This window comes from Bubalus bubalis, chromosome 6 (genome assembly GCF_019923935.1).
Source record: "Bubalus bubalis isolate 160015118507 breed Murrah chromosome 6, NDDB_SH_1, whole genome shotgun sequence".
Classification (NCBI taxonomy): Eukaryota; Metazoa; Chordata; class Mammalia; order Artiodactyla; family Bovidae; genus Bubalus; species Bubalus bubalis.
Window position 1 is genome coordinate 101,579,119 of NC_059162.1, and position 144,179 is coordinate 101,723,297.

Consider the following 144,179-nt stretch of genomic DNA (forward strand, 5'->3'; position numbering starts at 1 on the left):
AGGCCTCCCTGTCCATCACCAACTCCCGGAGTTTACTCAAACTCAAGTCCATTGAGACAGTGATGCCATCCAACCATCTCATCCTCTATTGTCCCCTTCTCCTCCCGCCTTCAATCTTTCCCAGCATCAGGGTCTTTTCAAATAAGTCAGTTCTTTGCATCAGGTGGTCAAAATATTGGAGTTTCAGCTTCAACATCATTCCTTCCAATGAATATTCAGGACTGATCTCCTTTAGGATGGACTGGTTGGATCTCCTTGCTGTCCAAGGGACTGTCAAGAGTCTTCTCCAACACCACACTTCAAAAGCATCAATTCTTCAGCACTCAGCTTTCTTTATAGTCCAACTCTCACATCCATATATGACCACTGGAAAAACCATAGCCTTGACTAGATGGACCTTTGTTGGCAAAGTAATGTCTCTGCTTTTGAATATGCTATCTAGGTTAGTCATAACTTTCCTTCCAAGGAGCAAGCATATTTTAATTTCATGGCTGCAGTCACCATCTGCAGTGATTTTGGAGCCAAAAAAAATAAAGTCTGTCACTGTTTCCATTGTTTTTCCATTTATTTGCCATGAAGTGATGGGACCAGATGCCATGATCTTAGTTTTCTGAATGTTGAGCTTTAAGCCTACTTTTTCACTCTCCTCTTTCACTTTCATCAAGAGGCTTTTTAGTTCCTCTTCACTTTCTGCCATAAGGGTGTGTCATCTGCATATCTGAGGTTATTGATATTTCTCCCGGCAATCTTGATTCCAGCTTGTGCTTCTTCCAGCCCAGCGTTTCTCATGATGTACTCTGCATAGAAGTTAAATAAGCAGGGTGACAATATACAGCCTTGACGTACTCCTTTTCCTATTTGGAACCAGTCTGTTGTTCTGTGTCCAGTTCTAACTGTTGCTTAGGACAAGCTTAAGAGTAAGGATAAGCTTGGAAGATGAACCCTCTCTCTGAGGTTGGGGTTCAGATCTCACTGAAGAAGGTATAGTTGCAGAAGGTGGATGGCAGACAAGTTTGCAGGTTTGTAGTCATTGCAGAAGCAGAGCTGGCCCACAGTCACTGATCAAGCAGGAGGGAAACCTCCAGGGTGCAGGTGAGCTGTAGAAAGGGGCTGGGTGCCTGAGAGGGAATGCAAGTACTAGTGTGGGCTGAGGCACAGAATACAGTGTCCATGGTGGGAGGGCTGTGGTGTTGGGGGAGTCAGAGGAGACAATCCTGGGAGTTAGCAGAGGGCCTGAGGGTGGTGGTGTGGGTGGGAGGCCCGCAGTGTGCAGTGTCTGCATTGACAGGGCTGCGGGAGGGTGATCACCGGGCTCTGCTCTGGCTGCAAGGTCAACAAATAGTAATGTGGAGCCAGTGGATGAGGAGATGGATCAATGGGATAAAATAGAAAGCCTAAAAATAGACACAAGGATATTGGAGAAATAAGTATGAAAGTAACAAATCACTGGAAGAAAAATGAACTAAGAAGTTCTGGGAATGGAGGGAAGGGAGGTGCCTGTGTGGGCCTGAGGCACAGAATACACAGTGTCCACGGTGGGAGGGCTGTGGTGTTGGGGGAGTCAGAGGAGACAACCCTGGGAGTTAGCAGAGGGCCTGAGGGTGTTCTGGTGACCCAGTGGTTAAGAATCTGCCTGCCAGTGCAGGGGACACACGTGCGATCCTGGGCCCGGGAAGATCCCACCTGCTGTGGGGTAACCAGCTTGTGTGCCACAAGTTCTGAGCCTGTGCTCTAGAGCCTGTGCTCTGCAACAAGAGAAGTCACTGCAGTGAGGAACCCACATGGCAACTAGCAGATAGCCCCTGCTCAACGGAACTAGAGAAAGCCTGCGAAGCAACAAAGACCCAGAGCAGCCAAAAATCAATCAATCAGATTTTTTTTTTTTAAAGAGGGACTTCCCTGGCAGTCCAGGGGTTAAGACTGGACTTCCAATGCAGGGGGCACGGGTTCAATTCCTGGTCGGGGAACTAAGATCCCACATGCTGAGTGGTATGGCCAAAATAAGTAAGAAAGAAAAGAAACTGTTCTGGGATAGCTGCTTAGCCTACTAGCAAAAGCTGATATTAGATCTATAGCTGATTTCATAAGTAAAAGTAATCTCAAATGGATCGAGAATCTAAAAGTAAAATATTCAAGATACAATTACTAGGAAAAAAATAGGTGAATTCCTCTATAACCAGAATTTATTTTATTTTATTTTTTTTTAGAAAGTGTGATTTTTTTATTCATACATTACAAAAGCAAAGCTTCATTCACAATATGAACTGCATACTAGATAAAGTTATTTCAGCATTAAACTGCTCTTAGGAATCCCTAAACAATATAGTGTGTTCTGCAACCATACTCCAGTTTTATATTTTACATACAAAATACGTTCTTTACATCAAAGTACATATTAATGAAACCAAGTTCAAGAAATAATATAACCTCTAAGACTACTTAATGAAAAGTCCTTAGCAGGGAATTTCTTAAAAATAATATTTCCATTTGATAAATATTTTTGTAGAACTTAAATGAGGTTTATCTCTAGACATTTTTTTAGGTAATATTCCCTTTGTCAAACAGTTCTGCAGATGAATGGCAAACACATTTCTAAAATGAGACAGCACTGGAAAATATCCAATTAAATTTTTTCAAAGTAAAAGTCTAGCCTTTACTTGAGTTTCAAGAAGTTGTAGCTACATACTATATTAATAAAAATCTGAAATAAAATTATTTCCTGTTAATCTCATCATAGTTTCTTAAAAAAATATTAGTGGAGATAAATTATCTACCAACTTTAAAAATCTAAACTTATGTTCACTGAACAAAAATAAATTTAGTTTCAAAACATTGCCTGTTATCAGCAAAGTATTATAAATAGTGCATGTTAAACTTTTCTCAACTCATTTCTATAAAATATATGATTAAAAATAAAATGGGAGAAACATATTCAATACTTAATGGAAGATAATATCTTTCCAATACAGAATTCTCAAAAAATTTAAATAAAATCCTAAATATTTTTAAATATACAATACTAAAAAAGTTTCTAAGTTAGATTTGCTTCAAAAACATTAGTGCATTTAGAATTAACTGTAGCTTTCAAGCACTGATACCTTTGGAATACAACTATGCTCTTTAAGTCATAGGAATTTTAACATTATACATTCTAGTTTGTAATTATGAAAAAATTATCTTAACTAAAATGCTCTTTCAAAGCATATTTAATTGTCAGAAAAAAAAAAACAAAAACAACCCACCATATTTGTCACTGTTTGGCCCAGAATATACAGTTAATAAACTGGTTTTAACATGAGAGTTCTTCCTTTTTGTTTAATGAAAACTTCCATTTTCTATTTTGTGGTATTGCTTTTATATGAAGAATAAAATAGAAGAAAAAAATAAATACAAAAGCATCCAAATGACAGCACCCTGTTTCTGACAGTATATACATACGAGGGTCAAGTTACACATTTGCAAAAGGCTGCTCTAAAACTGATCCGAGGAGCAAGAACTCCAAGCAACAGAGCAGAAGAGACTGCAGACTGGAGATTCACAGGCCTCAGACTGACAAGGAGCGCTGTCTAGAGAAACTCCTCAGTGCTGCTCTTTCCACAGTGCAGTGGAGACTAGATTAAACCACAAGAACTCATTTTAATGGCTTTGTAGTATTTGGAAGAGGGGGCAAAATATCCATTAACTTGGCACTTGGGGGTTTTTGTGGACAGATACCACCAATATTTCCCTTTCACTTACTTTAAGAGTAGAAGTCCTTTTTAGTTAATGCTTAATAATTAAAATGTTTGCTTTAAGAAGCCAATTAGTAACACTTTCAAGATTTGAACCAAATTAAAAATAAAAATTTTGCAAAGTACACAGAAACCAACAGTTAGTAACAATATATCTTATTGTTTGACCAAGCTGTCCTCAGAGTAAGCTAGTTATTACACAATATAAAAACAACAGCCTCCTATTCAAAATTATTCTAGATTTATATAGCAAGTTTTATTTTTGTAAACAAATATGTTTAAATGCATTTTTATATCTATATCCTCTTCTACTAAGGCGACGATTCAGTTCACAGTTTTCATATAGTTTTCTTGCTGTATGTACATGAAAGACTGGCAAAACTGCAAGTAAGTGTTATAACTTGAATTCACAGAAAATATCTTAAATGGCCAATTCTGAAGAGGAGAATAGAATTCGTTGTGGACATATGTTCTCATTTTTGTAAATGTTACTTCACCAACACATTTTCCCATTTGTTTCTATATCTACCTTTTCTTGAAAATTATGGGCAATAAATGGATAGAAGGCAGGAAAAGGAAACTACAGATTTTTTTTTTTTTTTTTGGAAGGACCACATTTCCTAGGAATAAGATGGATGACTTCCACTGTACCTCTTTGGTCATCAAAGGAATGGAAGGAATAACAGATTCTCAGTTTGGTTGTAAAATTCATATGTAACATTAGAATGAAGATTTAAATGAAAAATTCAAATTAAAAGGAAAAAAGGCATCTTCATAGATAACCCTCTGATATTTCTAGTGTTCTGGAGTACTTACTGGTAGTTTTTAAAATAAATTACAATAAAAAGAATACAATGGAAAACTGCTGTGTTTAAACTAGAAGCTGAATAAGCAGGTATTTTAAATATTAAACTCCACTTTCAATTTACAGTTTTAAAGTTTCATTTATTTTCAGAACTTTTACTTCATATATTTATAACTTTAATTTTAAAAGAATTAAATGTTTTACATTTGCCCTTATGGAAAAAAGAAAGGTTTACTACACTGATACTGCTTTACTATTACCAGTTGAAATTAAACTATTTCAACTGGTAATAGTTGAAATATTCAACTAAGCTATGTTAACTAATTTTTAATTAAGGGCAATTTCAAAGGCAATTCCTCTAAATATCATTGAAATAAGTTGGAATAGATTTTGAAAGAGAAAGTAATTAATTCTACCATTTTGAAATTATGGCAGAAATAACACCTAGCTGTAATTTAGATGTTGAAATACCAAGAGTATCCATCAGCCTTGACGTTTTTATGGACTGTAAATGTGAGAAATTTAAATAACCACTTGTAAGATTATGATTGCACTCAAATTCTCAAATGTCTAAATGAAAGGAAAAAAATTAAGATACCAATGTGTCCAATTCTTCTAATACATAAATGACCCTGATGAGGCTTCTATGAAAAAAGAAAACAGACATTTTGTTTCCACTGTCAAACTCATACTCTATACGTATAAAACTTTAAATGAGCAGACACCTTATTAGGGATGACACCACCCCACCCCTCCCCCACAAAAAACAACAGTAAATTGCAAAACACAAAAAGGCCAACTGAGGAGAGCAGAGTGTGATTGTGTTCAGTGTTGGTTATGCTGCCCTCTTGCAAAACGACAGGCAAAATCATACTTGTTTTTACATTTGCACCCACATATGTTACACTGAAAAGGATTTTCATACCCATGACATCCCATGTGGATAGTGTAAAGGATATTGTCGGCAAAGTACAGGTCACAGTGCTGGCAGTGGTGGAGAAGCTGCGGGCCCTGGACTGGCAGGGTGGGAGCTGGAGTGCTCGGCTGGCTGTTTCCCATGCTTGGAGTACTTGTGTGGGCACTTGGCTCACTGCTCGGCCCTGCCACCGGACTGCAGTTCCTCTGGCCGTGTGGCGGCCGAGGCTCGGGGCTGGCGGGAGAGGAGCTCTGAGGAAGACTTGCTGACACGGCAGAAACCACTGCCTGGGCGGAGGGCTGCTGCATCATGAAGGGCTTCTCCTCGGCGCAGGGAACTACGTCAGGGGACGCGGGGTTTTGGTTTTCAGGTGGCAAACTGGACAGCTGTCTGGCTAGAGTTGAGAGCTGGTTTAAAGGGTTGTCGACCATGAGTTCTTGGGGGTCTCTTGGCAGGCCTCCAGTTGGTGTCGTTTTCGCCATACTTTCATAGGAGTCAGTCTGGATATTTGGGATTTTGTGGGTAAAATCCCACAAAATTAAGGTAGTCTGGCTTCTGAACCACCATGGAAGGTGGGCTTAAGTTGATGAGTGCTCTTCTGCTATAGTTCAGGTTGCTGGTTTTCTTCTGTAAACCCCCCCACATTTTCTTGCTGCTTAAGGAAGACCTAGTACCTTTAATTGGTACCATTTTATGCTTGCACCTTCGATGATGGGACAGGTTGCTTCGGTCACTGCAGCGGAAGGAACACAATTCACATTTGTATGGTTTTTCTCCTGTATGGGAACGCATGTGGGCTTCCAGATGACGCTCATAGGCAGATGCAAATGGACACAAGTGACATCGATGAGGTTTCTCACCTGTGTGAATTCTAATGTGTTCAATGAGCCGGGCGGTGCCTTTGCTGGCATAGTTGCAATACCGACACTTGAGCTTTCCATCAAAGGTCCTTTCAAACCCGCCTACTAACATTCCTGAGTTTTCACCCAGGGAAACTTCAACAGATGGGTGATCAAGTCCATTTTGATCACCATCTGTTCCAGCTCCCTGAAGAGCCTCTGCTTCTTTGTCCCCACTAACTGATCCAGAAATCATGTTGACATGATGGGTCTGCTGAGTTAGGTATTCCTGGAAATCTTTCACAAAGTCCAAAGGCTCCGGTTTCTTCTCACCCATCTTTGATTTTGATATATATATATGTATACATATATGAATATTTCTGAAGTTTACAGTTCGTTATACCGCCTGACAGTCGCACCGAGGAACCCCCACCGCCTTGTTCAACGCCGCTGCCGTCGCCGTCGCCCCCGCCGTCTTCGCCCCCGCCGCCGCCATGTTTTTGTGTTATAACCAGAATTTAGACAAAGGGTTCTAACTATGACTCAAATCCAGACGCGATAAAAGTAGGTGAGGAAAATTGATTGCATGAAAATAAAAATCTTTTACACGGCTGTAAGTATACATATAGATGGTAGATAAAATCAAAAGACAACTCAAACTCTAAAAATGAGGGGAGAATACACCAAAACCAAGAGGGGAAAATGGACAAAATCATAAACAGATAATTCACATTAAAGAATAATAGACCATAAATGTGTTAGTCGCTCAGTCATGTCTGACTCTTTGCGACCCCATGGACTATAGCCTGCCAGGCACCACTGCCCATGGGATTCTCCAGACAAGAATACTGGAGTGGGTTGCCATTCCCTTCTCCAGGGGATCTTCCAGATGCAGGGATCGAACCTAGGTCTCCTGCATTGCAGGCAGACTCTTTACCATCTGAACCACCAGGGAAGCCAGCGAGGGTAAAATAAAAGGGTTCAATACTAAAGTAACTGAATGCTAAAATATATGAAATAAATATATGAAAAGAAATCTAGTTGTCATTCATTATTTGAAAGTTAGAGTGACAGAGTTTATTTTCCTGGGCTCCGAAAATCACTGCAGATGGTGACTGCAGGCACAAAATTGGAAAACGCTTGCTCCTTGGCAGAAAAGTTACGACAAACAAAGATGGCTGCATTACAAAGAACTGATGCTTTCGAACTGTGGTGCTGCAGAAATACTCTTGAGAGTCCCTTGGACTGCGAGGAGACCAAACCAGTTAGTCCTAAAGAAAATCAACCCTGAATAGTCATTGGAAGGACTGATGCTGAAGCTGAAGCTCCAATACTTTGGCCACCTGATGAGAAGAACTGACTCACTGGAAAAGACCCTGAAGCTGGGAAAGATTGACAACAGGAGAAGAGGGTGACAGAAAATGAGATGGTTGGATGGCATCACCGACCCAATGAACATGAGTTTGAGCCAACTCCAGGAGATAGTGAAGGGCAGGGAAGCCTGGTGTGCTGCAGTCCACAGGGTCGTCAAAAGTCAGACACAACTGAGTGACTGAACAACAATAAAGGGAGAAAAATAGTAAGCCTCAAAGAGATCCAACTAATTCCAAGTAAAACTCATGCCAGAAATAAAAGCTAACACCACACTTACAGGAATAAAACAATCCAACAATCAACAGTGTAAATTCACAATTTTCTGATATTCAGAAAATAAATTGTCAGCCATTCAAAGACTGAAAAAAAATTTGAGTATTACTGATCTTTGGGGCAATGCTTCCCAGGTGGCACTAGTGATAAAGAACCCATTTGTCAATACAGGAGACACTAGAGACGCTGGTCCAATCCTTGGATTGGGAAGATCCCCTGGAGAAGGGCAAGGCACCCCACTCCAGTATTCTTGCCTGGAGAATCCTATGGACAGAGGAGCCTGGTGGGCTACCGTCCAGAGGGTCGCAAAGAGTCGGACATGACTGAAATGTCTGCCTTTGTTGGACTGTGTGTCAAACTGTGTGTCTGTGTGTCAGAAGGAGAGGAGGGGTGACAAAAATTGACAAAACAATGGCCAAATTTTTTCCAAATTTTATTAAGACAATAAAACTTTAAAGAAGCTTCAGTTCAGTTCAGTCGCTCAGTCGTGTCCGACTCTTTGCCACCCCATGAATTGCAGCACGCCAGGCCTCCCTTATTCATCACCAACTCCCAGAGTTCACTCAAACTCACGTCCATCGAGTCAGTGATACCATCCAGCCATCTCATCCTCTGTCGTCCCCTTCTCCTCCTGCCCCCAATCCCTCCCAGCATCAGAGTCTTTTCCAGTGAGTCAACTCTTCGCATGAGGTGGCCAAAGTACTGGAGTTTCAGCTTTAGCATCATTCCTTCCAAAGAACACCCAGGACTGATCTCCTTTAGAATGGACTGGTTGGATCTCCTTGCAGTCCAAGGGACTCTAAAGAGTCTTCTCCAACACCACAGTTCAAAAGCATCAGTTCTTTGGCCCTCAGCTTTCTTCACAGTCCAACTCTCACATCCATACGTGACCACTGGAAAAACCATAGCCTTAACTAGACGGACCTTTGTTGGCAAAGTAATATCTCTGCTTTTCAATATGCTATCTAGGTTGGTCATAACTTTCCTTCCAAGGAGTAAGCGTCTTTTAATTTCATGGCTGCAATCACCATTTGCAGTGATTTAGAGCCCAAAAAAATAAAGTCTGACACTGTTTCCCCATCTATTTCCCATGAAGCGATGGGACCAGATGCCATGATCTTAGTTTTCTGAATGTTGAGCTTTAAGCCAACTTTTTCACTCTGCTCTTTCACTTTCATCAAGAGGTTTTTGAGTTCCTCTTCACTTTCTGCCATAAGGGTGGTGTCATCTGCATATGAGGTTATTGATATTTCTCCTGGCAATCTTGATTCCAGCTTGTGCTTCTTCCAGCCCAGCATTTCTCATGATGTACTCTGCATAGAAGTTAAATAAGCAGGGTGACAATATACAGCCTTGATGTACTCCTTTTCCTATTTGGAACCAGTCTGTTGTTCCATGTCCAGTTCTAACTGTTGCTTCCTGACCTGCATACAGATTTCTCAAGAGGCAGGTCAGGTGGTCTGGTATTCCCATCTCTTTCAGAATTTTCCACAATTTATTGTGATCCACACAGTCAAAGGCTTTGGCATAGTCAATAAAGCAGAAATAGATGTTTTTCTGGAATGCTCTTGTTTTTTTGATGATCCAGTGGATGTTGGCAATTTGATCTCTGGTTCCTCTGCCTTTTCTAAAACCAGGTTGAACATCTGGAAGTTCATGGTTCGTGTATTGCTGAAGCCTGGCTTGGAGAATTTTGAGCATTACTTTACTAGCTTGTGAGATGAGTGCAATTGTGCGGTAGTTTAAGCATTCTTTGGCATTGCCTTTTTTTGGGACTGGAATGAAAACTGACCTTTTCCAGTCCTGTGGCCACTGCTGAGTTTTTCAAATTTGCTGGCATACCGAGTGCAGCACTTTGACAGCATCATCTTTCAGGATTTGAAATAGCTCAACTGGAATTCTATCACCTCCACTAGCTTTGTGCATAGTGATGCCTTCTAATGCCCACTTGACTTCACATTCCAGGATGTCTAGCTCTAGGTAAGTGATCACACCATCATGATCATCTGGGTCATGAAGATCTTTTTTGTACAGTTCTTCTGTGTATTCTTGACACCTCTTCTTAATATCTTCTGATTCTGTTAGTTCCATACCATTTCTGTCCTTTATCAAGCCCATCTTTGCATGAAATGTTCCCTTGGTATCTCTAATTTTCTTGACGAGATCTCTAGTCTTTCCCATTCTGTTGTTTTCCTCTATTTCTTTGCATTGATCGCTGAAGAAGGCTTTCTTATCTCTTCTTGCTATTCTTTGGAACTCTGCATTCAGATGCTTCTATCTTTCCATTCCTCCTTTGCTTTTTGCTTCTCTTTTCACAGCTATTTGTACGGCCTCCTCAGACAGCCATTTTGCTTTTTTGCATTTTTTTCCCATGGGGGTGGTCTTGATCCCTGTCTCCTGTACAATGTCACAAACCTCCGTCCATAGTTCATCAGGCACTCTGTCTATCAGATCTAGTCCCTTAAATCTATTTCTCACTTCCACTGTATAATCATAAAGGGTTTGATTTAGGTCATACCTGAATGGTCTAGTGGTTTTCCCTACTTTCTTCAATTTAAGTCTGAATTTGGCAATAAGGAGTTCATGATCTGAGCCACAGTCAGCTCCCAGTCTTGTTTTTGCTGTATGTATAGAGCTTCTCCATCTCTGGCTGCAAAGAATATAATCAATCTGATTTTGGTGTCAGCCATCTGGTGATGTCCATGTGTAGAGTCTTCTCTTGTGTTGTTGGAAGAGGGTGTTTGCTATGACCAGTGTGTTCTCTTGGCAAAACTCTATTAGCTTTTGCCCTACTTCATTCTGTATTCCAAGGCCAAATTTGCCTGTTACTCCAGGTGTTTCTTGACTTCCTACTTTTGCATTCAAGTGCCCTATAACAAAAAGGACATCTTTTGGGGTGTTACTTCTAAAAGGTCTTGTAGGTCTCCATAGAACCATTCAACTTCAGCTTCTTCAGCATTACTAGTTGGGGCATAGGCTTGGATTACTGTGATATTGAATGGTTTGCCTTGGAAATGAACAGAGATCATTCTGTCATTTTTGAGATTGCATCCAAGTATTGCATTTCAGATTCTTTTGTTGACCATGATGGCTACTCCATTTCTTCTGAGGGATTCCTGCCCACAGTAGTAGACATAATGGTCATCTGAGTTAAATTCACCCATTCTAGTCCATTTTAGCTTGCTGATTCCTAGAATGTTGACGTTCACTCTTGCCATCTCCTGTTCGCCCACTTCTAATTTGCCTTGATTCATGGACCTAACATTCCAGGTTGCTATGCAATATTGCTCTTTACAGCATCGGACCTTGTTTCTGTCACCACATCTACAACTGGGTATTGTTTTTGCTTTGGCTCCATCCCTTCTTTCTTTCTGGAGTATTTCTCCATTGATCTCCAGTAGCATATTGGGCACCTACTGACCTGGGGAGTTCCTCTTTCAGTGTCCTATCATTTTGCCTTTTCATACTGTTCATGGGGTTCTCAAGGCAAGAATACTTTGGCCTAGTATAGTCACCTTCAGAAACTTGTCCTCACAGCATGCTGTACATTTCCCACCTCCCTCCCATACGAGGTTGTGACCTCCAAGGGTGGAGGCCTGTTTTTCCCACCGTTGCAGCATACATGGCGCACTCTTGCCCACTCTGGTTCCTACCTGCTCCCATTCCTCAGTGAAAGTGATGGGTCACCAACAGATCTCTCTTGCAACCCAACAAGCAACCTGTCCTGCTGACCCTACCAGCAGGGATGCCAAGAAACCAGCCCTGGCCCACTAAGTCTGGGATGCTCCACTCCATGGAAGGGACCCAGTGCTCAGGTGGAAACCAAAGGGACTTCGGATACCTAAGACTCCTGTCCTTGGGGCCAGAAATTGGTCACAAAAGATTGCCCTCTGCCCCAATTTTTAAAAATCAGATCCATTACCGTGGCTCACAATTGGGGTGGAAGCCACCAGGATGCCAGGCCCAAGTATGAGGGAGTCACTTAGGAAACAGACCAAGGTGTCCTGCAGGACAGGGTCAGGGTGGAAGGGAGAGAGGCAGGCACAACCAAGGCCATGAGAATGCCCCCAGATGCCCAGAAGAAATCTGAGTCCACAGAGGTTTGACTCTTCTCCTTGGCAGCATGGAGCACTTTCAGAACTTTCATCCATGATCTTTCTGCCCTCCAGCAAGGCACTGTCATTCTCTGAGTCCTTACTGTCCAGCACAGAGCATGATCAAAGGCAGACATCCAGGAAATGGGAGACCCAACTAGCCCCCATAAACCCTTTAGGTCTGATTCAGGCACCTCTTTGAGAAGTCTTTCTTCCTTGACTCATCCTTTCGTTTTCTCTGTGCCCCTCACTATGAGTTGTTCCTCACAGCCGTGGTGCTGTCTGTATTGTGGGTTCTTTAATGAACATGTGCTGAATGAAAGGAAGCTTGCAGGTTGACTGTCCTCAGAGCAGATTACCAGATCCAGCTTCCCTCTGCTTGGAATTCTCTTTATTCATCTGATGGGTTTATTTCAACACTAGGGGGTTACTAGATGTTATGTACCCTTGCTTACTGAGCTCAAGGGTCACCTCCTCCAGAAAGTCTTTGACCTTCCCCCTTAAGGTATTCTTCCTTCCACGGCCATTGCACCAAGGGGGACCTCTCAGCTTCTAGATCAAGATAGTCCCTGGGCCACAAGAACCAGACCTGATTCATTTCACTGTGGCCATCTCCTGAAAGTGCTGGGCCTAGGAGATACCTGTAGAAGATATCACCTCTAAGGTAAGAGATCCACCTCTGAAGTGGACAGCTCCTGACTGGGATCCCAGCTCTGCTACTTGAGGACTTAGGCCAGTTCCTATTAGTTTGCTGGTCAGTAAAACAGCCAGCTGAGGTACAGAAATGAGGTTCTGAACCAACTGTGGTTGAGTTGCCAGGGGAGTCATTATGCCCTTAACCCCACGGGAGGGGCAGGGCAGAACAGGCCCTGTGATATTTAGGAGTCCAGGTACCTGGGCTTGGTAGGGGGCAGAGGGGAAATTACAGTGGGGTTCATCCTTCTCTGTCCCAGTCTAGTGTCCTCCACCCACGAGTCACCTAGAAAACAGAGCCTGGAACATGAACTAAGTATCAGTGTTTTATTTGGGTGACAAAAACCCGAGGCATTGAGGATGAGAAAAGGGACACAAGGTAAGAAGAATGGGAGGTAATGCAAGGTGACAGTGCACAGTCTGCTTCACGACAAGCCTGGAAGAGCCACAGAAGCTGTGTGCACTGGCTGCCTGGGAGGTCTCCCCACTGGGAGAAATCCTGCACCAGTTCAGGGAAGGGAGGGAAGAAGAGGGAATTTATCCGCCTGGATTTCTCCCAACTCCCAATAGTCAAACACTACGCCTGGAGCATTAACTCTTCCACACTCCTGGGTTGCTAGTGGCTACTTGAGATGTCAGATCCCATGCCCTGTGGGGAGCATTTCATCCAAGTCTGGAAATGATGGGAGGAGACAAATTGGATATGTGGCTAACGAGTGCCAGAGAGCATTTGATATTGTACATAAGACGTGTTCACAAAAGTCCAATACTGTTTTTCTCATTTATCAGAAGAGGAAACCTGGCACAATGGTCAAAAACCTTTCCCAAGGTCACATGGCTAGTAAGTGGTAATTCAGGATTTGAACATAGTCTGGCTCTGGAAACTGTCAAAGACCAAGATAAGGAACTTGGATTTTGTGTAGCAGGCAAAGGAGAGTCGCTAAAGGGTTTCAAGCTGGGAGTGACATAAGATAAAGAGCTTTTGACTAAAGCTCCCATTCTTTACTTTGCTCCATCTTCCCATGTGGCTGAACTTGGCACAAGTAGGTGGCCCCAGAGATGTGAGGACATCCAACACAGTTTCTGAGGAGCCCTGACTGGGTCCAGAGCTCATACGGGCTTCACCATTGCCTCATAATCTTAGTGTCTTCATCAAAGCCTACACCCACCAAAGAGACTAGCTGGTCAGAGGCATGCAGGATCTGGGTGGAGAAGCCAAAATGAGGGGATGAGCAGATTGACCTAAAGACCAGGAGTAGGAGGAGGACCAGCCATACATCCATTGTCAGCAGGTGGGTCTGGAGATCTTGGCGTCCGCATATGAGTCCTTTGGTGTTGCCTGAGATGGTCAGATCTCATGAATTGTCGGCCGCACTGGTCACATTTATGTGGTCGATGTTTGGTGTGTATGCGAGTATGTCTTCCAAGTTCATCAGAACGGAAGAAGGACCAAGTACAGGCTTCCCACATGCATTTATAGGGCCGTTCACCTGGGGAATGACAAGGGAGAGAAGAAATTTAGAGGAACAGGCTAGCAGGTAGGAAGAAAGGGGTCTGACCCGATGAAGCAGAGCCGTCAATGTTGAGGAATCAGAAGGAAAAATGTAGGAAAGCAGTGAGGGGATGGCATAACTAGCAGTCTCCATCATCTCAGCACAGGCATACCAGACTGTGGGAAAGCAGGTCAGTGGGGCCACCAGAGCTTGATCCCAAGCTTTAAGGATGACGGGCTAATTTCAAACCATTACAGACCACAAATCTAAAACCAGAGATTCCTCCACCCACCCTACATGTCTGATATTTCATTTACCTGTGTGTTTGCGTTGGTGACTCACGAGGTGGGAGCGCTTAGTGTAAGCTTTTTCACAGTTCTCATAGTCGCAGCGGTAAGGCCTTGAAACTGGGGATCTCCGCTTGGGAGCCTTTTCCTGGGTCCTGGAGTACTGCTGCTCTGCTCTTTGTGGAGCAGGTATGGGCTGCTTAGGTAGGAAGGGGTCTTCTTGGGAGACTGGCTGGTTCACAAAAGAGCCCTGGGATTCCAAAGCCAGCAATAATGGAGATCCACCTGGGGGCATCCCAAAGTTGTGGGGCTGTCTAGGAGGCAACATCTGAGCCACAGAAGGGAGCATTGCTTGGGCCTCAGTGGAAGGCACGGTTGGATTTAATAATGTTTTAGGTGGTAAAGGGTCTCTGTTAGAAGCTATTGTTGGGAGGCCAGGATAAGACATTGTTCGCATTCTGATGTGGGACATCATTGGGATTCCACTGGGAGGTGAGGCTGGTGGCCCATTAAGGGGCATCCTTAGATTCCCACCAAAGGTCATGGCCATCCCTGGAATATTGGGCTCTCCTAAGGGCATCATCTGGGGTTCCTTGAAAATCATCATTCCTGGTTGTGAAGGAGACATTCCTTGAGTGAAAGTCATCTGGGAAGGGGTGAAAGTCAGTTGGGGGCAGTAGCTCACACAGTGGTCAGGCAGTGCCATACTGAACTGTGGCCCCATTTCACTGGCATTCTGCCTGGGTGCCTCAGCAGAAGCCAAGGGGATCCTCTGCAGCTCTGTGCACTGAGGGATGTGTTGAATGCCTAATGGACTATGGTTCCAAGAAGTGTGCATTCCACTGCTTCCGGGAGATGAAGACATGTTCAAGATGGACATTGACTTCTCAGCATCCTTGGAGAAAGAAAGTCAGGGGAGATTTACCATAGCTTAAACCACACTTCCACATGTCCCCATTTCCAGACCCCCCCTTAATCCAAGCCCTCATTATCTCTTGTCTGAATTATCACACATTCAGGCCATTCTCCAGTTTGGGTTTTCTAAAATGCACGTCTGGGGGACTTCCCCGGTAGTCCAGTAGTTAAGACTCCTTGCTTCCACTGCACGGAGCTTGGGTTCGATCCCTGTTCAGGAAACTAAGATCCCGTATGCCACACAGTGTGGCAAATAAATGAATAAAATGCCAGTCTGGCTGACAGAAGCATGGTGGAAGCCCAGAAGTGACTCATGCCATTCTACCTGCTTGGCATGCTTTTAGTTTTATTTCATAAAAAGTATTAAGAGCAAATAAAATATTCCACAATCTGTACTTTCAGCTGAGACTCTTGAGAAAACTCTCAAATTCCAGATTATGTTTAAGTGTGAGGGTGAAAGATCATCTCAAACTATCAGAACAGGTTCAGAAAACCATAAAGGTAAGAAGAATGGAGGGTTCAGATAGGTCTCGGCTTTGGCAAAACTTAGAAACCATTCACAAATATTTACCTACAGAAGAGGCTCTCAGGAATTCCCTGATGGTCCAGTGGTTATGAATCCACCTGCCAATGCAGGGGACACAGTTGGATCTCTGGTCCAGGAAGATCCCATATGCTGCAGAGCAAGTAAGCCTGTGCCACAGCTACTGAGCCCACTCTCCTAAAGCCTGTGCTCCAGCAGGGGAAGTCATTGCAATGAGGAGCCCACTCACCACAACTACAGAAAGGCTGTGGGCTGCAACAAAGACTCACCACAACCAAAAATAAATTTAAAAACTTTAGAAGTACTAATTTAGGAAGAAAAAAAAAAAGAGGCTCTCATCTGAGTAGGAATGCAGTGGTTAAGTCTGAGATCAAGCATTGGAGGAAGTAAAGAAAAGGGGAAGACTTTTAAGAGCCCTTTTTAAAAGGGTGGGGGATTGTCTTAGAGGGCAAGGGCACTATTCCTTAACTGACTGATATTAAGGGAAAAGAGAAGAGATTGGTGGTAGAATTTCTTGAAACAGGACACGATCCAAGAATCATATTTTTTAAAGTTGTCAATTACTGTTGCCATAGAGAGAGCTCTTGATCTGAGAAACTGGGAACACAACCCCAGTATCTCTCCAGAAAAGACCAATCCATTCAACCAATGAAAACCAAAACATGAGTAAAATGCAGTATTCACTGAAGATACTAAAACACCAAAACAGAAATTGAAGATTGTAATTTCTCAAAAGAGAAAGAAAATTCACCAGAAAAGTGTTGTTGAAGATCAAGGAAAAATTAACACCATTCAAACATAAGTTAAAAAAAAAAAAAAAGAAAAGGAAAACAAAACTTAAGAAAGCAATTGCAGCTTTTACCAATTACAGGAACACCACAGGGTAGATAGAGGAATTCAAAGAAGTTATGTCCAGACAATAGGCTATGAGTAATAATAGAGGGGAAGGAGGCAAGGAGACAATGATAAGGGAAACCATAGGGGCTTCTGTGGTGCTAACAGTGTTTCAAAGGTCCTTATTCTGTAATAATCTGTTAAACTGTGCACTTACATTCACACTTTTGTTTGAGTGCTATTTATCACAATAAAAAGGTTTTAACATAATACTGTGAGAAATCTGGATTTTCAGCATAAGTGAAATTATAAAAATCAGACACAAAAATAATGCTATATTGAAATAGGAATTATTTTATACAAGCACAAATCCCTCATGTTCAGATTTTTGCCTTCAATTCCATTCCTTACTAAAAGGAAGAGTCAGGAGAATTTTCTGACTCCAAGTCTGGAGCAAGGAATGAATAAATGAACCTGGTGCTTCTTATTGTGCCAGAAAATAAGGGAACTTCCCAAGATAATTAGGACTGTGTAAAATGGACACAGCTGAAGTTGACACCAGGGAAGATAGTAGAGTAGGAAGCACTAGGAATTCACGTCTCTGACTGCAGAATTTGCCTGATATAATTACTTTGGAACAATGGAGTCTATTAAATGCTTGTGACTTCAAGGAAAGGTGTGAAAGGTAGGCTGCAGTTAATTTCAGTCAGTTTCAGCTCTTAGGTAGTTAGTGGCTATCCCCAAACATCCTGGGTCCCCTACAGGGAAGCTGTGCATACATTTCTGGAGCAGCCTGCCTCAACTTGTGAGAACCAGAGTGGGCAATGAAAACTTTGTGCTCCAAATAATGGGTATTCTGTGTTCTAATCACTAACTGCTGCTTCTGATCACGAGGTGCAGAAAGAGGTGGGAAGCCACTGTTCCAACTCCCACTGCAATCGTCACAAACCTCCTCCTCCAAATGACAGAACCTACAGGGTATTTAAAAGGACTGGCACCTATTTCTCTCTCTCTCTGGCCATGTTGCATGGCTTGCGGGATCTTAGTTCCCAGACCAGATATGGAAACTGTGCCCCCTGCAGTGGAAGCACAGATTCTTAACCAGTGGACCGCCAGGGAAGTCCCTGGCATCTGTTTTCTTCTCCCTTCATTTTTCCCTTTTTCACCTTTTGGGAACCATACATTTAAGAACTAGTATAGTTAAAAGTTTCCCGGGTGGTTCAGTGGGTAAAGAATCTGCCTGCAATGCAGGAGACACAGGAGAAGAGGGTTCAGTCCCTGGATCAGGAAGATACCCTAGAGGAGGAAATGGCAACTGCTCCAGTACTCTTGCCTGGAGAATCCCATGGACAGAGGAGCCTGGTCTGCTACAGTCCTTGGGGTCGAAAAAAGTCAGACACAACTGAAGCGACTGAGCGTGCGCACGCACACACACACACATACTCAAAAGCAACCACATATATGGAAAATTTAGAAAGTCACCACACATACCTAAGAAAAGATCCAGACTCATAAAATATCTGGGAAACCTTAAGCTTACCTCTCAGGCTGATGCTGTCACAGAGACAACATACCCCAATTTAAATAAACTATAAACAAAATCAGTAAACCCCAAGGAAGAGGAAGAATTTTATTTCCAGAGTTCCTACATCATAAGATTCAAATGTCCTGTTTTCAACAACAAAAAAATCATGAGTCATAAAAGGACAGCAATGTTATGACCCATTCAAAGGGGGAAAAAATAAACAGAAATGTCTAAGAAGACCAGATGGTGAACTTCCTACACAAAGAATTTAAAACAACTGTCTTAAAGATGCTCAAAGAGCTAAAAGAAGATGTGGACAAAGTCACAAAACTGATGTATGAACAAAATGGTAATTTTGATAAAGAAGAAAACCTAAAAATAAACTAAAAAGAAATTCTGGAGCTTAAAAATATAATAACTAAAATAAAACTGACTAGAGGGATTCAAAAGCAGATTTGAGTAGGCAGAAGAATCAGCTAATTTGAAGATAGGACAATTGAAATTGTCAAGTTGAGGAACAAGAAGAAAAAAAGATTGAAGAAAACTGAAATGAGCACCGAAAGGACCTGTGGGACAACATCAAGCAGATCAACATATGCATTGTGGGAATCCTAGAAGAGAGAGAGAAAGGAGCAGAGAGACCGCCTGAAAAAATAATAGGTGAAAACATCTCAAATGTGATGAAAGGCATGCATATAGCCCTCCAAAGAGCTCAGTGAACTTCAAGTAGGATAAAATCAATCAAGGAAATCCTCGCTGAGACACATTATAATCAAACTGTCTAAAGACAAAGAATCTTGAGAGCAGTAAGAAAGTAACTCATCACATATAAGGGATCGCAGATGAGATTATTAACAGATTTCTCATTAGAAACCTTGGATGCCAAAAGGCAGTGGGTTGATATATTCAAAATGCTGAAAAAACTGTCTAACCAAAAATCTTATAACTGGCAAAACTGTCCTTCAAATATGAAGGAGATATTAAGTTATTCCCAGATAAATGCTGGAAGAGTTTATTACCATTAGAGCATCTTTTGTTCTAATGAGGTGACTCCTGGTGACCTTCTGGATAGAGGCTGGTCACCAAGAAAGACCAAGCCATCATTAGAAGCTTGGAATTTGGGCCATATCCCTCATTCTCCAGAGACAAGAGAGGGCCTATAAAATGAATTAATAATTGGTGATGTCTACATTATCAAGTAGCCATAAAAATCCCCAAAGTACAGAGCTCAGAGAGCTTCTGGGTTGTTGAACATCTGGAGGTGCTAGAAGGGTGGTGTACCTAAGAGAGGGAATGGAAGCTCTGTGCCCCTTTCCCATACCTCACCCTCTATGTAGCTCTTTATCTGGCTGTTCAATTGTATTCTTTAAAATATCATTTTGTAATAAATCAGCAATAGTAAATAAACTTTTCCTGGGTTCTGTGAGCTGCTCTATAAAATTATCAGATCTCAGAAGGAGGTCATAGGAACTGGTTCCAATTCACAGACAGTTGGTCAGAAGCCAAGGTGACAACCTGGACTTGTGACTGGTGTCTGAATTAGGGGGTAAGGACTTCCCTGGCTGTCCCTTGGCTAAGATTCAATGCTCCCAATGCAGAGGGCCTGGGCTCCATCCCCAGTGAGGAAACCAGATGCCACATGCCACATGCCACAAGAGTTCCCATGCCACAACTCAAGGTCCCACATGCTGCAACTAGAGATCTTGTATGCCTCAACTAAAATCCTGCATGCCACAACTAAGACCCAGCACAGCCAAATAAATAAAAATAACGGGGTTTCCCTGGTGGCTCAGTGGTAAAAAAAATCTGCCTGCCAATGCAGGAGACATGGGATCTATCTGTGGGCTGAGAAGATCCCACATGCCATGGAGTAACTAAGCTTATACACCACAACTACTGAGCCTGTGTTCTAGAGTCCAGGAGCTGCAACTGCTGAGCCCATGTGTCACAACTACTGAAGCCTGAGCTCCATAGAGCCTGTGCTCCACAAGAGAGTCCACTGCAATGAGAAGCCTTCAAACTGCAACTAGAGAAAAATCCACACAGCAACAGACCCAGCACAGCCAAAAATAAATAACGTAAATAAATAAAATTATTTTTTAAATTTAAAAATAAATATTAACGAAAAGAAGAAATATAGGGTAGGGGACCGTCTGTGGGATTAAGCCCTTAACCTGTAGGACTGGGCACTAATTCCAGGCAGTTAGTTTTTTGTTGCAGAAAACCCACATAGCTGATGTCATAAGTGTTGAGAATGAGAATGAAGGAAAACAGTTTTCTTAGGTACCAATGCATAAAAAATGTACTAGTTTGTATCTTTGTACTCGTAATACATAAAGATGTAACTTTGTGACATTAATAACTGAACTGAAATGGGGACAGGACAGGATGGAGCTTTTATTTTAATCACATTAAGTGGTATAAATTCAAATTAGTATGTTATAATTATGGGATGTCAAATTTAATCCATATAGTGAACACAAAGAAAATAGTTGTATGATATATACAAAAGGAAATGAGAAGGGAATTAAAGTTTCACTACAAACAAAGATCAACTAAACACAAAAGATATAATACAGGAAACAAGGGACAAGAAAGCTAAATGCATACTGAAAACAAAGAGCAAAATGACAGAAGTCCCTCCCTATCATTAATTACTTTAAATATAAACAGTTTAAACTCTCCAATCAAGACAGAGGTTGGAAGAATGGATTCAAATAAACATGGTCTAATTATATGTTGTTTACAAGAGACTACTTTAGATCCAGAGACAAAAATAGGCTGAAAGTGAAAAGATGGGAAAAGATATTCCATGGAAATAGTAAACAAAAGAGTTGGCATGTCTATACTAGTGGCTATCAAACATAATAGACCATAAATCAAAAAAAGTTTCAAGTACAAAGGATATTATATATCAGTATATTAATAAAGGTTCAACATAGCAAAAAGATGCATAATTATAAAGATTTACACCTCTTAATAGGTCAAAGTATCTGAAACCAAAACTGACCGAGTTGAAAGGACAAATAAGCAGTTCTAAGTAACAGCTGGAGATGCCAATGTCTCACTCTAAATAATAAATAGAACAAGCAGACAGAAGAAGAGTAGGGAAACGAAGTTGAACAAAACATAAACCAACTAGATACAACAAACATATACAGAACACTCTACTCAACAAGATACACGTTCTTCTCAAATGCACACGGTACATTCTCAGAATAGATCATATGTCAGGTCACAAATTAAGGCTCAAGAGATTTTAAAAGACAGAAATCAATAATAACAACAATGCTGGAAAATATCCAAATTTATGGAATTAAACAACATACTCTTAAAAAACCAATAGGTCAAAAAAGAAATCACAAGGGAAATTAGAAAATACTTAGACAAACAAAAATGAAAACAACACTAAAAAACTTGCAAGGTACAGCAAAAGCAATGCTAAGAGGGAATTTATAACCATAAATGCTTATAATTTAAAAAGATCTCAAACCTAGCTTTATGCCTTAAGAAACTAGAAAGAGAACAAATTAACCCAAAGTTAGCAGGAAAGAAATATTAGAGAAATATTATTGAAACCAAAAGTTGGCTTTTGGGAAAGATTAACAAAATTCCAAACCTTTAGCTAGACTGATCAAGAAAAAGAGAAGACTCAAATTACTGATCGCAGAAATGAAAGTGAAGACATTACTAAGAATTGTATAGAAATGAAAATTTTAAGAATAGAGTACTATGAACAGTTACATGCCAACAAACTGGATAATCTAAATGAAATGGATAAAATCATAGAAAAACAACACATACCAACACCAAATTATGAAAAAATAGAAAATCTGAATACACCCACAACTAGTAAATCAGTAACCAAAAGCTTCCAGGACAAAGAAAGATCCTGAACCTGACGGCTTCATGCCTACACTAAACATTTAAAGAAAAATGTCAATGCTTCTCAAATTCTAACAAAAAATTGCAAAGGGGACTTCCCTGGTGGTCCAGTGGCTAAGAATCCACCACACAATGCAAGGGATCCGGGTTCAGTCCCTGATTGGGGAATTAAGATTCTATACTCTGCAGGGCAACTAAGCCTCCGTGCTGCAACTCCTGAGCCCATGCTCCACAACTAGAGATCCTGCATGATGCAAGCAAGATCCCAAGTGCCGCTAAGACCCAATGCAGCTAAATGCTTTTTTTTTTCAAACTGGAAAAAAGGGGACTACTTCTTAACCCAATCTATGAGCTAAGCATTGCCCTGATACTAAAGCTAGACAAAGATACTACAAGTAAAAAAAAACTATAAACCAACATTTTTATGAATATAGGTACAAAAATCCAAAAAACAACAACAAAAAAAGCAAAACCTATTTTTGGCATTAAGGATAGACCAACAGAAAGGAAGAAAGCCAAGAAATAAATCCTTACATATATGGTCAAATGACTGTCAAAAGATGACAAGACCATTCAACAGGGGAAAGGACAATCTTTTCAATAAATGGTGCTGGTATAATTGGTTATCCACATGCAAAGAAATGAAGTTGGACCCTTACCTAACACCATATACACGGATTTCCCTGGTGGTGAATGCAGTGGATAAGAATCTACCTGCCAAGGCAGGGGACTCGGTTTTGATCCCTGGTCTGGGAGGAGTCCACATGCCTCAGAACAACTAAGCCCATGCACTGCGGCACTTGGGATCTTGCTTGCATCATGCAGGATCTCTAGTTGTGGAGCATGGGCTCAGGAGTTGCAGCACGGAGGCTTAGTTGCCCTGCAGAGTATAGAAACTTAATTCCCCAACCAGGGACTGAACCCGGATCCCCTGCATTGTATGGTGGATTCTTAGCCACTGGACCACCAGGGAAGTCCCCTTTGCTGAAGCCCCAGTCTGGAGCCCATAAGCCACAACTACTTAAGTTTGTATGCTCCAGGGTCCACAAGCCACAACTAACGAGCCCCTGGGCTCCAGCTACGGAAGTCAGAAGGGCTAGAGCCTGTGCTCCACGACCACAGAAGTGATCACAGCCAGAGAGTAGCCCCTGCTCTCTGCAACTAGAGAAAGCCCACATGCGGCAATGAAGACCCCACACAGCCAAAAATAAATAAATAAATAATATAAACTAATAAATACAGCAGTGTGTACATGTTGATCTCAGGCAAGGATTTAAAAAAAAAAAACATACAAAATTAACTCAAAATGGATAAAAAATCTAAATGTAAGAGCCAAACTATAAAACTCTTGGGGAAAAAAACAGAAAAGTTTCATGATATTGGATTGGCAATAACTTCTAAGAGATGATACTGAAGGCACTGGTAACAAAAGAAAATATGGACAAAATTGACTTCATCAAAATTTAAAACTTTTGTGCATCAAGAGACACTATCAAAAGAGCCTAAAGGCAACCCATTCGAAAGCAAGGACTGGAATAGATATGTTACACACATATTCAGGGCAGCATTATTCACAATAGCCAAACTGTGGAAGCAAGCCAAGTGTCCATCAACAGATAAACAAAATATTATATATATATATATATATATATATATATATATATGCTGCTTTGCTGCTAAGTCGCTTCAGTCATGTCTGACTCTGTGCGACCCCATAAACAGCAGCCTACCAGACTCCCCTGTCCCTGGGATTCTCCAGGCAAGAACACTGGAGTGGGTTGCCATTTCCTTCTCCAATACATGAAAGTGAAAAGTCAAAGTGAAGTCGCTCAGTCGTGTCCGACTCTTAGCGACCTCATGGACTTCAGCCCACCAGGCTCCTCCGTCCATGGGATTTTCCAGGCAAGAGTACTGGACTGCCATTGTCTTCTCCAAGATATATATATATAGTAGAATATCATTCAGTCTTAAAATGGAAGGAAATTCTGACACAGGCTTCAACATTAAGACATTAAGCCAAGTGAAATAAGCCAGTCAAAAAAACAATGTATGATTCTATTCATGAGATACTTTAGGAAGTCAAATTCAAGGAGACAGAAAGTAGTAATGAAAATGTGTTTAATCCCACTGAACTATATAAACATAACTACATATAATGATATTTTTATGTTATACAGATTTTACCATAATTTTTTAAATGCTTAAGAAGGGGCACAGAAGGGGTTCCCACTGGCCACATATGTAACAATTTGAGAATCAAAAAGAACAATTGTTGATTTTAATAGATTAAATCTATGAAAATTCATGAATCAAAAGTGACAATGAGTCAGCTATTATCCCAGCTCTGAACATTGTGAATTGAAGTGAAAAATTAAGCATTTATTCTGTTTGATAGGAAACTATTACTTCAAATTCACCTAATGATTCCAGTTGTTTAAGAAAAATCCTCCTTTACAGAAGAGTACAAACTAATACAGAAGGAATGGTGGAATTGGAAAATCAATTTATATCCTCTAAGGGAACTTTTAGGTCTTCCCTGTAGCTCAAAGGGTTAGAGTTCTCCTGCAAGGCAGAAGACCATGGTTCGATTCCTGGGTCAGGAAGATCCTCTGGAGAAGGGAATGGCAATCCACTCCAGTATTCTTGCCTGGAAAATCCCATGGACAGAGGAGACAGGCGGGCTACAGTCTGGAGGGTCGCAAAGAGTCGGACATGACTGAGCAACTAATAAGGGAACTTTTAGTTAAGGAAAAATTAGTATTTGTTTAAATGAAAGTGAATGATAAGTGGGGAGGGCGACATTTGGATGGATCCAAGGTAAAATTACAAATTACTTTCTGACAATAAAGCTGAAATATAAGTTCAAATAGATCAATAAGGCTTTTCTCTCCCCGAATTCAAGGGCCACACCTAATGTCACCAAAAGGTGGGAGCCAGATGTATCTCCAGATAGTACCTTTGAGACATCCTTACCCCAAATCAGGAATCCAATTAGTTTTAACATCTTTAGAGGGAATACAGTATATAATAATTTAGATCAAGCTAAATCATAATGATGAAAGTGGAAGAGGAGCCTGAAAAAGCTGGCTTAAAGCTCAACATTCAGAAAACTAAGATCATGACATCTGGTCCCATCACTTCATGGCAAATAGATGGGAAAGCAGTGTAACAATGACAGACTTTATTTTGAGGGCTCCAAAATCACTGCAGATGATGATTGCAGCCATGAAATTAAAAGACGCTTACTCCTTGGAAGGAAAGTTATGACAAACCTAGACAGCATATTCAAAAGCAGAGACATTACTTTGCCAACAAAGGTCCATCTAGTCAAGGCTATGATTTTTCCAGTAGTCATGTATGGATGTGAGAGTTGGACTATAAAGAAAGCTGAGTGCCAAAGAATTGATGCTTTTGAACTGTGGTGTTGGAGAGGACTCTTGAGAGTCCCTTGGACTGCAAGGAGATCCAACCAGTCCATACTGAAGATTAGTCCTGAATATTCAGGACTAATATTGGAAGGACTGATGTCAAAGCTGAAACTCCAATACTTTGGCCACCTGATGTGAAGAACTGACTCATCTGAAAAGATCCTGATGCTGGGAAAGATTGAAGGTGGGAGAAGAGAACGACAGAGGATGAGATGGTTGGATGGCATCACCGACTCAATGGAGATGAATTAGAATAAACTCCGGGAGTTGGTGATGGACAGGGAGGCCTGGTGTGCTGCAGTTCATGGAATCGCAAAGAGTTGGACATGACTGAGTAACTGAACTGAACTGAAATCGTACCACAAGAAAGCAATCTGATAAGTCCACAAGGAGGAATAGTCTACAAGGCAAAAGTTAATATGATGAAAAATGAAAGGTCAGTAAGGAAAAAAGAAAACTCTTCTAATTTCAAAGAGACTTAAAGTAGATTTTGGTTTGGACACATTAACTGGAAAGGACATTTTAGGAGCAACTAGGAAAGTTGAATAAGAATTACATCTAAGTAAACAAGTTGCTACTATATAGCACAGTGAACTATATATAATATCCTTCAATAAACTGTAATGGAAAAGAATATGAAAAAGAATATATAAGTGTATATGACTGAATCACTTTGCTGTACAGCAGAAATTAACATGACATTGTAGATCAACTGTATTTCAAAACAACTTTTTAAAAATTTTTGAAAGAATTACATCTAAGATGATATTTAGAAATTATCATTCATTAACTCTGAAGATGTGATAATGTGTCTTGACTATGGAAGAAAAGAAATTGCCATCCTATCTGTTTTATCAAAACTCCATCCATTTTATTCACCACCTACACTCAGTAACTAACATAAAGTAGGCACATAATAGGCGCCAGAGATCTATCTACTGGATGGGTATTTCTGGGGTACACAGCCACTTTTCCCTCCCTTTTTCTTTCCTGATTCTTCTTAGGCAAACTTCTTTGGGGATGTCTACAACACTTTACCACTATCTCAATTTACTATTCCTCCAAGTTCAGTCTGGCTCCCATTTCTTCACAGAAACAGCTTTCATAAAGGTCACTGGTGATCTCCATGTTAGCAAGCCCAAACACGTGTCAGAGTCCTCCCCTGCTTGACCTTTCACGAGTTTCTGAGACTACTGGCCATTGTTCTCTTTCTTTTTAAAAATTTTTATTGGAGTATAGTTGATTTACAATGTTGTATTATTTTCTGCTGTATAGCAAAGTGAATCTGTTATACCTATATATACATATACCCAGAGAAGGAAATGGCAACCCACTCCAGTATTCTTGCCTGGAGAATCCCAGGGACAGAGGAGCCTGGTGGGCTGCCGTCTATGGGGTCGCACAGAGTTGGACATGACTGAAGCGACTTAGCAGCAGCAGCACACATATACCCACTCTTTTCTAGATTCCTTCCCCATAAAAAGAATAATGGCCATTGTTTCCTTAAATGGTTCCTTCCCCTTGGCCTCTAGAACACAGGGCACACTGGCCAGGTTTTTCTTCTTCCCTTCACTCTGGCCTTCCTCCTCAGTCCCCTTTTGCATTAAGCTACTCTCCGGGCAACCTTTCTCATGTTAATACATCCACTTCTGTTTATAGTCAATTATTCTTAAATCAATAGCTCCAGGGCAGACCTGTTCAGAATCTTCCAGATGCTTAATGCTCAGACTATTTGGATAGCCCAAAGGCATTTAGTTTTTGGACTAAGTCCAAAACCCAGGATCAGCTTTATCCACTCACCCACCCCCCAACCTACCCCCAGGAGAAAAAAACTATTATTCCTGTTCGTTCTCATCCTTTGCTCCCAGAAAATGTCGCCAATCCAAGTTAATTACCAATTCTTGTGATGTCTACCTCCAAAACAACTCCAAGATCTATTCCATTTTCTCCACTCTCACCTTTCTAGTTCAGCCACCACTTTGATTGGATTATCATGATAGCTTTCTAATTATTGCCTTGAATTCTGCCCATACCCACCAGGACATAAATCACGTGTCATTTATTCAGTTAATAGTCTCAGCATTGGGTGCTGGGATTAAAGAGATTTCAGGTAACTTCTGATAGAGACTTTTGAGTATTCAGGGAAAACAAAGTTGTAAAGTCAGCAGGAAGCAGATAGGGAGGAAAAAATGACTAAATGGCAGGCCTTTGACAGATACTGGAAGTACAATGGTAAGTTTACCATCATATATTTTACCATTTATTGATCAGTATTTTTTATAAAAAACAAATTTAATTGTGATTGATCATACTTAAACTCTTCAATGGCTTTCCCCTGCTTTTGGAACAACCAACTCAAGCCCAGCAGGACTTAGGTGGTTCCAGAGTCTCTGCCTCCCCTCCCCTTGACCACTCTCCCATCACTCTCTTGGCCTTGGTCTCTTCCTGCATTTTCACTGCCTCCAAGGTGGAGGCATTCTGTCTCCGGGCTCAGGACCTGCCAGCCCTTCACCTAACCATTTCTCTGCGGTCCCAGAATGAATACTCGGCTGTCTTCTCCACATCCTAAATCAGATCAAACACCTCTACTCTACGTTACTATGGCCCCTATATTTCTTCTTTACAGTTATTTCTACACTTCCAATCATCCGGCTATTTATTAATAAAACAATCGATGAAATATCTAATGGTAAACTCACTATCCTATTCCCAGGGTCTGTCAAAGGCCTGCCCATTAGTAATTTTTTCCTCTCTGCTTCCGCCAACTTTCTTTGTCTTCTTCCCAGAGTACTCAAAAAAGTCTCTATCAGAAGTTATCTGAAATCTTTACTCCCAGCATCCAACCCTAAGACTACTAACGGAACAAACGACACATGATTAATGTTCTCTTCCTCGCATCCCTTCCCTTCCCAACCTATTCCTCGGACCCCTAATCCTCCCGATTTCTGCTTCCCTCGACTACCCCAACCTCCATGCTCTCAGCCCCCACGCGGTGTCCTGGGAAGGCCTGACTCACCTCTGTGAACTGGTGCGAAGCCACATGCCACTGATTCAGGCCCTCGGCCCCCTGCTCCATTTGAACTTGGGATGGGTTGCACATTGACACTGCGTTAGGGTCCAGACCCACACCCGAGCAGAGCTGAGACTCGCGGCGCGTCGCAGGTCTTGTACTACCACGCCACAATCACCGCGCTCAGCTTCTACTTCTCACCGCGCGGGGGGGGCGGAGCCAAGGGCCACACCCACCGACCCACCCCCCAGCCGCTGCCCCACCCTGCCGCGCTTCAGCCTGGCGCTGCCTGCCCTAAGGCAGCAGGGTCACTAACAGGGGACCTCAAGACTTTCATTACTTGTGTCTCACGTCTTCACCACCCTACCTACCCCACCCGCCTTTCTGAGCATTTGTATTTGGCCTAAGTGAGGGTGGGGACTCCGAGGTTTCAGACTTCGGTCAGGCCATGTGAACTTTATGGAGGCTGAAGAGAACAGCAGGTCAGGGTGTGGGGCGTCTGCAGACAGGAGAGCTTCCAGCACCACCCCACCAGCTCGGGGTTCTTGCCGTGGCCTCCGCTATAAGCCAGGTACCGATGTCCTTGAGTGTACCAGCTGAAGACTGGGAGCTCTGGGAAACAAAGCCTTTTTTTCTATGGTACTTCGGGACTACCCACCGTGTGTTGGGCTAGGGATACAATGACAAACGAAACAGAACCAAGTCCTTGCGCTCAGGGAATTTTCATCCTAAATGGGCAGACAGGAAAAAAATATAATAAAATCAGTAGTCAACATAATTTTAGATGGGGGTGAGCACTGTGGAGAAAACAAAGCGGGACCAGTGAGCTATTCTGCTTCAGGCACTAGGTTCTCAGGTGAGCTGAGAACCAAGTGCCTGAAAGGAACCAGACATAGGAAGATTGGAGGAAGATGGAAGAAGAAAGAGCTTGGGAGGCCAGTTGGGCAAGGGAGGCCCAGGTGACCTCAGTGATGTGAATAAAGGGGGAGGATGGAATGACATGAGAGCAGAGATGAGCAGGGTCTTGGAGACTGTGGAAAGTAGTTTGGATTTTATTCTTAAAAATCCACTGAAGGATTTGTAAGCAAGAAATTGGTATGTATGATCTAAGTTTTAAAAATAATTATTTTAAAATTAATTTTAAAATAACAGGGGCCTACTGTATAGCACAGGGAACTATATTTAGTATCTTGCAATAACCTATCATGGGAAAGAATCTGAGTCACTTTGCTGTACACTTGAAACTAACATTGTAAATTAATTATACCTTGATAAAAAGGAAATAATCCTTCCATTCCTTTGAGGCTTATGGACAAGAGAGAAGCAGGGACACCAATTAAAAAGCTAAAGGAGGTCTCCAAGAAAGAGAAGTCACTGTTCAGTGGTCAGCAGGGGTGGGGGGGCTTATGATGGTCATTAAAGAATATTTTAGAATTTTAAAAGGTGGGACTTGGTAGTGGATTTGAATAGTAAAGGACTGGGAGGAAAAGAAGAATTAAAGGTGACCCTTAGATTACTGGGGAAGCAACCAAGTGCTGACTGCACCATTTGGTAATACTGAAAGATAGGAATTTGGGAAGATATAGAGGCTGCTGAGATAAGAATTCCACTTTAAACATGTTGACTTTAAGATGACTTTCCTGGTGACTCAGAGGTAAGCAACCCACCTGCCAATGCAGGAGACATGGGTTCGATCCCTGGGTCAGGAAGAGTCTCTGGAGAAGAATATGGCAACCCACTCCAGTATTCTTGCCTGGGAAATCCCATGGACTGAGGAGCCAGGTGGGCTACAGCCCATGGGGCTGCAAAAGAGTCAGACATGACTTAGCAACTAAAACAAACAATAAACAAATATGTTCAGAGAGAGATCAGGGGTGTAAATGTAAATTTAGGTGTTGTCAGCATAGAAATGGTGGTTTTAAGGTCATAAGAATGGATGATATCAACTAGGAAGATAACAAGACAGAACCCAAATTCACCCTACATTTAAGATCAGGCTTAACAGTGAGGTCATCCAAAGACATTGAGAAATAACCACCAGACAGAAGAAAAGTCAGGAAATTATATTTCAAGCAGCCAAGAGAGGGAATTCCCTGGCAGTCCATTGGTTAGGACTCTGGGCTTTCATTGTAGGGGTCCAGATTCCACAAGCCATGTGGTAGGAGAAAAAAAAAATCCAGAGAAACATGTATGTAAAAGAGGAAATGTTAAACTGCATCGAATATTGCTAAGAACCAGGTAAGAGCCTATGAGATTTGACAAGGTGGAGATCCTTGGTGACTTTGACTATGACTTTGGCAGTTACAGAGGAGATGGTAGCCAGACTGGAGTGGGTAAGAAGGGAACAGGTGCTGATAAGGTAGACACACTGTCTGGTAAACAGCTTTTTCCAAGGAGTCTGAAACTGACATTTAAGCAGAGAGAGGGTTTAATTATAGGAATGACAATAATAAGGAGAATAGACAGGACCCAAGGTACAAATAGACAAGAGAGCTTTTGGTGAGAGCAGGGACTTCTGCTCTATTGTAACAGGTGAGATAATAAGTCTTAAGAATCAGTGTCTTCACTAAGAAGGGTGTGACTGAGAGCAGGCCCTTGAGAAGTAGTGCTCCAATGCTTCCATAACTAACACCTGCTCAGGTATCAGCTCTGGTATCACCTCTTTATGGGCCTTCTCTGACTCCCATGTGATGCCTCTTCCAGTTACCATACACCTAGTGTTTCTTCTAACATGGCACTTAGAAAATATTTGTGGAATGAAGCATATTTGGCAAACAGAGTCGGTCATTTTTTAACACCTCATTCCTCTATAGGACAAAATTATTTTAATAAATCAAATGTATTAATTAATTTCATGTCAATTTCACATCACTCTGGCTTTGAGATTTGTGATCTCTGACTTAATCTGCCTGATTCTCACTATTAGCAACCAGTACTTGAGAGGATTAGCTCTGTGATTTGTGAACAACCTATTCACGTCTTTATTTCATCAGCCCCTCTTCCCCCAGGGCAAGGCATAACAGGACAGAGACAATCCACCGTTCAGTCTTTTAATATAGAACATATTTTTGTTGTGGACATCTGGAACACCAGGGACTGGAGAGGAAGAGATTATCCTGGGGTCCTACCTCCTGCCCCCACCTAAAACTACACTCATGGTCTGCTGACTATCCTAGAGAAATATGCCTCAGGCCTGGGAATGACTCAGGGGCAGGCATGTCACCCTATTTCCCCTCAGCCTGGGTCATTCTGGACTCCGGTCTTGGGTCAGCGACCTGTCACGTCACCCACTCTACCCCACCATCCAAGGTAGCTCTGATTCGTGTTAAGTGTTCCAAACACACAAAAAAGCATGGTACCAAGCACTGGGCACTGTTATATTGTTACATTTTCATCCTTATCTCTCTTAGGGCTTCTATGATGGCTTAGTCCACTTGCAATTCAGGAGATCCAGGTTCAATCCCTGGTTCAGGAAGATCCCCTGGAGAAGGAAATGGCAACCCACTGCAGTATTCTTGCCTGAGAAATCCCATGGACAGAGGAGCCTGGGGGGCTAGTCCATGAGGTTGCAAGAGTCAGACACAACTGAGCAACTGGATCACCACCACCACTTCTTTCATCATTCAGAGAGGATTGTCACATCCATTTATACATACTGAGGCTCAGAGAAAAGCAGTCCATCAAATCATAGGAAGGTAATTCCAAAAGTCATATGCTACTTAATGTCTCCAGAACATGTTTCTCTGCCGAGAATATCCTTCCTGCTCGTCATTAGAGCATCTGCAATCTGACTAACTCCTACCTGTCTTGCACCTCCTATAAGGTAGGCTTCCCTGATACTTGGGCTGGGTTATGTGCCTTCTCTGTGCTCCCATTGCCTTGGGTTACCCACATCTTGGCACAAATAACTAATTGCTTTTTTGTTGATGATGTGGTTATTATTTATTTGCTTAAGAGTCTTTCTTTTCTGCTTTCCCCCCTCTCACTGTGAGGCCCACATATACATACTCCATTCTGCTTGCTGTCTCTCCTCTGTTCTACTCAGAGTGTGGTCCATGGATGACACCAGTTTGCAAACTTAATCAGTCTGCAATGAGATAGGTACAGGAATCGAGAGAAACATTTATAAACTTTTATAGTGATTTGGCAAGTAATTTCTGTTGATTGAATCTAGTAATGAAAAACTGGGACTGGCATTTTTTATGTCCTTTCTTTCACTTTATTTTTCTAGTGATTGATTTTCATTGTATTCTGTAAAAGAATCCATTCTTTTTAAAAAATATTCATTTATTTATTTGGCTGTATCAGGTCTTAGTTGGGGCACACGGGATCTTTGTCGCATCGTCACGGGGATCTTTCACTGTGGCTCACGGACTCTAGTTGTGCCATGTGGGCTCAGTAGTTGGGGCCTGTGGGTTAGTTGCTCCGAGGCATGTGACATCTTAGTTCTCTAGGGATCAAACCGAGTCTCCTACATTGCAAGGTGAATTCTTAACGACAGGACCACCAGGGAAGTCCCAAAAGAATCCATTCTTGATTGGTTGGAAAAAGAAAAAAAGAAATGGTCCTTCACTAGGATAGTTTGAGAAGCACTGGCTTTTGTTTCCCAGAAGCCAGGACAGGTTCCAGTATAAAAAGACACTGAATAAATGCAAAAGTGAATAAAAAGTGAATTCAGTTGACAAATGTGTCTATCCTAAGGTAATAAAATAGACAGAACTTAGTGCTGTGTTAGGTTAATGCTGGGGAAGAGAAGTAAGTCCAAAGAAACTCCCAGGTGTTTACCTTGAGTTCTGGGAGCTTGCTCATGCCATTCCCTAAGATATAGGGAGCATTGGAAGGGGAACAGATTCAGGGCATATTACAGATGATGAGTTCATTTTTGAATAGGATGACTTTGAGGTTACCTATAAGATCGCCAGGTTTCCCTTGTAGCTCAGCTGGTAAAGAATCTGCCTGTAATGCAGGAGACCCTGGTTTGATTCCTGGGTCAGGGAAGATCCCCTGGAGAAAGAATAGGCTATCAATTCCAGTATTCTTGCTGAGAAATCCCATGGACAGAGGAACCTGGGGGGGTTCATGGGCTTCCCTGGTGGCTCAGACAGTAAAGAATCCACCTGCAATGCAGGAGACCTGGGTTCAATCCCTGGGTTGGGAAGATCCCCTGGAGGAGGGCATAGCAACTCACTCTAGTATTCTTGCCTGGAGAATCTCCATGGGCAGAGGAGCCTGGCAGCCTATAGTCCATGGGGTTGCAAAGAGTCGGACACAACTGAGCAACTAAGCACAGTACAGCACATGAGATAGCAAAATAGGGATATTCCAGAGGCAGATAGATATATGGGTCAGATGCTTGGAAAGTAAAGTCTAGGCTGGAGGTGTAGATAACAGAGTTGAAACCATTAGGATATATGAGACCACCTGGGACAGACTAGCTATCATACTTTCCTGCTGCCTCAACAGCCCCGCAGCCTGTGAGCCCCCTGCCCAGGAGAAAAGGAGCACGGTATGAGGAGGCTGGTCCCTGCCACAAGTTCCCCTTCTTGTCCTATCCTGACTGTGACCTAGTGAAATCAAGCACACCAGTGAAACCCCTTCATTCCTTTTGCTGTGTACATCACCCTGATCCTCAGGGAGGAACTTGCCCACCGTCTTCAGTCTCTCCCAGCTTGGTTGAGCTGGCTCCCTTAGTGATCCTCCCACATAGCCCCCTGTATGGCATGCCTGCCTCTCTCTTCTACAGCTTGTGAGTATGGTAAATCTCTTTCACTTTCATATGCCTCGATGTGGTGTTATTCCATATCCATACTGATCATTAAAAAAAAAATTAAGAAAATAGTTATTTCTTAAACATACTTAAGAATCTCATTCTGCTGACCTTTTTTTTCAGGCTTTAAACTTTTTATTTTGTATTGGCGTGTAGCTAGTACAATACAATCGGTGTTGCAGAAGACTCTTGTGAGTCCCTTGGACTGCAAGGAGATCAAACCAGTCAATCCTAAAGGAAATCAATCCTGAATATTCATTGGAAGGACTGATGCTGAAGCTGAAGCTCCAGTACTTTGGCCACCTGATGCAGAAGAGCTGACTCATTAGAAAAGACCCTGATGCTGGGAAAGATTGAAGGCAGGAGGAGAAGGGAATGACGGAGGATGAGATGGTTGGATGGCATCACCGACTCAATGGACATGAGTTTGAGCAAGCTCTGGGAGACGGTAAAGGACAGGGAAGCCTGGCGTGCTGCAGTCCATGGGGTCCCAAAGAGTCGAACATGACTGAGCAACTGAACAACAGCCAATTAACAATGTTGTAGTGGTTTCAGGTGAAGAGCGAAGGGACTCAGCCGTACATATAATCCCATTCTGCTGTTAATGTGTACAGCATTCTAACAGATACTGCTGGAGCTTGTGGTGGGGTGAGGCAGATGACCAGCAAAGGCAAGTCTGGGGAACAGGAAAGCACTGGGCACAGTAGAAAACATTAGAGAGAGCTAGAGGAGTCAGTAGTGAACTTGGAAGGTTGTCTGGGAACTTAAAGGTTGTCTGTTTCTAGAACAGAAAATTAGAGCCAGAGTTTGAAGGTTATGGGCTGGCACTTCATCATAAATTACAGACAGATGCTGCAGATAGATGCTCTCTCTCTGTTTCCTGACAATGTAAAGAAGATAAGGATAAAGGCACTAGAATTGCACCAGTTTATAATAGTAAAGGACATTTGGAAGCAACCTAAATATGTGCCAATGGGAGAATGTATACCTTGGTTACAGTCAAAGAATGGAATTCTATCTTCAGTCAGAATGAATAAAAAAGAATGCCATATATCATTATAAACCTCAAACATAATCTGATAAATGTAATGTAGCATCTTGGGTTGGATTCTAGAACAGGAAAAGGACATGGAAATGGAAAAACTGGTGAGGAAATTCCCTGGCAGTTCAGTGAGTAGGAATCCAAGCCTCCACTGCAGCGGGCATGGGTTCAATCCCTGGTTGGGGAACTAAGATACCAAAAGCCACAGGGCAGCACCAAAAAATAAACTATATACTATTATTTAGTTTACATAATTGATACTGTATCAATTATATCCATAAAACTAGAAAAAAAACTTGGAAGATAAATATATTGGTGATCACTGTTATTCTTTATATGTTTAATTTTTTTTTCTAAGAAAGGTGAAAAGACCATAAGGACTTTCTGAATTGTCACATTATATAACTGTAGAGCAGAGCTTAATTTCTCAGTAATGTCACCTCAGACCTCAGTCCCAGGATCACAGTAACTCGGTCAAAGTAGAAATTTTTAAAGCTTAACTCAGAAGATTGGGAAAGCTGATTGAGAGAGCAGTTAAAGAACAGAGATTTACATAATTACATGGGAAGGGAATGTTTAAATAAGTTTGCTAAAGTAGAGGCTTATGGACTGACTGTTTGTGTTCCCCCAAATTCATATGTTGAAATGTGATGGTAATAGGAAGTGGAGCTTTGGGGAAATAATTAGGTAAGGAGGCTGGAACCCTCATGAAAGGGACTAGTGCCCTTATGAAAGGGACCCCAAAGAGCTCTGTCCCTCTCTTTCAGGCATGTAAGGATATAAGGAGAAGACGGCAGTCTGCAGCACAGAAGAGGGCCCTCAGCAGAATGTGACCGTGCTGGCACCCTGATTTTGGACTTTCACCCTTCAGAACTGTGAAAAATAAATTCCTATTGTTTATAATCCACCCAGTCTATGGTACTTTGTTATAGCAAAACAATGTACTGCACTATGTTTGGAGTTATCTTCTCTACTAGGCAAATATCACTTACACCTTTACGAGGCAAAAATCTACAAGTCAACCTGTAACTTCAGTGAATCTAGGCTGTAATTAGTAGTAATAGCAAGTTAAAGGTACATCCCCTAGAGAATTAACTAATAAATCCTATTGGGCTATAGTATAACATTGAAAAGAATCAAAAGAGTTATGTTATCATTATGGCAGAATAAGAGCTTTCTACCATCTTCCTCCCAAAGAGCAACAATTTAGGCAATTTGAGATTGAACAAAGATGATAAGAGGACCAGTCTGCTTTGCTTCCCCCAGAGAGGCACAGCTTAGTGCTCAGAGGGACCGTTTTGGCTCATGATCCCTCCCATGGAGGAAAGTGAGCTTGTGAGTGAATGCCCAGCATCCTCAGTTGTGCAGGTCACTGCCAAAGACTCCCACTTCTTTGTTGCTCCATCCCAAAACCTGAGGTGTGCTGCACAACAGAAAGATAGGGAGCAGCAGATAGAGCCCTCAGAGGGCATCCAAGGAACACAGATCCTAGTAACCGTGTCACAAACTCCATCAGGAGGTCTGCGCATGGGCCACTGGAGATGCTTCACCTTCAAATCCCCCCAACTGCCCCACATCACCCCCAGAACTGCACATGCCTCACCCATACCTCAAGACTGGCTCCCTATCAGTGCTCCCAGCAGCGGTAAGAATGAGCTTTTGCAGTTGGTTAGCAAGCACACCAACTTCCAATTCATTGACTATGCTAAAGCCTTTGACTGTGTGGATCACAACAAACCATGGAAAATTCTTAAAGAGATGGGAATACCAGAACACCTTACCTACCTCCTGTGAAACCTGTATGCACGTCAAGAAGCAACAGTTAGAACCAGACATGAAACAATGAACTGGTTCCAAACTGGTAAAGGAGTATGTCAAGGCTGTATATTGACACCTTGCTTTTTCAACTTATATGCAGAGTAAGTAAGTAAATGAAGTCACTCAGCCGTGTCTGACTCTTTGCAACCCCGTGGACTGTAGCCTAGCAGGCTCCTCCATCCATGGAATTTTCTAGGCAAGAGTACTGGAGTGGGTTGCCATTTCCTTCTCCAAGGGGTCTTCCTGACCAGGGGATTGAACCCGGGTCTTCCTCATTGTGGGCAGATGCTGTCTGAGCCACCAGGGAATCCATATATATATATGTGTGTGTGTGTGTGTGTGTATATATATATATATATACTCCTGCTGCTACTGCTAAGTCGCTTCAGTTGTGTCCAACTCTGAGCGACCCCATAGACGGCAGCCCACCAGGCTCCCCCATCCCTGGGATTCTCCAGGCAAGAACACTGGAGTGGGTTGCCATTTCCTTCTCCAATGCATGCAAGTGAAAAGTGAAAGTGAAGGCGCTCAGTCGTGTCCGACTCTTAGCGACCCCATGGACTGCAGCCCACCAGGCTTCTCCATCCATGGGATTTTCCAGGCAAGAGTACTGGAGTGGGGTGCCATTGCCTTCTCCGATATATATATTTATATATATATGTAGAGTACATCATGCAAAATGCAGGGCTGGATGAAGCACAAGCTGGAATCAAGATTGCTGGGAGAAATATCAATAACCTTAGATATGCAGATGACACCACCCTTAGGGCAGTGAAGAGGAACTATCCTAAAGGAAATCAGTCCTGAATATTCGTTGGAAGGACCGATGCTGAAGCTGAAACTCCAGTACTTTGGCCACCTGATGCGAAGAACAGACTCATTGGAAAAGACTCTGATGCTGAGAAAGATTGAAGGCAGGAGGAGAAGGGGCCAACAGAGGAGAAGATGGTTGAATGGCATCACTGACTCGATGGACATGAGTTTGAGCAAGCTCTGGGAGTTGGTGATGGACAAGGAAGCCTGGCACACTGCAGTCCATGGGGTCTCAAAGAGTCGGACACAACTGAGCGACTGAACTGAACTGAAGAGGAACTACAGAGCCTCTTGATGAGAGTGAAAGAGGAGAGTGAAAAAGTTGGCTTAAAACTGAACATTCAGAAAATTAAGATCAGGGCATCTGGTCCCATCACTTCATGGCAAATAGATGGGGAAACAATGGAAACAGTGACAGACTTTATTTTCTTGTGCTCCAAAATCACTGCAGATGGTGACTGCAGCCATGAAATTAAAAGATGCTTATTCCTTGGAAGGAAAGCTATGACAAACCTGACAGCATATTAAAAAATAGAGACATTACTTTGCCAACAAAGGTCTGTATAGCCAAAGCTCTGGTTTTTCCAGTAGTCATGTATGAATGTGAGAATTGGACCATAAAGAAGGCTGAGCACCAAAGAATTGATGCTTTTGAGCTGTGGTACTGGAGGAGAACTTTGAGAGTCCCTTGGACAGCAAGGAGATCAAATCAGTCAGTCCTAAAGGAAATCAGTTCTGAATACTGGAAAGACTGATGCCAAAGCTGAAGCTCCAACACTTTGGCCACCTGATGGGAAGAGCTGACTCTTCCCATTGGAAAAGATCCTGATGCTGGGAAAGATTAAAGGCAGGCAGAGAGGGGGACAAGAGAGGATGCATCACCGACTCGATGGACATGAGTTTGAGTAAACTCCGGGAGGTGGTGAAGGACAGGAAAGCCTGGTGTGCTGCAGTCCATGGGGTCTCAAAGAGTCACACATGACTGAACAACTGAGCAACAACAAAGCAAGCTCACCGAGAAAGCCAGTTCAACTCTGTAGGCCTGGGAGAAATCACAAACTTAAGCATTCAGTACCATTACTGAGAAAGTATGCAAGCTTAAGGATTCTACCACAAGAGGGGACAAGTATGGAGCAGTGTACCCTTAGAAAAGGTCTGAGAAAGCCCCAGAATGCCTAGCAGGGGTGACAGAAAATATTTCTACCCCAAAGCCAGTCATTAAGAATGAAATCGGTGATTGCCACTTCAAGTGGGAAGATAGCAATGCAAGGCTTCAAGTTAAGCAAACAATCGAGGAAACATGACACCACAAAAAAAAAAAAAAATTTTTTTTAGTAACCAACCTCAGAGAAATGAATATCTGCAATTTGTCCAATAAGGAATTCAAAATAGCTGTTTTAAGGAAATTTGGTGAGCTATAAGTAAATATCAAAAGACAATTCAGTGAAACCAGGAAACCAATACATGAACAAAATAATTCAGTAGAATCATTGAATATTGAAATATTGAAAAATAGTCCAATAGAGAGATAGGAACTTAAAAAAAAGCACCAAACAAATTCTGGAGGTAAAGAATACAATAAATGAAATGGAAAATGCAATAAACAGAGAGCATAAACAGCAGACAGGATACAGCAAAAGGAAGAACCTGTAAAGTAAAGGACAGGATATTTGAAATTATCCAGCTAGAGGAGAGCAAAGAACAGTCTTGAACATTCTTACCAAACAAAAAAAGAGTGAAGAAAGCCTACATGAATTATATGATACAATATGTCATATATGCAGACAATACAGTAAGACTCATACACATGAACCTTCAAGTTGAAAACTTTCAGAGATGCACATGTGCGTTCTATCAACATCAGGCTTGAGTGAAATTGCAACTTGCCCTCTTTCTCCTATTGCTGAAGTCCTTTAGCTCTACCATCTCCTACTTCTCCTCCTCCTCCAATCAGCAACTTACCTGTTGACTCAATGCCAGCCCCTGATGCCAGCTGTTGTACTTACTGTACTTTTCAAGGTACTGTACTGTAAGATTTAAAATATTTTCTTTATTTTTGTGTTTATTTTTATATATTACTTGTTTACTTTTATATATTACTGTATGTTATTTTTATATATTTGTATATTTTTATTATTGTATGTTATATATAATATTCTGAAGAGTATTATACATCTATTAAAATGCAGTACTATATGTCAGTTGTGTTAGCTGGATACCTAGGCTGACTTTGTTGGACTTATAAGCAAATTGAACTTATGAACATGCTCTCAGAGAGGAACTCATTCATATGTAGGGGACTTACTATATTTGCATTATTAGAGTCCCAGAAAGAGAAGAGACTGAGAAAAGGGCTGAATGCTTATTTAAAGGAGCTGAAAAATTCCCAAATCTGGAAGGAGATATGGACATCTAGATACATGAAGCTCATAGGTCCCCATATAGATTCAACTCAGAGAAGACCTCACTGAGGCACATTATAATAAAACTGTCAAAAAAGAAAAACAGAGAATTTTGAAAGCAGAAAAAAAAAATTATTTAACTCATCTCATGCAAGTGAACCCCCATAAGGCTATCAGTGAAGTTCTCAGCAGAAACCTTGCAAAAAAGAAGATCATAGAGTGATATGTACAAAGTGCTAAAAGAAAAAAAAAAAAACTTTCCACCTAAGAACAATAATAATAAAAAACTGCTCAGCTAAGAATACTTTAGCGGGCAAACTTGTCCTTTAGAAATGAAAGGGCGATAAAGACTTTCCCAGACAAACAAAAGCTGTTCACACCACTAGACCTACTTGTTCTAAGAACTGGGAGTTCTTCAACCTGGAATGAAAGGACAGTAATTAGTAACATGAAAACATTAAAAAGTATAAAGTTCACTGATAAAAGTAAGTATATAATCAAATTCAGAATACTATTGTGATATGGTAAAGTGTTATCCATTTAACTGTAGTATAAATGTTAAAGGACAAAAGTGTTAAATATAACTATAGTTATAATAGTTTTAACACATATACAATATAAAAAGATGTAAATTGTGACATTAAAATCATAAAATGGGGGAGCAATAAAAAAAGTAGAGGTTTTGTATGTGATCAGTTATCAGCTTAAATAAAATTGCTATATTAATAACTATATGTTGTTTTATGTAAGCCTCATGGTAATCACAAAATAAAAACCCATAATAGATAAAAAGAAAGGAATTGAGGCATACCACTATGGAAGATCATCAAACCACAAAGGAAGACAACAAGAAAAAAAGAAAGGAAAAATGGAACTGTAAAACATCCAGAAAACAATTAACAAGATGTCAATAGTAAGTTTTTATCTATCAATAATTACCTTGAATGTAAGTGTGTTCAATTCTCCAAGCAAAAGACAGAGTGGCTGGATGGATAAAAAATAAGACCCAACTATAAGCTGCCTAAAAGAGACTCACTTCAGCTTTACAGACACACATAGGCTGAAAGTAAAAAGATGAAAAAATACATCCCATGCAAATGAAACCAGAAGGAGAGCAGGTGAGCTAAACTATATCAGAAAAATAGACTAAGTAAAAAATGTTATGAGACAAAGAGGTTGCTATATAATGATAAAAGGATCAATGGAGCAAGAGGGTAAAACGATTGTAAATAAATGCACCCAATAAGAGCACCTAAATATATTGGGCAAATTAACAGATATTTAATTTAATAAAGGTAATAATATGCAACAATACAATAATAGTAGGAGGCAGTTCCCCATTTTTAACAATGGATAAATTACCAGACTGAAAATCAACAGGGAAACATTGGACTTGAACCACACTTTTGAACAAAAAGAACTGATGTATTACATTCTATGCAACAAAACAGAATACACATTCTTCTCAAGCACACACTGAACCTCCTCCAGAATAGATCATATATCAAGTCACAAACAGGTCTTAGCAAAGTTAAATAGACTGAGATCATACCAAGTATCTTTTCCAACCATAATAGTCTGAAACTAGGAGTCCATAACAGGAGGAAGACTGAAGATTTCACAAATATATGGACATTAAACAACACACTTCTGAACAATCAGTGAGTCAAGGAAGAAATCAAAAGCAATGCCACCAAAAATCTGTTAGGATAAAATAATTCAGTAATGCTGCAGAATACAAACTTGACATACGAAAATCAGTTGAGTTTCCATACACTAACAGCAAATTTTCAGAAAGAGAAATTAAGAAAACAACCCCATTTACAATAGCACCAAAAACAATAAAATAATACATTTAATTAAGGGGGGACAAAAGACTTGGATAATGAAAACTATAAGACATTGGTGGAATAAATTGAAGACACAAAGAGAACAATATCTCGTGTTCATAGATTAGAAAAATTAATATTGTTAAAATGTTCATACTAGCTAAAGCCATCTATAAAGTCAATGCAATCCCTACTAAAATTCCAATGACATTTTTCCCAGAAATAAAAAAACCAATCCTAAAATTCATATGAAACCACAAAAGAGCCCCAAATAAACAAGCAATCCTGAGAAAGAAGAACAAAGTTGGAGGCAAAATACTTTCCAATTTCAAACTATATTACAAAGCTATATTATCAGGATAGTATGGCAGTAGCATAAAAATAGACACATAGACAAATAGAACTGAATCAAGAGCCCAGAAATAAACCTACATGTATAGGTCAGTTGATCTTTGACAAGGGCAACAAGAACACACAATAGGCAGGGGGGAGTCTCTTTAATAGCATGTTAAGAGAACTGAGTATCTACATGTAAAGGAGTGAAACTGGACCCCTCTCTTACACCACTCACAAAAATTAACTTAAAGTGAATTCAAGACTTAAATGTAAGGAATTCCCTGGTGGTCCAGTGGTTAAGAATCTGCTTGTCAGTGCAGGAGACACAGGTTCGATCGCTGGTCTGGGAAGATCCCACATGCCTCAGGGCAGCTAAGCCAGTGCTCCACTACCAGGCCTGCACTCTCGAGTCCGTGCTCTATAAAAAGAGAAGCCACTGCAATGAGAACCCCACACGGTCAGCTAGAGAGGAGCCCCCTCTTACCAGAACTAGAGAAAAGCACACACAGCAACGAAGATCCAGTGCAGCCGAAAATAAATAAAATAAAAAACTTTATTGAAAAAGAAAAAAAGACTTAAAGTAAGACCTGAAATTGTCAAACACCTAGAAGAATACATAGGGGAAAACTCCTTGCCATTGGTCTACATAACATTTTTTTAAATATGACAACAAAATCAAAAATAAGCAGTTGAGACTTTTTTTAAACTGAAAAGCTTCTACAAAATGAAAAGGCAACCTATGAAACAGGAGAAAATACTTGTAAATCATCTATGATAGATAAAGGATTAATATCCAAACATAAAGAATGCATACAACTCAACAGCAAAAAACCAAATAACCCAATTGAAAAAAATGAGTGGAGGACTCAAATAGACATTTTTCCAAAGAATACATACAAAAGGGCAACAGGTATATGAAAAGATGCTTTACATCACTAATCATCAGGGAAATGAAAATCAAAACCCCAATGAGACATCACTTCACACCTGTCAGAATGGCTACCACCATCAAGACAAAAGATAACAGGTGTTGATGAGAATGTGGAGACAAAGGAATCCTTGTGCATTGTTGGAGAGACTGTAAATTGGTACAGCCTACTACGGAAAACAGTATGGAAGTTCCTAAAAAAAAAGAAAAATAGAGCTACCATATTACCAAAAGGTCCTTTCCTGGGTATATATCTGAAGGCAATGAAGTCAGTTTCTTAAAGAGATACCTGCATTCCCATGTTCATGGCAACATTATTCACAATAACCAAGACATGGAAGCCACTTTATGGAAACCATAAAAACTAAGGCAATCCTGCCACTTGCAACAACATGGAAGGACCTTAGAGTATTTCTACTAATGAAATAAATCAGACAGAGAAAGACAAATACTATAAGATCTCACTTATGTGTGAAATCTAAAAAAGCTGAATTCATAGAAACAAATAGAATGGTAGTTGAAGGCAAAAGGAGGAGGCAGCAGAGGATAAGATGGCTAGATAGCATCACCATCTCAATGGGCAAGAATTTGAGTAAACTCTGGGAGATAGCCAATGCTAAAGAATGCTCAAACTACCGCACAATTGTACTCATATCACACGCTAGTAAAGTAATGCTCAAAATTCTCCAAGCCAGGCTTCAGCAATATGTGAACCGTGAACTTCCTGATGTTCAAGCTGGTTTTAGAAAAGGCAGAGGAACCAGAGATCAAATTGCCAACATCCACTGGATCATGGAGAAAGCAAGAGAGTTCCAGAAAAACATCTATTTCTGCTTTATTGACTATGCCAAAGCCTTTGACTGTGTGGATCACAATAAACTGTGGAAAATTCTGAAAGAGTTGGGAATACCAGACCACCTGATCTGCCTCTTAAGAAACCTATATGCAGGTCAGGAAGCAACAGTTAGAACTGGACATGGAACAACAGACTGGTTCCAAATAGAAAAAGGAGTACATCAAGGCTGTATATTGTCACCCTGTTTATTTAACTTATATGCAGAGTACATCATAAGAAACGCTGGACTGGAAGAAACACAAGCTGGAATCAAGATTGCCGGGAGAAATATCAATAACCTCAGATATGCAGATGACACCACTCTGATGGCAGAAAGTGAAGAGGAACTAAAAAGCCTCTTGATGAAAGGGAAAGTGGAGAGTGAAGAAGTTGGCTTAAAGCTCAACATTCAGAAAACTAAGATCATGGCATCTGGTCCCATCACTTCATGGGAAATAGATGGGGAAACAGTGGAAACAGTGTCAGACTTTATTTTTTGGGGCTCCAAAATCACTGCAGATGGTGACCGCAGCCATGAAATTAAAAGACACTTACTCCTTGGAAGGGAAGTTATGACCAACCTAGATTGCATATTCAAAAGCAGAGACATTACTTTGCCAACAAAGTTTCGTCTAGTCAAGGCTATGGTTTTTCCAGTGGTCATGTATGGATGTGAGAGTTGGACTGTGAAGAAGGCTGAGCACCGAAGAATTGATGCTTTTGAACTGTGGTGTTGGAGAAGACTCTTGAGAGTCCCTTGGACTGCAAGGAGATCCAACCAGTCCATTCTGAAGGAGATCAGCCCTGGGATTTCTTTGGAAGGAATGATGCTAAAGCTGACACTCCAGTACTTTGGCCACCTCATGCGAAAAGACTCTGATGCTGGGAGGGATTGGGGGCAGGAGGAGAAGGGGACGACAGAGGATGAGATGGCTGGATGGCATCACTGACTCAATGGACATGAGTCTGAGTGACCTCCAGGAGTTGGTGATGGACAGGGAGGCCTGGCATGCTGCGATTCATGGGGTGGCAAAGAGTCGGACACGACTGAGTGACTGATCTGATCTGGGAGATAGTGGAGGACAGAGGAACCTGGAGGGCTACAGTCCATGAGGTCGCAGAGTCCGACACAACTTAGCAGGTTTCCAAGAGCTAGTGTGGGGAGACATGGAGAGAAGTTGGTCAAAAGGTATGAAGTTTCAGTTATAAGATGAAAAAGTTCTGGGGATTGAATGTACAGTGTGGTAAATATACTGAACAGTACTGCATTAATACTTGAAAGTTGCTAAGAGATTAAATCTTATTGTTTTCATTGTATACAAACACACACAGAGGCAAATATGTGAAGTGATGGAGATGTTAACATATCTTATTGTGGTAATCATTTCGTAATATTCCACAATATGCACCAAATCATTGGCCTGCTGCTGCTGCTGCTAAGTTGCTTCAGTCGTGTCCGACTCTGTGCGACCCCATAGACGGCAGCCCACCAGTGCACACCTAAAACTTAAGCAATGTTATATGTCAATTACATCTTAATTTGGGGTAAATGAAAAAAGAAAATAATGATAAAGGCATAAATAATAATAAAGGCAGAAATAATGAAACAGAAAACAAGCATAAAATAAAGAAAAGCAACAAGGTCAAATCGATGTTTTGCAATGATTAATAACATTGATAAACCCTTAGGAAAAAACCAATCAAGGAAAGAAAACTGAAAGTGCTATTTTATACATGCAACTAAAATTTAAGGAAATGTGAAAGAACTGTAAAAGCTACCTTTAAATGATTAACAACACTTTCTGGATATAAAAATAGAATAATATGAAATATTAGAATAGTATGAATCTGTATGAAAATTTGTATTAAATTTTTGGCCTCAGGCCAAACTACAGGGAGAGAACACAGCCCCACCCATCAGCAGAAAATTGGATTAAAGATTTAGTGAGCATGGCCTTGCCCATCTGAGCAAGACCCAGTTTTACCCACAGCCAGTCCCTCTCATCAGAAAGCTTCCACAAGCCGCTTATCCTGATCCATCAAAGGGCAGACAGATTGAAAAGCACAATCACAGAAGACTAACCAAACTGACCACATGGATCACAACCGTGTCCAACTCAGTGAAACTGTGAGCCGTGCTGTGTCGGATCACCCAATACAGATGGATCACAGTGGAGAGTTCTGACAAAACCTGATCTGCTGGAGAAGGGAGTGGCAAACCACTGCAGCATTCTTGCCTTGAGAACCCCATGAACAGTATGAACAGGCAAAAAGATAGGACGCTGAAAGATGAACTCCCAGGTCAGTAGGTGCCCAATACACTACTGGAGAAGAACGGAGAAATAGCTCCAGAAGGAAAGAAGAGGCTGAACCGAAGTGGAAACAACGCTCAGTTGTGGATGTGTCTGGTGGTGAGAGTAAAGTCCGGTGCTGTAAAGAACAGTATTTCATTGGAACCTGGAATGTTAGGTCCACGAATGAAGGTAAATTGGAAGTGATCAAACAGGAGATGGCAAGAGTGAACATCAACATTTTAGGAATCAGCAAACTAAAATGGACTGGAATGGACAAAGTTAATTCAGATGACCATTTATCTACTACTGTGGGTGAGCCTCCCTTAGAAGAAATGGAGTAGCCCTCATAGTCAATAAGAGTCTGAAATGCAGTACTTGGGTGCAATCTCAAAAATGACAAAATGGTCTCAGTTCATTTCCAAGGCAAACCATTCAATATCACAGTAATCCAAGTCTATGCCCTAGTCACTAATGCTGAAGAAGCCGAATGGTTCTATGAAGACCTACAAGATGCAGAACTAACACCAAAAAGAGATGTCCTTTTCATCATAGGGGACTGGAATACAAAAGTAGAAAGTCAAGAGATAGCTGGAGTAACAGGCAGATTTGGCCTTGGGGTATAAAATGAAGCAGGGCAATGGCTAAGAGAGTTTTTCCAAGAGAATGCACTGGTCATAGCAAATACTCTCTTCCAACAACAGAAGAGACAACTCTGCACATGGACATCACCAGATGATCAATACCGAAATCAGATTGATTATATTCTTTGCAGCTGAAGAAGGAGAAGCTCCATACAGTCACCAAAAATAAGACCAGGAGCTGACTGAGGTTCAGATCATCAGCTCCTTATTGCAAAATTCAGACTTCAGTTGAAGAAAGTAGGGAAAACCACTAGACCATTCAGCTATGACCTAAATCAAATCCCTTATGATTATACAGTGGCAATGACAAATAGATTCAAGGGATTAGATCCTATAGACGGAGAGCCTGAAGAACTATGGACAGAGGTTCATGACATTGTACAGGAAGTGGTGATCAAAACCATCCCCAGGCAAAAGAAATGCAAAAAGGCAAAATGACTGTCTGAGGAGGTCTTACAAATAGCTGAGAAAAGAAGAGAAGTGTGAAGTGAAGTCGCTCAGTCATGTCCGATTCTGTGCGACCCTATGGACTGCAGCCCACCAGGCTCCTCCATCCATGGGATTTTCCAGGCAACAGTACTGGAGTGGGGTGCCATCGCCTTCTCCAGAAAAGAAGAGAAGTGAAAGACAAAGGAGAAAAGGAAAGCTATACCCATCTGAATGCAGAGTTCCAAAGAATAGCAAGGAGAGATAAGAAAGCCTTCCTCAGTGATCAATGCGAAGAAATAGAGGAAAACAATAGAATGGGAAAGACTAGAGATCTCTTGAAGAAAATTAGAGATACCAAGGGAACATTTCATGCAAACATGGGCACAATAAAGGACAGAAACAGTATGGACCTAGCAGAATCAGAAGATATTAAGAAGAGGTGGCAAGAATACACAGAAGAACTGTACAAAAAAGATCTTCATGACCCAGATAACCACGGTGGTGTGATCACTCACCTCGAGCCAGACATCTTGGAATGTGAAGTCAAGTGGGCCTTAGGAAGCATCACTACGAACAAAGCTAATGGAGGTGATGGAATTCCAGCTGAGTTATTTCAAATCCTAAAAGATGATGCTGTTAAAGTGCTGGACTCAATATGCCAGCAAATTTAGAAAACTCAGCAGTGGCCACAGGACTGGAAAAGGGCAGTTTTTATGTCAATCCCAAGAAGGGCAATGCCAAAGAACGTTCAAACTACTGCACATTGCACTCATCTCACACGCAAGCAAAGTAATGCTCAAAATTCTCCAAGCTAGGCTTCAGCAGTACATGAACCAAGAACTTCCAGATATTCAAACTGGATTTAGAAAAGGCAGAGGAACCAGAGATCAAATTGCCAGCATCTGTTGGATCATCGAAAAAGCAAGATAATTCCAGAAAAACATCTACTTCTGCTTCATTGACTATGCCAAAGCTTTTGACTGTGTAGATCACCACAAATTGTGGAAAATTCAAGAGATGGGAATACCAGACCACCTTACCTGCCTCCTTTGAAACCATATGCTGGTCAAGAAGCAACAGTCAGAACCAGACATGGAACAACAGACTGGTTCCAAATTGGGAAAGGAGTACATCAAGGCTGTATATTGTCACCCTGTTTATTTAACTTATATATAGAGTGCATCATGTAAAATGCTGGGCTGGATAAAGCACAGGATTGCAGGGAGAAATATCAATAGCCTCAGATATGCAGATGACACCACCCTTATTGCAGAAAGCCAAGAAGAACTAAAGAGCCTCTTGGTGAAGGTGAAAGAAGAGAGTGAAAAAGCTGACTTGAAGCTCAACATTCAAAAAATGAAGATCATGGCATGTGGTCCCATCACTTCATGGCAAATAGATGGGAAAACAATGGAAACAGTGACAGACTTTATTTTCTTGGGCTCCAAAATCACTGCAGATGGTGATTGCAGCCATGAAATTAAAAGATGCTTGCTCCTTGGAGGAAAAACTATGACAAACCTAGACAGTGTATTAAAAAGCAGAGACATCACTTTGCCAACAAAGGTCCATCTTTGTCAAGGTTTTTCCAGTAGTTATGCATGGATGTGAGAGTTGGACCACAAAGAAGCTGAACTCTGAAGAACTGATGCTTTTGAATTGTGGTATTGGAGAAGACTCTTGAGAGTCCTTTGGACTGCAAGGAGATCAAACCAGTCAATCCTAAAGGAAATCAGTCCTGAATATTCACTGTAAGGACTAATGCTGAAGCTGAAGCTCCAATACTTTGGCTACCTGATGCAAAGAGCTGACTCATTAGAAAAGACCCTGATGGTGGGAAAGATTGAAGGCAAATGGAGAAGAGGGTGGCAGAGGATGAGATGGTTGAATGGCATCACTGACTCAATGGGCATGAGTTTGACAAGCTCCAGGAGATGGTGAAGGACAGGGACGTGGTGTGCTGTAGTCCATGGGGTCCCAAAGAGTTGAACACAACTGAATATAAACATGCTGAACATATGTTGAACATATAAATATAAACTAATAGAAATTATTTCTTTGAAGAATCAAATAGTCAGCATATGAAATAAAAGTTTAAGGAAGAACTGGGCTTTTTGACATTATATTTTTAATGAATAAAGTATTAACTTTCAAAAACTAAAAAAAGTAAAGCACATGGTTACATAAGATGTGAGATTCTGAGTGACAGGTATATATGGGAACACTCTGTATTATCATTGAAACTGTTCTGAAAATTGAGTTATTTCAACATATGTTTTTTTAAAACTTCAAAAGAAGGAACATGTAGCGATCCTTTTGCCTTATTACCAGTTTTATACAATTTTTCTTAATAGTCCCCTGTTATGATCATAAGTATTCTACTAAAGATTATTCTTGATCACAAAGTAAGCCTGGCCTCACGTTGTTTGGCCTGATTCATGTATATCAAGCAGTAAGTCTTCTCATAGCCTGGTCAGCAGAGCTCGAACGACATGGTGATGAGCAGGTACTAAAGCCAGATGTAACCTTTGTCCAGAGATTTCATAAGGAATTTAGGATTAAACTTTTAAAGACTTTCATTATTTGCCCTTCAATCTTATGGCTAGGAAACACACACCCCAAATTATTTCCACCATGTTTTACCTATAGTACTATAAAGACAGTGAGTCCTTTCTCCTTAAGATTCCCCAAATCAGCTGAGGTTTGGCTTACCAAACCATAGGAAGGGCCTTCCTTCCTATCTGAAGGGCTGCAATGCTGTAAACAGTAGAACATATAAGAAGCCATTTCAGGTTCCTTGGAGGGCTTTGTGGGATTTGATTCCACATGTGAATTGAAACCCTTGCTCCTTAATCCGGTTTGTAGGATTGAATGAGATATATTCTTGAAGATGATGTTCCAGGAATGGGTGTGACTGCACAATAGATTTTTCCAATTTTGTACTGGTATAAAGAAGGACCGACACTCATTTTTGAACTCATGCTGATATCACTTTCATACAATGCTTAAGATGGAGAAAAACAGGATTTGTACACCAATGTTCACAGCAGCAATATTCACTATACCCCAAAGATGGAACAACCCGAGTGTCCATCAACAGATAAATGGATAACCAATGAGGTCTATCAAACAGTGGAATATTATTCAGCCATAAAAAATGAAATCCTGACACGTGCTACAACATGAATAAACCTTGAAAACATTATAAACAGAAGAACCAGGGCACAAAAGGTCAAGTATTGCATGATGCAACTTACATGAAATATCTAGAATGGGCAAATTCAAACAGACAGAAAGTAGACTAGAGGTTACCTGAGCTGGAGCATGGGTTGGATGGGGGAGTTACTGTTTAGTGATTACAAAGATTCTGTTTGGGGTCATGAAAAATTTTGGAAATAATTAATGCTGATAATCAAACAACATGGTGAATGCAATTAATGCCACTGAATTGTACATTTAAAAATGGCTAAAATGGCAATTTTTATGTTATATATATATTATATAATTTTTTTCAGATCAATCAAGGACATTTTTAAAATATTATTTTTTATTGAGGTAACTGGTTTATAACATACAAGCTTCATGTGTACAATATTATACTTCTACTTCTATATACATTACATTATACTCACCACCAAAAATTTAGTTTTCATCAGTCACCATAGAGTTGATCCCCTTTACCCATTTCTCCCTCCCTCCTGTCCCTACCCCTGCTCCCTGTTGAAATCACTCTTCTGTTCTCTGTATCAGCATGTTTGTTTTTGCTTGGTTTGGTCTATTCATTCATTTGGAGCATGTTTGCTTTTTATATTTCACAAATGAGTGCAGTCTAATGGTATTTGTCATTCTCTGTCTGGCTTATTTCATTTAGAATAATACCTTAAGGTCTATCCGTGTTGTCACAAATGGCAAAATTTCATCTTTTTATGACTGAGTAATATTCTACTGTGTATAGTTACTGCATCTTTTTTGTTGTTGCTGTTACTGCATCTTTTTATCCATTCATCTGTTGATGGACACTCAGATTGTTTTCAGGTCTTGGTTTTTGTAAAAAATGTTGCAATGAACACAGGAGTGCATATATCTGTTCATATTAGCATTATTGTATTCTTTTTACTGCAATTAAAAAATTAATATTGCAATATACCAAAACCATAAACCATTAAATCATACACATTAAATGTGTTAGTTGTATGGTATCAACAAAGCTGCTTTAAAAAGAGAAAGATTAAGACAAACATAAAATTTAATGTGTTTAATTAAACCGAAGTATAATTCTGACAAATTTTTTGATAGCAACAGTAATTAGGTTCTGTAATGTTTGTTGTTATTTAGTCACTAAGTTGTATCTGACTCTTTGTGACCCTGTGGAATGCAGCACGCCAAGCTCCTCTGTCCTCCACTGTCTCCCAGTTTGCTCAAATTCATGTCCATTGAGTTGGTGATGCTCCCTTGGAATTTCTAAGTGACTGAGAGTAATAAATATGTTTTTTGTTATGTCAATGAAGTGACTTTTGGACTGTCTTTTTTAATCACCTAAAGATGGGAGCTGGTCACCAGAGGAACCAACTGTGTGGTTGGAGGGTTGGGAACTTTCAATCCCAATCTGATTTCTGGGAGAGAGTGAGGAGCTGGAGGTTGAATTGATTGGCAATGACCAATGACGTAATCAATCATGCATGCTAAGTTGCTTCAGTCATGTCCGATCCTTTGTGACCACGTGGACTGTAGCTCACCAGGCTCCTCTGTCCATGGGATTCTCCAGGCCAGAATACGAGAGTGGGTTGCCATTTCCTCCTCCAAGGGATTTTCCTGACCCAGAGATCGAACCCGAGTCTCTTATGTCTCCTGCTTTGGCAAGCGGGTTCTTTACCACTAGTGCCGCCTGGGAATGGTGGCCGTGTCCATAAAAACCCAACAGGATTTTGGGTTCAAAGAGCTTCTAGGCCCCACGGAGTTTCTGGGAAAGCAGAGCACCTAGAGAGGAAATGGCAGCTCCAAGCCCTTACCCCATGCGTTACCTTATGCGTCTGTTCCATCTGGCTGTCCCTGAGTTATAGCCTTTTGTAATAAACCAGTCATCTAGTGAGTAAAATGTCTCTCTCAATTCTGTGAGCCTCTCTAGCAAATTAATCAAACTCAAGGAAAGAGTGGATTGTAAGAACCTCCAAAATGTAGCCAGTTAGTCAGAAGCACAGATAACAACCTTTAGAGAAGGGCAGGGTGGGGGAGGTTGTAGGTCTGAACCTTTCATCTATGAGTACCATGCTGTCTCTGAGTACATAGTGTCAGAATTGAGCTGAATTATGGGACACCCAGCATTACTTGTTATTGTGGGGAAATCTACACACACACACACACACACACAATTGGGTCCAGGAACCTGTAAGTTTTGATAAAATATTTGTTCATGATAGACAGTTCTCAATGTTCTCGCTCTCTGAAGCAGAACATAGTCACTTCGGTAAAAGTTATAATAAAGGTGATTGAAACTATACCAGGAGCAATAGTGTTAGAGGACTATATTGTGTATTAGAATGTTTGCGCATGAGAAAATAAAAGCAAACTGAAAATGTCAAGTAAACTAAAATATGTGTTTGTATTTGGAAAATCTGGAAAACGACATGTTTGTATTTTAGACAAAATTTTCAGATCAGGCTGACTTGTCCAAGGATTAAAGCTTACTCGATTACATGAACTTGGATTTTGTATAAAATTGCCTCTGAGTCAGTCATTTCTATGAGGAAGTGGTTTTTTTGTTGTTGTTTTCTTTAACTCTTTTAAAGTATTAGAAGCTCAGTTTCTTTGTGTTCTGGGAATTTGGGCAATATTGGATTTATGTAAGCTCTTGTTAGTCCCTATAAACCAATCAGAACAAATCTCCTTTAATTTGAAAGTTTTTATAATCTAATTTGTTAACACCCTTAGGAGGTAGGAAAATATTCCAAGCTGGAATAATGAGATTTCAGGCTTTTCTCAAAGAAGTAAAAAAAATAATAATAAAAAGAAAAAAACCTCTAAAAACAAAAAGTCTTTTCTCATTTATAGGCCTACAGGCAGTCTTTCATTTTACAATTTGCAGCTTCAGTTTTACAACTTTAGCAGAATAGTAGTACAACTAGTCATTCGAATAGACATGGAATCACAAAACTCAGTCCAGATCTCAAAGGGCTCTTCTCCTTTCCATTAGGCACAAAATATTTTAAAGTGACTTATCTCACAAATAAACAATCAGACAAACAAAAAGCACTAACAAACCAAACAATCTCTATCATATCTCACCCAACAGAGAGACTTCATCATCCCCTGGCAGAGATTACCAAACAGCAATCATAAAACTAGATTCCTGACCTTTGCTGCTAACCTTGGGAGAAACTCATCTTCCCAGCACAATTAAATTCTTTTTTTGTTGTTGTTGGTTTTTTGTTTTTATTTTGCTGCTCTACGGCTTGTAGGATCTTGGTTCCCCCACCAGGGATTGAACCTGGGCCCTCGGTAGTGATAGAACAGAGTCCTAACCACTGAATAGCCAGGGAATTTCCTGATTAACTTCTAGTATTAACAGATTATCAGGAATGCAATTCAGCCTGGCATAGAGGGCCCTATGGAAAGGGGCCCAGCTCAAAAGACAAGTTAGACAAATCACAGACAGACTTGACCAGAAACCGAAACAAAGAATGAAAAGGAAAAACGGAGAAGCATTGTTAGCAAAAGTAATGTTCTAGGCTTCCCTCATAGCTCAGTAGGTAAAGAATCTGCCTGCAATGCAGGAGACCCAGGTTCGATTCCTGGGTTGGGAAGATCCCCTGAAGAAAGAAATGGCAACCCACTTTAGTATTCTTGTCTGGAGAATCCCATGGACAGAGGAGCCTGGTGGGCTGCAGTCCAAGGGGTCGAAAAGTCAGACATGACTGAGCAACTAACACTTTCACTTTTTCTACTTTGAATTCCTTGTATCACAGCGTGACCTGTGGGAGAGAGGGGAAGGGAATGCCAAAGAGGTTCAGATTAAATTGCACTTGAGATCTCTTACTCCATACACATCTTTCTCTTTTGCCTCTTTTGTTCTCTGACATGTCTCTTTGTGTCTTCACATCTCTTTGAGGATGCCTTGCCTCTCCTCTACTCCCTCCAACTTCCTGTCCTGGTCCCTACCCTACCCTAAACACACCATGAAGAGTGGAGTTCTATCTGAAATCTAACTTGAGTGATTTCTTTTGAAGTTTCTCACCTGGAAACTGAGGAGGAAATTTTATATGGAGGGATCATCAACTCTCATAGTCCCCCAACATTCATTCCATTGGACTTTTAGACTTCTTCATGACTCTTCCTCAATTTGCATCTTGGAAGAAGAGATGATGGAAAGGAAATGTATAAGAATAGGGGCAATGGACTTGCCTGGTGATACAGTGGATAAGAATCTGCCTGCCAATGCAGGGGACACAGATTTGATCCCTGATTGGGGAATACTACTCATACTGTGGAACTAAACCTATGTGCCATGACTACTGAGCCTGTGCACCTAGAGCCTGGGCTCCACAACAGGAGACGCCACCGCAATGTACTGCAATGAGGAGTGGCCCCTGCTCGCCACAACTAGAGAAAGCCCGTGAGCAGCAACGAAGACCCAGCACAATCAAAACTAAGTAAATAAATTTATAAATTATTTTTTAAAAAAGAATAAGGATGGGGTGCATTGGAGATAAGATGGAGATGGCAATAAAGACAGATTCACCATCATCAAGGATGGGTAGTGGAAAAGGGTAGAAATGTACCCTGGAAGAAGCAGGAACTGATGATAAAGATGAATGAAACTGAAGACAAAAATGAAGATGGAGATGCTGATGGAATGGAGACCAGATAGAGATGGGGATGGGATAGAATCTGAGGATTTGATATGGATAGGAATGAGAATAAAGATGGAAAGAAGGATCTGTAGGGATGGGGAATGGAGCTGAGGAGAGGAGTACAGAGATGGGGATGAGAGTGGAGGTAGAATGGGAATGGAAACAGGAATAGGATGGAATCATGAAACGTCACTTGGTATCTCCAGCACCTTCCGCTTTCTGAGCCTTGTCTGTTTTGGTAGCTCCATTTTTTGCAGGGTTATTCCCATCCTTGCTAGCATCACTCCTTTTCCCTTTGGGTGCCTTCTCTCTCTTCTTTGCAAGTGCCTTTTTAGGCTTGGGCTCTGACTTTGGAGGAGCAGGTTTAGCAATAACCTTGTAGATCTTCTCTGTGGTTTGTCCTTCACCTTGGCTTTGTTTCCTCTAGCATCCCCTTCAGTCTTTCTCTTGGGCAAAATGGCAGAGGGACTAAGGTGCTAGACACACAGGGATGCTGTTGTGCACGGGTTTTGTTTAGTCCACGGATCACTCTTCCCTCTTCTTCGTTGTTCCCGTCATTGGTAATTCCTATCCAATGACATTCCCACAAATATTTTACGATATACTTGTCATGTTGGCATTTTCTTTGGGATTGCATTGAATCTATAAATCTATTTGAAGAGACTAAATACATTCTTCCAATCCATAAACATGTCTTTCTATCTCTCTAGATCTTCTGTAGTGCTCACTTCAGCAGCACATAAACTATTTTGATCTTCTGTAATGTCTATCATTAGAGTTTTACCATTTTCCCTGAAGAGGTCTTGTACATATTTTGGTAGACATATTCCAAGGACTTCTTTTTTTTTTTTAATACCATTGTGAGTTTTTTATTTCAATTTTTGTTTTCTTACAGGAATATAGAAATAAAATTGATTTTGTTAATGCTGGTTTTATATCTAGCAACTGTGCTGTTTTATTTATTTAATCTTTACATTATTTAAGGTTTTTAAATACCTAAAATCATAGGGTCTTCAAATAATGCCAATTTTGTTTCTTCCATTCCAGTCCTTTATCTTTTCATTTTTCCCTTTTCATACATCACAGACTATGACCTCGAGGACAGTGCTGAATAGAAGCAATGATTGCAGGCATTCATGTCTTGTTCCCATCTCAAAAGGAAAGCTTTGTTGCTTGCTACAGGGTTTTTGTAAACAGCTTTTATCAGGCTAAGGAAATGTCATTCTATTCTTAGTTTGTTAGGAGTGTTCATGAATTGATATTAAATGTTATCAAGTGCTTTTTCTATGTCTATTGAAACTGTCATATGATTTTTCTTATAACTTGTGAATGTGGTGAATAAACTTATCGATATTTTAAATGTTCAAACTAAAGGTATTTATTAGTTGGATTTACATATCTGAAATTCTGTCTTGGTTACTGTTGAAACAGCTTCCACAGATTTCAAATTAATTTTTTTTTTTAATGTTCATGTTAGAGGAAGGACTCTCTTACATTCAACACCAAAATCTGTTTTCTGAAACCTCCAGCCAATCTTCTCCCACAGTTACCTGAACAAAAGGGTATAGGTCAACCCTCTAGTACTTTGACAATTAAATTCACTTTAGCTGTTCCCTTTAAAAGTATGTAAAATTGCAAATCAAAAGAGAAAACTGGAACTGTTTGCAGTTTGGATGGATATAGAGCTTATTTCACCTTGATTCAATACCTTTTAATACATACTTGGCAGAATTTCTATAAATCTCAGCAACTTAATTCCACTTAACTAAAATTTCACAGGAAAATCCAGTCTTTGAGCATAAAGGGTAATTTTACCTTTTCTTTATTGGTTAGCACTTTAAATTTTTCTAAAAGAATAATTATTCATAATTTCTAGCAAGTACCATAACTTTCCCCCCTCTCTCATTAAAAATAAATCTCAATTGCACATTGTTTCTTCAGTTTAAGTAAACAGAATTTTTGAAAGCAGAGATGAAACCTTCTGGCTGTTTAGGTGAGTTGGCAGAGATCCTGACCCCTCATTCTTTTATCCAGAAACCACACCCAGCAGCTGTCACATAGCCACTGAAACAGCCTGTATCTCTTCAGCCTTGCAAAGACTTTGTATATCTCAAAAGCTTTGAGTCTGTGAAGGGATAAAGAAAATGTGGTGTATAGCTGAACTATTGTTCAGCTTTAAAAAGGAAGGAAAAGGGTGGGGGAATTCAATGAAGGTGGTCAAAAGGTACAAATCCTAGTCGTAAGATAAATGAGTACTGGGCGTGTAGGGGCCAGCATGGTGACTGTAGCTAACGCTGCTGTGTGGTGTATTTGAAGGTTGCTAAGAGACTAGAACTTCTCAAGGGAAAAAAAAATTTGTTTTAACTATCTGAGGCAGTGAAAGTTAACTAAACTTACTGTGGTAATCATTTCACAGCACATGAATGTGAAGTTACTATGCTGTATACCTTTAACTGATTCGGTGCTCTATGTCCATTATATCTCAATAAAGGGGGAAAATTAAACTAAATTTTAAAACTAAATTAAATTTTGGGCTTCCTTCATAGCTCAGTTGGTAAAGAATCCACTTGCTATGCAGAGACCCTGGTTCAATTCCTGGGTCAGGAAGATCCACCGGAGAAGGGATAGGCGATCCACTCCAGTATTCTTGGGCTTCCCTTGTGGCTCAGCTTAATGTTAAAGAATCCACCTGCAATGAGGGACACCTGGATTCGATCCCTGGGTTGGGAAGATCCCCTGAAGAAGGGAAACGCTACCCACTCCAGTATTCTGGCCTGGAGAATTCCATGGACTATATAGTCCATGGGATCGCGAAGAATTGGACACAACTGAACGACTTTCACTTCACTTCACAGAGTAGTCAAAACCACAGAAACAAAAAATAGAATGGTGGTTCTATTCAGGGGCTGGGTGGGAAGAGGAAATAGGGAGTTGCTTTATGAGTATAGAGTTTCAGTTTAGCAAGTTTTGAGATTGGTTGCATAACAATATGAATATACTTAACACTACTGAACTGTACACTTAAAAATCATGAGACGGTAAACTTTATGTTATGCTTTATCCTAATTAAAAATTTTAAAAAGTGTAGAGTCTATATCTGTATCAATGTATCTGGCTGTTAGTTAACAAAACAGATTTCTTTTTTCCTTTGAGGCATCATCAGTATTTTGTTTTTAGAAGACGCTCATTAATTTTTAAATAATCCCAGCTACACTTACAGCTTAGCGCTGTAACAGCACAGGAAACCCATTGGGGATGGAGTTTCACTACTGAAGAGGAGGATCTGAGCTCTTTGCGGTGGGTAAGCTTGAAAAGATTTTTTGGAGCAGTTGGAGCTATGTTTCTTTAAGAGCTGAATTGGGAGGTCATGATCCATATTCAAAGTCCTTTCCTGCCTGTATCCACATCTCAGCTACCTCAGCCCGGAAAGCCCTTCTAATTATATTTGGGGTGAAATCCTCATGGCCTGGAGTGTCCACAATGTGATAATTTGGTTTTCTACTTTGTAAAATGTCAATGTCCATCATGACTTTCTTTTCCTTATTTTTGCTGGTGCCATCGGAGACTGTATGTATGTGAATATGGATTTGCCAGTCTTTTTAGAGTGCTTTCTATACCTATGAATAGTTCTTTTGTCTATATTACCCAAATGGCCCATCAATGACATCACCAAACCAATGACCACCAGGCTGAGCTGCTGATCCTCTACATTTTCTCCCTGTTCTGCAGTAACAAACAACACCCAGATCTTAGTGGTTTGAGTATGATTGTTGTGTTGTCCTTATGACTAATTAGGGCTTCTTAGGTGGTTCAAGTGGTAAAGAATACCTCCCAATTCAGGAAACACAGGTTCGATCCCTAGGTGAGGAAGATCCCCTGGAGGAGAAAATTGGCAATCCACTCCAGTATTCTTGCCCGGAAAATCCCATGGACAGAGGAGCCCAGGGGCTACAGTCTATGAGGTTGCAGAGTGAGGTTACAGACACTTTGCAACTGAGTACATGTTCAGGAATTAACTAATTAAGGTTATGCACTTTGGGGCAGGAAAATCAGGTAAGTGATGTGCCCGTCTCAGTGCATCATGTGTGTTAGTTGCTCAGTCGTGTTTGACTCTTTACAATCCCACGGACTGTAGCCCCTACAGTTCCTCTGTTCATGGAATTTTCCAGGCAAGAATACCGGAGTGGGTTGCCATTTCCTTCTCTAGGTCAGTGCATCATATCAGAAGACATATGACATCTGTTGTCCTTTTTTTTTAACTGATGATAGTAATTTTCACCACAACCCTCTTCACTATAAAGATAAAAAAATAAAAAATATAATTTTCTTGGTATGCTAAAAATATTTTTATTGATATATTAAGAAAGGAGAGAAAATGAAATCATATTAAACACTAAAAAAACCAGAAAAGGCAGAGAAAGAGTGGAAGTCAAAAATAGGAACTAGGAACAAGGATAACAAATAGAAAATAGTCACAAGTATGGTAGAAATTAATCTAACTATATCAATAATCACTTTAAATTTCAGTGGTCTAAATACACCAATTAAGAGACAGAGATTGTCAACACAGATAAAAGAATGCAAATATGTGTTTCTACAAGAGACTCAGTTTAATTTTTCTTGGTATATAATACTTTCATTTTTGCAAGAGAGGAGTATGAAGACACTTGAAAGAGATTAGAAGTTGTGTTCTGTTCTCCCACTTGATGCTCCCCACTGGATGGGATTAAGAAAGCTACTCTACATCTAGGTTAAAGGTATAGAGGAAGATATACCATGCTAACACTAATCAAAAGAAAGTTGGAGTAGGGATTCCTCTGGTGCTCCAGTGGTTAAGACTGCATTCTCCAAATGCAGAGAACTCAGGTTCGATCCCTGGTCAGGGAACTAAGTTCCCCCAGGCCTCGTGGCACAACCAAACAAAAAAAAAAAAGTTAAAACAAAACAAAACAAAAGCTGAAGTAGCTGCATTAATTTACAACATAGCAGACTTTGGAGCAAGAAAATTCTCAGGCATAAAGAAAGGCATTACATAATGATCAAAGGGTCAATTCTCCATGAAGTCATAACAATCCTTCATGTGTATACACCCAACAACAGAGCATCAAAATACATGAGTCAAAACTGATAGAACTACAACGCTTGAAATAAATGAATCTACTTTTCTCATTGGAGACTTCAATACTTCTCTATTAGAAATGGACAGATTCAGCAGATCTATGAGTAAGGACATGGGTAAACTCTACCCATGATTTAAAAACCATATATCAACTGCATATAATTGACATCTATAGGCTATTTCATTCAACAATAACACAAAACACATTTTTCTTTAGTTCACATGGAACAAGACAGACCACACTCTGGACCATAAAACATACCTTAACAAATGCAAGAGACTAGAAATCATACAATACCTGCTCTCAGACAACAATGGATTTAAATTAGAAATCAATACAGAAGGATAGCTGGAAAATTCCAAAATACTTGAAGGCTAAAGTTACTATTTTTCCTTTCACTATCCACCAGTACTTTGTGGGGAGAATATTTGAGACTATGCTAATTTCCCTTGTTAGTTTTAGTGTTCTTTGAGGATTCTTTCCTGAATCGATTATTATTATTATGGTTGCCAGGTATTAATTCCTAACTACCTCATCCTTCTACATTTATTAATTGCCATTCTACTGTAAGAAATCATTTTTTCTTCTTCTTTGTTTATTTATTTATGTATAACAGTGTCAACTCTTGGATTCTTATTTTACTCAATGCATTCTAATCCATACTCTCACTTATTCTGATGCTTGAATTGTCCCATTTTTGGCCAGATGGAGCCACTTTAACCTACATCCTGTGTCCTTTTGACATACACCAACATTCTTTAACTACTTTCTTAATTCCTGCCACAACAAGATTGTCCAAGTTCATGTGTATTTTCCCAAGTTCAACCATCAAGCATTTTTTTGTTTTGTTTTGTTTTGTTTTAGTGTGGATTTAAAAACCAAGATCTAGGCACTAGAAGAGCTCATTGTTACAAAAGTGTTACTGTTTTTATACCTTCTTAGTGGACCAAGCTAGGAAATGTGTATATACATATACACATACACACATACACACATATGTCCAAACTAAATTTATTTCAACACTTCCAACTTTAATTCAATAGCACAGGGTTCATTCTAACCTTTCCTCTTTTCACAATTGTAACTTCCTTCTTCAACAGTAAGAAACTTGGTATACGTATTCAATCCTGGAATACACAGAAAAAGAAGTATCAAAATCTCTAGCCCATACCATTGCAAAAAACAAACCAGGTCTTAGTATTAAACAGAACTCCATATTTCTGTTTTTATTTGACTGAAGAATGTGTACACAAAATTCTGTGTTCAAAAGCTATCTGAATTAGCTCTTTTTTTCCTTCTTCTGTGTGGTTTTGTTTTTCATTTTAAACACATTTGGTTTCATTTATTTCTTTGTATTCCATTGTAGGCTTCACCTCTCTTTTTGTTTTTTTTTATTTGTTTTTGTTTTTAGTATGTAAAACATTAGCATGATTCCAAAACTCAGAACTGTAACAACAGGTGTAGTCGGCAAAGCATCTCTCCCCTTTCCCATTCTCTGTACCTTAATTCCATCCCCACATTCTTTCCACCCCATTCCTCCCACCCAGTGTGGGTCACCAGTCTCATTCATTTCTGCTCTCACCATTCTATGCTTCTTTGCACAAATAAACAGAAACATTCATATTTTCTTATTTTCATTCTTTCTTACACAAAAGGTAGTATTACTGTAGACACCCTTTTACATGTTTTTTTTTTTTATTTAACAATACATTCTGGAAATTATTCTGTATCTGTTCATCTAGATTCTTGCTTACAGTTGCCTAGTATTTGTGTGTGTCAGTCGCTGTCCTATGCATTTAGGTTGCTTCCAATATTTTGCAGTGTCAAGCATTGCAGCATGAATAAACTTGTCCATGTTTTCATATTGTTAGACACATATCTTCTATAAGTGGGACAGATGAATCAGGAGATAAATACATACGCAGTTTCCATAGATATCACTAAATTCTCCTCCATAGGGTTGTGCCAATTTGCATTCCCATCAGCAATGTATAAGACTATCTGTTTCCCCAGAGCCTCACCGATGGAAATGTTTCATGATTTTTAGTTTTTAACCAGTTTGATGAGTGAGAAATGGTATCTCAGAGTAGATTTACTTTGCATTTTCTGTTATTATGAGTAAAGTTGAACATATTTTCATATGTTTAAGGGCATTTTAATATTTCTGTAAATTGTGTTTTTGGTCTTTTGCTCATATTTCTAACAGGTTTTGGTCTTATTTCCTTCAATTCTTTTTCAGAAAACAATGTATATACTTCTTTAAAGTATGTTAATAATAACTATCATTTAAAGCAATAATACTTCTATAATTCATTTTCATTTCATTTTAGATGAAAGTAGATATAAAATTTCAAATTTAGTTAATTGTTCTTATAAAATTAAAATAGCAATTTCCAAATTAAATCTATCGAGCATTTCATTCCTTTTTACTTTTTTTTTTTTAACTTTTGGCCACGCCCTGCAGTTTGAAGGATCTTATTTCCCCAACCAGGGATCAAACCTGCGCCCTTGGCAGTGTAAGTGAAGAGTCCTAACCATTGGACCACCAGAGAATTCCCTCAAATATTTCATTATTAAAAAACAGTTTTAAGATGGTTGGGGGAAAATGGTTGGAAAGGAGTGACCACTGAAAAACTCATTCAGTTCAGTGACAGTTCTTGAGCACAAACTAGTCATTCCTTCAAATAACAGCATATATATATACATGTATATATAATATGCATGTATATATATTAGAGAGAAAGAAATGCCAAAAAAAAAAACAAAAGAAAAAAGAAAACACATACATGCACACACACTGCCTTAAGAGCAATTTTCTGTTCTTCATTTAGATTATAAAAGGCTTCAAAAGAAAACATAAATTTAACCAGTTTTGTTGGTTAACATCTTTTATGTCTTCTTTAAAACTTGACTGGCTAAATTATCCCAATAGTGTGAGTGCCCTACTGTCAATCTTGGGCAGGCTATGGTTTTAAGCATTTTGATACTTCAGCAAAGAATAGTACAAATGATTTAATACAAGGACTTGCACATGGCTGCTAAAGCAACTGGAAATTTTTTTTTAATTTTTTTATTTTTTAATTGAAAGATAATTGCTTTACATGATAACATGATTTTTGCTTGTTTTTTTAAAGAATTATGTTTGGCACCCAAAGGTAAAACTATGACTACCTCAATAATGTACTGGACTTGCTTGGTATTAATTTCATTTATATGTGCTACTTCAATACCACTAGATGCTCTGACATTTAATTTAAAACTCTGATTTAACTATCACAACTAAAATTCAGAAATGATTTGCTCAAGCTACTCATTTATGCCTATATATGTTTTTTAAGACAGCAAATAATTTCATTCTTCTTCAATAAGTTTAATGTCCTTCACTTTGTAATTGTTACAGGGAAGACTGTTTTGAGATTTCTGAAAACAACTGCAGATTTATTAAAGAGCGGCAGCAAACATGCCAAGTATATGCCATCTTGCTGGAGACTAAAAAGGCTAATGTTCCAATTTCATTCTTACCATCTCTACATTGATTTCTTATATCTGCCTAATTGTGTATCCTGTTATCTTATTTAATTCTTTTACTAAATGAATTAGTTTTATTTATTATCTAGGGATTTTCAGGAATACTATCATATCATCTAAAAATAAAATTAGTTCTACTTTTTTTTCTCAATTTTTATAACTTTAATTGATTTCTCTTGTCTTATTGCAAAGGTTTATGCCTTTGGTGTTAGCCAATGTTAACAGTAATGAGGGAAAGGATCGTCTTTGCCTGTTCCTGAACTTAGTGGAAGTGTCTTTGGTGTTTCTGCCTTAAGTAAGATGCTGATTTTAGAATTAAGATACATACAATTTATCATGTTAAGAAAGCATTAGAATCAGATCAAGATGGTGGAGTAGGAAGACATGGAGCTCACCTTCTCCCACACACACATCAAAAATACATCTTCACATGAAACAAGTCTGTTAGAGAACTAGCCAGAAACTGGCAGAAGAACTCCTATACAACCAAAGCTGCAAGAAAGATTTCCATGTAACCAGATAGGACAGGAAAAAGGCATAAGGTTGGGACCTCCAACTCTGAGAGAAATCAAAAGAAGGTCCACACAGGTGGACCCTCACCCTGGAAGCAGTGCACCCCAGTCCTGGTGTCCTATACAAAGAAGGCAAGCCCCCTTGGTTGTTGGGAGAACCACTGGGACAGATGGAAGGGTGGAGAATCCTATACTCTACCCACAAAGAGTGCACAGGTGCTGGCTTGCTAACAAACAGGGCAGAGAGAGTTTTACACTGGCAGCTGCCTTGCCACACTCCCCAATCTGAGTAGGGCAAAACCCCAGGCCCTATTCACTCCATACCACAGTTAGGTGCAAGATCTGGGCAGACTTGGCCCTGGGAAAATATTTGGTCTAGCTACACAGAAACCACCCCCAAGGGCCCTGGGATGTGGCCCAGGCAGGAAAGCAGTAGCCATTGTCAGTGCTTACTCAAGCAGTGCTAGGAACAAGCACACTAGGTCCCTGTTCCCAGCTAAACAAACAGCCTGCCCATGCCATGCCACAGTTTGGCACTGGACCTGGGGCAGACAGATCCTGGAAGAAGACTGCCACAGAGGCAGCCCAGATCTCTTGTAGCAAGACAACAATGTAAATTCCTACAGCCACAGTGCCCCAACCTAGCCCCAGCCCCAGCCTAGTGAGTACTCTGACCCTACCCACTCCATGCCACAGACTTCCACTAGATCTGGGACAACACAACAGGTGAAGAGACTCAGACTTGAGCTGTGTCTGAGCAGAGCTTCAGACACCTACACCTAACACATCAGTTCTCTGTGAGCACACGAGCCTCATGTCTTTAATATTCCTCTCTTTGGGGCCAGAGCATGCCCTCAAGGAGAATGGAACCTTATTGAGTCCAACCCTCAGGGCTTCTACTTCAACAACTGGGGAGTAGACTACACCCTTTTCAGTATGGCAGCAGCCATGGAGCAGAGAAGAAGTCCTGCCTCACACACTTTACAGGCTTTAGACCCTCCAACACCAACCACAGCCCCTATCAAGGTGATGGTGGCCAGCCACCCTGAGAAAAGATGTGGCTGGTGTCCTTATCAAAACCAACCCTGACACCGAAGACACTGGAAGCAAGCAGCCTGCATAGGGATGCTCCCAAATAAAAACAGTCTTCAAGACCACAATAGATAATCCAGCAAGATTATCGTTTAGAATGGGCAAGAGAAAGAATTTCTCAGACAAGAAAAAAATAATTTAGCAATACTAAAAAGCCTCTTGATGAAAGTGAAAGTGGAGAGTGAAAAAGTTGGCTTAAAGCTCAGCATTCAGAAAACTAAGATCATGGCATCCGGTACCATCACGTCATGGGAAATAGATGGGGAAACAGTGGAAACAGTGTCAGACTTTATTTTTCTGGGCTCCAAAATCACTGCAGATGGTGACTGTAGCCATGAAATTAAAAGACACTTACTCCTTGGAAGGAAAGTTATGTCCAACCTAGATAGCATATTCAAAAGCAGAGACATTAATTTGCCAACAAAGGTCCGTCTAGTCTAGGCTATGGTTTTTCCTGTGGTCATGTATGGATGTGAGAGTTGGACTGTGAAGAAGGCTGAGCACCAAAGAATTGATGCTTTTGAACTGTGATGTTGGAGAAGACTCTTGAGAGTCCCTTGGACTGCAAGGAGATCCAACCAGTCCATTCTGAAGGAGATCAGCCCTGGGATTTCTTTGGAGGGAATGATGCTAAAGCTGAAACTCCAGTACTTTGGCCACCTCATGGGAAGAGTTGACTCATTGGAAAAGACTCTGATGCTGGGAGGGATTGGGGGCAGGAGGAGAAGGGGATGACAGAGGATGAGATGGCTGGATGGCATCACTGACTCGATGGACGTGAGTCTGGGTGAACTCCGGGAGTTGGTGATGGACAGGGAGGCCTGGCGTGCTGCGATTCATGGGGTCGCAAAGAGTCGGACACGACTGAGCGACTGAACTGAACTCAACTGAACTGAAACCTACCCTAAAAGAAATACTGAAGGATCTTCTCTAAATGAAAAAGATGCAAGAATCTGTATGAAAGAGAAAATCACAATAGGAAAGGTAAATAGATAAAAGAATTGAAGATCACTTAAACAATTCAGTACACAGTTCAAAAAATAATCAAAAAATTTTAAAAGTGATTATAACTATAATAAACAGTAAAAACATAAACTTGAAGATGTGAAATAGGACATCAAAATTACAAAATGTGGGGAGGGGAATAAAAAGGTAGATCTTTTAGAATGTGTTTGAACTTGAACAACTATCAGTTTAAAGCAAGTAGATAGTTATGGGTCAACATACTTGAAGTCCATGGTAGCCACAAATAAAAAACATACAAAAGTTTCACAAAAACCAAAAAGAAAAGAACTCAAGCATATTACAGAAGAAAATCATCAAACCACAAAAGGAAAAGACAAAATGAGGAAATTAACAAAGAACTAAAAAACAATGGAAAATAAGGATTAAAATGGTAAGAAGTACATACCTATCAATAATTACTTTTAAGTGTCAGTTATCTAAACACTCTGATCAAAAGACAGAGTGACTGACTGAATACAAAAAAAAAAAAAAATAGATCAAGAACCTACAATATTCTGCTTACTCGAGACTCATTTTATGGCAAAACACACACACAGACTGATAGTTAAAGGATGGAAAAGGTATTTCATGCAAATGGAAATGATAAGAAAGTAAGGATAGCATTACCCATATGAGACAAAATCATCTTTAAAGCAAAGGCCACAAAGAAAGGATCATGTATATAAGGATAAAGGGATCAATATGAGAGGATATTACACTGGTTAACATATGCACACACAACATATGAGCACCTAAATACATAAAACAACACTAACAGACATAAATGGAGAAACGGATACTAAATCAATAATAGTAGGAGACTTTAACAAGCCACTGATATCAATGGATAGATCATCAGAACAGAATATCGATGAGACAACAAAGGTCCTAAATGATGCAATGGACTAGCTGGACTTAATTGTTATGTACAGGACACTATAACCAAAACCCAAAACATAGGGCACATTCTTTTCAAGTGCATATCAAACATTCTCTAGGATAGATCATCACATACTAAGTCATAAAGCAAGTATCAATAAATTTAAGAGGATAGAAATCATTTCAAGCATATTTTCTGACCACAATGGTTTGAAACTGGAAACCAACCACAGGGGGGGAAATGGGGAAAGAATGAACACATGGAAACTAAATAACATGCTACTAAAAAAACAATGGGTCAATGATAAAATCAAAGAAGAAATAAAAATACCTCAAAGACAAAAATGAAAACACAAACTTATAAAATATATGGGATACAGCAAAAGCAGTTCTAAGAGGTAAGATCATAGCAATACAGGCCTTTCTCAAGAGACAAGAAAAATCTCAAATAAACAACCTAACTTACCACTTAAAGAATTAGAAAAAAAGAAGCAAAAAGTCCAAAGCCAGAGAAAGAAGGAAATTAGCAAGATCAGAGAGGAAATAATTAAAATCAGATCAGATCAGATCAGTTGCTCAGTCCTGTCTGATTCTTTGCGACCCCATGAATTGCAGCACGCCAGGCCTCCCTGTCCATCACCAACTCCCGGAGTTCACTGAGATTCATGTCCATCAAGTCAGTGATGCCATCCAGCCATCTCATCCTCTGTCATCCCCTTCTCCTCCTGCCCCCAATCCCTCCCAGCATCAGAGTCTTTTCCAATGAGTCAACTCTTCACATGAGGTGGCCAAAGTACTGGAGTTTCAGCTTTAGCATCATTCCTTCCAAAGAAATCCCAGGGCTGATCTCCTTCAGAATGGACTGGTTGGATCTCCTTGCAGTCCAAGGGACTCTCAAGAGTCTTCTCCAACACCACAGTTCAAAAGCATCAATTCTTTGGTGCTCAGCCTTCTTCACAGTCCAACTCTTACATCCATACATGACCACTGGAAATACCATAGCCTTGACTAGACAGACCTTTGTTGGCAAAGTAATGTCTTTGCTTTTCAATATGCTATGTAGGTTGGTCATGACTTTCCTTCCAAGGAGTAAGTGTCTTTTAATTTCATGGCTGCAGTCACCATCTGTAGTGATTTTGTAGCCCAGAAAAATAAAGTCTGACACAAGATCAATAAAACCAACAGTTGATTTTTTAAAAAGATAAAATCGACAAACCTCTAATCAGACTCACCAAGAAGAAAAGAGAGGACTCATATAAACAAATTAAGAAATGAGAGACTTCCCTGGCAGTCCAGTGGTTAAGATTCTCCATTCTCAATGCAGGGGACATGAGTTTGATCCCTGGTCAGGGAACTAAGATCCCACATGCCTCATTATGCAACCAAAACAGAAATGAAAGAAGAGAGATAAAAACTGATACCAGAGAATTAAAAAAACAAACAGACAAAAGAATACAATGAACAGCTACTTGTCAACAAATTGGACAACTTAGAAGAAATAGACAAGTTTCTAGAAACATATAACCTGCCAAAAGTGAGTTAAGAAGAAACAGAGAATTTGAACAGACCAATTACTAGAAGTAAAATAGGATCTGTAATAAAAAAAAAAAAAGAAATAAAAGTAAACAAACAAAAACAGCAAACAGAATTCCAGGACCAGACCATTTTGCTGCAGAAATTCTACCAAACATATAAAGAAAAACTTACAGCTATCCTTCTCAAACTATTCCCAAAAATTCAAGTTAAAACACTCTCAAATTCATTTTATGGAAGTCACCATTACCCTGATACTAAAATCAGACAAAGACATTATCCTAAAAAAGAAATCACAGCTCAATATCTTTTATGAACTTAGATAGAAAAATCTTCAACAAAATATTAGCAAACCCAATCCAATAGTGCAAAAAAAGACCATTTACCATGATCCAGTTGAATTCAGTCCAAGGTCACAAAGATGGCTCAGGATACACAAATCACTGTGATATGCCATATTAACAAAAGGAAAGACAAAAACCACATGATCATTCAATAGATACAGAAAAAGCATTTGACAAAATTCCATATACGTTCATGATAAAAACTTTCACCAAAGAGGGTTTGGGGGAATATATCTCAACATAACAAAGTTCATTTACAACAAACCCACAGCCAACATAATAGTGAAAAGCTGAAAGACTTCCTGCTAAAGTCAGGAACAAGACAATAATTTCTCTCTCCCCACTTCATTTTAACACAGAACTGGAAATCCTAGCCACAGCAATCAGACAAGAAAAGGAAATAAAATATACCCAAATTAGACAGAAAGAGGTAAAACTGTCACTATTTGCAGATAACATACTACATAGAGAATCCTAAAGTCTCTACACAAAAACCATTAGGACTAATAAATGATTTCAGCAAGGTAACAGGATAGTTGATTAATGTACAGACATCTATTTCATTTCTATTCACTAATAACAAAATGCCAGAAAAAAGTAAAAAGGCAATCCCATTTAAAACTGCATCTAAAAAAATACCTAGGAATAAGCTTATCCAAGGAGATGAAAGACCTATATGTTGAAAACTATAAAACATTGATAAAGAAAACTGAAGATGATTCAAAGAAAAGGAAATATATTCCATGCTCTTAGATTAGAGGAATTAATATTGTTAAAATGGCCATACTACCCAAAGCAATCTACAGATTTAATACAATCCTTATCAAAATACCCATGACATTTTCCAAAGAACAAATAATCTTAAAATTTATATGGAACCACAAAAGAAAAGAATGACCAAAGAAATCCTGAGAAAAAAGAACAAAGCTGGAGGTATAACCCTCCCAGACTTCAGACTATACTACAAATATACAATAATCAAAACAGCATGTGTTGGTGCAAAAGCAGACACATAAATCAACGGATCAGAATAGAGAGCTCGTGAATAAACCCATATGCCCAGGTCAATCAATCTACATATAAAACAGTGAAAATAGAACATTCCTGATCACTATATAAAAAATTAAACTGAAAATGATTTAAAAGACCTAAATGTAAGACATACCATAAAATTTCTTGAAGAGAACATAGACAAAAACACTCTCTGACATAAATTGTTTCTTAGATCAACCATTCTTAGCAATGGTTTCTTAGATCAGTTCTCCCAAGGAAAAAGAAATAAAAGCAAAAATAAAGAAATGGTACTAATCAAATGTAAAAGCTTTTGCACAGCAAAAGAAACCATTGACAAAACAAAAAGACAGGGACTTCCTGGCAGTCCAATGATTAAGACTTCACCTTCCAGCACAGGGGGTGCAGGTTCAATCCCTGGTTGAGGAGCAAAGATCCCACGTGCCTTGTGGCGAAAAACCAAAGCATAAAACAGAAGCAATATTGTAACAAATTCAATAAAGACCTTAAAAATAGTCCATGTTAAAAAAACACACAGAAATACAGAATAAAAAAAATATGAAAAAAATGAAAAGACAAACTATAGAATGGGAGAAAATATTTGCAAACAATGCAACCAACAAAGCGTTAATATAAAAAATATAGAAACAGCTCATACAACTCAATACTGAGAAAACAAACAACTCAATCAGAAAACGGGCAGAAGACCTAAACAGACACTTTTCCAAAGAAGACAAACGAATGGCTAACAGGCATATGAAAAGATGCTCAAAATTTCTAATAACTAGAGAAATGAAAATTAAAATCACAATAAGGTATCACCTCACACTGGTCAAAATGACTAGTATCAAAAAGTCTACAAATAATATATGCTTGAGAAGGTGCATAGAAAAGGGAACTCTCCTACACCACAGAGGGAACATAAAGTGGCAGTCACAATGGAAAACAGTATGAAGCTTCCTTAAAAAACCAAAAATGGGCTTCCCTGGTGGTCCAGGTCCTCAGAATCTTTCAGGTAGCTACAAAGTCAAAACTAGTTCCATAACAGTACAAATATGTTATTTGCCTCTTTCACTCTGATTATCTTACTAGTGTGTGGCGTTTTCTAGAAGCTACACGATGTGCTATTGCTACAGATTGAATGCAGATATACGTATAAGAGAATCAGTTGTCTTCTCTTAAGCCAGACATTAAAGAGATTTTTTTTTCATTTAAAAATAATGTCGCTCTTCACATGAACTTTTTGTTTTGAGAAATATAGTTGTTTTTCATAAAAATACTAAATTGTTGCTTTTAAATTAATTTCTAAAATATTTTTAATTCTCAGTTTTAATATCAAATATAGTAAATAGTGGCAGATAAAACCCACAAGTACAAAAGGTCTTCAAGGCACTCAAATTTTAAAAGTATAACAAAGTCCTGAGACCAAAAAATCTGAGAACAGATACTTGAATGTGGATGGGTGTGTTTGATGGTAGTTTTTATTCTGCAATTTTTTTGGTTCTGTTTTGCGTTGCATGGCTCAACATTTTTCTCTTTTGATTATTTTCCTCTTTACCATCTAAACTCCAAAGGGTGCCTTCTCCCTTTCTTTTTTGCATTCTATTCCCCTGGAAGAATTGCTTTTCTGAGATTGCCTCCCTAGTCCTGAAATGCCTTTTTATATCCCTTCCCATGGTTGGTGCTCTGATCCACCAGGATTCTTTTTCAGTATTTTTTCCCATAGTAGCAATTTTAGATCAATCTTTGACCTGCTGTTAGCTGTCCCCTCTTCTTTTCTGCAGTTTTTCCTGCCCTTGCTCTCCACAAAGATTTGCAATAGAATGATGAAAAACCTCACTGGGACTTGGTTTTGCTTTTCTACTAACAGGTAATTTGAAGTTTGGGCATTCTCTGTCATCTAGCTATGCTAAAAGTATAGGTTTTGTCTTTTTTTTTTTTCTTGTTCTATATCAGGAGTCAAGAAACTTTTTCTTAAAGTTCCAGATAATAAATATTTTAAGCTTGCAAGCTATACTATCTCTATAACTGCAACCCTGCCATTGTAGCATGATGGCAGCCATAAAGACAATGCCTAAATGAAAGGGTATAACTGTGTTCCAGTAAATATTTATTTACAAAGACAACTGTCCATCCTTTAGGACATCATGCGCTGGCTCCTCTTCTATACTGCTATTTGGAATGTAAAGATATTCATACTTGCTGCTGCATTTGGAATGTAAAGAGATTCATACTTAGGCAGCAGCTAATCCTTTGCAGGGCTTCCTCAGTGGCTCAGCAGTAAAGAATCTGTCTGCAATGTAGGAGACACAGGAGAGGAGGGTTCAATCCCTGGGTCAGATAGATCCCCTGGAAGAGGGCATGGCTACCCACTTCAGTATTCTTACCTGGAGAATCTCATGGAGAAAGGAGTCTAGCGGGCTACAGTCCATAGAGTGGCAAAGAGTTGGGCATGACTGAAGTGACTGAGCATGCGTGCATGTATGCATTATTCTTTGCAACCCAGATGCTCACCCTGATTCATAGGGGTTCTTCATATATGCAAAATAAAATATGAGTCTCTTTGTGGTGGACACAGAGATGCACTACCTAGATGCCCCTTCAGACAGAACTTGTTTTCCAGCTACAGGGAGTGTATTAAGCAGACAATGTCCAGCTGTCAGCTGTTTCAGCATCTGCCACATTTGCAAGTGACTGCCCGCCCAAGGTCAGTCACATAACAGTGCAATCCGTCTCTGGTGACTGAGGCAGGCTGCGGGGTCTAAAGACCCAACTATTCTGACATAATATTGAACACTTTGACATGCAGTATTTGCTCCAGAGCTCCCTGACAGCTTTGTAGGACCTGTATCATAGTTTAAGTTCTTCCTCTGCCCAATCCTGTTTCCTCCCACTTCCTTTCACAAGTGTTGATCTCTAAAAAATTTCTTGTACCTCAAATTCTATCTCAACATCTGCTTCTGGAAAACTCAATCTGTAACATCCTTGTTGGTTATATGGATTGCAAATATCTTCCTCTGTGACTTGTGATTGGTTATGCTACATTTTCCCCCAATAAAGTCCCACTTTACTTCTATCATCTATTTACCTTGAGCTGTTCTCTCTTCTTCCGTAAAGGTTTAACCCCTGGCTTGTTGTCTCTCTCTGCAATGCTGCTCCTGTGATAATCCTGATAATTTCAGTATGCACAAGATGGTCCTTCTAATGCCTTAGCCCCTCAGTTCCTTTGCATCCTTTCTACCTGTGGTCTTTTTACTCATCTGCCTCTACCTCAACCATTCATTCCCACTGTCACACCCTAGATCTTGTCATTACAAATGACTGCAGCTCCTCTATAATCCCTATTTCATACTCCCCTCTCCAATCAATTCCTCCTACACTTCCAGCTCATACCTTCTAATGCTTCAATTCCAGTTATCCATCATCTCACCATTACTTATAATCCATTAATCTTACCACCTTTTCACCATCCTAGATCCTCTCAAATCATTCCTTCTGTTATGGAGTAATTGCATTTCTCCAAAATCATAAGTTAGTGATTCCCTGGTGGTCCAGTGATTAAGATAGAATGCTTTCACTGATGTAAGCCAGGGTTTGATCCCCGACTGGGGAACTGAGATCCCACAAGCCACCTGGTGTGGCCAAAAAAAAAAAAAAAAAACACCCAAAAAACAAAATTAAAATGTTTAAGCCCCAATCTCCAGTGTGACTGCATTTGGTGATAGGGCCTTTAAGGCAATAATAAAGATTAAATGAGATCATAAGCCAATAAGGGCTTCCTTTCCAAAATATACAAATAGCTCTTATAGCTCAACAACAACAAAAAAACAGCCCAATAAAAAGTGGGCAGAAGATCTAAATAAATATTTCTCCAAAGAAGACACACAGATGGTTAATATGCACATGAAAAGATACTCAACATCACTAATTATTAGAGAAGCATAAACCAAAACTACCATGATGTACCACCTCACACTGGTCAGAATGGCCATCATTAATGAGTCTACAAATAACAAGCGCAGGAGAGAGTGTGGAGAAAAAGGAACCCTCCTACACTGTTGGTAGGAATGTAAGTAGGTGCTGCTACTGTACAGAATAGTATGGAGGTTCCTCAAAAAACTAGAGTTCTCATATGATCCAGCAATCCCACTCCTGGGCATATATCCAGACAAAACTATAATTAAAAAATATTTTTGCACATCTATGTTCATAGCAGCATTATTTACAATAACAAAGACATGGAAGGTCTTCCGTTGTGGCTCAGCTGGTAATCATCTCACACACTAGTAAAGTAATGCTCAAAATTCTCCAAGCCAGGCTTCAACAGAACCATGAACTTCCAGATGTTCAAGCTGGATTTAGAAAAGGCAGAGGAACCAGAGATCAAATAGCCAACATCCATGGGATCATTGAAAAAGCAAGAGAGTTTCAGAAAAATATCACTTCTGCTTTATTGACTATGCCAAAGCCTTTGACTGTGTGGACCACAACAAACTGTGGAAAATTCTGCAAGAGATGGGAATACCAGACCACCTGACCTGCCTCTTGAGAAATCTGTATGCAGGTCAGGAAGCAACAGTTAGAACTGGACATGGAACAACAGACTGGTTCCAAATAGGAAAAGGAGTACATCAAGGCTGTATATTGTCACCCTGCTTATTTAACTTGTATGCAGAGTACATTATGAGAAATGCTGAGCTGGATAAAGCACAAGCTGGAATCAAGATTGCCAGGAGAAATAGCAATAACCTCAGATATGCAGATAACACCACCCTTATGGCAGAAAGTGAAGAAGAACTAAAGAGCCTCTTGATGAAAGTGAAAGAGGAGAGTGAAAAAGTTGGCTTAAAGCTCAACATTTAGAAAACGAAGATCATGGCATCTGGTCCCATCACTTCATGGGAAATAGATGGGGAAACAATGGAGACAGTGACAGACTTTATTTTTGGGGCTCCAGAATCACTGCAGATGGTGACTGCAGCCACGAAATTAAAAGACGCTTGCTCCTTGGAAGAAAAGTTATGACCAACCTAGACAGCGTATTAAAAAGCAGAGACATTCCTTTGCCAACAAAGGTTCGTCTAGTCAAGGCTATGGTTTTTCCTGTGGTCATATATGGATGTGAGAGTTGGACTGTGAAGAAGGCTGAGCACCAAAGAATTGATGCTTTTGAACTGTGGTGTTGGAGAAGACTCTTGAGTGTCCCTCGGACTGCAAGGAGATCCAACCAGTCCATTCTGAAGGAGATCAGCCCTGGGATTTCTTTGGAAGGAATGATGCTAAAGCTGAAACTCCAGCACTTTGGCCACCTCATGCAAAGAGTGACTCGTTGGAAAAGACTCTGATGCTGGGAGGGATTGGGGGCAGGAGGAGAAGGGGACGACAGAGGATGAGATGGCTGGATGGCATCACTGACTCAATGGATGTGAGTCTGAGTGAACTCCAGGAGTTGGTGATGGACAGGGAGGCCTGATGTGCTGCGATTCATGGGGTCGCAAAGAGTCAGACACGACTGAGCGACTGATCTGATCTGATGTATGGATGTGAGAGTTGGACTATAAAGAAAACTGAATGCCAAAGAATTGATGCTTTTGAACTGTGGTGTTGGAGAAGACTCTTGAGAGTCCCTTAGACAGCAAGGAGATCCAACCAGTTCATCCTAAAGGAAATCAGTCCCGAATATTCATTGGAAGGACTGATGCTGAAGCTGAAACTCCAGTACTTTGGCCACCTGATGCGAAGCACCGACTCATTTGAAAAGACCCTGTTGCTGGGAAAGATTGAAGGTGGAAGGAGAAAGGGATTACAGAGGCTGAGATGGTTGGATGGCATCACTGATGCAATGGACATGAGTTTGAGTAAACTCCAGGAATTGGTGATGGACAGGGAGGCCTGGTGTGTTGCAGTCCATGGAGTCACAAAGAGTTGGACACAACTGAGTGACTGAACTGAACTAAACTGAACTGCAGACATGGAAACAAACTGATGTCCATAAATAAATGAATGGATAAGGAAGATATGGTACATATATACAATGGAATATTACTCGACCATAAAAAAAGAATGAAATAATGCCATTTGGAGCTACATCATTGGACCTAGAGATTATCATACTAAGTGAAATAAGTCAGAAAAATAAAGGCAAATACCATATGATATTGCTTATATATGGAATCTAAAATATGGCACAAATGAACTTATTTATGAAACAGAAACAGACAGACATATAGAACAGATTTGTGGTTGCCAGGTGGGGGATAGTGGAGGCTGGATTAGGAGTTTGGGACTTGCAGATGAAAACTTTTATATATAGAATGAATGGATAAACAACAAGGTCCTACTGTAGAGCACAGGGAAGTATATTCAACATCCTGTAATAAATCATGATGGAAAGGAACATGAAGATACATAAAACTGAATCACTTTGCTGTATGCCGAAAACTAACACAATATTGTGAAGCAACTATACTTCAATTTTTAAAAAATGAAATCATGAGGTTGGTGTCTTTATCAAAAAAGGAAGAGACACCAGAGATCTCTTTCTCTGTCCACAAGCATAAGAAAAAGCCATGTAAGGACACAGAAAGACGGCAACTGCCTAAAAGCCAAGAGGAGAGGCTTCACCAGAAACCAAACTTGCCCACACCTTGATCCTGACGTTTTAGCCTCCAAAACTGTGAGAAAATAAATGTCTGTTGTGTAAGCCACTCAGTCTGTGGTATCTTGTTATGGCAACGTGAGCTAAGACACTTCGTTGTGCTGCATGTTCAGTCACTCAGTTATGTCCAACTCTTTGTGACACCATGGACTGTAGTCCACCCGGCTCCTCTGTCCAAGGGATTTCCCAGGCAAGAATTCTGTAGTGGGTTGCCATTTCCTTCTCCAGGGAATCTTCCCTACCCAGGGATTGAACCCGCATTCCCTGCACTGGCAGGTGGATTCTTTACCACTGAGCCACCAGGGCCAAGACACTTCCTTACCTGGTTTAAATTCCATGACCAATCAAAATCAACCATTGCAAACACCCTTAACTCCCTTGGTCAGATCTCAATTTGTGTCCTTTTCTTCTTGTTGTTCAGATGCCCAGTGGAGTCCAACTCTTTGCAACCCCATGGACTGCAGCACACCAGGCCTCCCTGTCCCTCACCATCTCCCAGAGTTTGCCAAAGTTCATGTTCATTGCATCAGTGATGCCATACAGCCATTTCATCCTCTGATGCCCTCTTCTCCTTCTGCCCTCAATCTTTCCCAGCATCAGGGACTTTTCCAATGAGTCAGTGTTTGCATCAGATGATCAAAATACTGGAGCTTCAGCTTCAGCATCAGTCCTTCTAGGGAATATTCAGGATTGATCACCCTTAAAATTGACTGATTTGATCTCCTTGCTGTTCAAGGGACTCTCAGGAGTCTTCTTCAGCATCATAATTCGAAGGCCTCAATTCTTCAGCACTCCTCCTTCTTTATGGTCCAGCTCTCACAACCGCACGTGGCCACTGGGAAGACCATAGCCTTGACTATACAGACCTTTGTCGGCAGAGTAATGTCTCTGCCAACAGTACTGTCTAGATTTGTCATTGCTTTCCTGCCAAGAAGCAATTGTCTTCTGATTTCATGGCTGCAGTCACCATCCTCAGTGAATTTGGAGCCTAATAAGAGGAAATATGTCACTGCTTCAATCTTTTCCCCTTTATTTGCCGTGCAGTAATGGGGCTGAATGCCATGATCTTAGTTTTTTAAATATTTAGTGTTAAGACAGCTTTTTCACTCTCCTTCTTCACTCTCATCAACAGGCTCTTTAGTTCCTCTTTGCTTTCTTCCATTAGAGCAGTATCATCCACATATCTGCATTCTTTGCTTAGCAAAACCCAAATATTGATGAAATCCAATTCTCCCAGCTACTCCATGTCTGTACCAGTGATGCCAAATATGGCTGAAGAAAAGCAACTATGTTGACCAGACTATTTTAAATTCATGACCACTTACCTCCAATGGGCACTTAACTTCCTAGCAATTATTCTACATTTTTCTAGTCCATTAACTCTCTCAGTTAATTATTTCACATCCTTTCCTCCCTCTTCATACAGGTTCATTCTCACTCCCTGCTGATGACCTTGCTTCTCATTTCAGTAACAGAGGCCAGCTCGAGAGAATTTTGATAGCTCCCGCTACCAAATCCACCAATCACAGCATCTGTCCACAGGCCTCTGCCTTCTCTCCTAGGCTGTCCGCACCCTCATTTTGCTCCCGCAATTTCCTTAGTTCTCTTACAATATAGATAGTTTCTCTCCAGTGCATAATCACCACCAGCATAGATCCATTAATATATGATCTCCCAACCCCCCAAAACCAGAAAACAAAAAGGTAAAGACTTTCCTTTACCTGTGTCCCCTTCCAGCTATTGTTCTTAAAACAAAATCCCTCACAATAAGAATCTGCACTTGCCAACTCCAGTTTCTCTCCATCTGAAGTCATTTCCATCAGGTTCTCGCCCCTGTTGCTCCTCGAGAGCTGGCCTACTCTCTGCCCTCATCTTACCCAACTGCCAGCAGCACTTGACAGACTCAGTCACCCTCTCATCCTTGAAAGCATTTTTTTTCCAGTGGCTTCCAGAGCAACATAAATCTCCTGTTAATCCTTCTACCTCAGTGAAATTTTTACTGGTTCCTCCTCATTTCCCAGATCTCCAAAAGCAAGAATGCACCCGAGCATTTCTCTCTTTTCAAGTGGAACTTAGGTATATAGTACTTACTACTCATAATCTTGGCGTGTCCATCCCTCAGACAGTCACATGGCTTGCTTTTACTTCCTTCTGGCTTTATTCAAAAGTCCCCTTCCAGGAAGCCTTGCCCTGGCCACCGTATCTAAGATTGCAGTCCTCTTATCACTGACCACATAGGTATTCTCTATCCCCTTTCCTTACTTTTTTTTTCTCATTAGAACTAAGTACTGTCTAACATAATATACATTTTACTTCTGTATCTTGTTTCTGTCTTCCCATTAGAATGTGATCTCTGTGAGGGAAGAAATCTTTGCGTTCTTTGATCACCACTCAGCACATAGAACAGTACCTGGAATATAGCAGGTACCCAATACACATTCACTGACTGAACAAACAGTAACATCACTATGGCTTCACTCAGTGGAATATTCAGCTCAATTCAGTCTCTCAGTCATGTCCGATGCTTTGCAACCCCATGAACTGTAGCATGCCAGGCCTCCCAGTCCATCTGAGTCTACCCAAACTCATGTCCATCGAGTCAGTGATGCCATCCAACCATCTCATCCTCTGTCCTCCCCTTCTCCTCCTGCCCTCAATCTTTCCCAGCATCAGGGGCTTTTCAAATGAGTCAGCTTTCTCATCAGGTGGCCAAAGTATTGGAAATTCAGCTTCAGGATCAGTCCTTCCAATGAACACCCAGGACTGATGTCCTTTGGATGGACTGGTTGGATCTCCTTGCTGTCCAAGGGACTCTCAAGAGTCTTCTCCAACACCACAGTTCAAAAGCATCAATTCTTCGGCACTCGGCTTTCTTTATAGTCCGACTCTCACATCCATACCCGACTACTGGAAAAACCATAGCCTTGACTAGATGGACCTTTGTTGGCAAAATAATATCTCTGCTTTTTAATATGCTGTCTAGGTTGGTCATAACTTTCCTTCCAAGGAGCAAGCGTCTTTTAATTTCATGGCTGCAATCACCATCTGTAGTAATTTTGAAGCCCCCAAAAATAAAGTCTCTCACTGTTTCCACTGTTGCCCTATCTATTTGCCATGAAGTGATGGGACCAGATGCCATGATCTTAGTTTTCTGAATGTTGAGCTTTAAGCCAACTTTTTCACTCTCCACTTTCACTTTCATCAAGAGGCTCTTTAGTTCTTCTTCACTTTCTGCCATTACTTAGCCATAAAGAAGAATGAAATAATGTCATTTGCAGCAACATGGATAGACCTAGAGATTATTGTGCTCAATGAAGTAAGTCAGAAATAGATAAATATCATATTGTTTATATGTGGAATCTAAAATACGACACAAATCAACTCGTCTATAAACAGAAACAGATTCACAGACATAGAGAAGAGACTTGTGGTTGCCTAGGGAGGGGTGGCGAAGGGATGGATTGGGAATTTGAGATTTGAAGATGCAAACTATTATATAGAATGGATAGATAATAAAGTCCTACTATATAGCATAGGGAACTATATTCACTACCATTATTATTCAACAATGGAAAAGAATATGAAAAGAATATATATATATATACATAAATATATATAGGAGAAATTAGCACATTGTAAATCAAGGATACTTCAATAAAATAAAAAAAAAATTTTAGCTGCACTGAGTCTTCACTGTGGATCATGGTCTTCTCTTGTCGCAATGCAAGGGCTTAGTTGCCCTGTGGCATGTGAGATCCTAGTTCCCTGATGAGGGATCAAACCCAGGTCCCCTGCATTGGAAGGCAGACTCTTAACCACTGGACCACCAAGGAAGCCCCTAAAATAAAATTTTAAAAAAACAAACAGTAACACCAACTTCCCATAAATATGAGTGGCTCATCCTCTACCACAAAGACATGTGTAAATATTTAGGTTTTTTCCTGCCCAGGCAGAGAAATGATGTTTATTTGATTATGAGCTTGGTAATTCATGTGTTTTTAGAACAGAGAGAAATTAGCAATGAGCGAAGGCTAACACAGTCACCATTCATCAAAGGCTCCTAAAGAGCTTCACTCTCGGGTTTAGGGAATGTTATCTCTCAGTAGTGATCAGGGTCCTCAGATTGCAGGTCAAATAGTAAAGGAAATGTGTAAAGCCTATCAACACCAATGCTTTCACTGTTTACATCACCCACAATTAGTTCAGAATGGTAGAAAGCCAAAAGGAGATTTTATTTTTTTTTTTTTCAAAAGGAGATTTTAAAAAGTAAATTGGCCAAGAAGTACAGACCCAAGTGATTAGCTGTCCTGCCCATAATTTCCAAGACTATGAGATCTGTAGCCAACAGAAGGACTGGGTAGACTCAGACAATTCCTGGCCATTCTCTTGGAAAATAGTCAAGTGTTAAATGGTAGTTTGCTACTTAATTACAAAACATTATTGAAGTGTTTTGAAGCTTTCTAACCGTAGCAACAAGAAGCCTAAACAACCACCCTGCTAAAACTGAGCTACTAACTGAAGATTGAACATACATTAAGATTAATCAGAAGAAAGAAGCATCATTTGAGCTTCCGTGGAGGGGCGCATGCCAGCTTGTACTTACTACCTGTGTTCCCTGGTTTTTTTAGCATTCACCTCAAGAAAATGTGTGCCCCGAGGGCATGGTAGCTTCTTGTACCAATTTCATTGAATTTTAACCTTAAGAATGATTTGGTGGATGTTTTATATTGGCTCATTAGCTGCCCTCTGGATGCTTAGCGACACTTATCAATCACAAGAGGCTGGAAGTGGGCCCGTCTGTGAACAACATAAGAGGGTGCACCTTTAAAGAGAAGAACTCTGTCACTAACCTCTCTTCTACAAGGAAAAAACTTAGGAAAATTACCTAGCTGTTTCTTTAAACCAAAAAAAAAAAAAAAAAAAAAGCCTTACTCTTACTTCAAAATTTAAAGACACAGTGAGGGTGCCGATCCCCTCTCCTCTGGCAAACAGACTGAATGGTGAGGTCGGCTCCACCATGCAGTCACCAAGGCAGTGGTCCTATGGTGTCTTTCAAATGTGTCGGTTGGGCCTGGGGTCTTGCCTTCGAGGTACAGAAAACCTGCCATTCCAAAGTGAAAAGTATCTTCTACTCTGGAGAGAAAAGAGACATATAAACGTTTGAAAAAAAATCCCAAATGATTGATTTATTTATCTAATTATTGCTGTATAACTTTTGAGTATCAAAAATCCAGGGATAAAAATACAACTCTCGTCTTAAACTATTCCTTCTGTTCATGAAGAAACTTTATATCTTGAAGTGGTTGGATCAGTTCTTCTGGGACACCCACAATGCCTGTGTTCCTCCTCTAGGAAGACTTTTGAAGTTTGAGAATGCAAAAAAAAAAAACTTGCTCTGGTTGCTGCTGTAATAGGACCAATAAAACTCTCCAAATGCACCCTGTGCCCAGGGTAATTTCCAATACTCCCATACTCTTTCTACAAATAGCAATCACCACTAAAAGGTTTTAATGTTTCATTCAAAATGGATTTGTTCCTGTGACCTGGAGCCAATGTAAATTATAATAAATGTTGTATTAATCCTTATGACATTTCCTTGAATTCAATACATCTCTGCATCTTAACCTTCTGCTATCCAGCTGTTCAACTGCCCCATTAGATTGCTGGTGATCATTTCTTAGGACTTGTTCCATCTGTGGTATCTGAGCTTACTGTTGGCTCAGGAATTTGTCTGGCCTATGTGATTATGGGAATATTATTCTGGTTATTCCTTACTTCCAGTCTTTCCCCTAAGCACAATTATAAGATCTCAGAGAAATAACTGAAACAGAAAGACTTTGGATATGAACTTCCCCAATATATGGTGTTGCCAGGTCCATTAACAAAAATTATCTAACATTTTAGATTAAGTTAGTAATGATACATATCCTAAAACACTAGAAGATACTGCAACAAAAAGACTTCTCCACCAGCAGTATGGCTCACTAGAAAAAGCCCTCCTGCTTAAAAATATATTGATACTGGATAAATTTCAACAAATATATATATATTCATATACTTTGTTAGGACTTCAAAACACTAGGGAAAATCTCCAGGGGCCTAAAATGGATACAACTTTCTGGAATTAGTGACATGGTAACATGAACACTAAGCTGTCCTCAGGGGGAAGTGCCAATACCAGAAACCTAGAACCCTGGAGGTAAATAGACATTATGGGAAATGGAAGGTAAGTATTGGGCCTACACAAGGAATAACAAGAAAAACCTGCCTGTCTTTGATACAACTTGAATGCAAATAATAATAATAGATTCACCAGAGAAATTTAAACTATGAACTTGCCCTCTCATGAGTCTGGGGTTCAATTTTATATAATCTTAATTTTATGGCTTGTTTAACCAAAGATAGCCAAGCAATAAAAAAGGAAGTCTGCACATGAGGAAGTAAACCACTCTGAGCTAGAATCAATAACAACAAGATTTAGTTCAACATTTAAAAAGCAATCAATGTGATTCACCATAGATGAAAGAAGAAAATGTAAAATCTATACGATCATCTCATAAAAAGTAGCGAAAAGCATTTGATTAAAATTAGAGATATTTTTGAAGAAAATGAAAATGGTGAAGGGAGGCATGCTTTACTAGATAATAAGATTTATTATGAAATATGATAATTGAGACATGGAGGTATATGTTGTAAGAGTTTTATAGTTTAGTTTTTACATTTAAGAATATAGTCCATTTTGAGTTAATTTTGTGTATGATGTGTGAAAAAAGGGCTTCCCTGGTGATTCAACTGGTAAAGAATCCGCCTGCAATGTGGGAGACCTGGGTTTGATCCCTGGGGAAAAAAGTTCAATTTCATTCTCTTGCTTATATTCAGCTTTCCTAGTACCATTTGTTAAGAAGATCTTTCCTGCACCGAATTGTCTTGACATTTTATCAAAATTCAATTGTATGTAAATGTAAGAGATTTCTCCTGAGATCTCAGCTCTTCCAATGATCTATATGTCTATCCTTACTCCTGCATCATACTATCTTGATTATTGTCATTTTCTACTAAGTTTTGAAATTGCAACATATGAATCTTGGCACTGTCCTATTCTTTCAAGATTATTTTTGTTAGTCTGGATTCCTTAAATTTCCATATGTAGATTAAGATCAGCTTGTCAGTTTCTGCAAAGAAGCTAGCTGAGATTTTGGCAGGAATTATATTGAATATATAGATCAGTTTGGGTAGTCTTGCTATCTTAACAGTATTGTTTATTGAACCACAACTATTGAGCATGTGCTCTGGAGGTCAGGAGCCATGATACTGAGCACATGCATCCTAGACCCCATGCTTCCCAACAGGAGCGGCCACCGCAATGAGCCACCTAGGCACTGCAACTACAGAGTAGCTCCTACTCACTGCAACTAGATAAAAGCCCTTTCTACAAACAAGACCCAGCACAGCCAAAAATAAATAAATAAAATTATTTTAAAAATCGATCAACTTCATTAGTAATCAGTAAGATGTAAACTAAAAGCACAATGAGGGGCTTCCCTGGTGGCTCAGAGGTGAAGAATCTGCCTACTAATGCAGGAGACACGGATTGATCCCTGATTGGGGAAGATACCACATGCTGTAGAGTGGCTAAGCCCATGTGCCACAACTACTGAGCCTGTGCTCTAGAGCAGGAGGAGCTGTAAGTACTGAGTCCACATGCTGCAACTACTGAAGCCCAGCTCTGCATCAAGAGAAGTCACTGCAATGAGGAGCCACACACAGCAACTGGAGAGTAGCCTCCACTCTCTGCAACTACAGAAAAGTCCATGCAGCAATGAAGACCCAACACAGACACACTCCCCACCAAAAATTGTTTTTTAATTCATAATAAAATAGAGTAAAATGTGTCAATTTCAAGGATGTTCGTTAATACGGACCTTGAACAAGATAGGATTCTTGGAGATGATTGTTAAATCAATGATGCTCACCCAAATGTTGCATAGAAGACAAAGTGACTTGGGCCAAGGTCTCTACATCCCTGGTCTCAATGATAATATATCCCCACTTGAGAAATCTTTATTAGATCCTGATTTAAATAAACATTTTTACAAGTCAAATTTATATACAACATTAACAGTAGCAAATTCAACCATGTTTTTTTTTTCCCCACAAAATCACGTCTCTTAGCTTTATTCTAACCAAAAAAAAAAAAATATATATATATATAGAAGATTGTGCCCTCATTGGTAAAGAATACTATTATACATTCAGAAAATTCCAAAGAAAAGTTGTCAAACACCAGATTGAGCACTAAGCCCTATGATCTTTGGTTGGCATCTTACTAAGATGGCTAAGAATAAAATAAAATTACATAAGAATTCATAGTTACATTAGAAATAATAGTTTCATTAATATGTATCAATAACTAATTATATATTAAGTATATGAAGATATAATTAGTATAATATCTATAAATTGTATAATGAATCCATTGATTAGAACATATATACATTTTTGTATAGCCTTGACTAGAAGGGAATTCTAGGTCACAGATTGCTTTGGGAGGAAAAATTTATAAAGAGAAGATAGAAATCTCAAGGGCATGAGAAATGTTTTGCTTATTCAGGTCCTGGGCTGATAATTTCTCTTGAAGAAATTATCAGATAAAGAAAGATACAGAGTACTTATAACTCCCAAATCCTTGTTAGTTGACTAGTCAGTCTGGAACAAAAACTGAAGTTCCAAGTGAGATTCAATTTGACTTGCTTCATCTTTTTTTAATCATAGCTTATAGATCCTTTCCCAGGGTTTCCTGACACTGGAAATTAAGAAAAAAGAGCTCTCTGAGAAGGCAGATTATTTTACCACAGAGACTGTCTTCATCTACAGGCTTGGAACCCCCAGGCCCAAGGCCTGTGATAATGCCAACATATGCAAAATATATTTTAGAAAATCTCAGGAAGTCATTTATTATGTCTATTGTAGGGAATAGTGCTAGTTCATAAAATAGGCTTTTTAATATTTACTTAAGTCACTGAAAAAAAGCACTTCCATCTCTTTCTTCCCATAGCTGCTTGTATTAACCATGGCTCTGGCAATTTCTAACCAATACACAGTACAAAGCTATGTTTCTTCCCCATGATGCTGAGGCAGATTAGGTATGGCAAGAGGAAATGGGAAAGCGATGGTGATGGAGATGGAGACTGCATGTAGTTGGCAAGAGAACAGAATGGGAGAGGAGCAGAACAGAGACCATGCTGGCAATGACAAAAGGAGACTGTGATGACGAAATCAGGATGAGCAAACAGGATGTGGGTGGGGGTAGCGCTGAGACGGGTTAGCAGGGGAATTAAGCTGGGGGATGGAGGAGACGAGACATAGATGAGGAAGGCTACTCTCTGGATAAGGGTAGTACGGGGGGAAGGGTGGTATGGGAATGATGGGGATGGCAGTGGAGATAGGTTAGAATGTTTTCTTGGGTGAATGGGGATGGAAAATGGGAGGAGATGTGGGTTATAGAATGAAATAAAAATCAGAATGGAATGAGAATTGAGCATCTTACCATGGGCATGAGGGAAAGATTCACTTCTTCCTTCATTCTCAAATATTTACTGGGGAACTTCTATGTGAGACACTAATATTGAGTATTGGCAATATAGGGTGAATAAGACCAAGTCTCTCCCCTCATGGAATTTATATTTTAATGACAAAGACAGACAATAAACATATTTATTCTGTAATATTATTATGACAAATGCTACAAATAGGGTTCCCCAGGTGACTTAGTCATAAAGACTCTGCTTGTCAATGCAGGAGACACAGATTTGATCCCTGAGTCTCAAAGATCCCCTGGAGGAGGAAATAGCAACCCACTCCAGTATTCTTGCCTGGAGAATCCGGTGGACAGAGGAGCCTGGTGGGCTATAGTCCACGGGGTTGCAAAGCGTTGGACATGACTGAACGACTGAGCATGTGCTAACAAATGAAAGTAAAGCAGGGGACTTCCCTGGTGGTCCAGTGACCAAGACACCGTGCTCCTTATGCAGTGGGTCCGGGTTCAATCCCTGATCAGGAAACATGCTGCAACTAAAACTTTCTCATGCCACAGTGGTGCGACTAAGAAAGAGCACGGCCAAATAAATAAATATTTAAAAAAAAAAAAGGCAGGATAAAAGGATAGACAGTGATGGGTAGCACCATTCTAGAAGACTGGACAGGAAAGATTTCTCAAAGAGCAGACACTGGAGCAGAGTAAAGGGAGAGAGGAAGCCATGAAAATAGAAGAGTTTCTGTCTAAAGCCAACCTCCCTGCTCAGGGAGTAGGTCCTTTCGTCTCTCAATCTCTCAAGGGTTTTGTTCTTCTAATATTTCTTCCCTCTTGTTTCATCAATCTTTCCTCTCTGCTGGATCAATCCCATAAATATACAGAAATAATCTATCTGCTGTTATTTATCCCATATTTAAAAACAAATAAACAAAAACACTCTCATGATCTTAATTAACCCTCTAGCAGACATCCACTTTACTGTACCCTTTCTACAGCAAAAAAATTATTAACAACTTGTCTAACTCCAACCCCTCTCTCCTTTTTCTCTTAGATGTAATCCCACAAGCTTTTGCCACATCATTTCCTGAACTGTTCTTGTCTGCATCATCAATGACCTTCCTGTTATTAAATCTTGTGGTCAATTCTCAGCCCTCAGCTTACTTAACCTTTGACACAATTGACCACTTCCTCCTCCAGCAAATCCCTTTGCCACTAGGCTTTCGGGGTGCTACATTTTCCTGTTTTTCCTCCTGATTTTTCTCTCCTGAGGCTCATCTCCGCAAACTTTTAATGCTGAAGGCTCCTAGGCCTCTTCGACTTTTTATGAAACCTATACTCTCAGTGCTCTCATTCAGTCTTGTGGCTTTAAATTTTGCCTTTCCACTGATGACTCATAAATTTACAGCTCCAACTCAGATCAGTCCCCTGAACCAGATTCATATACCTAACCAGATTTCTAATAGCCATTTCCAGTGACATATCCAAAACTGAACTCCTCTTCCCATCCAAACCCGTTATTCCCAGTCTCCCCCCCAATCTGTTAGCAGAATTCAGTTTTTCTAGCTACTCAGGCAAAAATAAATAAACAAATAACAAAACTGGAAAATTATCCCTGACTCCTTTATCTTCCCACATTTTCAAATCCAACAAGTCCTATTGTATTTCTCTTCAAAATATGCCCAGAATCTCATCAATTTCTTTTCTTTTCTTTTTTTTTTTATTACATATATCCACTTGTTTTTAAAAAAAAAAGATTATTTTCCCATATAGGTCATTACAGAGTGTTGGGTAGAGTTCCCTGTGCAATACAGAAAGTTCTTATTAGTTATCTATTTTATGGTGCTAGTGATAAAGAACCTGCCTGCCAATGCAAGAGACATAAGAGATGCAGGTTCCATCCCTGGGCCAGAAAGATCCCTTGGAGAAGGAAATGGCAACCCACTCCAGTATTCTTGCCTGGAAAATCCCATGAACAGAGGAGCCTGGTGGGATAGAGTCCATGGGTCACAAAGAGTCTGACATGACTGAAGCAACTTAGCACAGTGTGCATATGTCAGTCCCAATCTCCCTATTTACCCTCCCCCCATTCCCTAGTAACCATAAGTTTGTTTTTTACATCTGTGACTCTATTTCTGTTTTGTAAATAAGTTCATGTGTAACTTGAACTTATTCCTTCCCCTTTTTTCCAGAATCTCATCAATTCTTACCACATCCATGTCACCACCCTAGTGCACGTCTCCAATATCTCTCGCCTGGCTATTTTTGTCCCAAAAAATAATAAGACAAAAAAAAAATGTCTTAGGAGAAAAGACAGCCTAAGCAGGAGGGGGGAAGCTCCAGGTAGCTACACATTGTTGGGGCGGAGAATGAGAACTAAGGCTCTCCTGAGCACATGCACACCTGACGTTGGGAACCAGGAGATGGAAAGTCTGAAAGGCCAGCCTGAGCCAATGAGAAATCACTAAAACCCCATCAGAATGACTTCGGTATGGAAAGTGGACTGAACAAGTAGAGACTGGGGAGACCAGTTCAGAGGCTATTGCAAGCCAGAGATAATGGCAACTTGGACGAGGGTGGTAGCCAGGAAACAAAGAGAAATGAATAAGTCAAGATAGTTAAGAGACAGAGTCAATAAGACAGACCTGGTAGATTGTAGAGGAGTTTAGGTGGGGGATGTCAGAGAGAAGGTTTTGAGCTTAGGGATTGAATGGATGATGGCACCTCTCCCTGAGACAGAAGATGCTGGAGAAGGAATGTTTCGTCAGACACCTGAGAACTCTAGTTCAGATTTAGCAAATTTAGGCACCTAAAAGAGTACACAATGGGATGCACAGACCTACAAGTCAGAAGCTATGGCTGAGCTAAGGAAAGCTGTTCACTTAATTTAATTTATTTATTTAGCCACAGCGCATGGCCTGTGGGGACCAGGGATTGAACTCAGGGCCTTGGCAGTGAGCCGCAGAGTCTTAACCACTGGATCATATAGGAATTCCCAGGAAAGCTGTTTAGAAGTAATCTGAATGCAGATGTTAACTAAAGCCACACAAGTGCAAGAACTATCCCAGGAGAGATACGTAGAGAGACAAAGAAGACCAGCTCAGGACTCTGGGGAACACAAACATTCCGAGAGGAAGAACCATGAGGATGTCCGAAAGGGACAGGTTTAGGAAGTAGAAGGGAACCCCGGAGAGCGGTTGTCACTGAAGCCACAGGAGAGCTTTTCAAGGCTGGAGGTGACATCTGCTGAGAGGGTCACAGCTGAGAGGAAAAGACGTCCATCAGATTTCTCAACGTGAAGGTCACTGGCGGCCTTGGGCAGGAGCACTCGATGGTGTCTGAAGACACACAGGGTTGACGAGCTAGAGGTGAGAAAGAGAGAATTAACACCTTTGAAAGGTGAGGGTTAACCACTGGACCACCAGTGGTTAAGACTGAGCTTCCACTGCAAAGGGCAAGCTGGGGGGCCAGAAAAAAAGATGAGGGTTCCCATCCCTCCTATCTATACATGACACAAACTAATTTTTGATTTTCAAAATAATGTAAAATGTGTATGTGTGATGAAATTCAAGTAAGCCTTTTCTAAATTATCTTAAGCAAGACAACATTAATTTATTGCCACTTTTCACTGAAATGACCTTTCCTATTCTTATTGCACTTGTTCCTCTTGGCTGGCTCTTGACGTGCGCCCCTGGTTTGTCTGTTAGGTAACCCCGCAGGGTCTGGAGACACACAAGAAGGGAGAACCAGGGGCAGGGTGCGTGAAGAAGGGAGAGTTGGGCTTTTTACTTATTTATTTATTTATGCTTTTTTTTAATTTAAATTTATTTATTTTAATTGGAGACTAATTATTTTACAATATTGTATTGGTTTTGCCATACATCAACATGAATCCGCCACATGTGTACACATGTTCCCCATCCTGAACCCCCCTCCCACCTCCCTCCCTGAATATTTATTTATTTTTAATGAGGAAGGTTTTTGCAAGTTTATAGTTTACAGGTAGACACTCAAAGACTTGGAGACTAAAAATGGCAAGTGATAAGGACTAATCAATAAAACAACAGGGTGGAAGATGGAGGCGTCCAGAGCGCACGGGGAACAGCTGAGGGTGTGGAGTGACCTTCCATGTGCTACAGAGACAGAGGTGCCCTCTCTGAATGCAGTGGCCGAAGCTGTGTGGGACTGTGGGGCACGAGGTCTGAAGGAAGAGATAGGCGCTGACTGTAGGCGGGCAGGCGCTAAGGATGGACAAGAGGGAAAAGAGAAAGGGGGAAGCTGGCGCCTTTGGGTTGAAGCTGAGGCCCCTGATTCAAGCAGCCGGGGATGAAATTAGATACAGCCTTTCTCTCAGCACCTTCAAGACAGGACTAAGTGGAGGAGGGACCACCAACCTGGGGGGATCCTGCTGAGCCTCGTCTGGCCAAGGCCCCTCCCAGAAAGCTCCCACCCCCTGCTCAGGCCCCCACCCCACGCTGCTAAGATGCCCCCATCCGCCAGCCACCAGGAAGGATGGGAGAACTGGAATGTTGGAACAGCTCCTACCCAGGCCTGTCTCAGCCGCTGAACTTCCGGCACCAGCCTGTGGTGGCTCTGGCTTCCTGTGCGAGTATTCGGAAAGCTATAAACCTCTGCTGAAGGTGGGGGCTGACCCCTGGGAGCAGGTGGCAGGGGAAGGTGTGCAGAAGGCACAGGGCAGGCAAAAGGGCAGAGGTGGCAACTGTGTTGGAAAGAGGGGTGGGCCAGGGCACATTCCTTTTATTCAGATTAAGTGTTTCCCGGATGGCCTGGGTGAGAATGAGGAAGTATATGGAGTGCCCAAAGCCCTCCACAAGGCTCCCTTTGGTGCCACCCTGGAGAGAACAATTTCCAGAATCCTGGGTTCTGGCCCTAGAGAAACACGCTGGCAGAGCAGGGGTTAATGCCTCCTGGTCTGCCCTTCTGTGAGGCCAGAATGTTCCACTCCAGACTGAGGCAGGCAGCTTGGGGGAAAACTGCCTATCACCCAATGAATCAGCCATCACATTGAATCCAGCACCTTCAAAGCCTGAGATCAAGGCCAAGGCTGGGGCTGCAGAGAGCAGCAAGGAGGGAGGGGGAAGCAGGTTGCCAAGAGAAAAGCCTAGTTCTCTCTGCCTGAGTAACAGGAAGGATGACACTGATGACTGGGGTGGATTGATGATGTGCTTGGCACTCTCTGGAATGAGAAGCTAAGGGGAGGGCTTGGCCTGTCCTTCTGTGTCCCCATGGGGATGAGAGATCACTGCTTCTCAAGGCCAAGCCCCCAGGGTCTCAGGCTGCACTTCCAGGGTGCACAGACAGCCTCCTCTTCTGCTCTCCCCACCTCGCTGCCCTCCTTCACCCCTGACCTTGTCCCAGATCTCCCCTGCCCTTCCCAGTGAGGTCAGGTTGGTGCTGAGTCACTTCCAGGGCTCTGCCCTGCTCAGCGCACCCAACTCCAATCACTGTCAGAGCTGGTGGCCCCTTCCCAGTCACGTGGAAATCAACTCCCTTGGAGGCTAGGCACCCTCCCTCAGGTACAAAGGGCTAGCCTATCCCACTTGCCTGAAACGGGAGCCAGTTCTGTGGTACCATCATGCTCTGTTGCTCCCCTGAGAACCAGGCTGAGGACAGTCTCCAGATGAGAACACTCCCAAATTCTTGTTTAACTTTCTTCCTCTTGTCCTGTCTGGTTCCTCTCACTCATCTTCTCCCAAGAGCACCCCTTAAATAAATATAATAAACAAAGAGGTAATCTCTTAATCAAGATTAATTCATTAATCTTTATTAATTAATGTCTTGATTAATTTAAATTAAGATTTAAAATAAATCTCTTAAATAAGAATCTTAAGTAAGAACCTCTAGAGCTTCCCTGGTGGAACCAGTAGTTAAGAATCTGACTTGCAAAGCAAGGAACACCTCTTCAATCCCTGGTCCCAGAAGATCCTATATGCCTCGGGGCCACAACTATTGAGCCTATGCGCTGAAACCTGCAAGCCGAGCCAACTACTGAACCCACGTGCAGCAACAACTGAAGCCCACGCACCCAGGGGCCGTTCTCCACAACAAGAGAAGCCACCGCAATGATAAGCCTGCGGACAGCAACTAGAGAGTAGCGCCCACTCTCTGTGACTACAGAAAGCCCACTCATAGCAACAAAGACCCAGCAAAAAATAGTAATAAAAAATACTTTTTAAAAATCTCCATTGCAGACTCTGTTCTAGGGACCCCACCCTATGAAAGCCTCGTTATTCATAATTAGCATCAGCCACAATTTATTGCCTCTGAAAATTCAGCTTTACCCAGTACCTGAGTGAGTGAGTGAGTGAGTGAAAGTTGCTCATTTGGGTCCAACTCTTTTGTGACCCCATGGACTGTATAGTCCATGGAATTCTCTAGGCCAGAATACTGGAGTGGGTAGCCTTTCCCTTCTCCAGGGAATCTTCCCCAACCCAAGGATCCAACCCAGGTCTCCCACATTGCAAGCAGATTCTTTAACAGCTGAGCCATAAAGGAAGCCCAAGAATACTGGAGTGGGTAGTCTATCCCTTCTCCAGCAGATCTTCCCAACCCAGGAATTGAACCAGGGTCTCCTGCACTGCAGATTGATTCTTTACCAACTGAGCTATCAGGGAAGCCCACCCAGTATCTAGTACCTTGTAATACATTCCTTTCTTTTTAAACTGAGTATTAGAGTCTGTGGTTTGCATAAAGCACTTTGACCAATACAATGATTCACACCAAAAACAGTTGTAGCAATAAACACTTAAAGGCGTGGGAATCTGGCATCCTGAGGGGTGAGATTGGTCATCCTATCTGGTCAAGTTCAAAGGCAATGAAGATCCTATTAGTAGTAAAGAATGATATGGTGAGGACTATTCATTTCTTTATTTTATTTTTTAAAATAATGTAATGAGAACCCACGAGTTTGGTACTCATTCCCAAGAGCTAAACTATTATCGGTAACTTAGGTTACCATGTACTCCTCTCCCATCCAATACTCATGCCTCCCCCAAGAGGTCACAATTATCTGAGGGTTTTATCACATATGTTGATGTCTAAATAAGATATTGTTTTGTTTTATTTGCTTTTGATCTTAGTGAAAAGAGTAGTCTTTTGACACTTGCTTTTCTACTCAAAATTATAATTATGAAGATTAGCCATGTTGTGGCACAAAAAGGAATATCATTTTCATTTTTACTGCTGTGTAGTATTCCATGTGCGAATACACCACAAACTATCCCTGTGGTCAATGGGCTTATGAATTGTTCCTTTTCTTCTTCTCTCTTACAGACAGTGTTACTGGCAACTAGTTTGTTCTCTATATCTGTGAGTCTGTTTCTTTTCTGTTATATTCAGAAAAGAATATAGTTTGTTGTATTTTTTTAGATCCCACCTATAAGTGATATCATACAATATTTGCCCTTCTCTGTCTGACTTATTTCACTTAGCATAATGCCTTCCAAGTCCATCTATGTTGCTGCAAAAGGCAAAATTTCATTCTTTTTTATGGCTTAGATGTGGCATATATACCACATCTATAAAGTTCTATTTTCTTTACCCATTTATGTGTTGATAGATACTTATGTTGCTTCCACATATTTGCAATAAATAATGCTGCTATGAACATTGGGATGTATGTATCTTTTTAAAATTAGTGTTTTTGGGGGGAGGGGGATATATACCAAGGAGAGGAATTCCTGGTTCATGTGGTAGTTCTATTTTTAGTTTTTTAAGAAACCTTCATACTGTGTTCCACAGTGACTGTACCAATTTACATTCTCTTTAACAGTGTACAAGGATTCTCTTTTCTCCACATCTTTGCCAACATTTTTTATTTATGTTCTTTTTTGATGATAGACATTCTAATAGATTTGAGATGATATCTCACTGTGGTTTTGATTTGCATTTCCTTGATTGATTAGCAATATTGAGCATCTTTTCATGTGCTTGTTGGCCATCTGCATTTCTTCTTTCGAAAAACGTCTATTCAGGTTTTCTGCCCATTTTTAAATTGGGTTGTTTGATTTTTGTTTTTGATGTCAGATTGTATGAGCTGTTTACATATGTTGAATATTAATCCCTTTCGATCAAATCATTTGCAAATATTTTCTCTTTTTCAGTAGGTCATCTTCATTTTGTCAATGGTTTCTTTTGCTATGCAAAAGCTTTTATGTTTCATTAGGTCGCATTTGTTTATTTTTGCTTTTATTTCCTTTACTCTAGGAGGTGGATCCAAAAAAATATATTGCTGCAATTTACATCAAAGGGTGCTCTGCCTATGTTTTCCTCTAGGAGTTTTATAGTATGCTGTCTTACATTTAGATGTTTAATCCATTTTGAGTGTATTTTGGTATATGGTGTTAGAGCATGTTCTGATTTCATTGTTTTATATGTAGCTGTCCAGTTTTCCTAGCAGAGACTTATTGAATAGACTGTCTTTTCTCCATTGTATATTCTCGCCTCCTTTGCTGTAGATTAATTGACCATTAGTGCGTGCGTTTATTTCTGGGCTCTCTATCCTGTTCTGTTTATCTATTGTGTCTGTTTTTGTGCCCGTACCATAACAGTTCTTGACTTTTAAACAGTATAAAGTTCTTTCTAAAGATACCTAGTTAGCATACCTTCTCTTAAATATTGCATTAACTACCAACCTATTTTCATATTAAATTTTTTGAGAGTTCTTTGTCAGTGTTTTTGTACACAATCAACAGCTTTCAAATCATCAATTACTATAGCATTTTACTCATGAAAAATTACATATATATTTATACTTTAACTGACTGATAGAATTTCAACATATAAAGCAAGAGAAGTACATTTTCACTGAATTACATCTTAAATAACACATTTGAAATTGACTATTCAGACATTAGGGCTTCCCTGGTGGCTCAGACGGTAAAGCATCTGCCTGCAATGCGTCAGACCCGGGTTCGATTCCTGGGTCGGGAAGATCCCCTGGAGAAAGAAATGGCAATCCACTCCAGCACTCTTGCCTGGAAAATCCCATGGATGGAGGAGCCTGATAGGCTACAGTCCATGGGGTCGCAAAGAGTCGGACACGACTGAGCGACTTCACTTTCACTTTCACTATTCAGACATTAATAATCAATTCAAGTAAGGTGGCTACTATTATTATGTTGACAAGATGTGATAGAAATATACACAGTGGGTCACACACAAGTTCAAGGATGTCAGAAATGATATTGAAGTAGGTTGAAGATGATTGTTTTGGGGTAGTGGCATTTGGGGCAATTAAAAAAAACTTTTTTAGTACTTTCTGCATTAATTTTTATGAGGAACATATGTCTTTTAATGATTGTTTATTTAAGAATCTTTCCACAATCATGATATCATGATTTATTCACTCTTAACCACAAAGAGTATTTTCATGTTACACTGCGATGTCAACAAAATGTAGCATAAGACTAAAACTGCACTTGGCATAAAGCTCTGACTCAGTAACATCTCTCTTAACAGCAGGCAGTCACATGACTTTTTCATCTTATTGGCATATAATTTAGACACAGTAATGAGTACAATGTCAATTTTAAATACATATATCCCATATAATCTCCACTCAGATCAAGAATAGAATAAGTCCAGTCTTGCAGAAGACCCTCTCGTGGCTTCTGAAAGTCAGTACCACTTCCGTGGGTGCCCTCTACCTGGCCTCTCCCACTGTACTGGTTGGCTGAGCCAGTTTTTAACTTCCTATAATTGGGATAATACAGTACAGCCTCTTGCATCTGATTTCTTTTGGTCAAAATTATGTGAGGTTCACCTCTGTGGTTATACTGCCCATACATTGCTCCTTCTTTGCTGCTGTGTAATACTTCATCGTATGGACACATCACAGTGTATTTCCTCCTTCTACTGCTGCTGGACTTCTGACTTGTTTCCAGAGTGGGTTGTCATGAGGACAGCTGCTGTGAACACATTCCCCCGCGCCTTCTGGTGGACAGAAGCACTCATTTCCATTAGGCACATATTCAGGAGGAGAATTGCTGGTCAGGGGTATATGTATGCTTAGTTTTAGGAAATGTTGGGGGAGATTCCCAAAGTCGTTGTACCAGTTAACACTTGCACCAACAATGTAAGGTTGCCCTGGCTTTTCCTCATCCTTGACATTATGATATATGGTTTTGGGACTTCCCTGGCAGTCCAAGGAGACAGCAATGGCACCCCGCTCCAGTACTTTTGCCTAGAAAATCCCATGGACAGAGGAGCCTGGTGGGCTGCAGTCCATGGGGTCACTAGAGTCGGACACGACTGAGCAACTTCACTTTCACTTTTCACTTACATGCATTGCAGAAGGAAATGGCAACCCACTCCAGTGTTCTTGCCTGGAGATTCCCAGGGACGGGCAGGCCTGGTGGGCTGCCGTCTATGGGGTTGCACAGAGTCGGACACGACTAAAGCGATGCAGCAGCAGCTGGCAGTCCAGTGGTTAAGAATCTGCATTCCCAATGCAGGGGGCATGGAGTTCAACCCCTGGCTGGGGAACGAAAATCCTGAATGCTACAGAGCAAAAAAAAGCCTAGCTAAGTCAATAAAAGTTAAAATTTTCATAAAAATATATATGATTTTGAAAAGACTGAAAAATAAGTTTATCATTTTTAAATTTGAGGGATATATGTGTATAGAAAGTAAAAGATATCTGATTGCTTGTATATTTGATCTTTTAAAAAATTTATTAGAGAATAGTTGATTTACAATATTATATTAGTTTTTATCTTGATAAAATAAAAATAATACCTCTAAATTCTGTCTTATGGTAATGATAACCCTATATTCAAGACAGCAAGAGACACAGATGTATAGAACAGTTTTTTGGACTCTGTGGGAGAGGGCGAGGGTGGGATGATTTGGGAGAATGGCATTGAAACATGTATATTATCATATGTGAAACGAATCGCCAGTCCAGGTTCAATGCATGATACAGGGTGCTTGGGGCTAGTGCACTGGGATGACCCTGAGGGATGGGATGGGGAGGGAGGTGGGAAGGGGGTTCGGGATGGGGAACACATGTACACCCGTGGCGGATTCATGTCAATGTATGGCAAAACCACTACAATATTATAAAGTAATTAGCCTCCAATTAAAAGGAATACATTTATATTTTAAAAAATAAATAAATAAATTCTGTCTTATATTAGAGTTAAATACATTCAATTAAAATTTTGAACTAAAAATTTTTTTATTATTTCTTTTGAGGGGAAAAAAAGACTGATAATACCAAGAATTGAAAAACACACAAAGTTTTTGTGACAGTGGGTGTTGGCAGTTGTATGCTGCTGCTGCTGCTGCCAAGTCGCTTCAGTCGTGTCCGACTCTGTGCGACCCCATAGACGGCAGCCCACCACTCCCCCATCCCTGGGATTCTCCAGGCAAGAACACTGGAGTGGGTTGCCATTTCCTTCTGCAATGCATGAAAGTGAAAAGTGAAAGTGAAGTTGCTCAGTCATGTCTGCCCCTCAGCGACCCCATGGACTGCAGCCTTCCAGGCTCCTCCGTCCATGGGATTTTCCAGGCCAGAGTACTGGAGTGGGGTGCCGTTGCCTTCTCCATGGCAGTGGTATACTGGTAACTATTTAACAACTGGCTCATTAGGAAAGAAAGTGTGATTTGTAGAAGTTGCCAATTTCTGTGGGATAAATACTTTTACCATGGCTGACTCTCACACATTGTTGGTAGGAGTGTAAATTGCTACAACCACTTTATAAAACCATTTATGATATCTGTTAAAGTTGAATGTATGCAAATGCTGGGAAACAGCAATCCCAACCCTAGGTATGTGTACCAAAATATTTATATTTTCAGGTCATCAAAAACTGAAAAACTAGAATGAATAAATAGTTGTGTATTCATGCAATGGAATACCATACAGCAATAGGAACAAATAAGCTGCTATTACACATAACAACATGAATGAATCTCACACATACAAAAGCATATATACTGTATAATTCTAACTATAAAAAGTTCAAAAACAAGCAAAACTACTGTGGAGGGTCAGAAGTCCGGGTAGTGGTTGCTTTGGGAAGGACAGAGAAGGTAGTGATCAGGAGCATCTTTCCTGGATGGTTACTGTATGGACTGAATGTTTGTGTTCCCCCAATTTATGTTCAGTTCACTTCTGTGTTTCTGTGTTAAAATTTCTGTGTTGAAACCCTAACCCCTAATATGATGATATCGTTACCGAGTCCAAGCTCATACTGCTCACCACATGACAGGTGTCCCAGAGACCCATCTTACCCGAGTTAGGCTTCAGCCTTCTTTTATACTGAAAGGGTAGGGGATGTGGCTGGTTGTTGCAAACTTCTTGGTGCTGACCAGACCCCAGAGGGAATGTGATATCCTTTGGTCTTGTAGTTGTCTACTCTAGTCTCGTCACCATATTCCTATAAATCTCCAAAACAGAAAAATTATCTCTAGAGTGAAAATTGTTATATCTTTAATAGTCAAGCCCAGGAGTCAGAGCCCTGGAAAGGAGCTATGGTGTGTGTTTCAGGTTGTAGGCGGCATTCCTTTCCAAGGTGCAGAGCCAGCAGGAATAAGCACAGGAAACAGAGCACACAGGTTAGCGCTAAAGCAAGAGCTCCAATATGGAGTCAGGTTTGTTCTCTGTTACAGTATGAGGCAGGGCTTGGGGGAGGGACATGTGTGGGTTTAGATGAGATCATGAGGTAAGGCCCCCATAGTGGGGTTAGTGTTTTATGAGAAGAAACCAAAAACTCTCTTTCCATCGTTCTCTCCCCCTCTCTCTCTCCCTTCGTCCCTCCCCACCATGTGTACACACAGAAAAAAGGTGACTTTCTGCAAGCCAGGAAGCCAGGAAGAAGGCTCTCACCAAGAATTGAATCTGCCAGGACCTTGATCTTAGACATCCCAGCCTTCAGAGATGTGAGAAATAAATGCCTACAGTTTGAACCTCCCCATGTATGGTATTTTGTTACGACCAGAACAGACTAAAAAAGTTATGTTTGCACAGATGTTCAAGTTATAATGGTGTATTAATGAGAAATTTCAATTAAATTTTATTAAACTAATGGATTATTTGCACACACAAAACCAAAAAATCTTAACATCATTATCAGAATAAATCAGCTTTTTCAATGTCTCTTAAATTCATAGATAAATCTTACTGTGTTCATAAATGAAACAAATTATACCTTGGCCAGTTAAACACATAAAGACAATTTTGCGAAGAGCAATTTAGGCTCATAATAGAGCAATTCATTTACATACTTAAGAGAAGCCATTCAAGCGAACAGAATATTTTCTAAATCCCCAGATACTAATTTTTAAACAACTAGCTCTAAATCCAATCGGATCAAAGACAATTTCTCACTGGAAACAAAGAGTGTGCTACCCTCTCAGAAGGAGAAAAAGTTAAACACATATTTAAAGACAAAAATATTCACCATTAAGATGAAATCTCTAACTCATCTCCTCTTACATGCCCTTCCCCCAAACCCTTCTATTTTCCCATCCTGACAAAAATGTCCTTTTATTTACTTTGGATACACTATCTCTTGGTCCTTCTCTTGTGTTGCTTTGTTTTGTTTTATTAAATAATGGTACAGCACTTTTTATTTCTTGTTCCGCGTGAATCAAGGGAATCAGTGGAATTGGAATATTTCTCAGTTTAACTGACATCTAGAATCACCCAGGCAGACATCCAGTTCTGCTTGGAAAGTTACTGGCTGTGCCTTCCTATTTAAATCACCTTACTTAGTCCATGTCAAGCGGGGGGAAAAGTTCCTATCTCTACAGCCTTTGGTTTTCTCACATTTTAAATAAAATCCTTGGGTTATTGCCATCAACTACTCCCACATCTTTCTTCTCTAACCATTTCCTGATTTCTGCATGGGGAAGCTAGGCGAAGCTGCATAGCTCCCAACACACACACATACACGCACACACACACACACACACACACACAGTGTTTCTTATGGGCCAGCTTCCCAAACACTCTGGAGACCAACCCCTTGGTTTAAAAAAAACCCAAAAACCAACTTGCCACATCGTCTGATATTGTGTAAATTCACAAGGTGTCCACTAGAGAGCAATATAACCCCACCTCTGATGCCGAATTCCCCAAGGGAAACTTCCTCTTCCTATTCAACCCACTCACATGCTTTCATCTGATTATTCCTTATACTAAGCACCTAAGAAGGATTAGGTGATATGAATAAGGATGTAAGTAGCACACCTATCTATCTATGCCCCTTGTCTCGCACCCTTGGCTCTAGGGCAAGACAACTCTCATAATGCAGGCATTCTTTCCCTCAAGATGTGTGCAACTGACAGCAGATGTATTATTAGTAAATTATTGATTTAACTGCGTTGTATCCCTATCAATGCTTCAGGGAAAGTTGAAAGGTTGGGTCATCATCAAAACAAAGAATTTGTCAACCATGGTAGTCCTATCTCAGGACCAGGCCAGATTCTATCTAGACTTAGTTCTGCTCATCACCAAGGTCCCTTCCTCCCTCCTACCCCACCCTTCACCCCAGGACCAGCTCTTATTGTTTTCTCTCACCAAGAAAATCACAACCATTCTCTCATCAGCCCATTCAAAAAACCAGATGACTAGAGATGAATGCAATTGCTTTATCTTATAAAAAGAAAAACGAGCAACTGTTTGTAATGAAAATGCTTCTGTGATTGCATCTTATGAACAAATACAATGTTGCTTCTTATTGCACATTTTAAAATAAAACCTGATATATCTAAATATAAACATTCAAGATGGTGACTGTGAAGGAAGGGTTCATCTTTTTAAACAAGACTGCCTTGATCCAATTTTGGGTTTGCAAGGTACTGAACCTCTGGGCATCAGTTTCCTTAGCTGTTAAAAGGGGAAAGTAAGAATTCTATCCCAGAGAATTGTCATGAAAAATTTGTTGTTGTTTTTAGTTGCTAAGTTGTGTCTGAATGTTTGTGACCCTATGGACTATAGCCCTCCAGGCACCTCTGTCCATGGGATTTCACAGGCAACAGTACTGGAGTGGGTTGCCATTTCCTTCTCCAGGCAATCTTCCTGACCCAAGGATCGAACCTTGGTCTCCTGAATTGCAGGCAGATATTTTACTGCTGAGCCACCAGGGAAGTCCTCCTGGTGAACAGAAGACTTAATCTATTTACATGGTGTTCTGCAAAAAGTGAGTGGTCAGGTGACCCAGACTTAGCCTATCAGAGCCATTTCTTTGGGATTTATAGGTATTTGTCTCTTTTCCTCAGAAATAACTACACCTGCATGACATGAAGAGACCGTATGAGACCTGGGACCTGGGACCCTTTGCTGCAATACTTGCATCTAGACAAACATTCCTGGAGCAACAAAAAAACAAAGAAACAAGGCATGAGAAATACCCATGCACATGCAGTTAGGGTAAATTATGGACAAGATAAAAAAAGGCCAGAAACCCAACTGCCACTTCTAAAGAGCTGGGAACGAAAGCCGGGATCAGGAGCAAAAGCAGGGTACTCCACATGCCGCCTGCACTCAACAGCACCTAGGGGTGGGCAAACCACCCAAGCCACCCCTCTGGCCCAACCCCTGACACACCCCTAACTTCACCCCATGTACAGAACCACCTTGCCCTCCTCGCTCAGGGAGCCAGCAAGGGAAACTTATTTGTTTTCATTTCCCCTTGCTGTAGTAGAAGCCCCAGTAAAGCCCTTGCCTGAATTTTTTGTCTGGCCTCTTATATTTTATTGAGTAAGGAAGGCCAGTACTTTGGCCAACTGATGCGAAGGGCCGACTCACTGGATAAGACTCTGATGAGGGCAGGAGATTGAGAGCAGGATAAGGGGACACCGGAGGATGAGATGATTGGATGGTGTCACCAACTCAATGGATGTGAGTTTGAGCAAACTGCAGGAGATAGTGAAGGACAGGGAAGCCTGGCGTGCTGCAATCCATGGGGTTGCAGAGTCGGACATGATTTAGGGACTGATCCACAAGGAAGATCAAGAACCCTGGTCGGTAACTATAAGACAGGAGCGCTTTCGGCCATGTGGTTTCCTGATGGAAGAAGCCTGTCTGAAGTAGACACTGTAACAAGGAAGGCAGAGAACATTTGAGTCACTGAATTTAAACCTACCCTTGTTCTCTCCAGGCCTGAGTCAAAAAACACCACCTGCTCTGTGCCAGGCCCAATTCTAAACACTTGACAAGAGTCAGCTCAGCAATCCCAGCACTCCAGAAGGGTGCCGCCTGGGTACTCTACGTTAGACATAAGAAGATTCACCCAGAGTCGCAGAGGGCAGGAGCTAGGATTTCAGCCTGGCAGTCAGGTTTCAGAGTGGGCCCCCACATTTAGGTCCGTGTGCGGAACCGGCCTGTGCACGCGGCCTGGGGAGCAAGATCCTGGCTCTGCACACTACGGGCTAATAGCACACCTTGCCCTCAGATGAGACGACTGAACGCGTCTCTACACACAGCCAAATGTCCCTGGAGGGGAGGGACCAATTGCCCTAGTTAAGAACCACCACTGTCGCTCAGCTGCCCAAGAACTCATTTTGAATTGCTGCCTCTGAGTCACCAAATCCTGTGTTAGCCACAACTCAGAGTCACCCAATCTGTGTGTACAAACAACCCAACGTCCCTCAAACCTGGGCCACCTGCCACGTGTTGCCACCAAGACCCTGTGCTGTCTAAGACCTCACGTCACCTACCGGTCTGTGTCTCCAAAGACTTCCTGTCACCCACGGCCCTGTCACTGAGGTCTCTGTAGCCCATTTCCTAGTGGTATTCGTGCCCCTCTGTCAACCCACCAGAGTTTCAGGGAGTCAGGGCCACAGAGCTCTTCACAAAGACAAAGCACAAAATACACGTGGAGTCAGGGAGACCAAAACACAGAGGCACCACACAAGGCAAGGCAGGCAGGGGAGTCCCAGAAGCAGAGAGATTCACAGAGACGGAGATGGAGAGAGGCCTGACCCACAGGGCCACAGCTGGTTACGCTAAATGGGTCACTGGAGACCAATCAAGGCCTTCCCCCCACCGACCTCTGCATTAGACTTAGGGGTGCAAAGGCTAGAGTTCCGAGGGTAAGGAGCTTAGACCCAGCATGACAGCTAATCGCCTGCACAAGGCCTCTGTCTAGGTCACTGAGCCCTGAGCAGCCCCCACCTCGCACAGTCACTCCTCTACTCCTCCCATCAGGTACAGTTGACAAGTTCGCATCCCTAATGTGTCTCAGCCCAGAGGGGCAGAGGCAAGGGGTCAGCCCCTCCCTGCCTCCCTTCCAGCTCTGCCACCAGAACGCCCGCAGGAGACATTCACCAGCATCCAAAGTGTTGGGGTGGGGCGGGCCTGGACAGAGAGCCTGAATTTCCTCTTGGATTGTGTTGGCAAGGACCTGGCTGAGACCACAGAAACTTCCTTCCCTGAGTTGAGAGACACGGTGGGGAGCGGATGGTCCCTGCTGGTCTGGATCTCCCAGTCCTCAGGGCCCCTGAACATGACCACGATGAGAGGAACAGGCCTATGTTTTGAAGCAATAAAAGACTTTAAAGCAGCCCCACCCCACTCCCATCCTGTCTGGCCTGGTTGCTATGGTGATGCCCCAGTTGCTCCAGAGGCGGCTGCTGGTCCTTGAAGTGGGGTTGGTGGGGGCTGTGGATCCTGAGCTGAAGTGGGCTGGGGTGAGAGGTCAACACTGTCTGGGAACATTCCTGGCTGTGGCTGGGGGCCGACAGCCCAAGGTTCCTCTCCATGTCTGCTTCTCTCGGCTCACACGCCATCTCTACCCACTCCCCTCACCCTCCAGCCCCGACTTCTTCTGCTGCTCCCTAAAAGGTGCCATCCTGGAGTCTGAACCCACCCAGATCTCAACTCCAGGAGTGAGGTTCTGGTGTGATGGTGGATTGCAGGGCCCAGGTATATAGCAGGAGTTCAAGTGTGTTGCCCCAGGTAAGGGCTCAGAGAGACCATTGGTGAGAATGTGGGGGTGAAGGCTCACATAAAGCTTCTGGAAACAGTCCAGGCAAGACATCATCAGCAGGGCTCAGACATGCTCTCAGCATGGGGGCGTCTCACGGGGCTAGGACCCAAACATCCTCAGGGCTCAGGTGCGGATTTGTGCTCATGTCTCCCTTCAGTGGTAATTTATTAATAGGAACAATTGTTCAAGCACCAAAATTCAGCTGGGCAACTTTTTGAATGTGTGAATTAAAAGGGCTTTAAAGTCATTTCCATTCCTAGAGGCTTCTCCTAACCCTTCTGAGGTTGAGTTTTCTTACCTATAAAATGACAATCATAGTTTCTAGCCTGTAGAATCATTGTGAGGATTAAATGAGAAAATAAATATAAAGTTAGCACAGTACTCAACAAATAATCGCTTTTCTAAAAGGGTGTTTAGAAACAGGAGAGATGGGATGAGAAGCTGCTGCTGCTGCTGCTGCTAAGTCGCTTCGGTCATGTCCAACCCTGTGCGACCCCATAGACGGCAGCCCACCAGGCTCCCCCATCCCTGGGATTCTCCAGGCAAGAACACTGGAGTGGGTTGCCATTTCCTTCTCCAATGCATGAAAGTGAAAAGTGAAAGTGAAGTCTATTAGTCGTGTCCGACTCTTAGCGACCTCATGGACTGCAGCAGGCTCCTCCGTCCATGGGATTTTCCAGGCAAGAGTACTGGAGTGGGGTGCCATTGCCTTCTCCAGGGATGAGAAGGAGCGTGGGATGAGAAGGAGCGCCAGTAATTAGACAGTCCAGCCAGGCAACCTGCCAATGTCATCACTCCTAGAGGCAGGAGCTACTGAGGGATCAATTTTTCTTCTCATGAAGGAAGACCAGGTTGTACAGGGAGAAGGTGACAAGGTGAACATTCCACAAGGGAAAGAAAATGCCAGCAGGCACACCGTGAATGTGCTGAAAATCTGTGACTTCTTTGCATTGTGATGGAAGCAGTAAAAGAAGCTTATTCTTTAATGGTACATTAATAATGACAAAGAAAAAATAAAGTCTCCTTTTTAAAAAAAAATGAGATAAAATTAACACATAACCCTGTGTACATTTAAAGGGACCACATATTAATTTGATACATCTATATATTGCAGTGTGATAGCCATTGCAGCATTAGCTAACACCGCTATCATTTTATATAATCATTATTATTATAGGGACAAATGAGATCTAGTTTCTTAGCAAGTTTTAAAATACAGATTTGTCCTTTTTTAAGTAAAACTCTAATTCAGTGGTTCTCAAAGTTTTTCATCTTAGGACCCTTTACGCTTAAAAGTAATTGAGGACCTTACTGTATAGCATCTTAAAGGTCCATGGCTAAAGATGGTAAAGAATCTGCCTGCAATGGAAGAAACCCAGGTTTAGTCCCAGGGTCTGGAAGATCCACTGGAGGAGGGCATGGCAACCCACTTCAGTATTCTTGCCTACAGAATCCCATGGACAGAGAAGCCTGGAGGGCTACAGTCCACTGGGTCGCAAAGAGTCAGACATGACTGAGTGATTAACACTTTCTTTCTCTGTATAGCACAGGGAAATCTGCTCAATGTTATGTGGCAGCCTGGATGGGAGGGGAGTTTGGGGGAGAATGGATACATGTATCTCTATGGCTGAGTCCCTTTGCTGTTCACCTGAAACTATCACAACATTGTTAACTGGCTATACTTCAATATAAAATAAAAAGCTTTTTTTTAAATTGAGGACACAAAAATTTTTGTTTGAGTTTTATCTGTTGATATTCATGTTGATTCATACTGATTCTCATACCTGCTTTTGTATTCAATCTATTGCAGTAAATGGTTTTGGTTGCAAGATGTGAAGGAAACTAAGCTTCACAATGTATGTAGTTGGAAAAGAGAGAAGTTAATAGTCTTTCGGGCCTCCCAGGTGGCTCAGCAGTATAGAAAACACCTGCCGATGCACGAGACCGGTTTGATCCCTGGGTTGGGCAGATCCCCTGGAGAAGGAAATGGCAACCCACTCCAGTATTCTTGCCTGGAGAATCCCACGGACAAAGGAGCCTGGAGGGCTACAGTGGAAAAAGTTCGAAAAAGAGTTGGAAGCAACTGAGCCACTCACTACACAACAACAACAACTATAGTCTTTTAGCTTGCTGTGGCTATTCCTCTCTGATTCTACACCAAAACTCAACAGGTGTCATTTCTTAAACTTTAGTGACAGTGTGGAATCTGAAACTATATCAACGAACCGATTATATTCTATTAAAATCCACTGGTCTGTCTTGCATTGTGAATGGTTCTTTTATCTGTGCACGTTTCTGTAACTTGTACCCTGGTCATTTGGAAAATACTGGTTCACTGAGTTAGTTATCAGATCTTCCAAATGTTGACACATCTCATTATACACAATAACCAACCAATAAACAACCAACAAAACAAAAATCCAAACAAACAAAAAACCCTGTACGTTCATTAATGTCATTACCAATCTCATCAAACTTGGGACGCTTTCAAACTCACGGTAGCAGATGGAAGTTTTCCAAACTCTAATTTTCACTTGAAAGCTCTAATTGTATCACTGACCAAAACACTAGTAGTTTTCTTCCCTTGAAGTAACAGGCTCACTTCATTCACTTTTGAGAAAATCATGCCAAAAACTCAAGTCTGAATAACTATTTTTGTCATGTGCTCTTTTAAGTGAAAGTAGCCAGTCAGTGAGAAAAGTGACTTTCGGCTCACAACTCAATCGTTTTGAGTGCTTTTCCTGGAGATAACTATCATACTTCTATATGCACACTTCCCCTTTGTCACATGGATGTTGCAAAGATGTAGTCAAGAGTCGAGATTTAATAAAATTTGTAATTTTGTTGCTTTATCAACAGCAAAATTGGCCTTTTCTTTTTCTTTTTCTGTACTGAGCTCGCACAGTGGCTAGAAAAAAAAAGAGAGAGACTGCTGGTACAGTTGGGAGCCACGCCTTGATTCCTATTTGGGTGCCAGCAGTTCTACCCGAGGCTGCTCTGTATCATCAGTGCAAATATCAACCAAGTGAAAATGGCAAAGAACAATTTAGTAGTATTATGAACATCATTTTTGCCTTGTAGATCCCCTGGAAGGGTCTTGGAGACCCCCAGGGATCTGTGAACAAGACCTGGAGAATGGATAAGAACTGACACGTGAATTCAAATGAAAGAATTAGAATAGCTCTATTTACTTTTCTTTTTTAAATGATTTTTTAACGGAGTTATCACTCAAAGGTTTATAAAACGCTCTCACAAATATCCTATGGAAAAACTGAAAGCCAATTCCATTGGCAGCACTATTTGCTTTACTTCCTCTAAAAAAAGTGGGGGAGAGGGGAGGATTAAGAACTGGGAGGCCCAAGGGAGTGTATCAGGCATGTTGAGCCATCCATCAAGTGTGTCATGGTGAGCACACACAGTCCTGGGACCACAAAGGCAAGGGGTGCTGGGAACTCAGGGCCCTCGGTCAGCTTCCCCACACAATCTCGCTAGCTAGCCACACACCCCTCCACAACAGTCACACACACACATGCACAGAGCTGCACTTTGCCATGGCTAATTTCACACAACATAAACGACCAGCCTAACTGTGGTTACACTCACACAATACAATCATACAGCCACACAAAACACCTCCATGGTCAAACACCCAACCTCACTGTGCTCAAAACCAAGTCACACGATTTTGTATTCAAAGTTGAAGAATTTCAATGAGCACACACCCAAGCATCGCTGCAATCCAGTTATCAGTATGGCACATAAAACTCTAAGTCACCACATGACCGCGTGTGTACATTGTTTGCAAGAACATAGGTTTTGGAGACTGGCCAACCTGGGTTCAAACTCAGGTTCTACCACTTAGATTAGTTCTTTCACCTTGGGCAAATTATTTAACCTGCCTGAGCCTCAGTTCTAGAAAATGGGGATAATTCCTACCTTGGAAACATGATGTGCGGAAGGCATAAAGACAGCACTTTGTCTGGACAGATGTATCCTAGGGATAGGCTCTAACTGCCATGGATGGATTTTGTCACCAGAGGGCACCAGGGCTCCAAGATGTCAGTGTGGGCACTGGAAGAAATCCTGCCAGGAAGCCCAGGATTCCTGGGGAGTCTGAAGTCAAGCACAGACTGGGATGGGGTGGGGATGGGGCTGCACAGACTCTGGAAACCCCAGCAAGGCTCAGGCCAGCCGGGGGCTGCTCCTGGGCCATGTGGGCCCCTTATAGGATCCTGGCCTTTTCTAGGAAGGAGGATGAGCACTTACTAGATACCAGGCCCTCTTCCGTGCCTACTTCACCCTGTTTAATCCCCACAACAGTACTGTGATTGGTAGCCAGTACTGAGAGTCTTCTGTTGAGGAATCCTGAGGAAAGCAAGGTTCCAGTTTACCTGGCTATCAAGTGGAAGTCCTGGGATAAGAATGCAGGCAGCCATGGCTGTCTTGGGGACACCTCCCATCCCCTTTCTGGGGCTGTGCCATGGCTCCCTGACCCTGGCTGTCTGCCCTGGAGCTCAGCCAGCCCCAGCTGACCCTTTCCCCTCTTCCAGCCTACTCCCTGCCTGCTCCCTGAGCTAGCCCATGGGTAAGAGGCTTATCAGGCATGTGGGGAAGACTGATAAGGCAGGGCCCCCCAGTAAACCTTATCCAGCCTCACCATCCTCAGCTGTTGGGAGTTGTAGGGTGCTGCCAGCAGATTGAGACCCACCCACTCGGGCCGCCAGACACCACCCACTTGGGGCCCAGTGTCACTCCCCATCATGTCACAGCTCCCTGTGATGTCATCATTGGTAGGCACATCATGGCTTAGCTCCTCCTCCCAGTCTGAAAGGGTTACTCAGACAGGACCCAGGGAAGCGGAGTCAGACAGGAGCCTTACCCAGGCTCCAGGTCAGCAAGCTGGGTTGGGCTGGACTGGGAGGAGGGGGTGGTGTCTCAGGATTCTCCCCAGGGTGGATGGCTATTTTTGGTGTTGGCTGCTCCACTTATAGCCACTCCTCCCAATCCAATGAGGCTCTGGGTTCAGCGGGGGCAGGGGCAGTGGGAGGAATCTCTCATCCCTCAACAGGACGGCTCTGGGTGTCAGCCTCTAGCCCAGAACTAGCCTCCTGCTCCTCACAGGGAGGCCCGATCTGGAGGAATAGGGACGTTGCCTCCACCTCCTAAGAAAGCAGCGAGGCAGAGACGGCCTGATGGAGAGACATAGTCAGACCCACTCTGACCATCAGACACGTCAACTTGCTGACGGTCTGTGCTCACAGCCTGACATCCACACTCTCGCAGGCCAGCAGCCATTCATTCTCTCAGCCAAGCCCTTGACTACACATGGGCCTCAGAGACATGCTGTCTCACACTGGCACGTGACATACACACGGTCACGTTCCCATATGCAGGAGTTCCTTTCCTCTCAGGGCTGAGTTCCTAGAAATCAGCACAGTTCCCAGCACAGAGTAGATGTACATTCATACGTGGTGAGTAAATGGACATTCACTTACACAGGTCATGTGACGTGGGGTGGGGAGGGACTGGAGGAAAAGTCACCAGTCTCCATCCTACTTCAGGACAGGATGAGAGCATCAAGGAAGTATCACTGCTGCTTCCAGCACCACCCCTGGCCCAGCTTCCTTGATGGCCACTCCTCAGGCAGTGCCAGTCACTGAAGGGACCTGGGTCAACAGGGCCACCACTCCCCTTACTCCAGATTCCTTCCCAGTGAATTGGCGCTCAGCGCTGGATGTTAGGAACCCTAGAGGCCTAGACATGAGGCGCTCTGGGCATTTAAGGCCTCTGGGTGCTGGGAACTCTAGGTTTCGGGTTCACTGTGGTGTTCAGAGCTCTGGGACCCTTGGCGTTGGGAATCCTGGATTTTGAGAGCTCTAAGGTATTTAGAAATCTAAACACTGAATGCTCTGGGCATCAGAGCTGTACGCTAGACAGGCCAAAGTCCATGTTTCCAATCTCTCTTTCTAATTTTACCTGCAGCTGCTGAGATCCACCCTGGGCCCCTGCTCTGATTCCTGTAATTGGCTCATGCTGCCCACCTGGGCCAGAGAAAGCACAGCAGGGTGGCCTGAAGGGCACATGGAGCCCCAGAGGCAGCTCTTGGATCTGGAACCAACCTAGATCCCTCCCTTGCATTGGGACAGGATAGGGAAGGTGCTAGGCACTGACCACTAGGCATTCAAGGGAGGAAGAATCTGAGAGCAAAGCCCAGGTGGGTTTCTGCAGCTCCTGAGGCTGGGTCTTCAAGCCTGGTCAGTCCAGGCTATAACTCAAAGCAATGTCCACCCTCCCCCAACTTCTCCGCAGGGTCTCCCGGCACCCTTCCACCAAATGCCCAGTGCCACCAGCTCCTACAGTGCCTCCAGAAGTGGCCCACGTCCGGCCTGATCCCTCATCCCACCAGACACACGCCTAAGCACACTCTGTGCCACCCGACAGAGGCCTTGCTTCTTCGGGCCGATGACGACAAGTGAAACCAGTCAGCACCAGGGGGATCTGACGTGGACCCAGCCCTCCCAGGAAATAGCACTGCAACGGGAGGCTCCTGAGACACGCCTTAGACCACAGTGGGTGGGGCCCGGCCGCTGCCTGTCCTCTTGCTGCCAGGCCCAGGAAGAAGCCAGCCAGCGAGATGTCTGACCCATCGGTCCTCCCCTCTGTCCTCTGGCCTGATCCCACTCCTCTCCACATGGTGGCTCAGGCTGGCCTTGCCCTTCCCATCCTGTGGGCCAGCGGTCTAGGGTGGGGAGCTCACGGTGGGGGTGAAGCCATCTCGGCTCTGACCTGGGCTAGGCCCAAACCTGCCTCCCTTGGGGCCTTATTCTGGTTGGAAGAAAAGAGCCGCTTTAGTCTCTGACTCGTGGAGACAGACAACCAGAATCTTTCTCCTAAGCTTTTCCTCAGGACTCACCTCATTGTGCATCTGCTTGAAGCCCTTTCTAGATAAAAATGAGTAAAATGCACAGATCTATAAGTCTCTGTATGTATGCAAATGTACTTTGTGTGATGTCATCGGTCTAGCAAAACCCATGTGGGCAACATCCCCAACTTTCCCAAATCCCCAGGGAAAATCTATTTCCCCCATCCCGTGGGCTAAAGTGTGAGACTGTCTCCCTGCCCCAACCCAAATGCACCTTCTCCTTGACTCAGGACTGAGCCCTGAGCTCTCCTCCCCTTCACTTCTTCGAATCCCAGCCCACTCCCCCCACCCCCCGCCCCTGCTTCATGTGGAGTCCTTACAGTGGGGTGGCCACATTGGTCCCAGAAGCTTCACTGACACTCAGTGCTCTCTTCTCAGGGGCCCCCAGTCCCAGTCTACTCCTTCAAGGGAAATGGAAGCCACTGTCCCACCCATCTATTCTTCCTTGTCCCCACTCCACTCCATGGAGGCTTTTCCAGCAGCCTCCATCCTGTCTTCCCTGTGTCGTGGCCCTTTGTGACAAGCCCCAGCGGGAGGGAGGGAGAGACCAGTAAGAGAATTCACGTCCCAGCAGGAGAGACAGAGGGAGGGAGGCTTGGATCACAGGGGCCCAGTTTCCAGAATTGGGCACACATGCACACTGAGCCCCAGAGCTGCTTCGGTGCACACAGTCACTCCCCCACAAACACAGACCCATCTACACAAATCCACAAGGGCAGGGGGCATGGGAGCCACAGACTGCTCAGGAAGAGGACACGCACACATAAGACACCTGCAGTTTGTTCATAGAATACAAATCACAAACAAGCTATAGAATACAAATCACAAAACTGCAAGGCTGGGGACAAAGTAAAAACGAAAATAATCTTGCTGATGAGAGTGAAAGTGAAGTCGCTCAGTCGTGCCCGACTCTTTGTGACCCCATGGATAGTAGCCTGCACCAAGCTCCTCCGTCCGTGGGATTTTCAAGGCAAGAGTACTGGAGTGGATTGCCATTTCCTTCTCCAGGGAATCTTCCAACCCAGGGATTGAACCCAGGTCTCTCACATTGTAGACAGACGCTTTACCATCTGAGAGTAGTGTCTCCAAATCGTCCCTGTTCTGACCAAGCCTCTAACGTGAATAGGTTTTAAGTTCTGAGTGGTTGGGGCTTGGAGAAGCCTGGTGGAATGGACTGGCGTTCCTTGGCAGGAAGTGTCAGTGCCTGATACCTGCTATCTTGTTCAGAGCCTCTGTAAATTAATAAAGTGGAATCTCACTTGTCAACTGATCTTATTTGAGTTTGGCATGTGTGAATCAACTTCTTGGAGGCTGACTATCCCCAGGGAACAAAGACTGGTTTCCTGGGCAGAAAACAGTGAGGAAAGACTCAGGATGCAGAGAAGAGACTGGTCCCCTTCCTGAGAAGATACTGGGACGGCAATAGTCCCCTGACAGCCAGTACTAACTGGCCCTTCTCCTTGAAAGCTGGTGGCCTCAAGACAAGCAAATGTGGGAGCCCCTTTCCACCAACTGCCAGGCTTTGCTGCTCAGAGGCAGCCTGGAGCAAGGTGTTTTTGTAGGACAGGAAACTGAGACTCAGCAAAGCTCCCTTTGGCAAAGTCTCCTTTAGCTAGGATTGGAACTTCTGCATGTCTCCCCAGGGTGAGAACACAGGGCCCAGGTTGGTGTCTGCAGCCCTTGTAATACAACCATCCCTGTGCGTGCTAAGTCCTTTCAGTAGTGTCCAGGTCTTTGCGACCCTATGGACTGTAGCCCACCAGGCTCCTCTGTCCATGGGATTCTCTAGGAAAGAATACTACAGCGAATTGCCATGACCTCTTCCAGGGGATCTTCCCAACACAAGGATAGAACCCGAGTCAGTGTAGGTCTGACCAAACCAATGAGAGGGTCCGTGGAGAAAGGACCCCCAAGCCCTCCAGTTCCAAGGAGGAGGACCCAGGCCTTACCCAGCTGTGCCCACAGTCCCCAGCGGCACCGCTCTAAAGGGGATGGAATTTGCTCAGACTTCTCTCTAGGGGGAACGCAGGCGCAGAAGGCCGGGGGCCTGGCAGGCTAACTCCAGCCCCAGTCCCCCAAGTGCCCCAGGCCTTTCTGGCTTCATTCCAGCCTAGCCGAAGGGGACGACATCTACTTCCTCCAAGGGCCCCAGCTGGAGGGCAGCGAGGATGGGGCGGAGCACGGGGCTCCTTTGCGGAGCCCACTCCCATGGGTTCGTGGGGTTCAATCGTCGGAAAGCTTGGAGCAACTTGTAATTTTATTCCCTGGGAGGAGGAGCCTGAGAAGTCGGCCGGGGGGGTGGGGATGAGAATGGGGGGGGGGGTGGCGTGGGTGGGCAGGGCGGCCAGGGGAGCTGCTCCGACAGGGGAGGGACTTGGCTAGGTCTCCCAAGCCTTCTTCACTCTCCAAACTTTCACCAAACTCTTGGCCCCCGCCTCCCCGAAACCAAAACACAACAAGCTCAGGAGGAGCGACGAGCAGCTCCGCGGGGCGGGCAGACTCGAGGCGGCACAGAGCCTCAAGAGGCTGATGCAACTTTCCCTTTAAGAAAGCCACCTGGGCGCACCGCGGCTCGGACCCAGCTCGCCTGGGCCGGGGGCTGCAGTATGGTAAGGGGTCTATGGGACGGGGGCGCTGCGGCCCGAGCCTCTCTCTGTCCTGCCGTCGGTCTGGGTGTTTGGTGGCTCCACGGGGCTCAGCCCCGTGGAAGAGCGACCGAAAGAGCGAGCGAGCCAGCGAGTGTGTGTGTGTGATCGCGCATGCATGCGGGCATCTGTGGATGAGAGTGGGTGCACGCGTGGGGATGTCTGTCTCGCCGGAAAGGTCGGGTAGGTGCGTGCGTCTGGGTGTCACCGCTGTCACCAAGGAGCTGCAGCGGGCGGAACGGCGGCGCGGGGCGGCGGCGGGGTTGGGGGGTTGGGTGGCTGCTCCTGGAGGAGGGGGAGCTGCGTGCCGATGCCGGTTTGGTCCCGGGCGGCGGGCGCGTGAAAGTGCCGGCAGCTCCGGAACCAGAGCGTCTGTATGAGGCGCGCTGGGGCCTGCCGACGCCGGGAACCGGCAGCCCCGGTCTGCGCCCCTCATGCGGGCTCCTTCTCTCCATCTTCTCGCCGGCCGCCGGCCGGCCTGGCTGCCTATCTGGCCCCTCCAGCCGGCCTGCCTCCCTATCTGCTCGCCCACTCGCCGGCCGGGTGCGGGTTCCCGCGCGCCCAAAGGTCCTGGGAAGCCGTGCCAGGGAGTCTTGGTGCCCTCGGACCCTTGTCTGCGGCTCCCGGCTTTGGGAAGGGGTTACGGCCACGGTGTTCTCAGGCGGTTGCTCTCCCGGGAAGAATCCGCGCCCTCCCCACCCCAACCTTCATTCCGGGTGCGCGTAAGGCGGGCCTGGGCGGCTGCAGGTGAGGGTAGGGGCCTAGCAGCCCGGGGCGCCCACCCCCAACCGGTGCCCCGCACCCCGCAGAGAACGGCCGAAGGGAGCGGACCGTGAGGCTGGGGCCGGGAGGGAGGGGGGCTTTCCCGGAGGGCCGGGAGGGGCCCGAGCCGGCCCGGGGGCGGGGCAAGGGGGCGGGGACCTGGGCGCCCCGGTACTTTTCCACCGCAGGGGCCGGGGGGCGGGGTCACCGCCCCCACGCCAGCTGAGAGGCCCACACGTGGCGGCTGATGTAACGCCCGCTCCCGACACCTTGCACAGGGATTAAGGCTAGCGCGCCGGCTTCGAGGAATCCGGGCTCTCCAGGCGGTGCTACAGCTTTGAAAGCGACCTCGCCTTTTCCTGCCGCTCAGGGGCCTCTTTTCAGCAGACCCGCGGCTTCTTAAAGGAGCCGCGCCCCCTTTCGGGCTAGATCTCCGCAGGCCACGCCCCCTCGCTGGCCACTCTTAAAGGAGCCGCGTCCCCGTCTGTCTGACAGCTCTCTCATAATGCCTAAGTCTGTTTCTTTGCTGAAACAAGTCTGATGCTGCAGCCGCTAGAAGAGAAAGGCTGAGGGGCCTAAGAGTGGAGAAGGAGAGAAGGGCCTGAGAGGTTAAAGAACCCCAAAATGAGGGAGTGTCGGAAGATTGGAGGGTAGTGGGTGAGGGAGGACTGGTTCTAGGAAGGGACTAATGGGCGACACTGAGCATGCCCAAGTGTTTCCAAGCACCGCAGAGAAAACGCCCCCTTAACTCGGCCTACACTGCGACTTCGGCTCAGTGCCCAGCTCTGAGGATGCAGAAGAATCACCCCTCTGCCCTGGGATTTCTCCAGCTGGTGGGGAAGGCAGATTTGGACACAAGTAACCATGCTGCAACGGCTGCGTGTGAGGAACGTGTTGATCAGATGTACACTGCTTGCATTGGGGGTAACCCGGGGCAGTGGGAAGACTGACTGCAAGTGGAAGAGAAAGGAAGGGTTCTTGGTGGTAATGGCTTTGGAATGGCTTTGAAGATGGGTGAGGTATATACAGATGGAAATAGGGACAAGGGTGCTCAAGGAAGAGGGAATTGCCTAAGCAAAGGCATGAAGGCAAGAACCCTCTGGGGATGCTGGATAGTCCCACATGGCCCGCAGGTGGCCATAAGTGGCTGTAGATAGCTGATTTGGGCTCTAGGCAGAACTAAGGGCCGTTCCCCACTCCCACAGCGCCTCCCCTCCCTCCAACACAGTGAATGGGAAATTACGCTTCCTCTTCTTTCTCCTAAACTGTGAGGTTCTTGAAGGCAGGGAAAGAACCTGTCACCTTTCCATTCCCAGCAATGACTTCAAGGCTTGGCCCAGATGGACCCTTAAAATTGATTGACCCGACAGTCCTGTTTGGGGGAGAGGAAGACTGAGCAGTGAGACAGTAAAGATGGACCAGGTCCTATGACTATCCTTTCCCTATCCTTCCTTGGGTGGCTCACAGGCAACTTGAACCCAGCTCACCCAACCTAGCTCATCCTCTCCCCACTCCAAACCTGAAGCATCCCCAGCATTTCTGTCCCTGGAATGGGCACTGGCTTCTTCCTATTATACCAATAGAAACCAGAGACACCTCCTTATCCCTCACCCCCAAGTCCAATGCATCACCAAGTCCTACCAAAGTGACCTTCTATATTTTTCTCAAATCTGTGCACCTCTCCCCACCCCATCATCACCTTCCTGAGCCAAGCCCCCTCATTCCTGGCCTGGCCTATTCCTCATCAATTTCCTTTCTTCCCCTCTCCCCTCCCTCCAGTCCTTTCTCCATACTAATCTAGGTTGGCGTTTTCAAAATGCACACACCACCAGTTGCTCCTGCTCCCAGTTACAATTCTGATTTAAAGACTTCAGTGGCTATCATTGCCCTCAGGATAAAGATCAAAACAAGGCCCCATAGACCCTGACCCTCCTTATGCATCTACCTTCATCTTTGGCCACTTTCTCCCTCACTCTGAGCCCCAGGCTCCTGGTCTTTCTCTGTATTATTTCATTTGCTTGAATCTCTCTTCCTCTTCTGTTGCTCACTGTTGCCTAATCATCCCCCTCTGACTCTTAAACATCACTTCCTCAGGAAAGTCCTCTGTAACTCTCAGACAAGGCCAGGCCTCACTGGTGTAGACTCTGGTAAAGAGGATCTTTCACTTTCACACCATTTATCGTAGGCTCTAATTATATGCATTTGAGTCACCAGTTCCACTTGTTTCCACCCAACCTGTAGGCTCCAGGAGGCCAGAGACTGAAGAGTTCATGGTGCCCAGCACAGGTGCCCAGAGCAAGCATGAAATAAATATTTGTGGGATAAATGAATTGAACTGTGGCCAGCCCTAACTGCCTGCTGAACAATTTAGGCCATATCCTGTTGGCTGTGGAAGACTATTGGAAGGAATCAGGGTTTTAGGACTTTGGGAAGATTAATGGATTGGAGGGGAGGAGAAAGTGGAGGACGTGTAGAATCGAAAATTAAGCAGAAACTTCAGAAGGTCCAAAGGAAGTATAATTAGCCCATCTTCCAGATTGAGAAAACCAAGGGTCAAAGAGGTTAAGTAGCTTGCTTGAAGTCACATACCTAGTGAGTTGGCAGAGTCAGTTCCTCCTCCCAGGTCCCAGAGTCCAAGCACTTCATCACAAGCTAACCTGACTCTGACCCTCATGGCACAGATAGAGAGCTTGTCAATAGTTGCCCATATATGGGTGAGGGGCAGGCCTGGTGCCTGGGTAATGTGGATGCCCAACCCCTATCAGAGGGCCTGACCTATCATAAGCTTTCAGGTGGTACTTTTTGAATGGATGGATGGGGCCATTTAACAGAAATAGCAGAAGCAGGAGAAGTAGCAAAGCTCTGCACCCAACTCATTGCCCTGGGAGCCGCTGCCAAGTAGTCTTTTTCCCACTGAGAAAGAGAAGCGCCTTGAACACAAGGGCCATATTCGCATTGCTCAGGGATATCACCCTGGAGCCCAAGTTCCAGGACAGAGTGTCCTCAGTTTACTCATCTGACCAGAAGGCATTATGTCCAACCTGTGAGGTGGCTCCACTTCATTACTATCATCATTGTCATTATTATTTGATAGCCAAAGAATGACAGCTTTGAAGACGATAAGTCTAGAGTTTATAGCTTGGAGGGATGTGGAGAGTGAGAACAAGAGTGCGATCACATTCCCTCTTCTTCTGACTGACCCCAGAAGACCAAAGCCGTGAGCAGGGACTTCTCTAGAGAGGCAGGAAACCTGGCCTGGGCGACTAAGGGAAATGGTCACAAGTCACACCCTTGCCTGGCCCTGAGGAGGTTGTGCAGGACAACTGGTGACCAGGGGAAGGGCCAAAGGTAACCTAGGGTGGATTTGCATAGGCAAAGAAAAGCTGGTTCCTCCTCTTTTCTAGCTTTCCAATGACTTCCTGGGTCTGCGGGTGAACTCTTAAAGTGGCTGTGGGTGGGGCCAAGTGACACAGAATAGCCTTTGCACTACAGTTCACTCCCTGAGAGTACCTAGAGAAGACCCCAGTCCTTCCTGTGACCAGGTCCTATGAAGGGTGAACGTCCCTGTCCATCTGACCATGGGTTTTCCTCCTGTGAGAGCATTCCTTGAGGCTCTCGAAGTTTGATTCCATTCCTGTGGCATGTCAAAAACTACCTCGTCTTTCATCTGCATCCATCCAACATCAAACCTTCAGACACCAGCAGCCGCATGGCCGTGCCTCCTGCCAGTCTGTCTGCTCCCCACCCCCCACCACCAGCCTCACTTGACTCTGAAAGATCTCTTGAGCTGACCTGGCTCCTGATTCCAAGGCCTCAGTGTTATCCATTTCCCTTCAACTCAATTCCACCAACACTTCCTGCAAGCTGAGCTGGGCACAGAGGGGTCAATGAAACACATCCAACCCCTCAGGGAACTGGCTTACCCACAGTTGACAGACATAAGCAAATATGTCTAGAGTGGGTTTATAAGGACACTGGTAGCACAAAACACAAAAGAGGAAGCAATTTGTTCATTCTGGAGTGGAGTGGGGGCCATGTCAGGCAAAGCTACAGAGAAGTGACACTGAAGCAGGGTCCCAAAGGGTTTGTAGAATTTTACCGGGGGAGCAGGAGGCAAGGTGTTCGGCAGGCGCCCGCCTGAGCAAGGGCACGGAGGCGTGCCCGCACATGCTGTGTTTGCTGTGCCCAGAGCTTCTGGTCCAAGTTAGTGATGTAACAACAAGCCCAGATGCCTGGAGCCCAGGCTGAGCGGCACCAGGATAGGGAAGGCCCATCCTGGCCGCGTGGCCAGGGCGCGGTCGGGGAGCATGTGCTGATCCAAGCTGTCTCCCCTTCAGGGGAAAGGTTGAGGCCATTCACACAGACAATGAAGGAATTGGACCCTGTCCCAGTTCTGTGTTCATTTTTTATCTTTTATAGAATTGGGCATCTGGAGAGTCAAAAATAGACCTTTGCCCATTGGGACAGGAAGCCTGGAGACCAAGGGATCCAGGGGAAGGCTTGGGAGAAGAGTGAGGTAGGAACTGGATTGAGGGTCATCCAGAAAGGAACAGGACGGGAGGGAAGAGCGGCAGGTGGTCTGGGCCCTGCACTGCCTGTTCTGGAGAGCCGAACATGTCCTGCCCTGCCTTCCCCGGGCCAGATCCTCACCTGATTCTCTGCTCTCTCCACAGCTCTGGAGGCCTGTACTCTGAAAGGTGCTAGAAACAGAGCCTGTGAGTGTGGTCTGGGAGTCCAGAGCCCCTAACCCACCACCACCATGGTAGGAAAAGGTGCCAAAGGGATGCTGGTGAGTACAGGGACCAGACTACAGGGAGAGGGTGGGGGTCATGAGCACCATCCATCCCTTCTGGGACCTGCTGTCAGCCGCTGGCCTCGACAGGAGGGCCTAGGAGGCTCCATGGGGCCTCGAGTCTGGCACTGCCAGGACTCCTGAGTGGTAGGGCTGTCTCAGGCCCAGGCAGGCAGCCCCTCACCCAGCAGGTTAGATATTGCCACTGTTTGGAGCCCACAGCAGGCAGATTCTGCTACAGAGCCCAAAAGTCATGCTGGGAGGCAGGAAGCACACTCCCCACCCTCATCACAGGATACCCTGGAAAGCAGGCTGCTGTCGATCCTGCCAGGAGGGCTGTCCTATGGCTGACACCCCAGCACCCCCATCCTGTGCTCTGCCTGCTGTGGAGAGCATTCAGTAGGTACTGATCGAGGAGTCCTCAGAGATGGATGTTTCTCGTCTTCCACTAGAAAAATAGCATAGAGCATTTCATGTTGAATCCTCTTGTGAGGTCTTTCAGGAAACATCCCTCTCCCCTTTCCCCAAGTCACGGCTCTTCACTGCCTGCTGCCTCAGAGCACAGGAGAGGTGGTAGGAAGCAGCGGGCAAGAGCAGGGCCAGCTCAGGGACTGATGGCTCATGGATGGGCGGAGCAGGCCAGCTCTGGAATCAGAAGCCAGGAAAATACCCCAAGGGCAGTCGTTGTATTCCTTCTCTGGGGATATTGCCTCAAGAACCAGTGAGACTGGGCAGCTGCCCTGGAGGAAGCCAGTGGCTAAACATGGCCCTTCCCTTGGCCCCTCCCTTCCCCACATGGATTCTCCTGTTACTGTTCTCATTCACTGAAAGACGGATTGACCTAGGGTCTCTTGCTGAGCCCTCCCCAAACAAGCCCTGTCTCTCACCAGGGATTTCTGGGACTCTTAAGTCCCGGGTCCAGAGAAATGCTGTTGGGGAGGGAGTCAAACAGTTGTGCTCCAGGCTCAGGACCCTCTCTCCTGCCTGGTCCTGCACTTCCAGCATCCAGCCCCTTAGGCCCGCTCTGGTCTGGCCCACTCCTGATTGGAACAAGTTTGAATGAACTAGGCTTCTCAAAGTATTCCTGAACCAGCCTGAACTCTTGAGTGCTCAGATGTGGGCAGAGATGGAGGGCTCAAGACCCTCATACTTGCTAGGGGGGAGTAGATGCCATGATAGGATCAAGACGGGCTTCCTTCTTGCCAAAAGTGTTGGAATCACCATGGGCCTGTAGCAGAAAGTGGAGTGCGGCTCTGCCCCTCCCTCCATGGAGATTCTGAGTCCCGTGAAACTTAAGAAACCCTCTGAGTACTCCCTGGCTGCTCTGCTTTCTTTGGAGTGACCCCGAAAGGACTGGGGCAGGCAGGCAGGGGTGATGGGGGACCCACGTGGGCAGCACAGGGAGCCTGAATCCCAAGGTCCCAGAACCCCTGCTGGGGCTGAGCTTCCCAGACCCCAGGATCTGCCGGCCAGCCTGTCTGTAGAAGGGAATGCTGCCTTGGGACGCCCGTTCCCAGCACCAGGATGTGCCTAAAGATAGCCAGAGCTTAGTTTCCTTTGTGCCCTTTGACCTTTGACATCTGCCCGCTGCTGCTGCGTCTGAGGCTCCATAGCAGGTCCCCTGGGCACCCCTAGTGGTTGCTCGAGATTCTATTCCTGCTTCTTTCTCAGTTCTGCTTATGACCCTGGGCTACACTATTCTCAGGACTCAGTTGGAACCAGTGCTGCCTCCGTGTAGCGCTTGTCTCTGAGGAGCGCCATCCCTCTCAGCTAACCTGGGCAGCTGTACCCGGACTTCATTAGCTGCCCGTGGTCCCCTAAGGGCAGATCATGAAGGATGCTCCTTCTCTAGAGGCCACGGTGGGGCAGAACAGAGGGAGCTGAGGGCCATGCGTGTAAACCAGGGGCACTTGGACCCTCCCAGGTCCGTGACTTCTGTTGCCATTTATGCCCTGGTATGAGGGAGTAGGCAGCTGGCCCCGGCCACGAGGTCCTCACTTGCATTGCCCTTTGCCCCAGGCTTGGGTGTGAAGACATGGCCCCCTGGGTCTGCTCAGGGTCTACCCTATGTCATCCTTGGAGCCTCTGCTGGACTCTCCATGCGGCAGGTGCCCCGTGGAGGGCAAGCCACTTTCCAGCACGTGCCCAGGCCCACATGCCTGCTGCACGTGTGCCTCCCCCCTACTCCCAGCCCAGATGGTCTCTGCCAGGCCAGCTCAGCTGCCTCCCTCACGCCTCAGCAGCTCCTAGGACAGGGCCATGCAGGAACCCAGCTGGCCGGGGTGCCTCCAAGCCTGGGAGCAGCTGGGATGCTTGGGGGCACCAGGGGTGGGGGTGGGGGTAGTTCCTTTCATGGAGACCTAGTGCCTCTATTTATACACATGTAGGGCCGGGTTGCCTGGGGCTTAGAGGACAGGGAGCTGGTAGCGAGGAGCCCAAGACAGGAGAGCCCCACTGGCTCAGCTTTAATCCCACGGTCTCACACGAAGTCCCACTCAGTCCCTTCCCCTGTGCCTGCTCCCGACTCGTACAGCATTGGGCAGATAGGCCTTGGTGAGCCTCACTGGTCTCTCCCCACATCTCTGCTGCATTGGGTGGCTCTGTTACTGGGAAGCCTCATGATGAATAAGAGCAGAGTCACCCAGGCTAGGGCTCCAGGTGCCAGAGCATCTAAATCATCCTAGAAGGCTTTGAAAGCACCACAGACCGCCTGGGGCTGCCCCACCCTGGCCTGTTCTGTTATGCTTTGACAAGAGTGTTTAGATACTTCTTGTCTGCAGCAGCCATCTCAGATCCTGGTACACAGTGGATGCTCACCCGGCCCGGGTCCTGGCATGTGGCAAGTGCTCAACCAGTGTGGGCTTGACACATCCTGGGAGCTCAGCAAACACAGGGTTTGGCATACACCGGGCCCTCCCTTGGTAGAAGGCTTGTCACTTACCAGGCATTCTCCTAGCATGAGTCCCGGCATGTGACAAGTGCTCAACCAGTATGACATGGCACACAGTGGGCACTCACCTAGAACAGTGCCAAGCACACAGTACATGCTCACCTTGCTCAGGGCTGACTATATCCTGGGTCCTCACCTGGCCCAGAATTTGGCATACATGGGGCACTCATCTAGTGCTGGGCACTCACCCAGCAGACCACCAGGGCTCCCTGGCATGGGGCTGGCACACAGTGGGTGCTCTCCCAGCACTGGACCTGGCACACACTGGGTGCCTTCCTAGTGCAGTTTGACACACAGTAGGTCTTCTCCTATCTCAGGCACCAACACACAGTGGGCACTCTCCTTACATGACAAGGACTAGCACAGAGGAGGTGCTTTCCTAGCCAGGGCAGCCTGCACAATGACTGGTGATCCTAGATTCACAACTGCTGCCTCCCCAGTGAAATGGACAATATCTAGATCCAGAGGAAAAGCCTCAACCTCCTCAGGCTTCCTCTCTGGACTGGGACCTGCCCTCCATTCCGCTTGGCCTCCCTCCCAACCCTGGCCCGCCTGGAGCCCACCGACTCAGCTCTGTGGCCTCCCCTCCCCTCACACAGCTTCCCGGCAGCCCCAACACCCCAGCACTTTGCAGTCCTGCCTCAGCAGGACCTTCCCTCGGAGTCATAGGTCGCAAACAAAGCCCCTCAACTCCTTGACCCTCTGGAGGAATGCCCGCTCTTATTAAGAAAAGTCAGAGGCGGGCCTGGGGGAGCCGGCCTCCCTGAGTGGGGCTAGAGCAGCTGGATCCCACTAATGAGGCCTCATTACGGCCAGGACCCAGCTGGGCTGCTGCCGCCTGCTCTCCCCATGGCCAGAGCCAGAGAAAGCTGTCCAGCCAGGGCTCCCTGTTCTGGGCACCCGGCCCAGGCCAGGGCAGCCAAAGCCCAGAGCCCACCCTGGGTGGAAGTGAGCATTTGGGCATCATGGATGATTGGGCCTTCCTGGAACCAGTGGCCTAGCCAGGGGCCTGGCCCTCAGTCTGGACTCGCAGGAAGTCAGCGGAAGTCAGCAGAGCGTGTCTGGGGACCCGGCTGCATGAGGCTGGCCTGGAAGCAGCTCAGTTGCTAGGGTCTGAGGCCATTCTCTTGGGAGACTTGCTTGAGCCAAGATTACTCCCCATCTTCTCTCCCAAAATGGGCATAGTAGCATACCCACCTCAAGGGGCTGTTGGGAGGATTAAATGAGTTAATATATATTCATATGAAGTGTTTAGGACAGCGTCTGGCTCACAGTAAGCACTTAATATATATCATCTATTGCTATTAGTAGTAATGCTCACTAGCTTCAAAGATGGGTAGATATCCCCATTTTAGAGATAAAGAAACTAAGACCAGACAAGTAAAGTAACTTGCCTAAGGAGATACATAGAGGGAGATCCACCAGAGCTGGGGTTTGAACCCAGGCCTGTCTGACTAAAGACTTTGCCTTTTAAAAAATAATGATGTTGGGACTTCCCTGGTAGTTCAGGGGCTAGGAATCCACTTTGCAGTGCAGGGGACATGGGTTCGATGCCACTGGTCAGAGAACTAAGATCCCACATGCTGCGGAGCAACTAAACTGTCACACCACAACTGCTGACCCCGCAAGCCACAACTAGAGAGCCCGTGCGCTGCAACTTAGACCCAGCGCAGCCCAATAAATATTTGTAAAATAATAATAACAACAAATTTTAAAATAGTGTCATCCTGCTGTGTTCCCACTGGAGTCAGCACACTGACCAAACTCACAGGGAAGATGTCCTTTACATCAGAATTCATGCCTGATCTTAGGTTACTAAGATCCTACTTTGTGCCAGACCCTTTGCCCACCCATCAGTTTCCAAAAACTGGAAGCTATGTCTCCCCAGCACCAGAACACTCGTGCCCACCTTCCTGGTCGCTGTTTTGTGGTGTCTCCACACCCACTGGAGACTGACCAGTGAGTGTGGCCTCAGAGAAGAGGGATTGGAGGGTCTGAGTGACATTCTACCCAGACCACTCAGCACTCTCTTCCTGAGGGACCGCCTCAGGTTCTAAGTGACCCAGTGCTAATCGTCAAGGATCCGTGTTCTGCAGCCACCCTCTTGGGTAATACCATCTTTCTTCAGACAGGTGACAGTGCAGTTCACCAGGCCACAACTTTTTTGCAGAGTCAGCCACATTCTTCTGTGAGGACACACTCTACCATCTTGGCTGGCTGGGGATCCCCAAGTCCTGGGGGGGTTACTCCAGGGCCCATCACCCCTCAGCCCACAGCACCCTGTGAAGTCTGAGATGCTCTGGTAGTGCCCTGTGGCTATGTCCTCTTCTCTCTGCCCCTTCACCATCTTTAGTGCCCAGTGGTACCCAACCTCATTACCAGGAGCCCACCAAGTGCCAGGCCTGTGTGCTCAGAAGCATCTGGGCCCCAGACCCCACTCTAGAACACGAATGAGCCGCCTTCTCTCTCTCTGCTGCGCCCGCTCTGCCTCACCCTGTGGTTGTGAGTGTGTGTATGTGTTTTTTGTTCCAATAACTTGCTGGGAACAAGGGAGAAACACAACAAGCCCCACGCCTCACTCTAGCTGTGGAGCATCCGCGCCGGGCTGCATGGGGACTGGCCGGAGGGGGAGGGCCGGGGAGGGGGTAGGCAGAGCTCCGGGAGGAGATGAGGTGAAAGTAATTGATGCTGCCCAGCCGGCAGTGGAAGAGGCAGGGGATGCGTCAGTGTCGCCCGGAGCTGGCAGAGGTGTGAATGAGCGGAGGAGACACGCGCACTCCGCTCCAAGTGCTCACCCCGGGATGGCGGCGGCTCAGGGACCTGCGGCCCCCTCCTCCCCAGAACAGGTCAGTCACCTTCGAGGAGGTCGAGCCCCCTCTCTGGTGCCAGGCAGACTGGGAGGCAGGACTGGGGGTGGGGAGAGGGGCTGAGTGGTCTGTGCCAGGGAGGGGCAGGCGCAGCCAGCCAGAGAGACAGACACCAGCAAAAGTGACCCAAAAAGTTGCAACTGTGCAAAGGAGCAGGAAGAGTTAGCTGTGTGGCGGGGGCGCGGGGGAGGAGAATGGGGGTGTGAGGGCTCCCCCAGCCCAAGGACCTGCTGAGAATCTGCTCTGTGTATCAAAGCTGCATTGTCCTAGCTCCCGGGGAGACGGGCCGGAGGTGCCCAGGAATTGTACTAATCAATACAGCCCCATTGTCTGTGCCACGGCAGTTACTCGTATGGGGAGAGTGGGTGAGGGGGCAGGGGGATTTGGTACAGGGGCTGCGTGGTGAGGATGGGGGAAGGGGGTGGGCGAGCCTCTCAGTTGGGAGGCGGCAACCCTGTGGAATGTTCACCAGAGTCCACGACAAGGGCCCGGGTGGGGTGGGCACCACCGGTATGCCCTCATCCCTGGAAGCCGGGGATGGGCGGGGATGGCAGGCACAGTGTGGTTGATGGCAGTGAGGGAAAGGGGACTGGGACAGCCACCTCTTTCTCTGCAGCGGATCCTGACTTGACCTCCAGCAGGCAAGAGAAGGCATGTCCTCTGGGGAGACCTGAGTTGGGTTTGGGAGTAGCATTATGCAGGGCTGCCCTTCACCCTCAGGACTGCCAGGATCAGCAACCAAAGCCACTTCCAAAATGCCAGCATGATGCCAGCCGACTGGGGCAGAGGCTGCTCAAGGCCGCCACAGTGCGGGGCAGGACTGTTGGGCTCCAGGGCAGAGGCAGAACCCACCCAGTGGTCCCGTCACTATCCCAAGGGTCTGGAGTGGAGCCCGACATGCCCAGGCTGCATCTCCTGTCTGCCGTCCACAATATTGGTGGGTCAGTATTGGCAGAGCCCTCTGCCAGGCCGGTCTCTGGGATGAAACAGCACCAGGCACGTCCTTGCCTCTCTTACCTCCCATGTGAGGGCCTGATCTCCTGAGAGGTGCCGTGAGGTTTTCCTTGAGGCAGGAGACACTAATAGTCCCTGCATACGCTCGAGTCTGGGGTAGATTTTCCCATGGTCCCGCTCCTCCAGCCCGGAGCTTAACTCTTTCCCGTGTCTGGATCAGCAAAGCCAGCTGAAGGATGGAAGGCTCTGTCATTGCAGGGCAGGTGCTGCCTCAGGAAGACAAGTCAGAGAACCAAGAACCAAGGGGTGTGAGGTCCCTGGGTCTTCCGAGGCAGCCACGGTTTACTGTCATGGCTGTTCTGCCTGAATTCCCCGACTGGAGCTCAGAGAAGGCCGCCAGGGATCTGGATTTGGCTCAGGGTCAGTCTGGGATGTAGGGTCTTGCCCGTTCTCCTCTGCAAAGTTTGTCTTGGAGAGGACTTCACCCTTGAGCAAACCCTGGGGCTTCAGAGTCCTGGACAAGAAGCCTGCCGGCTCCCAGCGGGGCCCGCCCCGCCCGGCCTGTTCCAGGAGTCCTCAGTGTCCACCGAGAGCAGAAGAGAGAGCTCTCAATTCACAGAAATAGCCAGTGGACACTGCTCTCAGAGGGCGGGAGTTGGCAGCCTGAGCACAGCCATCGCCCAGAGTAGAAACCTGGGCTGCCTCTGAGTCTGGACATGAAGAAGGGAGGGGTGCCTCTGCGATGGGGGCTGGGGGCAGCCTCGGGAGCGGGCTCTGCAGCGTTGTTTCTTTACACTTTACTGGAGTTTCCAATTTTTTTTTTTTTAATGATAAGCTCATAATCGGAAAGAAAGCAAATAACAACTTTTTTTTTTTTTAAAGTTGTTCAGAAAGCTAGTGGTAACTAATGGAAAATACAGGAGAGAGTCAGAAATAACAAATTCCAGGCAAGGCAGAGCTACAGAATATAAGGAGATCTATTGAGGTTGTCTGTCTGTCCCCTGGTTTTATAGTTAAGGTCTCTCAATGCTGAGAGTGGAAGAGATTCAGGCTCCTAGGGGTGCAGGTTCTAGAATGCTAGGATGCTAACCCCCAGTGCGGGATCCCCACCCTGCCAAGCCCAAGGTGTGGTGGGGAGCTCTGGTTTCTGCCCTCGGAGCTGAACTGCCTGAATTCCAGGAGTTCACCCAGAACAGTGAATAAACAGAGGGCAGAGGGCTAGGGAGAGGACTTACATAAGCAACTGCTCAGTGTGGCTAACCTTCCTGGGCAGGGATGGGGTGGGAGGTTGTGAACCCAAGACAGGTCACAAATCCTTGTGCAGGCATGGACACTGCTGCCTCAGTGGCTGCTTCTAAGGACAGGGGCACTGAGGGTCTTATGTGTGTATGTCTCTGCATGGAGGACTTCATGGAGGATGATCAGCCAGCCCACCCACACAGCCGTGGAAGGCACGCCCCGTAGCCTGCATCCTGCCGGGCCTGGGGAAGCTTGGGCACAGGGCAGGGCAATCCCCACCCTGGAGATCACCCATGAGGCCCATGAGGGCGAGTCAGAGGTGAGGGTGGGGGCAATCCAGGGAGCCCAAGGAGGAGGGACCAATCCAGAAGGGCACCAGGCCACTCTGGTTTAACTCACCACCCAGGTGTGAGCGAGGGAGGGAGGTTGGGAAGGCAGCGAGGGGCCACAGACAGTGGGAGATGGGTGATGGGCAGCAGGAGCCTGGAGCCTGGCCAGTGGGCAGGGCTGAGCTGGGTTAGGCAGACGGGCCACCAGTCTGGGTCAAACCCATGAGCACAAAGAGATTCTTTTGTGGGTACCTCAGAGCCAACAACCTCTGTAGGGACTGTTACTGTCAGTGACAGGCCTTCCACCCAGCAGGTAAAAAAGAATGGAAGGCTTAGAATAAGGAAAATTATGCAAGGAGAAAAAAAGTTGTGCAGCATTGGAAAAGTCTCGCTGGCCTTGGCATTGCTGTCCAGGAAGGAAGTGGAGGGGAGTTCCCAGAAGAAGGCTGGAAGGGAACTAGAGCCCCCAGGAACCTCCACAGAGGGACCCTTCCCTCCAGTGTCCTTGGAGGAAGGTGGGCTTCCTCTGTCCTTTGTTGGGCACTATGCTGTCACCAGCCAGACTGCCTGCACATAGCTTGCACTGGAATGAAAAGTCAGAGGCCTAGCTGTGGAGCAGGCCCCCATGGCAGCGTTCCCTCCACAGCTCCTGAATGGGGCACTGAAGGGCTGGGATACAGGGCCAGGGAGCAGCGGCTGGTGCTGCTTCTGCTGGGAGCTCCTCCCACCACTTGCAGGGTGTCAGCGCACCTCGTCCTGCATAGCGGACCCCTCGTGTTTGTTACTTCCTGCCACGGTCCCATCCCCATCTCCAGTTCCAGGCCCCAGTCCCCCAGGCCCGGGCCTCCAAGGGGCACAGCCAGCAGGGCTGAACTGTTGAGCGCAAGGCTCAGTAGTGTGCTGCTCGGGAATGCGACCACTGACTCCTGAGGGCTCAGTCAGCCTGTGACTTGCTGCTGGCCACCCTCCCGGGCCCCTCCACGCCAGGGGAGGAGCAGAGACCTCAGAGGCCCAAGTCTGGTCCCGCTGCACTTGGTCAGGCCTTGAACATCAAACCTTAGGACCTTGGTCTCCGCAAGAGGCCTTGCCCTGGCTCCACCCGTGAGGCCACCCTGGACCCTCAGTTGTCTCTCTTACAGCGGTAACTGCTGCTTCGTGACCCCACCCATGTACTCTGCAGCTGCCACAATCCTCCATTGTGCCCCTAAGTAAACAAGCCTCGGACAGAATAAAACTGTTATTGTAGGATCAACATATAGGAGGCCTATTTGGCTGGGCTTTGTTTGGGAATGGATAAACTACCCCAGGCAGGCCTCACGCCCTCTGAAAAAATGCCCCCCGAAGCCCCAAGCTATTGCTAGGCCTGTCCCCAAAAAAGGCCCTAGGAGGTGGAGACAGGCTTAGCCAGGATTCTGTAGGGACCTGTCATACCAGGTCTGGGAGCTGCCCCCCCGCCCCGACCCAAGGTGGCCTTCAAGCCTCTTCGTCAGGGCAGCCTTCTGTGACCTCACCCTGCTCCCACCCCCACCCTAGTCATCCTTTCACACTCTCTTGATTTGAGAAATTCCCCTTTGTGGTCACGTTGAAGTTGCATGTAAAAATTATGTGTTTATCTCATTAATGGCTTACTTCCCCCTGGACTTCTAGCTCTGAGTGAGTCGGGGTGTGTTTTGTTCACGTCTGAATTCCCTGAGCCTGAGGTAGGGCCTGGAACATAATAGGTGCTTGTAAACCTCCGAGGCTGCGAATGAATGCACACAGGCTGTCCCCTGGGCAGTGCTGGGTGGGAGGTGACACCTTTGTGCAGAACAAGGGTGTCTGTGCAGTAGCGCCCATGTGCTGTGCAAGCCTGGAGCAGCCCCCCTGATGCGCCCACTGAGAGCAAAGGGTGCGTGGCTACGAGGGCCGCCATCAGATGCTGGGGCCTCTGGGCCTGCCTTCCCAAATAGGCCTTCCTGAAAGGCGCAGGCCTGGTGAGACCATTCCCCCACTCTGCGCCTGTCGGTCAGTGTTGGAGTCCAGCAGCATCAAGGGACCAGGCCCATTTGTTTAGTTGCCTGTGTGCCTTGAATCTGTCTCTTTCAAACTGAGGGTCAGTGTCACTCCAGTGCTGTCCCTCAGAGATCGTGCAGCTATGTCTCTGACCCTGGGTGTCCTCCCGGGACACCTGGCCATTTCTGGGAGACTGTCACTCAGGGACCCTCTGGGCTTCTCTGTTGGTGACTCTCAGGGTCCTCCCTTGCCTCTGAGACTCCTCTGACCCCTCAGGCTCTGGCTCAGGGTGGTTGACTCAGTGGGAGGGGTGGAAGGGACATGACATGGGGGACGGGTCTGCTCACACTTATGAAGGGACTTACTGGGTTAGTCCCAACTGTGGGGTTGGGGTCCTCAGTGGGGCTTCAGGCCACTCAGTCCAGCCCCACAGCTCCCCAGGCAAGCCCGCAACCTTCCTTTGGGGCAACCCCCTCATCAGCCCTTCCTGACCAGCCCCCTCTTCTGCAGCCCACGCTCTCTCAGCTCAGAGACCCTTTTCCGGAGTCACTCCCTCTAGTTCCCCTAGCAGAGTCTGTCCTCCAAGTCTGGCATGGTGCCTACAGCTCTGGTCTCCTCCCCTAACTCATGGCCAGCAGACCCCCGCCCCAGCCCAGGTCAGCTTCCCCAGGGCTCCCCTTCCCAGTCGTGGGCAATAATTAGAGATGGCTCCCCTGGCCCTCCCATCCTGAGTCCCAGAATGCCTTCCTCAGGTCTGGCCCAGCTCAGTTGCTTGCCCCTTCTTGTACCCTACAGCCCTGACCACCATGTGCCCCCTAGAAAAAGCCTTCAGCTGGGGGAGGGGTCCAGCGTCGCCTCCTCCACAGCCGCCTGCCATAGGCAGCGTGCTCAGCCTGGCGATGTGGTGGTGGCGGGTGGGGGGGCTGTCTGGACACTGGCCCCTTTGTGCCCAGCCCAGCTTGGCTGCTTGGTATGAGGCTCAGCTGCTCCTAGATCCTCACCCAGAGGGGAGAGGGGAGGCTTTGGAGGGGCTGGGGCTGGGGGGCTCTCAACTTGAGCTCTCTGTCAATGTCCCACCTCTCAGATGCTGGCAGTATCTCCTCAGGTGGGCTGGTGCCCCCGGCACAGGGTGCTGGGGGGCTGGTGAGGGAGGCCCCGCTTGGCACCCTCTGGCAGCCACTCTTCCCTCTGTGCTCCTCTGCCAGGCCTGCCTGCAGCTCCTGCCAGCAGAGGGGAAGCCCAGCGTGGGGGTGGGGGCCTGGAGGGTCCACGGTGTCCCCACTGGAGGAGGCCTGAAGGGTCAGGTACCTCATGCCAATGCCTTGCTGATGGTAGCTTTTCTCCTGTCCCCACAGAATGGTGCTGTGCCCAGCGAGGCCACCAAGAAGGACCAGAACCTCAAACGGGGCAACTGGGGCAACCAGATCGAGTTTGTACTGACGAGCGTGGGCTATGCCGTGGGCCTGGGCAATGTCTGGCGCTTCCCATACCTCTGCTATCGCAACGGGGGAGGTACCCAGTGGGCACAGGGCAGGGACCACCCGCATGGATAGAGCCCAGCCACCAGGGCCCAGCCACCCCCTTCCAGCAGAGACCCCACTCCAGACAGGCTGGCTTCTGGTCCTAATCTCCTTTGCCCCCATCCCTGGCTTAGGTACCCTTTACCCCCTGACCTCGGCAGCCTGATCCCTCAAGGGGAGAAAAGGTAGAGAGGAAAGCAACCCAGCCTCCCAAGTCTCAGTTTTATACCTCATGCATTTCAACAGCCCCCACCCTCCACCAAATGATTTGGGGATATTTGAGGACCGCATCAGCTAACGTGTGTGAAATTGCTTGCTTAAGTCATCAATTCCCACCCAAACATGACGGCTCTGAGACCTGGGTTCAGCTCAGAGCAGACTTCCTGGGAACCTCTGTCAAGTTAAAAAACAGGCCATGAGCAGTGTGCCTCAGACTGAGGCTCCAGCCCAGGGCATGGCACACCCTCCTGGAAGCCCAGCCAATTGCAAAGGTTCTGCTGTCGGGTTCTGAGCAGGAAGAGGGTGGGATCCCCCAGAGCCAGCCCTGAGCCAGCCCTCTCCCTGCCCACCAGGAGCCTTCATGTTCCCCTACTTCGTCATGCTCATCTTCTGCGGGATCCCACTCTTCTTCATGGAACTCTCCTTCGGCCAGTTTGCAAGTCAGGGCTGCCTGGGGGTCTGGAGGATCAGCCCCATGTTCAAAGGTGAGGCCCGGATGTGGTACACACACACATACACAAACACACACGGGCCTCTGGGGCCCGTGCTGACTCACCCATCTGTATAAACACTGCCAGCCGCTATGGAACCTGGGTGTTGACCGGAGGCCCACATCACCAGCCAAGGCCGGGGACACATGCTGGGACCCATTGTTTACTTGGCCTCCACCCTCTCCTCCTACCCCGTGCATACACAAAAGCCCTTCGCTGCCCCCCACCCCCAGCCCCCAGCTCGCTCCTGCCAAGGCCTTGACCTGCCCATTCTGTGGCCCTCCAGGAAAGCCTGCCCCTTAGGCCCTTCAAAATTAGCTTCGCGTCCTTCAGCTAGGTGTGTGAGGCTGCTCCTGCCCCTCCCCTCCCCCAGGTGTGGGCTACGGCATGATGGTGGTGTCCACATACATCGGCATCTACTACAACGTGGTCATCTGCATCGCCTTCTACTACTTCTTCTCATCCATGACGCCCGTGCTGCCCTGGACCTACTGCAATAACCCTTGGAACACGCCCGACTGCATGAGCGTGCTGGATAACCCCAACATCACCAACGGCTCGCAGCCTCCTGCCCTGCCTGGCAACGTCTCTCAGGCGCTCAACCAGACCCTCAAGAGGACAAGCCCCAGCGAGGAGTACTGGAGGTGAGGCCCCTGTGGGACCTGGGCTTCTAGGGGTCACCCTGGGGGCCTGTCTTCAGCCCTCCCTCTTCGCCGTCAGGCACTGGTCTGCAGTCTAGGGAGGGTGCCCGGAATGAAGCAGGGCAGGGCTGTGGGCAGTCTCTCCAGTTCAGGAGAGGCTGAAGCACAGGATTTGTGAGTTCGTGAGTCCTTACACAGCGGCATCGACGGAGGGAGGACTCCGGCAGTCAGGCAGGTCAGCCGAGGAGAGTCGGGGAATAGTAGGGCTGGCTTCCTGGCGAGCAGAAGAGCTGAACAGAGGGCCTTAGTCCTGGATGAGCCTGAGGGAAACCTGTTGTGACGAAGGGTAACAGGTGTGTGGGGAACTCACCAGCCACGTGGCAGCCTACAGGGAATACGTGCCTCCTTGGAGGACTTACAAGAATGAAGCGTAGACCTAACCCTGCAGAACCAAAGAAGAGCTGTGGAAGTTTCCTGAGCCTAGAGCTGTCCTTATCAAGCTGTGTTTGGGAAGGGCAGCCTGGCACCCCTGAGCTCTGTGGTGACGGAGAACGGAGTCCCAGGGCTGGCTTGAAGGGAAGCTGTTGCTGGGGGTGTTTGGAACATCTTGTCCCAGCTGGGTGGGTGTGAGGGCACAGCAGGACATCCTGGAGGAAATTCCCCACGTCCTGTTGGGGAGCTCATGGGAAGAGGGCTTTGTGGGCCGGTGGGCAGGCCTCGTTCATTCATTCCACAAACATTTATGGCATCCACTCTGCCGGGCTCTGTGTGCCCATGGGGTATGAACGGCCCTGAGACCTTGCCATGAGGAGGTCACAGTCCAGAAGGGAGCTGGGTAGTTAATGCTATTAGGGGCAGGGGCCTCAGTGCAGGTATATGCAGGGATGTGGTGAGGGCAAGAGCAGATGATCAAGGAGGCTTCCCATGGACTTCCCTCGAGGTCCCGTGTCTAAGACTCCAAGCTTCCAGTGCCTCCACTGCAGGGGGCACAGGTTCAGTCCCTCCTCGGGGAACTAAGATCCCACATGCCTTGCATGACACGCTCAAAAAATAAATAATAAAAAAAAAACAAGACTTGGCAGAGGAGGGAGAAAAGGAGTTATAGAAGGATTGGGAGACGTGGGCAGATGAGCCACAGCCAGGGGGTGGCAGACTGGAGCTGGGGTTAGGAGCAGGTAGGACAGAGTATTGGGACAGAGGAGGCCAGGACATCAAAAGGCACAGGGCTCCCCTGCCGGTCAGAGGGTTCGAGGCCTTCTCCACGCTGTGATGGAGAGTCAGGGCTGAGCGGTTGAGGTCCCAGTGACACTCGAAGTCCTAGCAGGTCCACATCCTCTAACTGAGGGCCAGCACTCAGAGCCTCAGGGCCCAGTGTCCCTGGGCTGCTGCTGCTGCATACCTGCTCAGTCGTGTCTGGCTCTTGGCAACCCCATGGACTGTAGCCTGCCAGGTGCCTCTGTCCATGGAATTTTCCAGGCAAGAATACTGGCATGGGTTGCCATTTCCTACTCCAGGGGATCTCCCTGACCTAGGGATTAAGCCAGTGTTTCCTGCACCTCCTACATTGGCAGGCAGATTCTTTACCACTGAGCCACCTGGGAAGGCCCTGTGCTGGGCTATAGATGTTCAAAGACGGGTAAGATGTGGTCACCATCCTCAAGACTCATGGTGGAGACCATAGAGCCGTTGCCTCCCAGTGAGGTTTGGGCAAAATCACCTCTGGGCATATTTGGTCATTCAGTCATTGGATGGGTCATTTCCTGAGCACCAAGTAGATACGGAGAACTGCACTCAGAGCAGGGACAGAGCAGGGAGTAGAAGACTCCTCCCACTTAGGTATTCTGCTACATTTGAGGCATGGTCTGGACTGGGCAACTTGATCTAGATGAGGGAGAACCTTCTGGAAGCTTCCAGAAGCACAAAGCCAAGAGGTGTTCCAGAAATTCTCACCCCAGGGACTGTCTTCCAGGGTGGGGCTACTGCTTGGCAAAGCTTAGGAGATTTTATCCAGTGCAATTAGAGGGGAATTTCCCTCCAAGAAAACTAGCCATGGGTCAGGAGGTCCACAGGATGGCCTGCTGAACTCCACTCCTTGGCTGGGGCTGGAGCCAGGCCTCCCTAAGGAGCCCCAGTTCCAGGCAGGACTCCTTCCCTTCAGGATGGCTCCCTGCTGCCCCCTCCTGGAGAGCCTAGGGAAGTGACCTTTGAGAGGGCTGCCCAAGCTGGCTTCAGCAAGATGAGGTGAGCAAGCACCCCCATTTCTCGGCACCTACTATTTGCTTATTGTTGCTGTTTAGTCGCTCAGTCGTGTCCAACTCTTTTGCAACCCCATGGGCTGTAGCTCTCCAGGCTCGTCTGTCCATGGGATTCTCTAGGCAAGAATACTAGGGTGGGTTGCCATTTCCTTCTCCAGGGGATCTTCCCAACCCAGAAATCAAACCCAAGTCTCCTGCATTGCCAGGTGAGTTCTTTACCCCTGAGCCACCAGGGAACTATGTGTTAGGCATATTATATGATATCACCCCCATTTTCAGATTCAGAGACTGATTCCCCCATGTTAAGGAACTAGGCCTCAATGCTGTGTCAGGATATACATGTCCCGCTGTGCCTGGTGCCTAATGTGAATTAGGCTGATGATACTCTGCAGGCATTCTGGGTCCACAGTTTCCAGCAACCCTTTGGAAAGCTGCACAATCTCATTTGAGCCCCACGGCAACCCTACTAGTGTGTGCTGGTTTTATAAAATATTCCTATTCTACAAGTGAACAAAGCAAATCAAGAGAAAGATTAACTCCTCTAAAGGGAGAAGAGCTCCCAGGGCAGATTTCTGAGCCCATGTCTGCCTTTTGCCCACCCTTTGGCTTCCGATCTTCCCTGCCCTCACCACCTCTTTACAGCATTATCTTACAGTCCTCTGAGAGCTGATCTGATACCTGCTCAGGACCATGCCCTCATCTCCTCAGCAGACACCTGGCACCCAATGGGACTTGGATCCCAGCACCCCTCTCTCGCTGTCTTCATGCCAGCTCTAGAGCCACACAGACCTCACTCTAATCCTGGCTGTGCTACATACCAGGTTGGCCTTCTGAGGTCACCAAACCTCTTTTAGTCTCAACTGTTCATCCGTTAAGTGGGAGTGGTTACAACATCATTCTTGTTATTATAAAAAGGTAGCAGAAATCACTAAGAACAGTGATGGGTGCTCAGTAAGCACAGTGATAGCCACTGCTGGAGATGCAGTGAAATAGATGAGAGTGTCCTGTTCTCAAGACGTTTACCATCTGGTTGGGGAAATTAAAAAATAATGCAGAATAAGTCCAGAGATGTTATGTGAAAGCCAACTTGTAAATATGTGGGGTTCCAAAAGTTTTTCAGTTAGTTGTTTGGTCTCAAAAGCACATGGTCCAAAACCAAAACAAAACATTAAATATGGTGCCATAAAAAGAAAGTTAGAGTTCAGAAGTCTAGCCTTCCAAACTCTTTAAGCCCTTGTATTGCATACTGAACTCTTGCAATAAAAAAATAATACAAAGCACTACCAGTTTAACATATGTAACTAGATAAAGTTTTTAGAGAGTCTTTCGAGCACGGAATGTGTTGTTTACTTTGAATGCTGGTGCTTAAAGTAAATCACCTCTCAGCTGTAGCAGTAAGACCCGGTGGCTATTCTGGAAGGCAGAGCCTCCCAACACGATGTGCCCTAAATAGTGTGCCAGTCCGGTCGGGCTTGGGCAGCCCAGAATCTCCAGCCCTGCCACCTTCAGCCTTCAGCTTTGAGTGACCTATTTGCCCCATGGGCCCAAATTATTTTTTTCTGCATGTCCCAAAGGGAAAAAGATTGAAAAACACAGCTGCAAAGGTCCAGGAGCCTCTCCTGGGAGCAGGGGGTGGATCCTATTCATCCCTTTGTCTTTGGTTCCCCCATGGACTGAGAGCCTGGAAAATTTCTCATTCTGATGCCTGTTGAGTGAACCAGCACAGAGGCAGGAGTTTGGCAGGAGTGGGATGTGTTGGACAGCGCCCTCTGCAGGTAACAATGTGAAGGGCAGCCTAGGCAAAGATTTGAGGCAGAGGAGGCCTAACAAGGTGCTTGCAAGTCTTGACAGTCCAGTGGGCTGACCAAACAAACAAATCCCAGACCTGGCAACATTGTCCCATGAGGGACCATGGTGACCACCCATCACAAAGTATTAAACATGTTGTCATGAGGTTTGAGAACTGAGTTGGAAAAAAAAAAAAGTAAAAATAGCTAAGATTAGAAGACAGCCTAGGAGCTGTGCTGAGAAGTCCTCACTGAAAGAGGGGAAAGAAAGGAGCCTGTATTTTTCTAAATTTATCTACAGATTATCCTAGGTTGATGTTATGATGCCCATTTTAAAGATGAGCAGACTGAGGCTCAACATTTTGTCTCTTGCTCATCAGTTCTAGCCTGAACAACTCCAGCAGCCAAGCCAGTCCCCCTCCAGATACTCCCCTTTATACTTCCCAGTCCATTTTCCATGATGTTAATTCATTCATCCATTCAGCAAGTGCTTATTGGGCATGGCTCTTTGCCAGGCACTTTGCGAACCACTGGAGGGATATGAGAGTGAACAAAACAGACAAAACCCCTTGACTTCATAGAGGGCAGATAACAAACGGAATAGTGAAATGTGCAGTACGATGGAAGGAGACATACTCTGGAGGAAAGTACAGCCAGGTATGGGGTAAGGGGTGCCAGGCTGGGGCAGGGGTCGCAGTTTTAATCCGGGTATCCAAAATAGGCCCCTTTGCAAAGAGGACACCCAAGTAAAGATTTGAAGGAAGCAAGGAGGGAGGGAGCCACGTTGACAAGCCCAGCTGCATAATTTGTGGGGCCCAGAGCAAAATGAAATGATGGGGCCTCTTGTTCAAATGTGTTCAGAATTTCAAGATGGTGATGGCAGGACATTAAAGCAAGCACAAGGCCCTTCTAAGCACGGGGCCCGGTGTGCCTGCACAGATCTCACACCCATGTGGACATGTGGAGGTCTGGGGAAAAAACATGCCAGACAGGGAAGAGTACGTGTAAAGGCCCTGAGGTGGGAGTGGGCCTGGCACATTTAAGGAACAACGAGGAGCCTGATGCAGCTGGAGCAGTGAGCGGGGAGGGAGCAGGAGGACAGGAGATTTGGGAGATGGCAGTTAGGAGATAGTGGATCATGGAGGGCTTTGTAGCCACTGTATGGACTGGTTTTTCCATGGCCAGAGATGGAAACTGCTACAAGGTTTTGAGCCAAGGAGAGGCCCTGAGAGACCTAAAACCCCCCCAGAAGCTTCTCATTGCTCTCAGAATAAAATCCAAACTTCTCTGCCTTGACTTCACAACTTCTCTTGATCTTGTTGCTTCCTATCTTCATCCTTCTCTATTCCCCTCCCCTTGTCCTCCAGCCTTCCTGAGCTACTGACATGCCCAGGCGGTTCCTGACCCTGTCCTGCTGGGTCATGACCTGACCCTGACGCAAGCCCTCAGCCTGGCGTGTGCTTTCATTTCTCTTCACCCACTTTCTCCCCATCCTTGAAACTTTGGCTCAAGCCTCCCCTCTTCCAGGAATACTTCCAGTGTGCTCCTCCCCATGGGGTTAAGACACTCCTGGCAGTGCCCACAATACCTGATTTAGGTCAATATGCCCAGCATCTAGCAAGGGCTTGGCACATCAATGTCCAGTCGATTGAAGAAACACGGCTGGCATGGCATAGGGCTCCAGAGGGAGTCATGCACACTCAGGAGAGGAATTCAGGTTCAAGTCTAGGCCTGCATGCTCCAGTGTGTATGCTAAGTTGCTTTAGTCATGTCCAACTCTTTGTGACTCCAGGGACTATAGCCCTGCATGCTCCTCTGTCCATGGGATTCTCCAGACAAGAATACTGGAATGGGTTGCCATGTCCTCCTCTAGGGGATCTCCCCAACCCAGAGCTCAAACCCATATCTCTTAAGTCTCCTGCATTGACAGGCGGGTTCTTTACAACTAGTGCCACCTGGGAAGCCTCCATCTTTACTCAGTACTCCACTGCCTCCCTCTGTTCATCAGAGTTGGAGGACTAGTGTGGGTGAAAAGGTCACAGTAGGCTCCCTGGAGGAGGTGACACCAGATAGGGTGTGTCCAGTCTGGAGGAGAGGGCCTTTCTAAAGGAAAGACGTGGGACAGGTCTGAGCAGGGACAGGGAGACCTCCACACCCCAGGGGCTGAGGAAGCTAGCCCAGGCCTGAGGTGTGGCCTCGAGGATCCTGGGAGAGGCAGCAGGCAGAGCGGGCTGAGCAGGCTGCGGCTGGGGCCTTGCCAAGGCTCCCATCTCAGACAAGCCAGCTGCCGGGATTCCATGAGAAAGGAGGGAGCTGCCAGGCTGGGCCCTGGGCCTTAGGAATGTGTTGCTGGACAGCGGGGCTGGCCCTCAGTGACAGAGTATCCCCTTCCAGGCTCTACGTGCTGAAGCTGTCGGATGACATCGGAAACTTCGGGGAGGTGCGGTTGCCCCTCCTCGGCTGCCTCGGTGTCTCCTGGGTGGTCGTCTTCCTCTGCCTCATCCGAGGGGTCAAGTCTTCAGGGAAAGTAAGTCCCCCTCCTTCCAGGATCTGTGCCCACCCAGAAATATCCTGCCTCCCCTGCCTGGGTTTTGTGAGTGGACGGGTGGGTGGGGGAGTGATGAAAGCATGTAGGATGGAAAGAGGGACCAGAGGACCCGTGCTTGTTGAGCGGGGTGGGAAGAGCCCAAAGGAGTCCAGTGGGGCCCCTCTCACCCCCAGGTGGTGTACTTTACGGCCACATTCCCCTACGTGGTGCTGACCATCCTGTTCATCCGTGGTGTGACCCTGGAAGGAGCCTTCACGGGCATCATGTACTACCTGACCCCACAGTGGGACAAGATCCTGGAGGCCAAGGTGGGCTGTGGGTGGAAGGTGACCTGGAGGGACGGGGAGGGGCAGAGAGACGCCAGCCTCTGAGCGCAGCTCCTCCTGCAGGTCTGGGGGGACGCCGCCTCCCAGATCTTCTACTCGCTGGGCTGTGCGTGGGGCGGCCTTGTCACCATGGCTTCCTACAACAAGTTCCACAACAACTGTTACCGGTGAGAGTCTCCCTGCCGGCGCTAGGGCTGCTCCCTTGCTCCTGCCCTCTCTGCAGCCTGACCCTGCTTCCCCCAGACCCACCAGATCCAGTGCAGCCTCCTGGCCCGCCAGGACCCTCCCTTCCGCTCACAGCCTGGAGATCCTGGCAGTGCTGGGTCTGGGTCCCATCATTGCAGAACAGAGAACACTTAGGCAGAAGAGAGAAGGGGTGCCGACAGTGATGCCCCAGGGGTCTGTAAGGACTCAGAGCCTCAAGCCCACTTAAGGAGGCCCAGAACAGACCAGAGATGAGAATGGGGGTGCTTTTGTTCCTAGAACTTTCCCCGTCTCCAAGTCTCCCGGCCTGGCCCAAATTGGGCAGAGGAACTAAGCTGCGTGTCCTGACCACGTGCTTCCCTCCCCATTAGAGACAGTGTCATCATCAGCATCACTAACTGTGCCACCAGCGTCTATGCCGGCTTCGTCATCTTCTCCATCCTGGGCTTCATGGCCAATCACCTGGGTGTGGATGTGTCCCGCGTGGCAGACCACGGCCCGGGCCTGGCCTTCGTGGCATACCCAGAGGCCCTCACACTGCTGCCCATTTCCCCACTCTGGTCCCTGCTCTTCTTCTTCATGCTCATCTTGCTGGGGCTGGGCACTCAGGTACGAGGTGCGGGACTCGGGCCTGTGGCTGGGGGCGGGAGGAGGCGGGGCCAAGGGTAGGCCCCTGCTCTGATGGCCGGATCCTGCAGTTTTGCCTCCTAGAGACGTTGGTCACAGCCATTGTGGATGAGGTAGGGAATGAGTGGATCCTGCAGAAAAAGACTTACGTGACCTTGGGCGTGGCTGTGGCTGGCTTCCTTCTGGGCATCCCTCTTACCAGCCAAGTAAGAACCAAGGGAAAGGCTGGGTGGGAGTTGCCAGGGTATGGGGGGAAGACAGGGGAGAGACGGGGACCGTAGCCTCAGGCACCCCTGACTCAGCTGCCCACTGGCCCATAGGCAGGCATCTACTGGCTGCTGCTGATGGACAACTATGCGGCCAGCTTCTCCTTGGTCATCATCTCTTGTATCATGTGTGTGTCCATCATGTACATTTACGGTAAGTGCCCAAGCTTCCACGGCCTCCCATGTCCCATCCCTTGGCCTGCTTATGCTGTCCTGTGGGCTGCTGACCTCCCTCTCTTCAGGGCACCAGAACTACTTCCAGGACATCCAGATGATGCTGGGGTTCCCACCACCCCTCTTCTTCCAGATCTGCTGGCGCTTCGTCTCACCAGCTATCATCTTTGTAAGTTCCTCGCTGGTCCCTCCCCTGCTGCCCCCGTAGCGAGCATCTTTCTGTTGGGAACCAGCCAAGGAAGAGCACGAGCTCTTCAGGCCAGAGCTCCCCCTGGGGGCTCCACACCCACAGCTCTGGTTATTGGAAGTCTGAGCAAAGCTGTATAGAGGCAGACAGGTGTGGAGACTCAGAACCACCCAAGCCCTGGCCTTGGGTTAGGAAGGGAGCACAGGGTCCTGTATTTGACAGAAGACAGTGCCTAGCTTCAGAAGGGGAAAATAGGCTGGCAGCAGCTGAGAGACGGCCCTCTCTCCCTGGTATTTCCACCCAGCATCCCCCCAGAGTCGTCTCAGGAACCATGACTGACATTGGCATTGGGCCTCTGACAGCCTCACTGAACTTGTATCTCTAGTCCCTTATAGCTGAGGTGCTTGGAGTGCTCAGGATATGTGGTGCGAATGCATGTTCCAGAAGCAGGCTGTGCAAGTCAGGTATCAGCTCAGGATCCGGGACACCCTCCTAAGCCACCCTGGAATGGGCTGGCTTGGGAGGGGGAGTTCTGGGTTTCCACCAGTATTCAACACCTGGAAGACAGATCCCCCAGCAGGGAGGTCTGGTGGAAAAAGCCCACCATGACCAAGAACAATATACTAAGTCTCATGATACAACTCTCCATGGTTTCGTTATTATCACCACTTTACAGATGAGGAAACTGAGGCCCTGAGATGTTAAGTAGTTGACCCAACGTTATACAGCTTCTAAGAGTCAGAGCCCTCGTGCGAAGCAGGTGGTTTGATCTGGAGCCTGTGTGCTGGGCCCATGCTGCACTAGAAACAAGTTTAGGAGGAGGAGTGGTCTATGGACTACAAACCTGATTTGGTCCTTTATGATCAGGGTGAGAAGTCGGGGGCTGGGGGGAGGAATTTGCTAGTATAATGGTCCCTCCACAGAAAAGAGGTAGGGCCATCTCTGAGTGACAGAGGGGTCAGCCCGATGGTCTGGGCAGTGTCTGGAGTCGTGCCCTGCATCGTGCCAGCTCCTCTGTGCCGCAGAGAGGTCAGCACAAGATTTCCACTTTGGCTCATGTTTCTGGGGGAAAAAAAAGGCCCCTGAGGGCTGAGGCCTCCCTCACATGGGGTGTGGGATCTTCCCGAGCCTGGCACAGGCACCAGCTCTGGCCACTGGCCCAGCTTTGAAACAGGAGGAGCGGAAGTGTCCTGTAAGCGGTGGGAGGCGGGGGAGGGCAGACGCCACGGCCAAGTGCTGTGCCCTCGGGGGTTGTGGCTTTGGCCCAGGACCTGCCCTGGGGGCAGGAAGCTGCTGCCCTGTGGGGAGACCCAGGGCACTGCCCAGGCAGGGCAGGAGGCAGGAGGCAGCCTGGGTCCAGTGTCTCCAGGAAACTGAGGCAAAGCCCGCAGCATCCTCTCTGTGCTCAGAAAGTCAGGCTGGAATCACCTTTGGGTGAGGATGCCAGGCTCTGTGGATGCGTGCTTCTGGGCTGTTAGTTTTCTTTGGAGGCTTTACTTCTTCATAGTGCTAAAAAGATCTTTAAAAAAAATTTTTTTTTACAAACTCCATCCTTCTATCAGCTCAAATAAAGAATTTGTTCACACATTAGATCAGGCTCTAGTTCCATTCAAGAAACTTGTTATAAGCTCCTCTAAGTGCAGCATTCCCCAAGTGGATACAGGTCTTGACTTCTAGAATTTAGTCACTAAAAAGGCTGGAGGGGCCTGAGCTCCAGGATGCAGCTGAAGGCTTGGGAGGTGTATGCTGAGGCCTCCTGGCAAGCAGCACCCACTGCCCCAGGCCCTCCGGGTGGCCCATGAGCCACCTGCCCATCTTTCCACTTCCTGTAGTATTTTTGTTGCTGCAACCCTAGGCTTTATCTCTGGTGTCCCTTGGCTCTTTCCACAGCGGTTCCTGAGAGCACCACCAACCTGACACGGTTTCTAGGCTTCGGAGCTCCCCCCGGCTGTCCATTGCTGTCTCTGCAGCCATAGACTGGCAGGACTCCTCCCTTTCCTTTCCCCCATTGCTCCCACCTCCCTGCATAAGTCAGTTCAGATCGGCACATAAGATTGTGCCAGGCGCTGTGCTGGGCACTGCAGACCTAGAGCTGATGCAATCCCAGGAGCTCCCAGGTCTGGAGGAAACATTTAAAAAGCGCTTAGTAGATGGAAAATGCCATTGAAGCCTTAAAGGCCATGGATTTGGCCTTACTTCAGCAGGCAGTTGGGGGCCACTGCAAGTCTTTGAGTAGAACTGACTTCCAAGGGCCACAGCAGCTGAACAGTTTCTCGCTGCTTCAGGATTATCCAGAAGCCAGACCCCTCCCCTTCCACAGTGCCCACCTGCCCATCATACCCTGGACCCCTGGTGCCATCAGCTTCCACTACGCAAATGTTGATGTCAACCCTGCCCTCCCTGAGATGCCTCTTTCTAGTCTGGGAAGCTGGAGACGGAGGGGAGCAGTGCTGATAGGAGGCCTAAGGCCGGGTGGGGCTGGGCAGGACTCACGCCCACTCCCAACCCCCACTCTTTGCAGTTCATTCTCATCTTCTCGGTGATCCAGTACCAGCCAATCACCTACAACCAATACCAGTATCCAAGCTGGGCCGTGGCCATTGGCTTCCTCATGGCTCTGTCCTCTGTCATTTGCATTCCACTCTACGCCCTGTTCCAGTTCTGCAGAACAGATGGGGACACCC

At 44.5% G+C, this 144,179-nt stretch overlaps 3 protein-coding genes, 1 long non-coding RNA gene and 1 pseudogene across 4 annotated transcripts in view; 2 read left to right on the forward strand and 3 right to left on the reverse strand.

Moving 5' to 3' along the window:
- Positions 1 to 5,346: 5,346 nt before the first annotated feature.
- LOC102413970 (zinc finger protein Pegasus-like) lies at positions 5,347 to 6,776 on the reverse strand. The gene is given in 2 exon segments (XM_025287374.3): positions 5,347 to 5,982; positions 5,984 to 6,776. Coding segments are annotated over 2 exon segments (1,266 nt in total). The 5' UTR covers positions 6,629 to 6,776; the 3' UTR covers positions 5,347 to 5,361.
- Positions 6,777 to 13,038: 6,262 nt separating this feature from the next.
- Positions 13,039 to 28,835, reverse strand: LOC102414307 (Krueppel-like factor 17). The gene is made up of 3 exons (XM_025288877.3): positions 28,653 to 28,835; positions 14,536 to 15,400; positions 13,039 to 14,215 (listed from the first exon to the last, which is right to left on the reverse strand). The coding sequence occupies exons 1-3, from the start codon at positions 28,734 to 28,736 to the stop codon at positions 13,968 to 13,970; spliced, it is 1,197 nt and encodes a 398-aa protein (XP_025144662.1). The 5' UTR covers positions 28,737 to 28,835; the 3' UTR covers positions 13,039 to 13,967.
- Positions 28,836 to 28,924: 89 nt separating this feature from the next.
- LOC123333931 lies at positions 28,925 to 36,362 on the forward strand. Its single transcript, XR_006551526.1, has 3 exons — positions 28,925 to 29,217; positions 32,057 to 32,341; positions 36,223 to 36,362. It is a non-coding gene; the product is annotated as an uncharacterized LOC123333931 (long non-coding RNA).
- A 19,163-nt stretch (positions 36,363 to 55,525) lies between these two features.
- Positions 55,526 to 56,239, reverse strand: LOC102389521 (annotated as a pseudogene).
- A 69,384-nt stretch (positions 56,240 to 125,623) lies between these two features.
- SLC6A9 (solute carrier family 6 member 9) overlaps positions 125,624 to 144,179 on the forward strand; it is a 19,973-nt gene continuing 1,417 nt past the window's right edge. Inside the window, 13 exon segments of the mRNA XM_025288878.3 lie at positions 125,624 to 125,644; positions 125,647 to 125,715; positions 131,606 to 131,762; positions 132,343 to 132,474; positions 132,854 to 133,124; positions 139,558 to 139,690; positions 139,885 to 140,019; positions 140,101 to 140,204; positions 140,613 to 140,850; positions 140,940 to 141,074; positions 141,189 to 141,288; positions 141,377 to 141,477; positions 144,017 to 144,179. The exon segment at positions 144,017 to 144,179 is cut by the window's right edge and continues 8 nt beyond it. Coding sequence (XP_025144663.3) covers positions 125,624 to 125,644; positions 125,647 to 125,715; positions 131,606 to 131,762; positions 132,343 to 132,474; positions 132,854 to 133,124; positions 139,558 to 139,690; positions 139,885 to 140,019; positions 140,101 to 140,204; positions 140,613 to 140,850; positions 140,940 to 141,074; positions 141,189 to 141,288; positions 141,377 to 141,477; positions 144,017 to 144,179 — 1,759 coding nt within the window.

Bases quoted from the DNA above. Each gene is read 5' to 3' on its own strand.
- LOC102414307 (XM_025288877.3), bottom strand. From the start codon at position 28,736: ATGTGCAACCCATCCCAAGTTCAAATGGAGCAGGGGGCCGAGGGCCTG. The intron at 15,401-28,652 runs GTGAGTCAGGCC...TCTTTCTCCAAG, and splicing joins CTTCGCACCAGTTCACAGAG to GATGCTGAGAAGTCAATGTC. The intron at 14,216-14,535 runs GTAAATGAAATA...GTCATTCCCCAG, and splicing joins TCACCAACGCAAACACACAG to GTGAACGGCCCTATAAATGC.